Source organism: Stegostoma tigrinum, chromosome 46 (genome assembly GCF_030684315.1).
Source record: "Stegostoma tigrinum isolate sSteTig4 chromosome 46, sSteTig4.hap1, whole genome shotgun sequence".
NCBI lineage: Eukaryota > Metazoa > Chordata > Chondrichthyes > Orectolobiformes > Stegostomatidae > Stegostoma > Stegostoma tigrinum.
The window spans coordinates 4,576,002-4,714,694 of NC_081399.1; the positions used below are offsets into that span (position 1 = coordinate 4,576,002).

Genomic DNA, 138,693 nt, shown 5'->3' on the forward strand with positions numbered 1-138,693 from the left:
TAAGATTCATAGATAAGATTGACATTCTGAATCTTTTCTCCCAGAGCTGAAATGTCTAAAACTAGGGGGCATGCATTTAAGAAAAGTTTAAAGGAGATGTAAGGTGCCAGTTGTTTTTTACACAGATGCTAATAGGAGTGTAGAATGTGCTGCCAGGAGTGGTGGTGGGGGAAGATATGCCACGGGCATTTAAAAACTTTCAGATAAGCACAGGAATATGCAAGGAATGGAGGAACATGGACAAAGTCGGGGGGGGGGGAGCAGAAGGAATTTATTTAATTTGGTGTCATGTTTGGCACAACATCGTAAGTGGTGACGAAAACTGCATGGGCAACTGCAACAGTGGCTGAAATAATGCTATATACAGCTACCATCATGATCCTCCCTGCACTTGTATTCAATGCTTTATTGATAAAGACAAATATCCAATATGCCTTCTTAACCACTCTTCCAACTTGCCAATGGCCATGAACACTAAGGTCTACTTGATCTTGTCTACTTCCTTAGCGTACTACCATTCAGAATGTACTTACATTGTTAGCTCTTCCAAAATGGATCACCAATGGATTTTCCACTGTTCATCCTATCTGACTAGGTCATATGTGTTGCTGCTTAGTTTAAGACCATCATCCTCATGGTCCGACACATCGCCAATCTGTGTATCATTTGTAAACCTGCTGATCAACCATTCTACATTTGTACCCAAAAGGGACCCAGCAACGAACTCTGCTCAATGCTGGTCACTAGACTCCCAGTTACAGACCACCCTTTGCCCATTACCCTCTGCTTCCTGCCACTCAGCTAAGTTTGGATACATGCCCCGGATCCCTTGAGCTCTTAACTTACTAACCAGTAAGGTTTTGAGTTTAATATGTTTCTTTTTTAGAACAGAGAAGGTTTGGAAAAATTGCGGAGCGTTTTATGATTTTGGAGTCGGAGGAATGAAGGAACAAATTGGTGTAAAGGCCAAGTGTGAAAGAGAAAGGAGATGTTAATTTTGTTGAAAGATGAATAGAGATTCACAGTGGCAGAGTGGTTAACATCGCTCCCTCACAGTGCTGGGGGCCTGGGATTAATTCCAACCTTCAGAGACTATCGGAGTGGAGTTTTCATGTTCGCCCATGTTGGTGCTTTTTCCTCCCACAGTTCAGAGATTAGATTAGATTCCCTACAGTGTGGAAACAGGCCCTTTGGCCCAACAAATCCACACTGCCCCTTGAAGCATCCCTCTATAACCCATACACCCCTGAACACTGTGGGCAATTTAGCATGGCCAATCCACCTAGCCTGCACATCTTTGGACTGTGGGAGGAAACCGGAGGTAACCCACGCTGACATGGGGAGAATGTGCAAACTCCACACAGACAGTCGCCCGAGGCTGAAATCGAACCCAGGTCCCTGGCGCTGTGAGGCTGCAGTGCTAACCATTGAGCCACTGTGCCGCCCAAATGAGGTGCAGGTTCGGTGGATTGCCCATGCTAAATTGCCTGGCAGCATCCAAGGATGTGTGGGTTAGCCATGGTAAAAACCCCTGCAGAGGGTGGGGTGGTTGGTATGCTCTTCCAAGGGTCGGTGTAGAAGGGATGGGCTGAATGCTTCTTTGAACTGTAGGCATTCTATGACTCTAGATGTCAATTAAGGTGTGAACGCTGGGGTGAACCAGTGACTGAAGGCAGGGTAGACTTTTTTTGTTCCATATACATTCACAGGATGTGGGCGTCACTATCCAGGTCAAACATTTATTGTCAAACATTTGCTCATTCCTAATTTCCTCAGGCAGCAGTTAGGAGTCAATCACATCTCTGTTGGTATGGAGTCACAAGTAGGCTAAACAAGTCAAGGGCAGACACTGGTGATCAATTAGTGATCAGTTTTCCCGACAATCAACAGTGATCTTATCGTCATTGGGAGATTACTTTAAAAATATGATTTTATAATGGCGTCATCTGCAATGTTGGGTTTGGAAGCCAGGGCCCTGGATTAATCAAATGGATCTCTGAATTAATTATCTCTTGACTATACAACTATACAATTATTGCCTCCTCTAAATTTCTCAAACCACAAATAAACTTAATTGTGTGCCTTTAAGAAACAGGGTAGATAGCTTTTCTTCTCCCTTACTAGGGATTTTGATAAGCAAATTAGTTTATTTGACTAATGGATGGTCAATAATCTCATAATGATGTAACTTAATGACTTTAATACTGATGCTGTTGAAATGATTGCAATGTTTCCTGATTGTCGTCAACTGGTAATGTGCTAAATTGTCAGGAGGGCGTTAACTGCATCTGTGAGCCATGAGACAGACTACTGGAATGTTTAGCTAACAAGGTGAGATCTGAAGCAATGCAGTTGAGTGGTGTTCTCACCCCAGAAGTTATTATTGGACAAGCCAAATCCCAGACAGGAACCTGGTTTGATAGATCATAATTTTATGTGTTTTGGTTTTACAAAATGGTCTTTCACTTAATAATGAAAATAGAGCTATAAAATCTTTGCAGTGCGGAGAGGCCGTTCAGCCAACTGAGACTGCATCAACCCTCCAAAAAGCATCCCACTTGGACCTAGACTATCCCCAGGACCTCACACTTAGTATGACCAATCCACCCACCCTGTACAGATTTAAGCTGTGAGAGGGAACTGAACCATACAGACACGGGAGAATTGAAAACTCCACAAAGACAGTAACCCAAAGGCTGGAATCTTTGGCATTGCAAGGCAGTGGTGTTGACTAGTGAGCTTCAATGCTTTAGGGTCTGCTTCACCAACAAAACTGATATTCACGACAAAACAATGTAAGATGAAATGAACTCGCACCATTTGTCTAATAACAATGCAATCTGAATGAATAAAAATGACAGTATAAGTATATTTTTGTTCTTGGATTTTGAGGGTGGTAATTACCATTCCTGATATTGGAGTTTGGAGAAAATTTCTGATTGTGTATTGAGGTTGGTAAGTAACACTACTTTCGTTGCAATACAGGAGCATTTAAGACAAAAGAACTGAGGGCATTGCTCTGAAGTTTGCAGATGACACAAGTATGTAGAGTGACTGGTGTTGTTGAAGAGGCGGGGAGGAGGCGGCAGGGCTTAGACAGGCTAGGAGAATGGGCTAAAAAGTAACAGATGGCTTCTAATGTAAGAAAGTGTGAGGTTATGCACTTCAGAAGGAGGAATAAAAGTACAGCCCATTTTCTAAATGGGCAGGTGCTTTGCAAATCTAAAACGTAAAGGGACCTGTGAGTCCTGGCTCAGACTTATCTTAAATATTAAAATGCAGGTTCAGTTGGCAGTTAGCATTCATTTGAAGGCAGCTAGAATACAAGGGCAGAGGTGCACTGTTGAGGCTGTATGCTGCTTTCCACAGTCTGTTTTTGAAATATACGATCAGTTTTGGGCCCTGTAATTATACAAAGGACATGTTTAATTGGAATGCTGGCAGAGGAGGTTTACCAGAATGATTACGGGTTGAGGGGCTTGTAACTTCAGGAGCTGTCGAAGACTCTGGGCCTTTCCCTGACGGAGTTTAGAAATTTGAAGGGGAATCTCCCTGCAACTTGCAGAATACTGACGGATTTGCATAGCATGGACATAGAGAAGGCGTTTGCACTAGTAAGACAGACTAGGGCCTGAAGACACAGCCTCAGGGTGAAGGGACGACCCCTTAGAACTGAAATGAGGACAAAATTTTCAGCCAGAGGGTAGTGAATCTGTGGAGCTCATTATCATACTAGGGGCAGCACAGTGGCTCAGTAGTTAGCACTGCAGCCTCACAGTGCCAGGGACCCGAGTTCAATTCCAGCCTCGGGCGACTGCCTGTCTGGAGTTTGCACATTCTCCCTGTGTCTGCGTGGGTTTCCTCCGGGTGGTCTGGTTTCCTCCCGCAATCCAAAGATGTGCAAGCTAGGTGGATTGGCCGTGCTAAATTGCCCGTAGTGTTCAGGGGTGTGGAGGATTTAGGGGGACGGGTCTGGGTGGGATGCTTCAAGGGGCAATGTGGACTTGTTGGGCCAAAGGACCTGTTTCCACACTGTAGGGAATCTAATCTAATCTAATCATAGAAGGGTGTGGAGCCAAGCCATTGAGTGTACTTAAGGCAGAGATAGGTAAATTTGTGAACTCTAAGGGGATCAAGGACCACAGGGAGAAGGCAGGAGAATGATCAGCCATTATAGGGTTATGGAACAGACTCAATGGGCTGAATGGCCTAATTCTGCTCCACTATCTTATGGTTTTATGGATATATTAGCAAATTAAACAAACAAAGAAAACATACAAACTGTGACTTATGATGATGCTTGAATGACCCTTAAGCTATTTTACAGTTTGGAGAAGCAGAAGTGACAGCTTTAGACTTACGGTGTGTTCATTTCTCCAATCTTTGGCCTTTAGAGATCAACATCACAGAAAGGAGGCCCTTCAGCCCATCAATTCTGTGCCAGTCATATGCAACCACCCATTTTGATCTCATTTTCCGGTGCTTTGCCCATAGTTTTATAGCTCCGTGGTAGTAACAAATCATTGTTCATGACTCTTCCTGATGTCGGAAAACTCCACGTCTTCAATCAAGGAGAAGATGTCTCAATCCCCTGGATACGGCCCACTTCCTTCCAGGTGAAAACCTTATTTTTCAGGCTAAGGGGGTTAATGCTACATCAGCCATCAGTCTAAAATCTTTCAGCCAGTGACCGTTGGCAATTATTTCAGATAAATATTGTCCCCTTTCCCACCTTCATTGGAGGTTTCTTCAGCATTCTTTCTAAGATCAAAAAGCTTCTTATTTTCCTCTAAAACACATCGGCACCAGATAAATTGCTTAAGCCAGTTCAAGGAGGCACCATGACCTCTGTAAACCTTGTGATATGCCATTTTATGTTCATTTGCAAGATATTTGGAAAGTCAATTATTGTTACGTGTGTGAAGTGTGAGGCAATTCATTCTGGAAAGTTGAATTTGAATGCAGAATACAGGGGTTAATGGCAGGATTCATGGCAGTGTGGAGGAATGGAGGGATCTTGGGGTTCATGTCCATAGATCCCTCAAAGTTGCTCATCCAATTGATAGGGTTGTTAGGAAGGTGTGTTGACTTTCATTGGCAGGGTAATTGAATTTAAGAGCTGTGAGGTTATGCTGTAGCTCTATAAAACCCTGTTGACTATACTTGGAATATTGTGTTCAGTTCTGGTCAACTCATTAAAAGAAGCATGTGCAATGTTTGGAGAGGGTTTAGAGGGGATTTGCCAGGATGCTGCCTGGACTGTGGGCAGGTGGGGTGGGGGTGTGGGGTTGGGGAGCGAGCAGGTCTTATGAGGAAAGGGTCAGGGAAGAGAAGGATGAAAGGTGACTTGATAGAGGTGTACAAGATGATGAGAGACACAGATAGAGTGGATAGTCAGAGACTTTTTTCCCAGGGCAGAGATGACTATCACCAGAAAGTGTAATATTAAGGTGACTGGAGGAAGGTATAGGGGAGACGTCAGAGGTAGGTTCTTTACACAGAAAGTGGGTGGATGCGTGGAATGCGCTGCCATCGGTGGTAGTCGAGTCAGATACATTAGGGACATTTAAGCGACTCTTGGATAGGCACATGGGTAATCGTACAATGTACGGTGTGCAGGTTAGTTTGATCTTAGAATAGGATAATATGTCGGCACAACGTCGTGGGCCGAAGGGACTGTACTGCGTTGTGCTATGCTCTGTGATGTACTAGCAGTTTAATGAAACCTCATACTGTGCAGCAAAAACGAGGAAGATTCTGTCTTAAATGAATGTCCAACATCATTAATCTCAGAAGGCTACTCTCTAAATTACAGGTCATAAACGCAGCATTTGTATAGTGCTGCCCTGTATATCTCCTTATATCGCATATAAAACATCACTGGCCAGTACCACTGTACTTCACACTTCAGTAGGCTTATACTACTTCAAGACTTCAATTTCAAACTGGAAACTGCGATAGTGTTTTCCTAAAGCTGTCATGCACTTCAGCCTCACTGTTCTTACCTTAAATATCTAGGGTTCTGTGTTCCTATCTGTTCTGCATCCAATACGTCCCACAGCGACCTGATTCCTTTCCAAGGGGGCTTGGGTCTGTCGAATCACTAGAAGGACCTCGCTCGCTATATTCTTCTGTTTTTAGGCGAACTGCTGAATATTTCTACTTCGTTCCAAGACCTTCTCAGGACTGAAAATAAAAGCTTCCTGAATTTAAATGTCAAAACAAAAGGTTTCTTTGAATCAGCCATGAGTCCCTCACCCGATCTGAAAACCGAATGGATTTCATAACTCTCTGAGAAATCTTTCAGTCCTGCGCCTGTTCGTAAATTGAGCGAATTCCATTAGCTTATCAAAACCTAACCCTTCCCTGGATAGGCTACAGAAATGCTTTTTAAAACAAATCACCATGCTAACAGAAATACTTACACGTTAGTTAATAACCTCACATACACAGAGAAACCAATCAGTGACTAACAGAGGTCCTGAAATCCACGATGCAGCAGCCAACATGAAATTTGTGCCGCAAACGTTTTTATTATCCGGCACGTGGGGAACAAGGAGTGCATTAGTCGCTCAAATATTCCGGTTAATCAAATACATTGGCTGACCAAGTATGCCTGTTGATCCAAGAATCCTTCTAATCAATATAAAAATATACACCAAGAAATAGGAACGCGAAGCATAAGGTATACATATCTGGGGTTATACTTTATTTACTGCATAAATCTCTTACATTATAATGCAGTATTACCTTCAGTAAAATTGTATCAGAGATAATGGGAACTGCAAATGGTGGAGAATCCGAGATAACAAGGTGTGGAGCTGGATGAACACAGCTTTTGTGCTCCTAAGATGCTGCTTGGCCTGCTGCGTTCATCCAGCCCCACACTTTGTTACCTTCAGTCAAACTCGCTTGCACCCGGTGGGGTTGATCACGAATAGGAAGTACATTTGGCATTTTCGAGGCATACGAATTTTATCGGTCAATCGAGAGCACCGTCATGAGATGCCGGTTAAAACGACATATGCCGGAAATATGAATCCAGTTGAAATCAGAGAAGGATAAATTGATTTTGGAATAAATTTTTGATAAATTTGGAAATGTGAGGGATACGCTTGACGTGTGGGATAGCAAGAGAAATCGGCGAGTTGACTGAAATGCACCTTTCTAACTGGAGATAGAGTATATAATTCAAATGAGTTTTGCTAACTGTTTATAGATCGGTTTGAGTTCAATCTGGATGACCCTGTGGCAACTTGTGCTTGTGTACTAGGATTCTAGTCAAGGAATTTGAAGAATTTACTGGCATGTTGCAAAGGAAGGTTTCAGTTTAGTGCAGAAAGTGAAATGTTACACGTGACAGGGGAAGTGCACAAGATCATTTTAACGAAATATTCAACCAAAATGAAGAGTTCAGACCAAGTAAATTGAGAAAAAGGGGATTTGTTTTCATTGGCAGCAGAGTCTACATCCAAAATCAACATCGGAAACATTTGCCAAAGCAGTCAAAGGTGAGATTCTGATAAGTATCCATATGCATTAAGGTATTGCTCTATGTAGACAATGCAGCATGAAAAGATTGTCAAAGTTCAATTAAATAATGACTTCCAAAATAAACGTTGAACCAAAGGTAAACATAAGACTGCTTTGCAGAAGAATATGCAAAAATCAGGAAGTTTGCAACTAAGTGTGTAGCTTTTTCAAATAATTATCACAGGAATTATAGTACCACCTCTTTTTATCCGACTGTGAAATCGTCCCATGATCCTATTTCACACGCTGTACGTTACACGTTGTCACGTTGAGATTATTTCAAGGTTGGCAAAAATCGCTTGCTGTGATGACGACACCTCCGCTCAGTTCGCAATAAACAACTGCACCTCCCAGTCGCAAACCATTTCCACTCCCCCTCCCATTCTCTTGATGACATGTCCATCATGGGCGTCCTGCAGTGCCACAATGATGCCACCCGAAGGTTGCAGGAACAGCAACTCATATTCCGCCTGGGAACCCTGCAGCCCAATGGTATCAATGTGGACTTCACCAGTTTCAAAATCTCCCCTTCCCCCACTGCATCCCTAAACCAGCCCAGTTCGTCCCCTCCCCCCACTGCACCACACAACCAGCCCAGCTCTTCCCCCCCACCCACTGCATCCCAAAACCAGTCCAACCTGTCTCTGCCTCCCTAACCGGTTCTTCCTCTCACCCATCCCTTCCTCCCACCCCAAGCCGCACCCCCAGCTACCTACTAACCTCATCCCACCTCCTTGACCTGTCCGTCTTCCCTGGACTGACCTATCCCCTCCCTACCTCCCCACCTATACTCTCTCCACCTATCTTCTTTACTCTCCATCTTCGGTCCGCCTCCCCCTCTCTCCCTATTTATTCCAGTTCCCTCTCCCCATCCCCCTCTCTGATGAAGGGTCTAGGCCCAAAACGTCAGCTTTTGTGGTCCTGAGATGCTGCTTGGCCTGCTGTGTTCATCCAGCCTCACATTTTATTATCTTGCTGTGATGACAGTTCGCTCCCGTAGTGAAACATAGCAGAACTTGTCAGTGAAGGAGAAACAGGAAGTCTGGTAAACAATATCTCTCCAAAAAACAGACCAATGATGATGGGAAGTGATAATGGGAACTGCAGATGCTGGAGAATCCGAGATAACAAAATGTAAAGCTGGATGAACACCGCAGGCCAAGCAGCATCTCAGGAGCACAAAAGCTGACGTTTCGGGCCTAGATCCTTCATCAGAAAAGGGGGATGGGGTGAGGGTTCTGGAATAAATAGGGAGAGAGGGGCAGGCGGACCGAAGATGGAGAGAAAACAAGATAGGTGGAGAGGAGAGTATAGGTGGGGAGGTAGGGAGGGGATAGGTCAGTCCAGGGAAGACGGACAGGTCAAGGAGTCGGGATGAGGTGGTAGGTAGGAAGTGGAGGTGTGGCTTGAGGTGGGAGGAAGGGATGGGTGAGAGGAAGAACAGGTTAGGGAAGCAGAGACAGGCTGGGCTGGTTTTGGGATGCAGTGGGTGGAGGGGAAGAGCTGGGCTGGTTGTGTGGTGCGGTGGGGGGAGGGGAAGAGCTGGGCTGGTTTTGGGATGCAGTGGGGAATGGGAAGGTTTTGAAGCTTGTGAAGTCCACATTGATACCATTGGGCTGCAGGGTTCCCAAGCAGAATATGAGTTGCTGTTCCTGCAACCTTCGGGAGGCATCATTGTGGCAGTGCAGGAGGCCCATGATGGACATGTCGTCTGAGGAATGGGAGGGGGAGTTGAAATGGTTCGCGACTGGGAGGTGCAGTTGTTTGTTGCGAACTGAGCGGAGGTGTTCTGCAAAGCGGTCCCCAAGCCTCCGCTTGGTTTCCCCAATGTAGAGGAAGCCACACCGGATGCAATGGATACAATATAACACATCACTTCCTACCTACCACCTCATCCAGCCTCCTTGACCTGTCCATCTTCCCTGGACTGACCTATCCCCTCCCTACCTCCTCACCTATACTCCCCTTTCCACCTATCTTCTTTTCTCTCCATCTTCGGTCCACCTCCCCCTCTCTCCCTATTTATTCCAGTTCTCTCTCCCCATCCTCCTCTCTGATGAAGGGTCTAGGCCCAAAACGTCCGCTTTTGTGCTCCTGAGATGCTGCTTGGCCTGCTGTGTTCATCCAGCTCCACACTTTATTATCAATGATGATGGGAATGCAGCTTTTGACGCATATTCTACTTCACTCTCTGTGTTTGGATAGTAAGTATTTTCTATGTGCATTTAGGTCAAAAGAAAACTTCTCAGTCAATTCATCCACTCTTCCAAAGTCAACAAGCATTCTCTCATCGAAGGATTCTCAAATTGTATGATAAAGGTACAGAGTTCTTTGTTGGTTGCTCACTCATTGGTAAGAGGTGAACGTTGTTTTAACCCAAGGATCACCACACTTCATGCAATTTATGAGCTTGAGAAGGAGAGCCCTTCATTTCAATCCCAGCCAGAACAGGAATTGAGCACAGTCTGTTTCGATTGCGCACGGTGGCTCAGTGGTTTGCTACTGCTGACTTACAGTGCGAGGGACGTGAGTTCGTTCCCAGCTTTGGGTGAATATCTGTGTGGCATTTACATATTCTCCCAATGATTTCATTGGTCACTGTTGAGTGATTTGGTTTCTACCCGCTGTCCAAACATGCATCATTGAGGTAGATTGGCCATGAAAATTCCCCACATAATGCCCAGTGATGTGCCTGGTTAAGTGGCTTATAGTTCTGGGTCTGGATGTGATGTCTTCCAAAGAATGATACAGACTCAATGAGCGGAACCACTTCTTTCTGCATTGTAGGGATTCTGCAATGTTGCAAGGCAGGCTTAAAGCCCAATCAGCTAACTGAACTCCATGAGGTAGTTTTTGTACAGTGCAGATATATGCATTAGAGTAAGTCATTCTATTTCTCTTCTTCTATGGACTGTGACCAACCAACTCAGGGCCAGTCCCTAGGGTAAAAAGACTCTCTGAAGGTGGCCATTCTACTCTTTGGTCTTGTAAGGTTGGGAACGTAGCATCCACTCAGCCTAGCACTTAACTTCAGCTACCCAAGCCATTAGTTACACTGAAATGATTACACTGATTACAGGAATATTGAAATCAGCTCTTTGAGATTTCTTTTCATATCTATTCTGCCTTAACACTCACCTCCAGATCCTATGGAGTGCATTCTAATTTTTGTTCGAATATTTCATGGGCACAGTCTTCCCCCCAGTAAACCCTGGAACTTCGGGCTAGTGTAGCAGACAGGACAACAGTCCATGGTTTCTTCTTTCATCTCTGCGCTAGTTGACTGTGAACCATGAAGCTGGTCACGCAGCCCTCTTCTCTCTTCGCTCCTTCATAAGTATACAGTTGAATTAGAGATCTACAGCAGAGAAAAGGGTACTTGCATCCATCATGTATTTGTCAGTAAAAAAACAACGACCTAACTGTTCAAATCCCATTACCCCATTACCCCACTTAGCAATGGAAGTATACATCTGAATACTTCTTCAATGTTAGGAGTGTTTCTGCCTCCACCATGCTGAGTTACTGATTCTCAATATCCTCTGGGTGAAAATACTTCTCTTCACATTCCCTGCAAACCTTCTGCCCCTTTCCTTAAATATGTGCTCCCAATCATTGATTCCTCCAAAGGGAAAAGTTTTCTTTTCTTTGTCGACCCGTCAATACCTTTAAAAATTTTGTACATCTCAGTTGGTTCCTTTTTAATCTCCTCTGCTCTGTTTATGTAAATGATTCGGATGTGAAGATAGAAGGTATGGTTAATTAGTTTTCAGATGACAGCAACACTGTTTGTGTAGTGGACTGTGAAGAAGCTTATCTCAAGCGTATAGGGGCATCTAAATCAAAGTGCAGTGGAGTGCAAAATGGAGGTTAATTTGGATAATTGTGAGGTGTTGCATTTTGATAAGGCATAACCAGGTAAGGACTAATAGGTCATGGTAGGGCCTAGGGTGTGTTGCTGTACAAGAGACCGAGGGCTGCAGATACATAGTTCCTTGAAAGTGGACTCGAAGGTAGACAGGTTGGTGAAGAAGGTGGTTGGCAAGCTTACCTTCATTGGTTCATGCATTGGGTGTAGGAGTTGGGATGACATTTGCTTCTGCACAGAAATTTCTTTGTTATTATATTGTTTCTTTTAACTTCCCGTTCCGAATTGCACGGTCTGCTCCTTTTCAGAGCTTGGTGAGAGAAGCTTTGAATTGCTCATATTTCCTTTTTTAATAAATAAATAAATAAAACACCAAAAAAATCCACAGAGTTGCCTGAACGAAGCTTTTGTGATTATCGATGGGTGGGTACAAAAAGGAGTGTATTTTCCTTACTAGTACAATAAATTAAACAAAGAATTGCAAATGCTGGAAATCTGGAACAAACAGCAGACATTGATGGAGAAAGTCAGCAGATCTGGCAATCTTCTGTGAGCAGAAAGTAGAGGGGATATTTCAAGTCCAGTCACCCTTCTTTCATACCCATACTCTTGGTTTCCAACCTATCTGCCAACAACTTTTATGATGTATTCTTTGACAATATTCCACACTATCCACACTTCCACCAATCTGCCTGTTGTCCTTAAATTTAGTAATCCACCCATCTACATTTTCATACGAGTCATTTATGTATAGCAGAGTTCTCAGTACAGATCCCTGCAGAAAAGCACTGGTCACAGACTCCAGCCTGAAAAACACCCTCCATAACTACCCTCTGCCTTCTATAGGCAAGCCAAATCTGAATCTAAGCAGGCATGTCATTGTAGATCCCACTCATCTTAATCTTCTGGATGAGCCTATCACAAGGGATCTTGTTGAAAGCCTTACCAAAATCCACATAGACCACAGCTATACCCTTATTGATCACCTTTGTTACCTCTTTGTAACATTTAATCAAGTTAATACATGTCCTGCGCCATTCATAACCAACCTTACCATCCCTAATTAGACCATGTATTTCCAAAAATGCACAAATTGTACCCCTAGGAATTCTCTCTAATAACTTCCCAACCACCGATGTGAGACTCATCAGTCTGCAGTTCCTAGGATTATCCTTATTTCCCTTCTTGTGAAGGAAAACAACATTAGCTACTCGCCAGTCCTCTGGGATCTATCCGGTAGCAAGTATTGGTACAAAGATCTTGGTGAAGCCCCCAACAATCCCCTGTCTTGCCTGCTCAAAGCCTGGGGTAGATACCATGGGGCCCTGGGGACTTATCCACCTTAATGTTCCTCAAGAGACGCAACATCTCTTCTTTCTTTATCTCAGAATGCCCTAACCTATTAGTATGTTGCACACTCATCTCGCAATACACCATGCTTTTCTCCTGTGTGAAGTGACAGTACCCATTCAGGACATTGCCCACATCCTGTACCTCTAAGCACAAGCTCTTTCCTTTGCCCTTGGGGTGATCCCAACTTCTCCCTTTTATCTTTTTATTTTTAATGTGTGACTTGGGATTCTCTTCTACCCAACTTGCCAAGTTTATTTCACAGCCCCTTCTTGCTCTCCGAATTCCCTGTTTGAGTTCTTTCATACTTGCTTTATATTCCTCATGTACCATGTTCAGTTCATGCTTGTTATATATGCTTCTTTTATTTTTTTCCCTTTTGACAAGTTTACAACCCCCTTTGTTATCCAAATGTCTGTTACCTTGCCGCCTGTGTCCTTCCTCCTTACTGGCCCTGAATTCTGATCAATAGGTCCTTAAATAACTCCCACTTGTCAAGTGTGGCCTTGCTGATAACAGCTCCTCCCAATTTACTCTCGTTAGCTTCTGCCTAATACTGGCGTAATTCACCTTCCCACCATGTCCTGACTTATCCTTAGTCATACCTATCTTAAAACGTAAGGAGTTCTGATCATTGTTTCCAAAATGTTCTCCCACTGAAATGTCGGCCCCCTGGCCAGACTCATTAGCCAATACAAATTCCAGTATGGCCCCTCCTCTAGTTGAACGATCCACATACTGCTTCAAGAAACCCTCTTGGATACACTTAACAAACTCTGCCCCGCCTAATCCTCATTGCTTTAAAGGAGTCCCAGTCAATGTTGGAGAAGTTAAAGTCACCCACTCTGGCAACTTTGCTGTTGTTCCATTTTTCTGTGAGTTGCCTATGTTATTTGTTCCTCAATATCTCGGTGACTGTTGGGGCTCTACAGTAGAATCCTATCAGAGACATAGCACCCATCTTATTTCTGATCTCTACCCACCTTACTTCAGTAAATAACCCCTCCAGCATATCCTCCCTGAGTGTAAATGCGATATTCTCACTCACAGTAATTGACCAACTCATCCCCTGACATTCACTGAATCACAGATGCATTAATTAATTCACAATATCTCTCCACTCCCATGCTAACTCACTCACTCACTTGCAGTCAATCACTCATTCCCTCTCTAATTCACTCACTCACCGGCGTTCTCTTACTCACTGGCACTCACCCACACATACACTCACTCAAACACCCACTCACTCCCTCTCTAAAGCCCAGTCACTGGAACTCTCATGCACTAATTGGCTCTGGTTTATTCATGCATTGACACATTCCTTCACTCACTCACTCATCACTGACACTCACATTGCTCACTTATTCACTCGCACCTTTTCACTGGCATTAACTCACCTTCACAATCACCATCCTGCTCACTCCCTCAATCAGCCCTTCACTCATCCACTCACTCCCACTGTCATCCACACACTCACTCACTAGTACACACTCACTCATTTACTAACTCACTCAGTCAGCCCTGACTTAACAACACTCACTCCCTGACACTCAAGCCCTCCCTCACTCACTCACAGGTCCTCATTCCCTCCCTCACTCATTCTCTCACTGATGCTAACTGACTGTCTCCCTCACTCCCTACTCACTGACACACACTCATGCCCTCACTAACTGGCACTTACTCCAACACTGGGGGAGTAATCGAGTTTAGATTTCTGTGGAATTTCAATGCGGTTTTGACCAAACTGGCACCACCTTCAGGTCAAACAGGCAACAGTGTAAGATAAAACAAAAGAATAAAATTCATCTGAGATGGCAAAACAGGGCAGGAAGACAGTGGCACAATGTTGTTTGTTTGATAGTTAAAGGAGGTCAAACAAGCAGTGCAGGAATCTCTTGAGTCTGTCTCAGTGAGATTGAATATCGCAGTCTGCATTGCTCACCATGAAAGACATTTACGCTATCGGTGCCCCACTGACAGAAAATAAAAATCCCCCTCCTCAACTTCATCTGAAATGGGAGACCCTGAGCTACAGTTTCTTATTTGAGGGCAAATCGTCTTCTTGGAATTAACCCTGTGAGATCCCAAAAAGATTGTTTAATGTTTGAATAGGATGGCCTCTAAACTCTAATGAATTCAGATGCTATTTAGCTATATTTCCACATAAAATAATCTCTTCTTCCCAATGATTATTCCAGCAAATCGTCTCTGAATTCCAGTGAATATAATCTTATCCTTCCCAAAGAAAGTAATCAAACCTGTGCTTAATAGTTTCAGTAATTCTATGGACGCTAGAATGCATTTTACTCACATTTAAAAGAAAGGGGACGGTGAGGAAAAGGAAATAAAATGAGGAAGCAGAAGATAGTGGATAAAATGCAAATATGAGAGATAAGAAAGTGATAGAGATAGCTAAGAAGGGGGTTGGGAAAATGTGTTTGGATGGGAATGGGGAAGGGATAGAAGATTATGTTAACCGAGAAAGAAAGTGAGAGAAAAAAGTCAGCATAATATTTCCGGAAGGAAAACAGAGCATGACTTCTGCACAGGAAGTGAAATTGAAAGAGAGAAGGTGACGCAGAGTTAAGCAATGAGAAGTAATCACGTTGTCCTTAATTTGAATCAAAACTAAGGACAACATCTGATGCGGTGTTCCAACATGTTTCATTTTGAAGAGTGAATAGGATACATTGCTCTTTTAGGCTTCCACTGCAGAGCAAATTTTGAAAGGTGAGTAGGTTAAGCCTAATAAAATTGAGGATCAGCGACATGTGTATGTGAGAGAGGGATCATAGTCAGACCAGACTGTTAAAGCGTAAAGTGACCCAGAACCCTGTGCTAATGAAAATACAGATGATATTTTTGCACATTGATGTTACTGGATCGCTCAAAAACACATTTCACACACTTGTTTCTTCATTTTAGAAAAAAGAGGAACCGTTTGCAAAGCTCAAGGTCGAGAACACACATCCAGTAAAGGTTCTTTATCAGGTTAAGCTAAGAACCACATTTTTCTCATGATTCTGTGTTTCACACATTGACCACATTCAACGCCAGTTACCGGCAAAACAGTGGACCTTGTTCTGGTGCAACCCTTATTTGGAAAAACAGACAGAAGAAATGATTGTTCAAAAGATAGATAGGATGCTTTAAACTGGACACCAAGATCTTAACACAAACAGCGGTTATGCATTGTTTGAAAGGAAATTGATTTAATCTCAGAAGGAATAAAGCAACCCAACCTGTTGATTCTAAGCAAAGACTGTCTCACTGAGAACACTGCAGTTGACTGGTTTCTTATCTGCAGATCTGAACCACAGCTCTCTTGCTGCCTAGAATAGCAGATGCTTCTTTAAAACAAGCTGTTTGCATTTAGCACAGGTAGTGGGCAACTTAAAATGCTCCAAATGTTTTGTAGGCAAATCGCTCTTTTGAAATATATTCCTTCTTTTGCACTCTCTAGATCTGTGTATAGTGCGCCTTCACAAGCAGCAATGAGATACTCCTCAAATCATAGAATTTACAGTTGCGTTGGTTTCAGGGATACATATTGAGGTTATGTTACTGTGAAAAACTCCTTGCTTGTCTTCAAATAGTGACCTTTAATACTCATCTAAAAGGGCAGACCGAGCCTTATTATATGACATTGTCTGAAAGATTGTGCCACTGACAGAACGTGTAAATACAACTCTATTTTCTGCCCAACTTCAGGAAGTGTAGCCGCAATGACCTGCGCCAAGTCACCCGAATGGTTAAGATGTTCGCCACATTGGGAGGCAATATTAAGAGGGGAAACGGAAAGGTGAGTGTATGTGATATTTCATCTCTGAAACTTATTCAACTCAAGCTGATGGCCTCGTGCTATGTATTCAAATGCCATGTAATATTTGGGGACCTGGGTTCAAGTCCCACTGTGGAATTTGTATTAAATTGTTTCTTTCAAAAATAACTCTGGAATTTAAAATCTGTTGTCTCCATTGTAAAATTTAAAACAAAAAAAATCCCCATTTGGTTCAATAATGCCCTCGAGGGAGGGAAACTGCCATCTTTATCTGTTCTGGCCGACATGTGCCTCCAGCCTCACAGCAACATGGTTCACTCCTACCTTCCCTTTCGATTTCCTGAGTCCTCTTGATTTTTAACACCAACATACAATCTCAAATCTAACTGACATGATTTTCAGGATGCATTTATTTCTGAGCTGTTTTTCCAATTGTCAGATGTTTAATATTTCCTGAGGCTCTAAATTTGTCTACATAGTCATACCTTCAACAATTCGCTCTTATATTCTACCTCGATGAATTAGGTATATTTGTCACTGACTAGACCAGCATTTATTGTCTATCACCAATTTCCCAGGGGGCTGTTAGGAGTCACATTTAATCAAAAAGTATTGTCCTTCCCTAAAGGGCATTAGTGAACCAGATGGGGTTAGTGTGGCAATCGACAATAATTTCAGTGTGAACTCTTAATTACAGGTGTTTTGTATTGAATTCAAATTCCACCATCTTCCATGGAATATTTCTTCCATATATAGGAGCGTTATCAGGTAAAACAAGACTCAAATCACAATCAAGAGTAAGAGGTGCCATCTTCAAGTTTAGAAATACAACAAAAGAGCTTATGTAGTGGATACTGAAGGCATGATCATGAAAGGAGATACTAAGGCAGGGAATATATTGGAATCCAGAGCCAACAGGCTACTGAGATCACTTTTTTTTTTGGTAACTGGAGGAATTTGCAGAGAGACAGAGAACCAATGTTCAAATGACGTTGAAATTAGACCAGAGATAATGGGAGCTGCAGATGCTGGAGAATCCGAGAAAACAAAGTGTCGAGCTGGATGAACACAGCAGGCCAAGCAGCATCCTAGGAGTGGGAAAGCTGATGTTTCGGGCCTAGGCCCTTCATCAGAAAGGGTCTAGGCCTGAAACGTCAGCTTTTGTGCTCCTGAGATGCTGCTTGGCCTGCTGTGTTCATCCAGCTCCACACTTTGTTATCTTGGAAATTAGATCACTTCAGATGAGGAGCTGTGCATCGAGAGGTCACCAGGTGAGGGTGTCAGCGAGGGCACAGTATGATCTGTCAACAGGCACTGCTGCAGTAAAAACTGGAATGTATCTTTCTCCTGGTTGTGGTTTTCTAATTTAGCATTTAGCATTCTTTCACATTAAACTATGCTCTGCTTTGACGTTTAGTTTTTAATTGTCACAGAGTAGAAGGTACATTTGGCTTGTTCGAACTGCATCACAAACTTACCCATTATATCCCACTGCAGCGACGCTGGGTCCTTCCTAATACGTTTTCTCCCACATCGTTTCGCATGGTCGGAAGCACAAGATCAATTGCATTCAATATTTCAGTCTGAGTCATTATTATAAGTTGCAAGTTTCTTAAACCCAATTAAACGTCCTTGTCAGTAACCAAAACAAAAGCTCAGCAAACCTGGCAGCTTCTGTGAGAGAAATTAGAGTTAACGTTTCAGGCCCAGTGACCTTCCTCAGAAAATCCTCGCGGCTTTTCGCCTTGCAATTTCTCACTCTTTATTTTTAGTCAGCTGTATTTCTGGAAGTTTAACTGAGTACATATTCTATAGCCAAGTACAAATTATGATTTGGTAAATCTGCTGTGCTCATATTCCTCGTTATATTTTCAACAACCTGCATTATGTTGCTACTATTTTCCTATTTACATATCGACAAAAACTATTACTTTTTTATGTATATATGTTCCAGTAACTCGAACCAAAAGAAAGAATGGAGGATTATAGAGATTTGAAACAAACAAAAACATAGAATGCTGGAGAAACTCAGCAGGTTTGGCAGCATTTGTGGAGAGGGAAACAGAATTAACATTTCCAATCCATTAACTGGTCAGATGTGATTAAGTCCAAAAGAATCGTCATTGGGCTCCCAGCATTAATTTTGTTTCTCTCTCCAAGGATCTTGCCAAGCTTACTGTGTTTCTCCAGCAATGTCCATTTTTGGTTCTTTCAAATCCCTTGCACTTTCTACTTTTGTTTGTTTAAGGCCCCCAACAGTTTCTGCTTTCGTTTGTTTCAGATCTCCAACAATTTCTAATTTTGTTTGTTCCAGATTTCTAGAAAGTTCTGTTTATTCCTATATCTTGTTTAACCTTAATCAATTCTCACTCTGCTATCTTTGACTGAACTCTGAAATACTCTATTTCTGAGGATCACTACTTTATTGGAACAACAAAATAAGTCACTTGCTTGAATCTCACGATGCCAGCCAATTCTCCGGATACTTTATTGAATGACCTGAAATTTATGAATGAGATACAATCAAGGTGAACTGTTTGATGATAATTTTGATAAATATAATTGTGGACTATCTTTTCCTACTTCCAAAATGGTGTTCTATCCACTTTGTGAACAATTTCTCAGTGTACTCCCATCGGCCACCCTTCACTCCTCACCATCTCTAGTGTCTTAGTGCAGGATCTGCCAAATAACACAGAATTCTGGGGCCCCAAATGTTGCAGAAAGTGCAGATGATTTATACATAAAGTGTACACCATTCTAGCGTGCCAATGTATATCATGATGGATTTTAATTTTGGATTCCCATTGTTGAAAACTTGTTCAATTCTTTGTCTATGTGAAAAAGCTTTTCAAGTGCAAATATTGCAAATTTTGATGTAAACTGTAGATGACACGTAAAGCAGGTGCTTGTAAAACAGATTGTAGCAGTTCTCAGGGTAGATCAAATGGTCAAGTGGAGCTTAATGAATAACAGTGCCAACGGGCTGATGTTGTATTGAATATGTGAGAGCTAAATCATACTTAGACATGGTAAATAGTGGAGAAATCCAGCAGGTTTGGGAGCATCTGTAGAGAATGAAAAATTAGATGAATGTTTTGGGCCCAACATTACCTCTTCTTGGGATTCACCTCATTAGATCTAGCATTTATGAACAATAATTATACTGAAATCAATATGCGAGGTTCTCGAAAAGTTTCTGTTCTTATCTCAGATTCCCAGCATTCACAATATTTCTATTTTGAAGTTCGCTGAATGGTACTGCTTTGATGGATCAAATTAATGGATAGATTCAACAATAGATCTCCCGTCAGATGTGTGCTTAACTTTGAAGGTGCAGTACAAGCTGATTGAAACAAAATAGGAGACGGGAGATTTGCATAGTAATGGTGAGAAAACATGCACATGGGCAGCACTGTGTCTCAGCGGTTAGCAATACTGCCTCACAGTATCAGTGATCCGGATTTGATTGCAGCATCAGGACACTGTCTGTGTGGAATTTGTAATTCTATTCATGTCGGCATAGGTTTCCTCCACAGTCCAAAGATAGGCAATGTTGGTGGATTGGCCATGCTAAATTGTTCATAGTGTCTAGGGATGTGTATATTAAGTGGATCAGGTAATGTGCAGCAGAGGCTTGGGTGGGGTGCTCTTCAAAGGATTGGTAAGTACTCGATGGTCCAGAAGGTTTTACTCTGCACTGTAGGAATTCTGAATAGTCTTCATTTTACTTGTTATGTCAGTCTATTTGAGGTCTTTATCACTTTCCATGTTCATATTGTTTCCAGGATCAATGAGTATCTGCGTTGCCTCAATAGATAATTGCCTCATACATAGAGACAAAAACAAGTTGAAAACAACAGAACCAGAATCTTAAAAGAATTCAGCTGTTCCAAGAGATCACTGCAAGAGACATCACTCCTGGAGAAATGCAACTCTTCATTTATGTAGCGTTGCTCCTTTCTCATTTTGAAAGTAAGTGTTTTCACTGTGTTGAACAAAAACGAAAAAAAATTAATTGCTGTGAGTTTCCAAAAGTCATTCATTTTCTGATGATATTAGAAACAAAGCATTCTCTTTCGTTCGCTTGTTATTTTTGTGTGTTTTGTGTATTATGTAAGTCTTGAAGTAGAGGAGATTGCTCAATTATTGCATGAGGAAATCTACAAAACTATTATGCCATTGTTTATAAAATATAGGAGAAGAATTAAGCCACTCTGGTCTTCAAGTATGTTCCGTCATTCACTCATGGCTAATAAGTTTCTCAATCCTATCCTGTTGCTCTCATTCAGAAATTTGATCCGCTTATTAATCAAAAGCAGATCTTTCTCTGTCTTAAATACATGCAATAAATTGCCCTCCACAGTCTTCTTTGGCAATCACTTCCACAGATTCACCATCCAATGGCTGAAAAATCTGCCCCTCAACTCTCAACTCATTTTGAAAGGATTGTCCCTTCACTCTGAGATAGTGCCTTCAGGTTCTAGTCTTTCCTTCTAGTTGAAATATCTTCTCCACGCCCACTCCATCCATTCTCTCAATATTCTCTAAGTTTCGAGCAGATGCACCCCCCTTCCATCCTTCTAAATATAGACTCAGACTCTCCAACCACTCCTCATATGACAAACCGTTCATCCTCAGAATCATTCTTGAAAACCTCCTTTAGACCCCCTCAAAGGCCAGTAGAATATTCCTTAGATACAGGGTCCAAAACTGCTCATAATATGCCTAATACAGTCTGACTAGAGCCTTCACCTCTGCAGCATTATAACTATCAAACAAATAAGCAGTAGTAAATATTCAATGAGATCAGCTCTGTCTATTAGAATCTAAGTAAGGTTATTCAAGCTCTCGAAACAGATATTGTAAGAGCAGGAAACTAAGCCATTCAGTCCATCATTGACTCTATTTCAGAAAGTATCTATTGGAACTAAGTCTTCGTTCTCCTGGGCTTGCTGTTAGCCATCCCTTTGTCTGTTGAACTGTCTTTAAGTCTCTCAGGGATCCATCTCCACCTATTCACTCACCCTAAACATCCCTGTCTTCAGCACACATACCACCTTTTCCCAGAAGAAACTCTGGAACTGAAACATTAACTCTGAGTTCTCAGCCCCCTCTCTCTTTTTTACAGATGCTGCCAGATCGGCTGAGTTTCTCCAGCGAGTTTCTTTTCCAACCATGGAAGTTAATCGCTTTCTCTACATCTGTTATCTGTCTGGGATGGGGGAGAGAGTGTTTGTATTTTGGTGATATTTTAGTATTTTAGTAGAGCATAATTGTGGAATGATGGGTGGGAAATGATCTTGAATGTTGAGTATAAGGTGGGAAAAGGTGGAGTTGGCAATTTTGTTCGGAAGATTAAAAAGGAAACATACTGTTTCAAAGACTGTAGACACTGAGCTTCAGAGGGATTTGTGCTTCCAGGTTCACCAATTACAAAAGGTTAATATACAGTTTGATAGATCAGTTGGGTAAACCAATAAAATAATGTCATGGCAATGCTAGCGAATTTGAATACTTAAGTCGGGAAGATTCGCTTCAGTTACAGAGCGCAAGGGTTTCACTGCATCTAGTTAATTTCTCTCCCTATTGAAGGAGGATGTAACTGTGTTGGGAGAATTCTACCGGAAGGTTGTCTAGACCAATACTTGTAAGATGCAGCTTATCTGATGAGGAACGCTGGGTTTGCGTCTGCTGAAGTTTATCAAATCAACTAAGCTCAGACGCAAGAAAGGAAGTTGTTCTATTTTGTAGGAGAATCTAAAACCACCGTCTCAAATTAAGGAGATGCTCACTTTAACAGAAAGGAGGATTTTTCTCGCATAATCTTTGGATATCACTTTCCCAATGTTGGGAGGAAACAGCAGCTTTAGAATAATTTCATGGTGGAAGTAAATTATAGAGCCATAAATGCATAGAATATGATCCTTCTGAATTGACTCGTCTGTCACACGTTTTCCTGAACTGACGTATCCCCCTTTGCTTGACTTTGGGTCACATCGCTCTAACTTTTTCTCATCCGTGTTCCTGTCCAAATGTCCGTTAAGTATTTTAAATGTGCCCGCCCCTACCACTTCCTCTGACAGCTCCTTCCACGTACACACAACGCTCTGTGTGGAACAGATTGCCCTCGGTAACTTCTCAGCATCTTACCTGTCTCACCTTAAACCCTTCCTCTCCCCTACCCCAGTGAAAAGACCATCAGACTGTAAATCTGATCATTCCAAGTCGTTCCTGGCCTGTTTTGATTCATATTCTACATTTCACACCTACAAAGTGGACCAATCACAAACGGCATCTCAAGTGATTCAACTGCGTTACCTGTGCCCCTCATGATTTTATAAAGATTGTTATGGCGCAAGCTGGTGAAAAGTCATGGGGTCGTATGAAATAATCAAACTATTTCATTGACTTCACAGTTCAAAACAGTCTAACTCTCGATCTTGATGACAATATCGTCCAACTGGACATGGCCCACGACTCAGCGGCTTATATGTTCACACAAAGCCCTGAGGCTGATCAGGCAGCATCCGCCTACATTAGGCAGGAATGGGCTCACAGAAAAGATTTCCTCGAAATTTGGGACCAGGCAGATAGACGCGTGAGGCAGCTCTCCAAGGTCCCACTTGGACTGCGAAAGGAACACATCATGGCGATTCACGCTTACACCCAAGAGTCAGCATTGTACAAGGAGTTTAATGCAGCGACCAGGCAGTATGGCACTAATGATACTGTCTATCAGCAGAAGTTCCATTTCAAAAGTTTCCATTACCTCCTCTCCATCGCCTTGGGCAAGTTAAAGAGGAAGACTCACAAAACATTCCGAGGTGTTCCCATAGAGCTGGGGGCAACGAAGGGGGCTTTTGTCCGGCTGGGACAGTTCTCATCCACATCTTTGGATCGGTCAGTTGCAATGGGATTCATGGCCGCAGATTCGAACAGAAGCACGTTGCTTGAGATAGAAACCAAGCTGGGTGTTCTCATCAGTCAATTTGCAGTCACACGCTCTGAATACGAAGTCCTGGTCCCACCCATTGAAGTTTTTGAGGTCATCGATGAGCCCAATGTTGGAGGGAACGAGGAAAATAACTTGGTCACAATTCAACTAGCTGTGAAAGGGTGCCAGGGAGCCTCAGTATCTGTCGACACCTCAAATGGTTCTTTCAGAGTGAAAAGGGTCAACGAAGCATCCCCCAACCATTGCACTTTGACGGACAGTGAGAATTTTTGCGAGGCCAGCAACAAATACACAGAGTCCTGCAGTGCAGATAACATTTAGGAATGATCATTGATACTTGCTCAGAGTTTGCTAACATTTGCTTGAGAATTTTAGAAAACCACGTGTTAATTGATAGGCTGGGTATGCCATTTTATTGTGGAGGAGTCATAGAGACATATAGCTAAGAAACCGACCCTTCAGTATAACTCGGCCATGCCATCCAGGTTTTCTAAGTTGAAACAAAACCAGAAATGTTTGGAAAAGCTTGGAGTGACTGGCAGCATCTGTGGACAGAAATCGGAGTTAACCTTTTGGGTCCAATGATCCTCCCTCAGAACTAATAACATCCAGGAAAAAGTTGGCTTTTATGCATAAGATAAAGTGAGAAACGCGATAAGGAGCAAATGATAGGTGGAGGTAGAACCCAAAGAGAGAAAAGAAACATTGGGCACACAACAGAGTGGATAATGATCTGACCAGCGAAATGATTCATGGGGACTCTGAGCGCTAACAGTCTCATTGGCCTGTGTTTGGCCCATGTCCTCTCAAACCGTTCCTATTCTTATATCCATCCAAACGTCTTTTAAATCTTGTAAATGTACCAGTCTACGCCCCTTCTGGCAACAAAAAATCGTGGGGGTGGTGTTGGGAATGAACTATGGATGCGGGAGATCAGAAACAAAGAGACACAGAACAAAAACAGGAATTGCCGGAAAAGCCCAGCAGGTTTGGAAGCATCTTTTTAGAAAAATCAGAGTTAATGCTTTGGGTCACGCGGCCCTTCTGCAGTACCCAGAACATTCTGAGGAAGGATCACTGGACCTGAACCATTAACTCTGATTTTCTTCACAAATGCTACCAGACCTGTTGAGTTTTTCCAGCAACTTCTGTTCTTATTCCTGATTTACAGCATCCACAGTTCTTCCATTTCTTTGAAAGAGAATCGGAAATTGTTTTTAAGTGCTGAGGCTCCTCAGTTTCCAATGATTTCTATTCACCCCACACAACACCCGTCATCAATCTCCAGGAGAGCCTGGCTATCTGAATTCCTGGTTGGATTGTCAGCGTTTAAAAAGAGATTGGAACTGGAGGAAGAGTGAGTCTTCATGATGTGAAGTTACTGTCATCGATGATGTGTGGAGGTTGGACTACAGGGAAGGGAAAGGTTGAGCGAGAACAGAAAGCAAAACAGTGTTACATTTCAAAGGAGTCAGTGTAAATCACTGGGCAAAATGGATTCCAAATACTTGAGACTTCCATTCCAGACCATCAGACCGTAAATCTGATCATTCCAAGTCTTTCCTGGCCTGTTTTGATTCATATTCTACATTTCACATCTACAAAGTGGACCAATCACAGACTGCATCTCAAGTGACTTTGGAGGAAAGTGGAACATTTCGCTCTTTCAAGACAATCTTTCTTGTTGTTGGAAATATAGTCAAAAATTTTACACCAAAAAATAACTGTTCAAACCCAACAGTTTTCCAATAGGAGGAAGATATTGTGCCAATTGGGTGATGTTTACCTTGATAAAAATCTGCATTCTTTCTGGAACCTAGATCCTGGAATCAGAGATTAAAACAGTGCAGTTTCAGGGACGGAAGACGGAACCATGAACCATGAGCTACAACACAAGGCTCCCTGATTGGTATTGGTTGTGACAGGTCAAATGCAGGGCCAGAAAGGAGAAAAAAATAAAAACGATGGCTGTTGACAGTGTAGAGGCAGCAGCTGGATGGTAGAAGAGAATGAACATGGCAGTAAACTGTGACAATCAAGGTACGGGGTAAATTCCTGAGTGAGATCAGTCTCAGTGGGGCTGACGGCAGTCAGAGCGGGACTGAGGTCACTCAAAATGGGACTGAGGACAGTCAGAGCGGGACTGAGATTACTCTGAGCATGACCAAGGACAATCAGTCATCAAAATGAGACTGAGGACGCTCATTGTCAAACTAGTGGCAGTCAGAGTGGTATGAGCTTATTCAGAAGGGGGCTGAGGTCAGTCAGGCTGAGACTAAGGCCGCCAGAGCGGGACTGATGACAGCCAGAGTGGGTCTGCGGTCAGTCAGAGCGGGACTGATGACAGCCAGAGGGGGCCTGAGATCAGTCAGGCTGAGACTGATGACAGCCAGAGTGGGTCTGCGGTCAATCAGAGTGGGACTGATGACAGCCAGAGTGGGCCTGCGGTCAGTCAGAGCGGGACTGATGACAGACGGAGTGGGCCTGCGGTCAGTCAGAGCGGGACTGATGACAGCCAGAGTGGGCCTGCGATCAGTCAGAGCAGGACTCATGACAGCCAGAGGGGGCCTGCGGCCAGTCAGAGCGGGACTGATGACAGTCAGAGTGGGCCTGCGGCCAGTCAGAGCGGGACTGATGACAGTCAGAGGGGGCCTGCGGCCAGTCAGAGCGGGACTGATGACAGTCAGAGGGGGCCTGCGGCCAGTCAGAGCGGGACTGATGACAGCCAGAGGGGGCCTGCGATCAGTCAGAGCAGGACTCATGACAGCCAGAGTGGGCCTGCGGTCAGTCAGAGCAGGACTCATGACAGCCAGAGTGGGCCTGCGGCCAGTCAGAGCAGGACTCATGACAGCCAGAGGGGGCCTGCGGCCAGTCAGAGCAGGACTCATGACAGCCAGAGTGGGCCTGCGGCCAGTCAGAGCAGGACTCATGACAGCCAGAGGGGGCCTGCGGCCAGTCAGAGCAGGACTCATGACAGCCAGAGGGGGCCTGCGATCAGTCAGAGCAGGACTCATGACAGCCAGAGTGGGCCTGAGGTCAGTCAGAGCAGGACTGATGACAGCCAGAGGGGGCCTGCGATCAGTCAGAGCAGGACTCATGACAGCCAGAGTGGGCCTGCGGTCAGTCAGAGCGGGACTGATGACAGTCAGAGTGGGCCTGCGGTCAGTCAGAGCGGGACTGATGACAGACGGAGTGGGCCTGCGGTCAGTCAGAGCGGGACTGATGACAGCCAGAGGGGGCCTGCGGTCAGTCAGAGCAGGACTCATGACAGCCAGAGTGGGCCTGTGGTCAGTCAGAGCGGGACTGATGACAGCCAGAGGGGGCCTGCGGTCAGTCAGAGCGGGACTGATGACAGCCAGAGGGGGCCTGCGGTCAGTCAGAGCAGGACTCATGACAGCCAGAGGGGGCCTGCGGTCAGTCAGAGCGGGACTGATGACAGTCAGAGTGGGCCTGCGGTCAGTCAGAGCAGGACTCATGACAGCCAGAGTGGGCCTGCGGTCAGTCAGAGCAGGACTCATGACAGCCAGAGGGGGCCTGCGGTCAGTCAGAGCAGGACTGATGACAGTCAGAGTGGGCCTGCGGTCAGTCAGAGCAGGACTCATGACAGCCAGAGTGGGCCTGCGGTCAGTCAGAGCAGGACTCATGACAGCCAGAGGGGGCCTGCGATCAGTCAGAGCAGGACTCATGACAGCCAGAGGGGGCCTGCGGTCAGTCAGAGCGGGACTGATGACAGCCAGAGTGGGCCTGAGGTCAGTCAGAGCAGGACTGATGACAGCCAGAGTGGGCCTGCGGTCAGTCAGAGCGGGACTCATGACAGCCAGAGTGGGCCTGCGGTCAGTCAGAGCAGGACTCATGACAGCCAGAGGGGGCCTGCGGCCAGTCAGAGCAGGACTCATGACAGCCAGAGTGGGCCTGCGGTCAGTCAGAGCAGGACTCATGACAGCCAGAGGGGGCCTGCGGTCAGTCAGAGCGGGACTGATGACAGTCAGAGGGGGCCTGCGGCCAGTCAGAGCGGGACTGATGACAGTCAGAGTGGGCCTGAGGTCAGTCAGAGCAGGACTGATGACAGCCAGAGTGGGCCTGAGGTCAGTCAGAGCGGGACTGATGACAGCCAGAGTGGGCCTGCGGTCAGTCAGAGCGGGACTGATGACAGCCAGAGTGGGCCTGCGGTCAGTCAGAGCGGGACTGATGACAGACGGAGTGGGCCTGCGGTCAGTCAGAGCGGGACTGATGACAGCCAGAGGGGGCCTGAGGTCAGTCAGAGCAGGACTCATGACAGCCAGAGGGGGCCTGCGGCCAGTCAGAGCAGGACTCATGACAGCCAGAGGGGGCCTGCGGTCAGTCAGAGCCACACTGATGACAGCCAGAGTGGGCCTGCGGTCAGTCAGAGCAGGACTCATGACAGCCAGAATGGGCCTGTGGTCAGTCAGAGCAGGACTCATGACAGCCAGAGGGGGCCTGCGGTCAGTCAGAGCAGGACTCATGACAGCCAGAGTGGGCCTGCGGTCAGTCAGAGCGGGACTCATGACAGCCAGAGTGGGCCTGCGGTCAGTCAGAGCGGGACTGATGACAGCCAGAGTGGGCCTGCGGTCAGTCAGAGCAGGACTCATGACAGCCAGAGGGGGCCTGCGGCCAGTCAGAGCAGGACTCATGACAGCCAGAGGGGGCCTGCGGTCAGTCAGAGCAGGACTCATGACAGCCAGAGTGGGCCTGCGGTCAGTCAGAGCAGGACTCATGACAGCCAGAGTGGGCCTGTGGTCAGTCAGAGCAGGACTCATGACAGTCAGAGTGGGCCTGCGATCAGTCAGAGCAGGACTCATGACAGCCAGAGGGGGCCTGCGGTCAGTCAGAGCGGGACTGATGACAGCCAGAGGGGGCCTGCGGTCAGTCAGAGCGGGACTGATGACAGCCAGAGTGGGCCTGCGGTCAGTCAGAGCAGGACTGATGACAGCCAGAGGGGGCCTGCGATCAGTCAGAGCAGGACTCATGACAGCCAGAGTGGGCCTGCGGTCAGTCAGAGCGGGACTGATGACAGCCAGAGTGGGCCTGCGGTCAGTCAGAGCAGGACTGATGACAGCCAGAGGGGGCCTGCGATCAGTCAGAGCAGGACTCATGACAGCCAGAGTGGGCCTGCGGTCAGTCAGAGCGGGACTGATGACAGCCAGAGTGGGCCTGCGGTCAGTCAGAGCAGGACTGATGACAGCCAGAGGGGGCCTGCGATCAGTCAGAGCAGGACTCATGACAGCCAGAGTGGGCCTGCGGTCAGTCAGAGCGGGACTGATGACAGCCAGAGGGGGCCTGCGGTCAGTCAGAGCGGGACTGATGACAGTCAGAGTGGGCCTGCGGCCAGTCAGAGCGGGACTGATGACAGCCAGAGTGGGCCTGAGGTCAGTCAGAGCAGGACTCATGACAGCCAGAGGGGGCCTGCGGTCAGTCAGAGCAGGACTCATGACAGCCAGAGTGGGCCTGCGGCCAGTCAGAGCGGGACTGATGACAGTCAGAGTGGGCCTGTGGTCAGTCAGAGCGGGACTGATGACAACCAGAGTGGGCCTGCGGTCAGTCTTTAAATTCCCTAGCAACAGCCGTGGCATTTGATTGGCTTTCACCAAATGTCTCTAAGGGTGTTCTGTATGGCTTTCGATCATAGAATCCTTATTGTGTGGAAGAATGGTATTTAGCCCATCGATTCCACACTGCATCCCATCCGGCCCCAATGCTGTAACCCTCCATTCTCTATTACAATTCCAATTAACCTTCACATCCCTGAACACTACGGGCAATTTAGCGAGTCCTATCAACTTAACCTGCACATCTTTGGACTGCGTGAGAAAACTGGAGCACCCAGAGGAAACCCCCACAGACACAGGAAGAATGTGCAAATTCCATGCAAGCAGCACCTCGCCACCCCGACCCCCCCACCCCCCCCCCCCCACACACACACACACACACACACACACACACACACACACACACACACACACAGGCTGGAATCGAAACCATTGTTCGGAAGAATACATTTTGAAATAGAGTCAATGATCAACCGAATTGCTTAGCTTCCTGCTCTTACAATATCTGCCCTGACTTAAATAGACTTGCTCCGAATCTAATAGGAGGAGCTAAGCTGGTTGAATGGTTGCCACCATTTGTTCCTGTAATAGATTTGTACTGCTGAGGCGAGATAAGGCTCTTTTCAAATTGCATTTGGAATGCTCTGAGCAGTTTTGGACCTCGTATCTAAGAGAGGTTGGATTCTTTTAAGATTCTGGTTCTATTGTTTACCCAGTTTTTTGTCTGTCTGTGCAAGGGAATTATCCATTGAGGCAACATATAAGCATAGCACTCAATGATCCTGAAACCAATATGAACAAGAACATGGAGAATAATCAGAACTTGGAATAGACAGTTGAAAGTTTAAAGAGAAAACTCATGTTTTTACTGACTGTGTAAAAGGTCCTTTCAGAATGTCTGCAGTGTGGGAAGATGCATTGTACCTTGACCCACCCTAATACAAAACCACAGCTAATCCATGTAGTCTGCACATCTTTAGATTTTGGGAGGAAATTAGATCATTCAGTGGAAACTCATGCAGACATGGGAAGAACTTGCAAACTCTGCACAGTCACTAGTCGCTGCGATCAAACTGGGGATTTGAGGCAGCAGCTCTAATGACTGAGTCAGTGCGATAATCACATGTTTTGCTTCTCATATTACACGCAAACCTCTGCTCTCCATTTTGTTTTAATCAGTCAGGCCTGCACATTCAAAAGTATGTGCACATCTAAAGGAAGATCTATCACAGAACCATACTGTATAGAAAAGACCTTTCAGTTCATCAGGTCTTTACTGCAAAATTAAAACCTGTGAGTTAATTCTATCCTTCAAAGCTTTGCCACTGAGCTCTGGAAGTAGCTAAAATGTTACAGATGCTGGAAATCTAAAATTAAAAAAAGTGCTGAGAACCTCTGTGAAGAGAGAAACACAGTTAATGTTTCGAGTTCAGCTTGTCACTTCCTCAGAACTGAAACAAACAAAAGCAGAAATTGCTAGCAATTAAAAATTGCTGAGGTAGTTCCCAAGAAGAATCAATGTTGGATCCAAAACATTCATTCTTTTTTCTATCTCCAAAGATGCTGCCAGACCTGATGGGTTTCTCCACCATTCGCTGTTCCTATGTACCATTCAGTTGTCACCCATTCCACACAACTTCAATCACTTGACACTGTTTTGCATTAAGTTCCAATAGGCCTCTCGAAGTGCCATGAAAGCTGTTAGTATCTTTTATACAAGTCTCCTGACTTATGTGTCACCTCTGTGCTTTTGAATTATTCCCCTACAAGTTCATGAAAACGATTTTCAATCATCACATGACCAGATGCCATTTACTGTAAGGATTTACACATTGGAAAGATTTATCAGACAGATAGAGAATTGAAGAATTTCGTTAAGATGGAACTCCAAAGCTAAAAAAAAACCCACATGATATACATTGCCATTGAGAGAACTGTGTATAGTTTACATATAAATCATCAGCATTTTCAGCCGCATTTGGGATTGTGGGATTCTTTGTTAATTCGTAGATCCTGTGGTAAGACACATAGGTGGTGAGGGCTGATGGTGTTGGTGCATGGAGATATTGGTCATAAATTGGAAAAGGAAATTACGTTTATTCAAATTGTCATCAAACAGTGATTGATCTCCGGTTATATCTCATCGATAAGCTCCAGGCCATCGAATAAAATTTAAGTGAATTGCATGACTGTATGAGATAAAAGCAAGTGTCTTGTTATATTATGCCAATAAAGGCACCAAACCTCAAAACCAGAGCATTTCTCAGTTCAGTTAAAGAGAGCAGGTCAAGAATTGACCAAGAGTAAACAAGCTATAGGAATTAACAGAACTGGTTGGAAATCTGAAACAAAGAAAAATAGAAATTGTTGCAGATCTGAAACAAACAGAAGGAAAAAGTACTGGAAGTACAAAAGAACCAGAAAGAGAAATTGCCGGAGAAACACAGCAGGCCTGTGAGGATCCTTGGAGAAGGGAACAAAGTCAATTATTTGAGTCCACTGACCCTTCTTCAGCACTTAATCATTTCTCACCGATCAACGGACTGGAAAAAATAACTCTGTTTCTCTTTCCACAACTGCTGCCAAACCTGCTGAGCTTCCCCAGCATTCTGAATTGTTGCTTGTTCCAGATCTCCACCATCCTCAGTTTTTTGAGAGATAGTAGGAACTGCAGGTGCTGGCAAATCTGAGATAACAAGGTGTGGGGCTGGGTGAACACAGCTTTCCTGCTCCTCTGATGCTGCTTGGCCTGTTGTATTTGTCCAGCTCTACACCTTGTTATCCTCAGATCTTTGTTTTGATTTAAGATACAGATACTTTTGAACATTAGAAAAAAAATTATGAAGGTTTTTAGATATGTAAATTGGAAGATATTACCAAAATAGCATAGGCTGTTGAACATGCAATGGAAAATATGAAATAGGAGATTCACTGAAGCATACGTTGCATCTGGCTGTAGAATAGAGCTTTTTCAGTCAAGCTTTTTGAAGAGGCAGGGTGATGGCATGGTGATATTATTGCTGGACTGTTAAAGCAGAGACCCAGATAATTATCTTGACACCTCAGTTCAAATCCTGCCATGGCAGATGCTGGAGTTTGAATTCAATCAAATATCTGAAATTAAGCATCCAATAATGGCTATGAACCTATGTCAGAAAAAACCCATTTGGCTCACGAATGCCCTTTAGGGAAGGAAACTGTCATCCTTACCTGGTCTGGCCTACATGTGACTCTAGGCCCCTCGCAATGTGGTTGACTCTTAACTGCCCTGTGGTCAACATGGGGTGGGCAATGAACATTGCCTGGTCACTGACACCCTCATCCCATGAATGCTTGTTTTAAAACAATCACCAAAAGATAAATAGTGAGAAGCCACAAAACAAAGTGCCACAAAGATTGGGTTTAAAAAAATTGCAATTTATATTAATTGCTTAGGTTGAAATGCTGACGCGATGGATCTAGTGTTGCTGACCATATGAAATCATGTGGGAAAATATATTCGGAATAAGCCAATGTCGCAGTAGTGGGATATAACAGACAGGCTTGTCAATACAGTGTGAAGGCATTCACTGTGTGGGCATTACAAACTAAACATCAAAGCAAAGCATAGTTTAATATGATATAACGCTAAATGTGCAGACACACAGCCAAGGGATTACAATGGCTCAAGGAGACGGCTCACCAGCAACCTCTCAAGGGGCATCAAAATAAGAGCAATGATTGCTGGTGCAGCCAGAAACACCCACATCCCTACATAAATTATGCATATATTTTTAAGTTTGATCTGGTTTCCTTCTATACGAATTACACACGAAGGAAAAGAAAAATATATATTTCAACTTTTTGTTGCAGCAGCTCCTGTTGACTGATCATCCTCCATGCTCGTTGGTTCCCTCATCTAGCGACCTCCAGGCACACGTGTGGGCACATTTCTCCAGTCATCAAAAGAAGTGATTTCAGTGCTCTTTCAGTTGTGGATTCCTAGTGATCCACCGCATTATTATCCCCGCATTCATGTTCATCCCTTCAATATCCACTCCCTAAGGTTTATTGTCGATCTGTTAACGTGAAGATTAGTCTATTCTTTACTGTGAACAGTGGTCTAATTCTATCTGATAAGGCTCCTGTATATTGGCTTTGAAGGTTTAGTGGCTTGAACTCTCCTGTGAATCTCTGTCTAATGGTAATATCTAGTCTCTTGATCCAGAGTCTACAGTAATCCCCTTGTAGTTTGGGTTCATTTTCCACCATGGAAGATGGCAGAATTTGAATTCAAGAATAAAAAAATACAGACTGAAGAGTCTACTGTGAACTCATTGTCGATTGTCAGGAAAACCCCATTTGGTTCACTAGTGTATCTTAGGAAGGAAACTATTGTCTGGTCTGCATGTGATCCACAGCAATGTATTTGACTCCTATCTGCCCCCTGGGCAATTGATGATGAGCAACAAATGCTGATCTAACCAATGACAACTACGGCTAATTAATATAAATTGAAGATAAAAGTGATTTTCTGAACGGATGGCTATTTGGACATGCTTCGAGCATCACGACACAGTAAATGTAGGAGGACAGGAAGAGCAGCTCAGAAATATAAATATCATGCAAGACAGATTTAAGGTGATATGTCAGTGTTAAAGGTCAAGAGGACTCGGGAAATCCAAAGGCAGGTAAGGTGTGAGTCTAGAGGCACATGTAAGCCAAACCAGGGCAAGATGGTGGCTTCCCTCCCAAAAGGGCCTCCGTTAACTGGATGGGCTTTCTCATTCATTTGACCGTTGAGACATCAGACTCTGATTTCCAGGCTTTCTCTTTTTCTGAAAGAGCGCATTCAATTTCCAAAAGTGGGATTTGAGCCCAGGTCCCCACACATTACATGAATACAGCAAGCCATAATAGCACTTGGCCATCATTTTCAGAGTTGGGTCAGCATCAGAGATGAAACACTACATCTACTCACCACTCCATTTCCCTACCCAACATTGTCTCCTTAAAGTAACGGTGATGCATGCAATTGGGCAAGCGACTGTACACATCTTAACCATGCTCAGTGTTCTGGTGCAGTCTTTACCTTGAAATGGCACTTTCTGAAGGGCAGCAGAAAATAGGAGCTGCATTTAGATGTCCTGTAGGGGGCACAATCTTTGAGCTGATATCAGAAAATAAGTCTCAGGATCTGTTCTTTCAGTTGAGCATTCAATGTCACCACCAATATTGTGAAGACAGGTAAGGAATTCCTCACAGTACTGTAGCCTGACTATGTAGCCCTGAAACCAACCAACTGAAAGTTACTGCAGAGATAATAGGAACTGCAGATGCTGGAGAATCTGAGATAACAAGGTGTGGAGCTGGATGAACACAGCAGGACAAGCAGCATCAGAGGGGCAGGAAGGCTGACGTTTTGGGCCTAGACCCTACCTCAGAAGGGACTTCATTTTCTGAAGAAGGGTCCAGGCCCGAAACGTCAGCCTTCCTGCTCCTCCGATGCTACCTGGCCTGCTGTTTTCATCCAGCTCTACACCTTGTTATCAACTGAGAGATACATGAATTGTGGATTATCTCATTGATGCTTGTGAATATTTTCTGTAGACAGATTGAGTGTTGAGGGCTATAAGCTGTAAAAAGAATGAATATATTTCCAAGGACCAATTTTTCTCTGAAGCTTTTGGAACATTTAAGATTGTTCACTATTTGCAGTAAATGCAAACCGTTTCTTGCTTTCAAGAAGCGTCTGCTGGTCAAGATAGTAAGAGAGCTGTGGTACAGATCTAAAGATAATAAACTAGATGACTGGAAAGTTTTCAGTGAAAATGTTTCTACATTCTTTGCTTAGAATCAAAAGATTGCATTTTTTTTAAACTTGGGAGTTAACATCAGTTTATTTATAAACTGCGCGTACCCTCTGCTCCTGTCAGAATCCTGGTGATCCACTTTACAGCATCCTGTCTATCTTTTGAACAATCATGTCTCCTGTGTGCTTTGCTAAATAAACATTGCACGATAACAAGGGTGACACCTTTGCTGGTAGGTGGTGCTGGCTGTGGTCAATGTGTGAAGCTCAGAATCAGAGGAACAAGGCAGTTCTTGGTCTAATGCACAAGAAGAATTTTGACAGGATGTGTCTTCCCATCAGTGTACTTTACAAAACGTTTTGCCCTTTCTGAAATGGAGAACAATGCGTGAAATCTATTTACTGCATGATCCATTAACATCAAAGTGCAAAAATATCAACAGTATTTTAATTGACTTGGAGTTGTGGATCTGTTCCTGCTTTAATATTCTGTTATGAATCTGAGACCCCTCCCTCACACACATTTTGCTGATCCACAATTTGATGAGGCCCAATCTACTCATTTTACAAACTTTGCTCAACAGTAGAAGCCAAAATGAATAGGGTAGCTTATTCACTTGCTACAATAAAACATGTTGGAACAACATATCAGTCGCTGGTTGTAGCTTCAATTCAAATTAAGGGCAACATGATTATGCCTTCTTGCTTAACTTTGTGTCGCCTTCTCTCGTTCTTCTTACTTTCTCCGCAAGTGCCATGCTCTGTTTTCCTTCCTGAAACCTAATTCTATATTTTCTTCTCTATGTCCTCAGTTGCCATTGTCATCTCTCACCTCTTATCTCCCACCCAACCACACTTTCCCATCGTAGCTTTCTCCGTCACTTCCTTGTTTCTCATTTTTGCATTCTCCCTCACTCTGAAGCTTCCTCCCTTTAAATTTCTTGGCCTCACCACTGCACTGCCCCCAAATGTATCTTAAATGCTTTCTTATGTCCCTATAATCACAAAAACTATTGTGCGCTATTATATTTGAGAATGTATAGGATTAACTTCACTGCAGTTCAGAGAATACATACATGACTGATCCCTGGTAAGGCGTGAATATTTTAACAGGAAAATACAGCTAAATCTCATCTGAAGCCATTAGAAGAGTGGTGATCTTATTCAAATATACAGCAATGTCAGGGTATCTAACAAGGTGCATTCCAAGAAGATGCTTCTTACCAAATAAGTTATCATTCAGGGTCTCCCATTTCAGATGAAGGGTGTGGAGGTGAGTTCATTTTCTGCCACTGTGTCAACAGTCGCATTAATATCTTTCTTGGTGGGCAGTGTGGACAGTGATATTCGATCTCATTGACACAAGAGATTCCTGCGCTGTATCATTGAGTTACCTCAACTGCATGTTTTATTTTGAGCAATCAACCCGTGCCTCTGGCCTTCCTGAATTGCCATTCTTTTGCCATCCGAGGTTAATTTTCTTCCTTTTTTTATCTTATTCGCTGTCTCTTTCACCTGCAGGTCAAAGCCCCATCAAAATTCCACACAAATCAGAACTCCTCTCTCCCTCCACCATATCTGCATTCCTGCCTTCAGCTACAAACATTCAATTTCTGAACTCACGAGCATAAGGATCTGGGAGCAATAGCAGATCGGTAATGTACAGTAGTTTTTTTTTGAAGCAAGGGTTCAAGGTTCGAGTCCCTGATCAGGTGATGCTTTAAGAGGAGGTGATGGTCTAGTGGTATTCTCACTTGGCTGTTAATTCAGTGACCCAGTTAATCTACTGGGGACTCAGATTCAAATCCCGCCATGGCACAGGGTGCAATTTGAATCCAATGTAAAGTGTGGAATTAAAAGTCTAAAGATGACTATTGATTGCTGTGAGTCCTTTGGGGAAGGAAACTACAATCCTTACCTGGTCTGGTCTGCATATGACTCTAGATCCACGACAATGTGGTTCATGCTCAGCTTCTGGGCACCTTTGGATAGGAAATGAATGCTACATGTCCTATCGATGAATTAAACAAATCGTGTGAACCCACAGCATATATCCTATAAGGGGCTCGTGCCATGATAATGCGGTGCAGTCATCTAAAGTTCAAGGTTAAAATAGTATCAGAGATAATGGGAACTGCAGATGCTGGAGCTCTCTGATGAAGGGTCTAGGCCCGAAACGTCAGCTTTTGTGCTCCTGAGATGCTGCTTGGCCTGCTGTGTTCATCCAGCCTCACATTTTATTATTAAAGTTCAAGGTTAATGCTTTTAGAATGGAGGTCTCCATGGCAGATGGTAAAAATTGCAAATTCAAATAAATGAAACACTCATCTAAAGTGGCTACTGGGTGCATTAAAAGAAAATAAACTCATGCTGCACTTATTCTATTTGGGGATGGAAAGCTGTCATCCTTATCTGTTCTGCCTACATGTGAATCCAGATTTATTGCAATGTGTCTCAGTCTTAGCTGCTCGTTGCGCAAGAAATACTGACCTAGACAAAAACACCAACATCACAGGATTGAAGTAAAAATAAACATCCAAGTGACAGTCCTGAACGTAGCATTCAGATGATTACATAAAGATTCATACACTTTTGCACTTCTAGCCCAGCCTGCTCTATACCAGTCACTGCCCCAATCTGCTCCGGTCCCATTTCCAGCACTTGGCCTGTAGCCTTGGCAGTTTAAGTGATCATTTAAATATTTTGTGAATAGTGTGATAGCTCCTGCCATTGCCACCTTTTCAAGGAGAGCATTCCAGACAGCCCTCACCTTCTGGGCACAAATACCTTGCAAACTATCCTTTACCATCCTTCCATTTACCTTGAATCAATGTCCTGTAGTTATTGATTATTCGGTGGAAAGAGGTGAAATGTTTCTTCCTATGGATACCCCTCATAAGACTCAACCAGTTGCCCCTCAAGCCCTTTCCAGTCTGAGGGAAACAGCAACTTCTGCACCCTGGGCGGACTCTGTTTAGAGCTGAAATGCTCCATCTCAGGCAACATCATAGTGAATTTCTTCTATACCAACTCAAATACAATCAAATCCTTCCGACACTGGGATGAATAGACCAGCACACAGTATTAGGAGATGGGATATCATGTTGCAGGACGTTAGTGTGGCCATGTTAACGATACTGCATACAATTCTGCTCACTTTCTACGTGAAGGATGTGGTTAGACTTGAGATGGTGCAGATAAGATTCATAACATGTTGCTAAGTTTAGAGAGTTTGAGCTGTAGGGAGCTTTGGGGCAGAGGTCTGGCTTTGCAGACAGGAGGAGGACTTGCAAACTTCACACAGATAGTCATCAAGGGTGTAATCGAACCTGAGTCCCTGGTACTATGACGCAGCAGCGCTAACCACTGAATTGCACTTGTCACTTCTTACTTGCGCACTTTTGCTCTGTTTTGCTCACTCCATTGACCTCATCCATACTTCTCATCTCTGTTGGCTCTCTCTCTCTCTCTGTCTCTCTATTTCTCTCTCAGTCTCTCTTGCCCTCTCTACTTGCTTGCCCTTTCTCTCTCATTCTCTCATGCTCTCTCTCTTGCTCCCTCTATCTTTCTCTCACACTTCCACCCTCTCTCGCCCTCTTGCTCAGTCTCTCAGTTGTTCTCTCTCTTACCCTCTCACACAGACTCGCTGCCTTGGTCTTGATCTCAATCATACTGTCTTTCTCGCTTTTTTTTTCTCATTCACTCTTTCCCTTGCATACTCTCTCTCAGTGTCTCTCACTTTCTCTCTCTCAATCACCAATCACACTTTCTCTCTCTTTCTCACTCCACCTTTTGCTCTCTTGCTCACTTCCTACTTTGGTCTGTCACTGTCTCTTTCATGCCCTGACTTACTCTCCCTCTTTCTCACCTACTCGCTCTGTCTCTTGCTCTCTTGCACTCTCACTCACTGTCTCGTTCACTCACTTACTCGCTCAATCTTTCTCTCTCCCTCGCTCACTCTCTTGCTCATGCTCTCTCTGCTCACCTTCCCTCTAATCTGCTCACTCCCTCTCAAATGTTCACTCTTCTTGCTGTGTTGCTTCCTTATTGTCACTCTTTCTCGCTCTCTCCCACTCATTCTGTCCATCGCACACCCTTTCTCGATCTCTTTCTCTCTGTTTGGCTTACTGTCTCCCTCTGTCTCTCATAACCTGTTCCTTCCCTTTCTCTCGGTCAGCCATTTACACTGTCTGGCTTTCTCAGATAACAAGGTGTTGAACTGGATGAACACAGCAGGCCAAGCAGCATCATAAGAGCAGGAAAGCTTGACATTTCAGGCCTAGAATCTTTCTCACTCTCTTTCTTGCTCATCAATTGTCTCACTCACACTCTCTCTTGCTTGCTCTCTCTCGTTCTGTCTCTCGTTTGGTTGTTCTAGCTCTCCTGCTCGTTCTGTTTCTCCCTGAATACTCTCTCTCTCTCTTGCAGACTATCTCTCGAGCATTGGGTGTCTCATTATCTCTCTCTCCTCCCTCTCTCGCTTTCACACACTATCTTTTGCTCTCACCCTTGCTCGCTTCTTCTCTCATTCTCTCTCACTGTCTCTCTCTCTCTCTGCGCTCTGTGTCTCTCTTGCCGTCTCCCTTACTTTCTGATGTTCTCAGAAGATTGCTTTTGGAATATTCCTTCTCAATAAGCAGAGAATACATAGAAGTTGAATATTTGTAAGGCAGAGGTAAATAAATTTGAGATAAGCAAGGAATTGAAAGGGTCTCCATCCACGAACAGATTATGCAGTGATGAGCTCAGCCATGAACATAGTGAGCAGGGGAGCTAAGAGGAGTACTTCTGCTACCAGATCTGTGCTCATTTGGTCATCGGCACTTGTGTTCTTAAGTACAGGTAGAGGCACGCACTAGTACAGATATTCACCGAAATATGCATCAATAAAATAATTATGGGTTATTTTTCAAACACAAGGACAGAAAGGACACTGAGTGAGATGCATGAGTGCAGTTAAGCATAAGTATGACAGTAATAGTGTTGCGGGTAAGTTACCAAAAGCTGCCTTTAATTCAGTGACTTATGTAGAAATCTCACAGACAGCCAAACACTGAAACAAGGATTTCAGCTTTATTGTATGTAGCAGCAAAAAACAGTTCCCTTCATGTCAGCAAATTTGGACTCACAATTCAACTTAGCTATTTCCCAGTTATTGGTGGGATATAACTAAGATTTCATCCAAAACCACCTGTCTCTTGATAGGTCCAGGGTTTGATTCTTGTACAGCATTGCCCTCCAGCGTTCTGCTGCTGTTGAATTCTTGCAGAATTTTTTTATTTTGTTCAGCTCATGGTGTGACATTATTTGTGACATTTCCAAGGTCACGAATTCTGTCGCTTGCTTACTTAGCCGGAGTGAATGTCAGTTGTTCTCACACTAATTTCTGTTCCTTGTCACAGTCAGTGTTAGTTTTTGGTTCGAAAAACTGTCTGCCCTGCCATTAACTCCATAGATTCTTCTTCGGGGCAATTATTTAGCACCGTGGCAAGTTTTCAAGCAGTTTCTTTATGTAATTTGAACCTCTTTCTTTCCCAGATGGTGAATTGTTTTAACTTCCTCTTCCTTTTATCTCTGGGGACAATATATTCCAGAAAGAGTTATTGCTGATTCTTTTAATCCATGAACAACTATTAAATTCTGAAACCTGCATTGTCATCATTACCAATGTTAGAATCTGATTCCTGCAGTGGCGAATGAAGCCATTCGGCCCAACCCTCTGAAAGGCATCCGAAGCCATTCCCCCAGCCTATCCGGCCAAACCCCTGAAAGTTGAGCGAGACGATGATTGTAAAATTGGAACAGGAATAATGCATGTACTTTACTTTCATCTGTGTGGCCCTGTAAGTCCTGATATACGTAAGGTGGAAAAATTGATTAAATGTGTCCTTTTCAGAAATGCTCAAATTATTAACTATCAAACAATTATTGAGAGCATGATGGTTATTTGAATGACTGTTTGTGGGGAGTTTGCACGTTCTCCATGGGTCTGCGTGGGTTTCCTCCGGGTGCTCCAATTTCCTCCCACCATCCAAAGATGTGCAGGTTAAAAGGATTGACCATGGCCAATGCACCTAGCCTGCACATTCCTGGACACTGCGGGGAAATTTAGCATGGTCAATCCAGACCCATGGAGAACGTGCAAACTCCCCACAAACAGTCATCCAAATAACCATCATGCTCTCAATAATTGTTTGATAGTTAATAATGTGAGCATTTCTGAAAAGGACACATTTAATCAATTTTTCCACCTTACATATATCAGGACTTACAGGGCCACACAGATGAAAGTAAAGTACATGCATTATTCCTGTTCCAATTTTACAGTCATCATCTCGCTCAACTTTCAGGGCAATACAGTGAAACATCAGAGTCAACTTGCCTTGTATAAAAGTTAAGTAAAGCTTGGCAATTAACTGACAATCATCATATAAATGGTCTATTATCTATAGCAGCCGTGGCCTTTCTCAAACAGAATCAGTTTGTCAACCTACCTTTTTTCTCTTTTCATGCATCATGATTCTATTGTTTCCAAACACATCGGACCTATTCAGAACACCCAAATCAGTTTGAGCCTAAAAGCTACAATAAGGTGTGTGTGTGATTTCTTTTTTCTGCCCAGAAACGCTCAAAATAATATCAATTAGCCATCAACTATCAATGAAGCATTGAGCCATAATTGTTGAATCACCAAAAAGTAAGCATGCACTGTAAAAATAAATATGTAGCACACACCATCAGTTCTATACCATGTACTACCTATTATCAAGCATTAATAATGAAATATGTCATACAAAGCCTGAAGCGAAGGCTATTAGTTGTGTTTCATGCATTATTTTCAAGCGTTGATAATTAAGCATGTAATATGAAATATGAAGCGTGCACTATCCTTATATATCACGAACTTTTCTTTTAGCAAGTATTGATAATCAAGTATGCTACATAAAGCATGAAGCATGTTTCCTATCTTGCACTAGCCATTATCAACCACCAATAATCAGGTAAGAATATAAGAAATGAAGTGTGTCCTATCAGTTATCTACCATGAATTATCGATGAGCTAGCGCTGTTAATCAAGCATGCAATACAATACATGAACATGCACTATCAATTATACACTGTGAGTATTATCAAGCATTGGCAATCAAGTATGCAATAAAAAAAATGAAGCATGCATTATCAGTCATATACCATGCACTATCGTTTAACGAGCATTGATAATCAAGAATGTCATGAAGCATGCACTTTTAGTATGTGACATGCACTATCTGTTATCAAGCCTTTATAATCTGTTAGCTACCAGTCTCTCATTGTTGAGCTGGGATGTGATGTCTTTCATTCCAAGCCGACAATGTTTTCTGCCTGGGAAGTGCTGGCCAACTCTGGAGAAGTTCCTTTTCCCTCTCCTGACTTTGAATGCGCCATTGCAAGTGTCTACCATCACCTTGAAGCAAGTTTAATCTTGATCCACTTCATATTGCCTCTCTTTTGCAACTGCAGTTTGTTTTTAACTTTGAAGACCTCAGTGGGTGGGATCAGGACTTCGTCTTCACCCTTTATGCCCGAGAATGGTTTGATGAGCACCCCCAGCTTGGTCTTTATTTCAAACAGCGTGTACGACTCTGAATTTCTGTTCATGAAACCCATGGCTACTGAATGGCGTGAAGAGGCCGATGAGAATTGACCCAGCTGGATTTTGTCTCCCGGCATTGAATAGGATCTGAACTCCACGGAAAGTGAGACGCTTCTTTTGCTGAAACTTAGCCAGATCTATAGAGAGGAGATAATGGAAACTTTTGAAATGGAACTTTTCCTGATAGACAGCATCATTTACTCCATACTTTCTGGAAGCTGCATTAAACTCCTGGTACAGTCTGGAGTGTTGAGTATAAGCATTAATAGCCATTAAATGCTCCCTGCGCAATCCTGGTGGAATGGCGCAATTCGGTCCCAAACTTATATCTGCATGTTCCCACACTTTGAGGAAATCACTTCTATGTGGCCATTCCTTTCTGATATAATCAATTGCTGCCTGGTCTGATGTGTCTGTCTGGGTGAATATATAGGCAGTAGAGCTCGTTGCCATGTCCAGTTTGATGCATTTTCCACTGGATTTCTCAGCTGAAGTTTGCTGATCTGTGAAATAAAGTGGGATTTATTCAGTAATGTTGATGCATGATGAATACAAATGTATCAGAACCCTACTACATTAATGTTGTAACCCCTGCAAATGAGAAGGAGCAAAGCAACTATACCTTTCTGCTGTACACTGCATTGTATTGCAATCTCACAGCTGCCTCTTCAGCACGATTGGCCTAGTGTTCTGCCATTTCCACTTCAGTCATCCAAAAAAATGTCCAAGATTGGACAATTTAGGCATAGTCAATATCGGGATCAGACCCTAATTATTTGAACCGTACAGCTTGAGAGGAGGTGATGGTGGAGATGTGTAAAACGTTGGTTAGGCCAGCGTATTGTGTGCAATCTGGAATCCACATCATAGAAGGGATGTGATAGCACTGGAGAGAAGATTTACCGGGATGTTGCCTTGTGTCATGATCGGTGCATCATCAATAATCAAGCGTGCAATATAAAACATGCACTGTCAGTTATATACTATGCACTATCTCTCAACAAACATTGATAATCAAACATGTAATATAAAACATGAAACATCCATTATAATTTATGCACATGCACTGTCTATTACCAAGCATAGATATTCGAGCATGTATTGTAAAACAGAAAACATGCATTGTCAGTCATATACTATGCACTATTGCTTATCAAGAATAGCTATTAAAGCATGTGATATAAATCATGCAACATCCATTATCAGTTATATACCATGCGCTACCTATTATCAAGCTTTAATAATTTATTACTTATCAGCCTATATTTTTGAGCAGGAAAGCAATGTGTTTGGTTCGGAGCTGAAAACGTTCCCTCTCTGATAAGTGCTGAGAGTTTCAGTTAGGGACAAGCTGGGGATGTTTCCCTTTGGAGCGGGGTGAGGTGTGGCAGAAGTGACAGGTAAAGTAACTAGATGAACAAAATTATCAGGAATATAGATTCTGTAGATAGGAAGAAACATTCCCTCTTGATGGAGAGATCAGTGACTGGGTAATATAGATTTAAGGCAAAAGGTTTAAAGGAGATGTGCTGTAATATTATTTTAGCCGGGGGATGGTGGAAGTCTGGAACTCACTGTCTTTAAGATACGGGAACAAACCTCATCAGATTGAAGAAGTATTGAGATGCACACTTGCATGGCTTATAATGCTCAGGGCCAAGGGCTCAGAAATTGTTATAGAATAGTTAGCTGATTGCTTTTAATCAGCACAGACTCACGGGGGCCAGGGGCCTTTTTCTCTGCTATAGAACCTTTTGACTTTTGGCTCCATTCAAAGGAAAATCAATCTTCCACATGCCTACCACAGCATTGCTCTGATGTGGAGAAAAGTCGAAGCTGCCAAAACATGATGTGGTATTCATATGCATTTGAAAATCAAGTAATATTCTTATTGACATTTATCCATCATTCAAGGATAATGGGAACTGCAGATGCTGGAGAATCCAAGATAACAAAGTGTGAAGCTGGATGAACACAGCAGGCCAAGCAGCATCTCAGGAGCACAAAAGCTGATGTTTCGGGCCTAGACCCTTCAGAGACGTCAGCTTTTGTGCTCCTGAGATGCTGCTTGGCCTGCTGTGTTCATCCAGCTCCACACTTTGCTATCCATCATTCAACATGGCTCATAGTAATGGGCTGTTCAACAAATGTCGGACAATCTGACTGCAGCTTATTCAATTTCTGAATCATCACAAAGAGCATAGGGGCATTCTTAAGAGAGAAATCAGGAAGGCAAAGAGGGGATATAAGATAACATTGACAGATAGGGTCAAGGAGAATCCAAAGGGATTCAACAAATACATTAAGATATACAGGCTAACTAAAGTGAGGGTAGGGACGCTTAAAGTTCAAGGATCTTGTCATTGTGTTGAACTCCAGGAGATGAGAGCGAAGCTAAATGGATTTTTCACGTCAGTTTTTACTGTGGAGAAAGAAATGGGGTCTAGAGAATGCAGAGAAATAAACTTTGATATTTTAAGAGCCGTTCACATTGCATCAGAAGAAGTTTGAGATGTCTTAGAGAATATAAATGTGATTAAATCTCCGAGGCCTGATCCAATGTATTCCAGAATATTGATTGATTGATTTTATTGTCGCGTGTACCTAAATACAGTGCAAAGTTTTGTTTACAAGCAGTACAGACAGATCAAGCAAGCAAAGGATGTACATATCATAAATACTTAGAGGCATACAGGTTACATTGCAGGTCACACTATCTGCGGCTAGAACCTATTCAACAGTCTGATAACAGCTGGAAAGAAGCTGCTCCTGAACCTGCTTGTGTGTGTGGTCAGGCTTCTGTAGCTTCTGCCCGATGGAAGGGGTTGTGGGAGATCATTACCAGGACGCAGATGGGTCTTTGATGATGACCACCTTTCCATGGCAGCAAGCCATGGCTCGAAGCTTGGCTTCCACAATGGCCTGGGTTGCGCACACCACCTTCGATAGTTTCTTACAGTCCTGGGCGGAAGTTGCCATACCAGACCATTATGCACCCGGACAGTATGTTTTCAATGGTACAACTCTAGGAGTTGGGGAGGGATAGTACGGCCAAATGGCAGAGGAAGAAGGGGCATTGCTGTGCCTTCTTGGCTGTTGCATTTACGTTTGAAATCCAGCCAGCAGAGGCTGTCTGTTATCATGGCTCAGAGGAACTTGATGTTCTTCATTCTCTCATCCACGGTTCCATTAATATAGATGGGGGCGTGTTCCCCCCCATTCTTTCTGAAGTCGATTATCAGTTCTTTAGTTTTGCTGACCTTGAGAGACAGATAGTTTTCATTGCACTATGTCATGAAGCCATCTAGTTTTTGCAATTTGACTCATCGATGTCGGATATGGTGGTGTCGTCAGTGAATTTGCAAATAGCGGTCATTCTGAATTTGGTGACATGGTCATAGGTATAAACAGGTTACGTTAGGGGGCTGAGGATGCATCCATAGGGGAGGGGGTGTGGCTCCAGTGTTGAATGTTATTGTGGAGGATGTGCAGTTACTTATCCTCACTGATTGCAGCCTAGGAGTCAGAAAACTGAGGGTCCAATTGCCAAGAGCAGAACTGAGACCAAGCTCTCACAGTTTTGAGATCAGTCTGGAAGGGATAATGTTGTTGAAGGCAGAGCTTAGTCAATAAGCAGTTGTGGGAAGTTGTGGGAAGAATGTGGTAGGAATGAGGAAGGAAATGACAAGACCCCTGGCAGAAATATTTGCATCATTTCCAACTATGGGTGAGTTGCCTGATGAGAAGAAGGTAGCTAATTTGTACCTTTGTTTAATAAAGGTTGTAAGGAGAAACAGGGGAAGTATAGACCTCTAAGTCTGTCTTCGGTTGTGGGTAAATTGTTGGAGATGATTAAAACAGATCCGATTTATGTACATTTAGAGATTAATATTTGATTTTGGATAATCAACATGGTTTTGTGTGAGAAAAATCGTGTCTCACAAGCTTGATTGAGTTTCTTGAGGAAGTTTCCGAAAAGGTTGATGAGGGCAGAGTGGTAGACATTGTTTATTTGGATTTCAGTAAAGCCTTTGACAAAGTTCCACTTTACAGACTAATTCACCAAACAATGTCACATGGGCTTCAAGGTGAGCTTGCCGATTGGATACACACTTGGTTTAACACAGAGGGCAATGGTGAGGGTTGCCTTTTGGACTGGAGGCCTGTCACCAGTGGTATTCCACAGGGTGGGTTCTGGGTCCTCTTTTGCTTGTCATTTAGATAAATAATTTGGATGAGAATATAGAAGGCATGGTTTCTAAGTTTGGAGATGACAACAACATTGGTGGCATTGCAGCCAGTGAAGAAGGGATCTTGATCAAATGGGGCAATGGACTGAAATGGCAGATGGAGTTCAATCAGTTTAAATGTGCTGTTTCGCATTTCGATACATCCAGCAATGGTAGTACTGATATAATTAGTGGTAGGGCCTTACATAGTGTTGTAGAATAGAGGGACCTGGGGTGCAGGAACATAATTCTTTTAAAATTGCATCCCATGTTGAAAGGATGGTTAAAAAGGCAATGTCATGCTTGCCTTCATTGCTCAGTCCTTTGAGCATGGGATTTGAGATGTTACATTAGGGTCTTACAGGGCGCTGGTGAGGCACCTTTTGGAATACAGTGTCTAGTTCTGGTCACCCGGTTACCGGAAGGGCATTATTAATCTGGAGACTGTTCAGAATAGATCTACTGGGATGTTGCTGGGTATTGAAAGTTTGAGTTATAAGGAAGGACTGGATAGGTTGGGACTTTTTCCACTGGAGAGCAGGAGGTTGAGAGGTGACCTAACAGAAATATATAAAATAATGAGTGTTACACATCCAAACGATAGTAACCGTCTTTTCCCAAAGATGGATAATTTCAAACAAGTGGGCACATTTTTAAGTTGAGAAGAGAGAGATTTAAAAGACATAAGGCAGATCTTTTACTCCGGGTGACCGGTGAGTGGAATGAACTGTTTGATGAAGCGGTGGATGCAGATAAAATTACAATCTTTAAAAAATATTTGGATTGATATATGAATAGGAAAGGATTGGAGCAGTAGAGGCCAGTAGCAGGCAGGTGGGACTACTTTAGTTTGGGGTTCTGTCCTGCATAGACTGTTTCTGTGCTGTTCAGCTTGAACTGTGAGGCTACAAGTACTGAATGAGTAAGCAAGTGAGTTCCAACAAGCAAGTAACTGAGTGAGCCACTCAGTGAGCAGAGAGATTATGTGAATGAATAAATACCAGTGAGTGAAGGAGAAACTGCATAAGTGAAGGAACGCCAGCAGAGAGTGACTCAGCGAATGCAAGATATAAGTAAGTAAATGAGTGAGTTTGTGTGAATTATGAGTGCCATTAATAGGGTGAGTGCCAGTGGAAGAGAAAGTGAATCAGTGAGTGAGTGCCTGTGAGTGATTGAGTGAGGGAGCAAGTGAGTGAGAGAGTAATTGCTAGTGAGTGAGTGAGGGAGAGGGTGAGTGTTAGTGAGTAAGTGAGTGAGGGAGAGAGTGAGGGAGTATAAGTGAGTGAGTGCGGGGGGACTGAGTGTTAGTGAGTGAGTGAGGGAGAGAGTGAGTGTTAGTGAGTGAGGGAGAGAGTGAGTGTTAGTGAGTAAGTGAGTGAGGGAGAGAGTGAGGGAGTATAAGTGAGTGAGTGCGGGGGGACTGAGTGTTAGTGAGTGAGTGAGGGAGAGAGTGAGTGTTAGTGAGTGAGGGAGAGAGTGAGTGTTAGTGATTGAGTGAGTGAGGGAGAGGGTGAGTGTTAGTGAGTAAGTGAGTGAGAGAGAGAGTGAGGGAGTATAAGTGAGTGAGTGCAGGGGGACTGAGTGTTAGTGAGTGAGGGAGAGAGTGAGTGTTGGTGAGCGCGTGAGGGAGAGAGTGATTGTTAGTGAGTGAGGGAGAGAGTGAGTGTTAGTGAGTTGAGGGAGGGAATGAGTGTTGGTGAGTGATTGAGTGAAAGAGTGTGTGAGTGTTAGTGAGTGATTGAGTGAGGCAGAGAGTGAGTGTTAGTGAGTGATTGAGTGAGGGAAAGAGTGTGTGTTAGTGAGTGAGTGAGGGATGGAGGAATGAGTGAGTGAGTGTTAGTGAGTGAGGGAGAGAGTAGTGTTAGTGAGTTGAGGGAGGGATTGAGTGTTGGTGAGTGATTGAGTGAAAGAGTGAGTGTTAGTGAGTGATTGAGTGAGGGAAAGAGTGTGTGTTAGCGAGTGAGTGAGGGATGGAAGAATGAGTGAGTGAGTGTTAGTGAGTGAGGGAGAGAGTAGTGTTAATGAGTGATTGAGTGTTAATAAGTGATTGAGTGAATGAGTGAGTTAGTGTTTGTGAGTGAGTGAGGGAGGGAGAGAGTGAGTGCTCGTGAGTGAGTAATGGAGGGAGTGAGTGAATGTTAGTGAGCGAGTGAGAGAACCACCAGTGAGTATGTGAGTGAAAGGGTGAGTAAGTAGCTGAGTGAGAGAATGTTTGGGTGGGTGGCTGTTTGAGTGAGTGAAGGGATGGCTGAGTGGCTGAATGAGGGAGTGCCAGTGAATGAATGAGTGGGGAGAGGCAGCAAGTGAATAGATAAATTCTAGAAAGTAAATGAGTGCCAGTAGTGAGTGAGTGAATAAATGAGTGAGTTTGTAAGTGTGAGTGAATGCCAATGAGTGAGTGAAGAAGTGCCAGTGAGGAAGTTAGTGGGTGATGATTAAATGAGTGAGTTATGTGAATGTGCGAGTGGCTGCTGTTGGGAGAGAGTGTGCACGTGTGTGCCAGTGAGTGTGAGAGAATCAGTTTGTGAATAAGTGCCAGAGAGTGAGTAAATGAGTGAGGCAGTGAACGAATGCAATAGTGTCAACATGTAGAGATGATTGCCAGTGAGTTAGCGACTGAACGAGTGAGTTAGTGCCACTGAATGAGTGCTTCTGAGTGAATTCCTTGCCCAGTGAAGGAGTTGAAGCTACTTCAGCAAACATTTTTAAAGCTAAGGTAGATTTTTTTGAACAATAAAGGAATTAAGGGACACAGTGAGAATGCGCGTAAGTGGGTCTGAGTCCACGAAAAGATCAGCCATGATCTTATTGCATGGCAGAGCAGGCTCGAAGGGACAAACAGACTACTCCTGCTCCTAGTTCTTATGTTCTTCTGAGTGATCGGGAGCCAGTGAGTGAGTACATGAGAGGGGATTAAATGAATAAGTGCCAGTGAGGGAGTGAGTGGGTGGGTGGGTGAGTGAGGGCCAACAACGAGTAAGTAAATTAGTGCATTATCTTGAATGTGTGCGTGAGTGTCTTTGAGAGAATCAGTGTGTGTGGGTGCCAGTGAGAGAGAGAGAGAATGAGTGAGTGAGTGAGTGAATGAATGCATAAGTGCAAGCCAGTGTTTGTGTGCCAGTGAGTTAGTGAGTGAGGAAGTAAGGGAGAGAATGAGTGGATGACTGCTACTGAGTGAGTTAGCGATTGTATAAGTGACATTACGTGAATGTATCAGTGTGTACCAGCGACTGACTAAGTGAATGAGTGAATCAGTGAGTGAGTGTCAATGAGTGCCAGTGAGTTAGCGAATGCTAGTGAGTGAGTGTGTGAGTGCCTGTTAATAAGTAAGGATTGAATGCTGGATTGAAGAGTGTGAGTGAGAGAGTGTCCAGTTTTGGGATAGAGAGCGAGTAAGGACAGAGGAAAGCATTTGAGTGAGTGAGCGCCAGTCGTGAGTTCCATGAGTGATTGAGCGCATGAGTGAGTGAGGGTTTGCATGAATGAGTGTATGCCAGTGATTGAGTGAGTGGGGAGATGGGGGAGTGAATGAGTAAGTGCCAGAGAGTGAATGAGTGAGACAGTGAGTGAGCGTGTGAATGAGTTAACGCCAGTGAACGTATGAGTGAGTGATTGAGTCAGTCCTTGACTAAATGGGCCATCTGATCTGGACCCCATTGTAGTCTGAGATAATTTTCTTCACTGCTCGCTACAACACTAATTTGGTGTCATCTGAAAGTCAATAATCATACCTCATATATTTAACTTCAAACTATTCATATAAATAGAGCAGAGGAATCTGGGAGAGGGGATAATTAAAGTATGCAAAATGATGTGCTGCTTTGACAGAGGGAACACGAAAAGCATTTTCCCCTTGATGCAGAGATCAATGACGGGGCAAAGATTGAAGGTAAGGGGCAGCAGATTGGGAGGGGATGTGAGGAAAAATGTTTTTTTTTCACCACGAAGATAGTGGGAATCTGGAAGTGATTGTCTGTAAATGTGGTAGCCTCATAGCAATGAAGGAATATTTGGACAGACTGGGGTTATACAGGCATGGAGTCAGATTTATGCAGCATGGAAAGACAGTCTTCATCTTATTAGATCTTCATCTTAACTGATCAGATATCCCAATCTGACCTAGTCCCATCTTCCAGCAGTTGGCCCATAGCCATCTCACCCTTTCTTATTAATATACGCATCCACATGCCTTTAAAATTAGACCGGCCTCACGATGCCAAGGCATAAAATACTGTGGGGAAACGTGATTAGAATTGTTACGTGGTTGTTTGTGACTGGTGTAGATGCGAGGAATCGAACATGTTGTTTTTCTTTTTTCTGTGCTTCGGCCTTTATGACTCTATGAATTGTTGTATGTATAAAGGAGTGACGAGATCTGGGTGCCCAGGCTCATGGCTCACACTGAGCTAGCGCAGAGATGAAAGAATGATTGAAAGGGCTATGTGACTGTTCGCCTGACTGCCAGGATGAGTTGAGGGAAGAAGTTGCCTGTGAAATATTCGACTGATCATTGGAATGCATTCCAGATGATCCGCAGTGGAGAGCTAGGAGTCGGTGTTAACGCAAAATGAATGCTAAAAAAAAACCTCCAAGGTTTGCAAAATTCCTATTATCAGTGAAGCAGGTTTTAATATAAAAACTGTCTCCTAACTGGGTTGGATAGCCTCAAGCTGCCGTTGTGTCAGATTGTTTGGTTGCTATTTGCTCCCACTCTAACAAGACCAAGGAATTGAATGGCATCCTCTAATCTCTATATCTTTGCCGCACGGAGAAGTGAAAGCAATCATATGCAGAAGGTCAGATAGCTCATTGGGCGTCATGGCTGGTTTGCAATGTCGAGAATCATAGAACCCTACAGTGCATAAAGAAGCCACTCAACTCATTGGATCCATACTGACCTTCTCACCCAGGCTTACGCCTAAAACCCCCCATTGCCTATCACATCCCTGTGGACAATGTAGGACCACAAATTCACCTAACCTTCATATCTTTGGGTTGGAGGAGGAAACCAGAGCACTCAGCAGGAACACATGCAGCCAGGGGAGAATGTTCAAATGCTGCACAAACAGTCCCCCAAAGTTGGAATTGAACTCAGGTTTCCGGCACTATGTGGCAGCAGTGTGAACCACAGAGCCACGGTGCCACCTTGAGCAGTGCTAATAGTTTGGGTTCAGTTCCTGCTCTCGATGAGATTACCTTGAAGGGTTCTCCCTCTCAACCACTCAAGCTGCCTAAGGCATGGTGACTTTGGGTCAAATCATCACCAGTCACCTTTCTCTCATGTTTGAAGAGCCAACAATGGTGACTGTACCTTTATCACTCAATTCCAGAGTTCTTTAACAACTAAATAATGCATGTTACCTTTGGAAGGGTAGTTACATTAATGAAGAACTTTGTTTCTGACACTAATACAGACAGAAAATACTTACTGCCCCAAATGCAAAGAGAGAAGTAGGATATAAGTCATAAGCTGCATTCTTGTCATCTTTCGTCAATTTCTGGGAGAAATTTTCCAGACCTTGTTTCTTCCCTCTCTGTCCAGTCCAGATATGCTTCACTCCTGTCACAGCAAGAGATTTTCACCAATCTTGAAACAATATAAGTAGGAAAATGTGAAACACCCAGGGTGAAATACTATGATGGAACAATATTACAGTCTCACAAGGAAAGTGATATCACTGCCAATGAAGCATATCCTTTTTTCCTTTCCCTTTTTGTTTTGTGTAAACACTTCATGTTTTGTAGAACATTGAATTGATTTTATGTGCTTTCTCTGTCAAGAGCAACTGGAAGTCTACCATTCTGTTAAACTCTGCACATTTTTTGGCTGGCATGCTAATATATAAACCAAAATTATCACAGAATCATCCAACTGGGTTCAAACTGATTTAAAAAGAGTTAACACACTCAGTTTATTTATTTACTCTTTACTTGTATTTAAAAAATGTACATTTTAGTCAACTCACCTACTTCTCTTGCTACCTTGCAAGACAAGCATGTCCCTCACATTTCCAACCTATTTTTCAAAAATTAATTCCAAAGCTAATTTTTCCTACTCTTGATGTTAGCTGTGGATTCATATGGACAGAAAACTTTGTTTTAAATGGCACGTTATAAACTAGTGCTCTCAATAAACTGGCAAAAACTATATATCTCAAATACCATGAAGTTTATTGTATCATCGTGATCAATCCTACAGGATGCAAGTGAGAAGGCTCTCTGTCCAGACATTTTATTAAAGACAAAGTTGCATTATTATTTAAGCGATTTAAGTATAATAGTGAAGTGTATACCTCATTACGTTTATATTACTTAGTGTGTTTTTACATTGATTACATGTACTTTGGTTCAACAGGAGTATTCGATCGATAAGAATTTTGGTGAAACACTAAACTCCTGATCCCAGGTGTGTCGGGGAATAAAACATTTGCTGTGCATAGACTTTAATGGCAGTTGCTGCGTCTTGGGTTTCAGGGATTGGGTTAGTAGCTGCTAGGGATCTAACTGTGCATCTAAAGTAGCTAATTAAAGCGTAAGTATTTCTTGTGAGATAAGACCATAAGACATAGGAGTGGAAGTAAGGCCATTTGGCCCATCAAGTCCACTCCGCCATTTAAATCATGGCTGATGGGCATTTCAACTCCACTTCCCTGCACTCTCCCCATAGCCCTTGATTCCTTGTGAGATAAGAGTCAGACAGCATCAAAGGAGCAGGAAAGTTACCTTCATTCTGAAGCCCTTCATCAGAACTGGGGAAGGGGAGGGGAGCCAAGAAATATATGAAGGGAAGGAGAAGGGGAGGATAGATGAGATGAAGATAGGTGGCAGCAGGTAGCAGGTGATTGTGGTTGATCAGTGGGAAGACTGGAGCGGTTACATGAGATGGATGATGGACAGGTTGGGGGAGAATAGATTTTGAAGCTGGTTGAGTCAATTTCAGGCCATTGGGCTGTAAACTCCCAAGTTGAAATATGAGATGTTGTTCCTCCAGTTTATGCTTGGCCTCACTCTGACAGTGGAGGAGGCTAAGGATAGACATGTCTCTAGTGGAATGCTAAGGGGAGTTATAGTGGATGGCAACTGAAATGTTGGGTTAGTTGGTGTGTGCAGAGCACAGATTCTCCATAAACCCTGAGTCTGCATTTGGCCTCCCTGATATAGAGGAGACCGATTCATCCTTCCCAATGACCAACCACAATAACGCCCTGCCTACATCCACCTATCTCCATCTCAGCTACCCTTCCCCTAGCCCCACTCCCCACCATCTGCTTACTTCGAATTGTTTACAACCCAGTTCAGGACTCAAAGTTTGTCAGAGAGCTACCTGGTTTTCAGATTGGTTGAGGGACCCTTTGCTGATTTCAAAGAAACCTTTAACTTTTTTGCAGTTAAATTTGGGTAGTTTTCATTTCAGTTCTGTGAAGACTTTGAAACAGGATGAAAGTATTGAGCACTTCTCCTGAGCAGAGAAGGATGTGTTGAGTGAGGTCCTCAGAGTGACGTAATAGACCCAAGCCCCCTTGGAAATAAATTGTGATCTTTGACCCTAATTGTCAGACGAATAAGTATTGGCGGCAGAGCAGAATAAAAATCTGGAAATCGGCTTATTTAAGCTCGGTACAATGAGGTTGAAGTACATGACATTTTAAGAAGGCACTATTACAATCTTCAGTTCGAAAATTGGCGCCTCAAGTTGCATAAACCTAGCAAGAGTTTGAAGTACAGTGGTACGCCACCAGGCAAATGTATTTCACGACTCGCATTTTGTTTGCTTCACAAGGAATAGAGTTTAGAGAACGGCACCAGAGAGCAGTGGGCGCTATACAAATGTTGTGCTCGTTTCCCTATAATTTATACAGGAGAATTTCAAAATTAAAGACATTGGAAATTCCTCTAAAACTAATCCTTCCTCATTTTTACTGTACAGCGTTGAATTTCATTGAACTGCTATTACTGCAGAAATCGGCATTCCAAATCTCTCTCACTAAGCATTAAATGGGACAATCACAAAAGCATAGAATGGAATGGTGCCCTGTTGAACTGGCGTCAGCAATTTACTTAGAGCTGGTGTGTTTTGGTGGAAAATGTGAGGTTCTTTTTAATGTCAGAAGCAATGCTGTATAACCCTCAGAAGAAGGTGGGCGCAGTGACAATGTTCATCCTGGCATCATCGTGGTCACTGGCTGAGAGGCTTCAGACAGACGGTTGACTGCCAGCCTGAAAAATAAGGATTTTTCTGGGGGAGGAGGGGACTAGAAGACATAGGGTCTAATGGAATGAACTGTTATCTTCTTGGATGAAGATCTGGAGTTTTTTGACATCAGTCCGAGAAAATAACACAGACCCGTTAATAACACAGAGCTACAAAGCTATGGGCGAAGCACTGAAAAGGGGATTAGAATAGTTAGATGGTTGCTTTTGAATGGAGCAGGGTCAATGCACCGAAGGGCCCCTTTTCTGTGCTATAGGTCTCTAAAGATGAACGTTTGCAGGAAAGACAAATAAAAACTCAATTCAAGCTGCCACCACTGTTCCTCAACTGTACAAAACAGCTTTTGGGTCTTTCAAGAATCCTCATGTGTCACAGCTATATATGATTTTGTCTAATTAACTAACGTACCCATAGGATCATAATATACAACAGTAGAAATCGATCATGCGGCCCACTGAATTTGCTACACAATTTGATCATAGTTGATCATTCTTCTGCCTTCTCCCCATAACCTTTCATCCCTGTACTGATCACAAGCCTAAGAGGTAGGGCTGAAGATTGTCCTCCTCATCTCAGTTCTCAAGTGTCGTCCCTTCACCCAGAGGCCATACCCTTTTGTCTCGATTTTGCCCACTAGTGGAAACGGCTTCGCCCTGTCCATTGTATCCAGGCTTTTCATTGTTCTGCCAGTTTCAATGAGATGCTTCCTCGTCCTGTTAAAGTCGATCGACTACAGACCCAGAGTCCTCAGTTGTTCCTGATACAACAAGCCCTTATCTCTAGGATCATTCTTGTAAACGTCAGCTTAACCATTTCAATATCAACACACCCTTCCTGAGATTTGGAGCTCAAAGCTGATCATCATACCCAAATGCAGTCTGACAGAGCCTTAGATAACACAGTGTGGAGCTGGAGGAAAACAGCAGGCCAGGCAGCATTAGAGAAGCAGGAAAGCTGACGGCTTAGTTCATGACCCTTCAGAAATTTCTGCCTGCTGTCTTCCTCCAGCTCCACACTCTTTTATCTCAGACTCTGGCACCGATAGTTCTTCCTATGTCTGATAGAGCCTTATACAGCCTCAGCACTATATCTTTGCTCGTGTATTCTAAACCACTTCAAATGAATGCTAACATTGTACCTGCCTTCCTAACTGCCAATTCAACCTATGTGGTGAGCGAATACTGAACTAGGACTCTCAAGTACCTTTGTGCTTCAGATTTACGAAACATTTGCTCATTTAGGAGATACTCTATGTCACTATTCTTCTTTCTAAAGTGTAACATTGTAAGCCACCTGCCACTTATTTGTTCATTTTCCTGCCTGTCCAAGCCCTTCTGTAACCTGCCGCCTCTTCAACATACTGTACTCTTCTTTCTGTCATCTGCAAATGTTGTAGCAATACCCTCAGTTCCTTTTTCCTGATCGTTAGTATATCAGATGTAAACTTGAGATTCTTAACAAATTCAAAAGGCTATCTGTAATTTGCTTCGACCCCTACATTGGGCAACTGAGATCTACATCCTCCAAACCCAACGATGAGAATACAGTTATGCTGTCACTTGTAATCTTTGAGTTTGCATTGTAAGTAGATAAACAGTGTCGGTCTAGGCCCGAAACGTCAGCTTTTGTGCTCCTAAGATGCTGCTTGGCCTGTTGTGTTCATCCAGCTCTACACTTTATTATCTTGGATTCTCCAGCATCTGCAGTTCCTATTATCTCTGAGTCTATTTCATCTTGGTTTGTTGCTGAATTCAGAATCTGAAGCACTGTGTCACATTGTACGGCACTGCAGCCTCACAATATGAGGCATCTGGGTTCGATTCCAGCCTTGGATGACTGTCTTTGTGGAGTTTCCTCGTTCTGCCTGTGCCTGTGTTTTTTTTTCCAGACAATCCGGTTTTCCCCCACAATCCAAAACTGTGTAGATTAAGTCGGCTGGCCATGCCAAACTGCCCTGTACTATCCAGGGTTGTGGATAGAGTAGGCAAATTCGGGATTATAGGGAAAGGATGGAAGGTTGTGTTTAAGGGATGCTCTTCGAAGGGCTTCTGCAGACTCAGTTGGCTGGATGACCTCTTTACACACTGTGGAATTTATATTTTTATTATTCAGTGAGAGACCACTTTGTAAAGCCAAAACATTTTAAATTATGAGCTATCAAGCCAAGCTCTAATCTGGGATCTGATTTATCCAATAATAACATTTGCTGGGATCATAACACAGCCAAGATTCATCACTTCAGATCTCACTGCATTAGCTGAACATTTCAGTTGTCTTTCTCGTGGCTGACATAGGTAGCTAATGCCATCCTGACAATTTAGCACATTACCCAGTTTGCTGCAATCAACCAACAGTGCAATTGTTCCAGTTGAATGAGCATTAAGTTATAAATGTTCATCATTATGTGATTTTTCGCCAGCCAATATTCAAATGAACACATTTGCTCCTCGAAGTCCCATCTAAGTAGAAACAAAAATAACTTTTTAACCTGTTTCTTAAAGATACAAAATAAGAGTCTGTGGCCTGCTGATCACCCCAGAGCATATGAACATTTCTTTAGGCATCGAAAGGATGCACTAGTTCTACAGTTGTATAATGAATGAACTATGAATTCTGAGACCCATGCCATTAATCTAGAGAGCTGTGTTCAAATCTCATCATGGCAGAAGTTGGAATTTTAAAATTCATATTTTTAAAAAAACCTCCCAGTGACTAGAAGACCACTACTGACCGTCAGAAAACTCATCCCCACTTGTTCACTAGTGCCCATCCTTGCCTTGTTTGGCCTATTTGTGACTCCAGTACTACAGTGGCGTGGTTGACTCTTAACTGCTTTCTGAAGAAATTAGGGATGAGCAATAAATGTTTGATGTGGACAGTGACGCCCACATCCTCTGAATGAATAAGTTACAGAAAAAGGCCACCCTATCTTCAGCCACAGTTGAGCCATCCAGCGTTCACACTTTGATTAACAGCCAGAATTGTAGAATCCCTACAATGCCAAAAAGGCCATTCAGGCCATCGAGTCAGCTCTGACTCTCAGAAAAGCATTCCAAACACCCCATCTTCCTGCTAGGAGTTTTTAGTCATGGCTAACCTCCACCTCCCTCAACACTCCAAGGCAATTTAGCACAGCCAATCCACCAAATCTGCTCACTTTTGGACTGTGGGAGAATACCAGAGAACACAATGGAAATCCACAAAGACACAGGGAGAACATGCAAACTCCAGGCAGATATCCATTCAAAGCTGGAACAGAACCCACATCCCTGGTGCTACGAAGCAACAGTACACACGGCTGTGCCACTACAAGTCACTACTCTGCTGTCAGCACAGTTATTACGCCCCTTTGCCATTTACATTGGGCCTCCACACCATTTGTTTCTTCATCCCTCCGCATCCAAATTATGAAAAACACAATTTTCCAAACCCTTTCAGTTCTAAAGAAGATCACAACAGACTCAAAACCTTCATGGTGAATAAGCTTACAGCGCATGGGATCCAGGCTTTGTGTCCAAACTTAACTGAATGGTAGGAAGCAGAGGACGATGGAAGAAGGGTGTTGCGTGAGTGATAGTCAGCGTCCAGGACTTTTTTAGAGGTAGGCACTCAGACCCTTGTCATCTGTGTACACTTTAATGAATGTAGAACTTTTGATCAGTAAGTTGACAAATGATATAAATATTAGTGATGTGGCAGATCACGAGGAGGACTTAAAGGGCGATATAAACAGGGTTGAGGGATGGGACGAACAGTGGTAAATTTAATTTAACCCATAAAAGTCAGAGGTGATACAAAGAAGTAAATGCTTAATGTTAGTACTGTAAAAAAGGTAGGTAGGTTTACAGAGACCTTGGTACGCATTGCTATATAAGATGGACAAAATAGAAACCCATTAGACAAATAGAAAAGGTGGACAGGGGGATAAAGACGACATATGGGATATTTGCTTTCCTCACTCAGGGCATTGAATACGAGAGCAGGAATGAATATGATGGCAGTTCTGTGCAGTGTTAGTTCACTCAGTGTTCGCGTAGTCTGTACAGTTGCAGTCCCCTTCTCACATCAAACTTATACCCCTGGTATTTCACATTTCCACCCTGGGAAAAAGACTCTGATTATCCACTCTATCCATGCCTATCATAATTTTATACCCCTCTGTTAGGTTACCGCTCCGCCTCCAAAGAGCCAGTGAAAATAATTCAAGTTTGTTCAACCTTTCATGACAACTAATAAACTCCAAACCAGGCAAAGCCCTGGTCAGCCTCTTCTGCACCCTCTCCAAAACCTCCATCATCCCTCCTATAGTTTGGCAAACAACACGGTACACAATACTCCAAATGCAGCCTCGCTAACATTTTAAACAGCTAAAGTCTCGGCAACCTGTATACTCCATGTCCTGGCCAAAGAAGGCAGCACATCTTTAGGCTTCTTTAACACTTTATCCTTTGTCACTTTCAGGCAGCTATGGACTTGCCTGCCGAGAACCTTCTGTGTATCAATGCCCCGAAGGTTCCTGCCGCTTACTGTTTACTTTCCTGTTGCTTTTAACTTTCATATAACACTTGTCCAGATCAAAGCCATCTGCCTTTTCTCTGAGCAGCTTTCCAGCTGAGCAAAATCCTGCTGTACCTATCGCCAACCTTCGTTTTACAACCTGCAACTTCACTAATTTTTGTGTTGCCTGCGAACTTACAAATCAGACTACTTACATTTTCATCCATGTCATTTCTATAAATTACAAATAATAGAGGTCCCAGCGTTAATCCCAGTGGAAGACTACTGGTTGCTGACCTCAAGTCAGAATATGTATGTGGGGCGGAGGCTTACATAGACAGATAAGAAGTGATAAGAGGCGTGAGTGTTGCGGGGGAGGCTTATATAGATAGATAAGGTGTGATGAGATGTGTGCGTTGGGGGGAGGCTTATATGGACAGATAAGACGTGATTAGATGTGTGTGTCGGGGGAGGCTTATATAGACAGATAAAACGTGATAAGATGTGTGTGTGTAGGGGGGAGGCTTATATAGACAGATAAGACGTGATTAGATGTGTGTGTCGGGGGAGGCTTATATAGACAGATAAGACGTGATTAGATGTGTGTGTCGGGGGAGGCTTATATAGACAGATAAGATGTGATTAGATGTGTGTGGGGGGGGAGGCTTACATAGACAGATAAGACGTGATAAGAACTGTGTGTGGCGGGGGGAGGCTTACATAGACAGATAAGACGTGATAAGATGTGTGTGTCGGGGGAGGCTTATATAGACAGATAAGATGTGATTAGATGTGTGTGGGGGGGGAGGCTTACATAGACAGATAAGACGTGATAAGAACTGTGTGTGGCGGGGGGAGGCTTACATAGACAGATAAGACGTGATAAGATGTGTGTGTGGTGGGGGGAGGCTTATATAGATAGATAAGACGTGATAAGAACTGTGTGTGGCGGGGGGAGGCTTACATAGACAGATAAGACGTGATAAGATGTGTGTGTGGTGGGGGGAGGCTTATATAGATAGATAAGACGTGATAAGATGTGTGTGTCGGCGGAGGCTTATATAGACAGATAAGACGTGATTAGATGTGTGTGTCGGGGGAGGCTTATATAGACAGATAAGATGTGATTAGATGTGTGTGGGGGGGGGAGGCTTACATAGACAGATAAGACGTGATAAGAACTGTGTGTGGTGGGGGGAGGCTTACATAGACAGATAAGACGTGATAAGATGTGTGTGTGGTGGGGGGAGGCTTATATAGATAGATAAGACGTGATAAGATGTGTGTGTTGGGAGGGAGGCTTATATAAACAGATAAGACGTGACAAGATGTGTGTCTGCATCTACATAAATGATGTCTGTACTTTGGGGTTTAGCAGAAGAGATTTCACCAGTTAGGCCTCTTCTCAGAATTTAGGAGATTTAAAGGCAATCTTATTGAAGTCTTCAAGATTTCTGTGTCCGTGGATTATTAAATTGCAAAGGTGGCCTATAGTAGAGTGATGTACTCTTCCAGTTGGATGTGTGAGAAAATTGGAAGTATGTGAATGTTAGTGATGATTATGTCTGCAGGAATTGTGTTTGGTTGCAAATCATTATCAGATCGCATGGAGAGGTTGGAGGATCAGTTAGACATAATGATGAATTTATAGGAGCTAGCAGCTGTGATGGATGGCAGTTTCAAGATGGTAGAAAAGCCATACGTACAGTTGGGTTACCTCGTGGAAGGGTAGAAGACGTATACAGGTAGCCCAGGAGTCTACTGTGGCTATCCCCATCTCAAACATGTTTGCTGTTTCGGAAATTTTAGTGTGTGATAGACTGTCCGACCAACATAGCACTGACAACCAAGTTTCTGGTCCAGAGGCTGGCTCTTTTGGAATGGGGGGTACATCAGGTTCCAAGCAATCAAGTGCGATAGGGGACTTGAGTCCCTCTCTCTCGCTAGAGGCACAAACATTTCTGAGGCCAGCAACGAAATATCAGAATGGTGTCAAAGATAATAGGAACTGCAGATGCTGGAGAATCTGAGATAACAAGGTGTAGAGCTGGATGAATGGTGAGTCGCCTGCCAGGTGCCAGGATCAAGGATGTCTCAGAGAGTGTGCAGTATTATCCCAAAGAAGAGAGAGACCAGATGAGGTCTCATGGAGAGGTTGGAGAATCAGTTAGACATAATGATGAGTTTATAGGAGTTAGCAGCTATGACGGATCAGAGATAATGGGAACTGCAGATGCTGGAGATTCCGAGATAGTAAAGCGTCAGGCTGGATGAACACAGCAGGCCAAGTAGCATCTTAGGAGCACAAAAGCTGACGTTTCTGGCCTAGACCCTTCATCAGAAAACGGGGATGGGGAGAGGATTCTGAAATAAATAGGGAGAGAGGGGGAGGTGGGCCGAAGATGGATAGAGGAGAAGATAGGTGGAGAGGAGAGTATGGGTGGGGAGGTAGGGAGGGGATAGGTCAGTCCGGGGAGGACGGACAGGTCATGGGGGCAGGATGAGGTTAGTAAGCAGGAAATGGAGGTGCAGCTTGAGGCAGGAGGAGGGGATAGGTGAGAGGAAGAACAGGTTAGGCAGGCAGGGACGAGCTTGGCTGGTTTTGGGATGCATTGGGGGGAGGGGAGATTTTGAAGCTTGTGAAATCCACATTGATACCATTGGGCTGCAGGATTCCCAAACAGAATATGAGTTGCTGTTCCTGCAACCTACGGGTGGCATCACTATGGCACTGCAGGAGGCTCAGGATGGACATGTCGTCTAAGGAATGGGAGGGGGAGTTAAAATGGTTCGCGACTGGGAGGTGCAGTTGTTTATTGTGAACCGAGCAGAGGTGTTCTGCAAAGCGGTCCCCAAGCCTCTGCTTGGTTTCCCCAATGTAGAGGAGGGCACACCGGGTACAGTGGATACAGTATACCACATTGGCAGATGTGCAGGTGAACATCTGCTTGATGTGGAAAGTCATCTTGGGGCCTGGGATGGGGGTGAGGGAGGAGTTTGTGGGGGTAGGAATGTTGTACACATTGGAACCAACGATGCATGAAGAGGCAGGGCAGGTTTGTGATGAGAGAATCTAGGAAATTAGGCAGGAGGTTAAGAAATGGTACTCCAGGGTAGTAATATCTGGATTACTCTAGTGAGAGCAGGAACAGGAGGACAGACCAGATGAATGTGCGACTGAGGATTTCTTGCAGTGGAGAAAGATACACATTTTTGGATGAATGGAGCCACTTCTGGGGTAGCAGTGACCTGGTTTGGTACCGCCTGAAATTGGAGGTGTCAGTGTTGGACTCGGGTGGAAAAAATTAAAAGTCACACGAAGCAGGCAATAGTCCAACAGATTTGTCTAAAATCAGAAGCTGTCTGAGTGCTTTCCCTTTGTCAGGTGAAGTGAATTTGGAAGGTAAATAACATTCCGGCAGCCAGATTTGCTGGATCCAACGGGGGAATGGGAGATAAACTGAGAAAAGGGACCAGTGTGAGTCTGGTACAGTTTGGGAAAGAACCAAGTCAAATAGTCAAAGCAGGAAGGTGCAAAGCAGACAATGAGATAGAGCCGATAAATTAAACTGCATTTATTTAAATGCAAGAGGTCTGACAGTGAAGGCAGATGAACTCAGGCAATGGCTGGAAACATGGGACTGGGGTATCATAACTATTGCAGAGACATGGCTCAGGGATGGGCAGCTTAGTGTTCCAGGGTATAGATACAATAATAAGAATAGTAAATGAGGGAAGGTGGAGAGGGAGTGGTGTTTTTGATTAGGGACAACATTACGGCTCTACTTGAGGCAAATATTCCAGGGCCTCAGTCCAGTGAAGTTATTTGGGTGGAATTGAGAAATATGATAGTGATGATCAACTTGTTGGCATTGTTAGCTCAGATTCTCCAGCATCTGCAGTTCCTACAATCTCTGACACCACTCTGATATTTCATTGCCGGCCTCAGAAATGTTTGTCTGTGCCTTTGATGAGAGAGGGGGACTCAGGTCCCCTATCGCCACTTGATTGCTTGGAACCTGATGTACCCCTCATTCCGAAAGAGCCACCCCAGCACCTCACCAGCCCCGGTCCAACACCACCAGTGCCACTACCACCAATAGTCAGCAGGAAACTGATAGGCAAATTTATAAGGAGATCTGTTTTCCATCAGAGTAATAGAGTGATAATGGTTGGGCATTTTAACTTCCAAACATAGACAAGGACTGCCATAGTGTTAAGGGATCCAATGGAGAGGAGTTTGTGAAATATGCGCAATAAATGTTTCTTATTCCGTGTTTGAATGTACGTTCTAGAGGAGGAGCAAAACATAACCTTCTCTTGACACGTAAGGCAGGCAAGTGACTGAGCTAAAAGGAACTGCAGATGCTGAAGAATCCGAGATCACAAGGTGTAGAGCTGGACGAACACAGCAGGCCAAGCAGCATCAGAGGAGCAGGAAAGCTGATGTTTCAGGCCTGGACCCTTCTTCAGAAATGGGTTTTTTCCCTTTTCTGATGAAGGGTCTAGCCCCGAAACGTCAGCTTCCCTGCTCCTCTGATGCTGCTTGGCCTGCTGTGGTCATCCAGCTCTACACCTTGTCCTCAAGTGACTGAACTGTCAGTTGTGGAGCACTTTGAGAAATGCAATGAAAATTCTATTTTAAAGATTTTAATAGGTTTGAAATAATTATTGCAGGCTCAGTGCTGTCACAGCAGTTGTTCACAGCATACATTAACGATTTGTGTAAAGGAATTTAATGCAATATCACCAAATTTGCAGATGACAATAAGCTGAGTGGCAGTGTCTGTTGTGGTAGGATGCTCAAAGGCTGCAGAATGACTTGTGTAGACTAGCTGAGTAGCCAATACTTGCCAAAAGCAATATAATATGGATAAATGTGAGGCTACCCGTGTTGGTCGCAAAAACTGGAAGGCAGATTATTATCTAAATGGTGGCAGTTTTGGAAAATGTGAGAAGCGCCTAGGAGTCACGGTGGAGCTTTCCTGCTCCTCAGATGCTGCTTGACCTGCTGTGTTCGTCCAGCTCTACACCTTGTGATCTCGGATTCTCCAGCATCTGCAGCTTCTTTTAGCTCAGTCACTTGCCTGCCTTACGTGTCAAGAGAAGGTTATGTTTTGCTCCTCCTCTAGAACATACATTCAAACACTGAATAAGAAACATTTCTTGCGCATACTTGACAAACTCCTCTCCATCGGATCCCTTAACACTATGACAGTCCTTGTCTATGTTTGGAAGTTAAAATGCCCAACCATTATCACTCTATTACTCTGATGGAAAACAGATCTCCTTATAAATTTGCCTATCAGTTTCCTGCTGACTATTGGTGGTAGTGGCGCTGGTGGTGTTGGACCGGGGCTGGTGAGGTGCTGGGGTGGAGCTTTCGGAATGAGGGGTACATCAGGTTCCAAGCAATCAAGTGGCGATAGGAGACTTGACTCCCTTCTCTCGTCAGAGGCACAGACAAACATTTCTGAGGCCGGCAATGAAGATTGGCATGCAGGTGCAACAAACAGTCAGGAAAGTTAATGCCATGCTGGTCTTCATAGCCAGAGGATTGGAGTATCAAATTAAGGATGTCTTGTGCAGTTATACAGCGCCTTGGTAATGTCACACATTGAGTATTGTGTGCAGGTTGGTCTCCCAGTCTAAGGAAGAAAATTCTTGCTGGAATTTTGAAGAATGAGGCGGGAATCTCACAGAAACATATAAAATCCTGATGGGTCTGGACGGGTTAGATGTGGGAAGAAAGTTCCTGATGTTGGGGTATCCAAAATTAGGGTTTGCAGTCTAAGAGTAAGGAAGAAGCCATTCAGGGCTGAGATGAGGAAGAAATTCTTCAATCAGTGATTGCGAACCTGTTGAATTCCCTCCCACAAAATGTTTTTGGGCCCCATTCATTGGATATATTCAAGAGGGAGCTGGATGTGGCCCTTGTGGCTAAAGGGGTCAAGAAATATGGAGAGAAAGCGGGAATTGGATAATGAGATTCCATGATCAGCCATGATCACGTTGAATGAAAGTGCAGGCTCGATGGGCCAAATGGCCTTTTTCTGCACCTATTTTCTACCTTTCTGTATTTCTTTGATCGAAAAGTCAAAGTTCTAAATTGGAAGAAGGCCGATTTTGACGGTATTAGGCAAAATGTCTCAGATGTTGATGGGCACGGATATTTGCAAACAAAGGGGCAGTTGGAAAGTGGGAAGCACTTAAAAAATGAGATAACGATAGGCCAGAGGCAGTACGTTACCATTAGGGTGAAGGGCAAGGCTGGTAGATGCTGAATGACTAGAGAAATTGAGGTTCTGGTCAAGAAAAAGAAACAGGCATGTGTTAGTTATAGACAGCAGGGCTCAAGTAAATCCCTGGAGGAGTAGAAAGGCGGGTAGGAGTATACTTAAGATGGCAAATGGTGGGGGGGAGCAAAAAGGTGACATGAGATCACATTGCAAAGTAGCATTAAGAAAAGTCCAAAGGGCTTCTACAAGGAATAGAGCCCCTTAAAGATCAGCAACTCTGCCTACATGTAGAACTGCAGCAGATGTGTGATAAACTAAACAAATATGTTGCATCAGCACTTATTATAGACAAGGATATCTAAACTAGAGAACTTGGAGAAATAAATAGAGGTATATAGTGCCCATGCTACACAGGATGAGGTGCTGGACGCCCTAAAATGCATAAAAAGGAATAATTCCCCTGGAACAAGATTGGGTGTACTGTAAAACCTGTTGCGGAATGAGGGAAGTGATTGCGAGGTCACTCTTTAAGATGTTTGTATCATTAACAGCCATGGGTAAGGAACCGGAATATTGGAGGTTGGCTAATGTGGTAAGTAAAAGCCAGGGAACTCTACACCAGGAAGCCTGACATCAGTGGTGGTCTAGTTGTTGGAGAGGACTCAGAGAGATAGGACTTTCGTGTATTTTGAAATTCACGGCCTGATTAGAGATACTCAACGTGGGTTTGTGCATGGGAAGTCAACTACAATGAATTAGATTCAGTTTTGTTTTAAACAAGTGACAAAGAGCATTGATGAAGGCACAGCAGTGGATGTGATCAATATGGGCTTCAGTAAGGTGATTGAACAAGGTTCCACATGGTAGGCTCATTAACAAGATGAGATTACAAGGAATACAGGGAGAACTAGCCATTTGGATACAAAATTCTCTCCGTGGTAAGAGACGGAAAGTAGTTTCGAGGGGTTGTTTTTCAGACTGGCAGCCTGTGACCAAATGTGTGCTGCAAGGATCGGTGCTGGGTACACAGTCTTATTTTTGCTATTTACGTCAATGATGTCGGATATCAATACAGGAGGTGTGGTTAGTAAGTTTGCAGATGACTCCAAAATTGTTGGTTTAGTGGGCAATGAAGTTTATCTCAGAGTATAATGGGACCTCGATCAGATGGGCCAATGGGCCAAAGAGTGACAAATGGATTTTACTTTAAATAAATGTGAGGTGCTGCATTTTGTTAGCAAAAATCAGGGCAGGATTTATACGTTAAATGGCAAGAATTTGGGAGTGTTATTGAACAAAGAGACTTTGGAGTTCATGCCCATAGTTCCTTGAAAGTGGAGTCGGAGGTAGACAGGGTATTGAAGAAGCCATTTGGTATGTTTGCATTTATTTGTAGGTGAGGAATGTAGGAGTTGGGAGGTCATGTCGTGACTGTACAGCACAGTGGATCGGCCACTTTTGGAATTTTGCATTCAATTGCGGTCTCCCTGCTGCAGGAAAGATACTGTTAAACTTGAGATCGTACAGAAAAGCGTTGCAAGGATGTTGACAGGGTTGGAGGGTTTGAGCCAAAGAGAGAGGCTGAATAGGCTGAGGTTATTTTCGCTCGAGCATCGAACGCTGATGTGTGACCTTATAGATGTTTATAAAAACATAAGTGACGTGTATCGGGTGAATAGTCAAGATATATTCCCCAGGGTAGAAGAGCCCAAAGCTACACTTGGTGCAGTAAAATATGAGCTGCCAGAGGAAGTAGTGGAGACTGGTACATTTAAAAGGCACTAGAATGGATACACATAAAGGAAGGTTTTGGAGGGATATGGGACAAATGCTGGGAAGTGGGACTGAGTCAGATTAATTCAGGATATCTGGTCGGCATGAATGAGTTAGACCGAAAGGCCATGTTGTGCATCTCTATGATTCTAAGTTAATATTAAAAGACAGGGTATTTTATGATGAACTATTTCCATTGGTTGGAGACTCTACAACTGGTTGAGAATTAGAATCAGAGAAATATTAGGTAGCACTTCTACATAAAAATTTTGTAACTTTCTTCCAGTGAATGCTGGATCAGTTGTTGGTTTTAAATTGGAGACAGATCCAATTTTGTTCAGCAAGGTATCAGAGGGTAAGAGCTAAAGGCAGGTATATGGAGTTAGGCCAGAGATCAGCCATGATGTCATTGACTGGCAGAACAGGCTCAAGGGACTGAATTACCTACTCCTGTTCCTGTGTTCAGTGGAGACACAGTTGGAAATAATTTATTATTTTAAAAATGACACCCAAATGCCCAGATTTATTGCTGCTTCTTTCAAATAGCTATCCCAGGCTTCTTTCTTAATAACCAGGACATTGTTGGAAAGGATTGCTTCCTGCTATTTTAGCATTTAACATGCTAATTTACATCAATATGCTGAAGCTTCATTTTAATTATTTGCTGTCCACCACAACTCACAGTTCCCCAAAGCACTTTTCAGAGACTCAGTGATGTAGTTAGAAGATGTGTTCTCTAACTCTAATTCCAAAACATTTGCCCCAAATCTTGCCCTTTTAGAAAATGGGCACAATATCCAAGGGAAGCTCTCTTCTGGAGACTGGTTTCAAATCCTGATGATTCCATAATGATGGAATTTGAATTCTATATATAAACAAAATCTGGAATTAGAAAGCTAATGATGACCTGTGTCTGCAATACCCATCTGGTTCACTGTTGCCCCTTTATGTAAGAATACTGCCATCATTGTCAGCTCTAGTCTACGTCTAACCTCAGACTTACAGCAATGTTCTTGACTCTCACTTGCCCTCTGGGCAATTAAACATGATCAATAAATGTTGGCCTAGCCAGTGATACCTACATCCCGTTAATACATATTTTAAATGCTGCATTTAGAACCTGTGCTCTCCAACTCCTGTTCCATGAGTTCTCTTGTGACAGTGGCACTTTTGTAACTTGGGTTTCTGCCAAGGAATGTGGAAAGATTTATCAATGTTCTAAGTGTGAATAAGTCGCTTCTCCCACTTCTCATGTCGAGAGCACATTTAGCTTATTCAGTCTCTTCAAGTCACTCCAAGTCACAACCAGGCCATTCTGGGAATTCTATCTGAGACCGCAACTAACTTATGTGGATATCACTGAATTTATTTCTCTTTCTGCTCAAGGCGCCCTTGCACAAACTCACATTGTGTACTGTTCTGTCTTGATTGATCACTCTTGTGTGTTTCACTATTTTCAGCAGAGACTAGAGATCGCCTTGTCCATCAACAATTCTACCCTTATTTTTTGTATTGCATGTGTCCTTTTCTTCCACAAAAAGTTGAATTTGTACCCCTTCAACTCCCAAAAGACTTGTTTATCTTTCCAGTTACCTGGTCTGTCCAGGTCTTCTCAAACTGTTAGCACCTTCTGTGTCGCTAACTCACTTTTCAACTTTTGAGACATGTTAAATTTTTGGAGGTAGACACTGTATAGCCAAATTCAGAGCATATTTGCATTGCATCCTTTTCCGATAATAGTCATTTCTTTTGTCTTCAGTCTTTTATACTCCAGAATCACAACAGAGAAAAGGTGCTCTTGCCCATTAAGTCTGCACAGACATATCTTCACTAGTCTAACTTTTCTACTCTCTGATCACAGTCTTGAATGCTATGACATTTCAAGTGCTCATCTATGTACTTCTTAAATATTTTAAAGTTGCCTGCTTCTTCTGCCTTCTCAGACAGTGTATTCCAGAATCCCGCCACATATGGAATGGAAAAGTATTCCTCAAATCCCTCTAAGCCTCTGGCACTTCATTTTAAAATTATAAATACCACCTCCCACATCCCAACAATTATTCAATCTTCAACGAAGGGAACAGCTGGTTTATATCCACACTGTCCATAGCCCTCATATTCTGATACAACTCTATCAGGTCCCGTCTCAAACTTCCCTGCTCCAAAGATAACAACCTGACATTACCTAGCCTAGCTTCCTTGCTGAAATGCTCTATATCAGGCAACATCCTGGCGAATCTCCTCTGCAGCCCCTCCAGTACACAATCTCAGCAAAGCAATCTTTCCTACTCAGCGATACAATTCACATTTTTTTGGGGGGTCTTCCAATTCCATTGTCCTTCTTCTATAAAATGCTGAAATTTTATCTCCATCACTCAGTTAATCCCAGATTGGAGAACACTTCCTCCCTTCTCCACTAGATCCACCATTTTCTTTGTGTGACTGGGGATCAGATCGACTTTTATAAATCTTCCAAATGAGGCCAATGATCCTATTCTTATGGCGAACTGACTCTGTTGATTCAAAACTTCAAATAGTGATCAGTTCTCAGCTCAAAGTGGCACATATGAGGATTTTTTCCCCCACCAATAAACAACTTCTGCTGTCTTTCTGATACCAGGTCTCTGGATGTCCTGTGGTGACTGATCATGTCACATTAGTTATTCAGTGTAAATTTTAGATGCCCTTGTGCTTGAGTCGGTACACAGGCTTGTGAAAGTACATCAAAACCTGTGAGGTCTGCCTGCTACATGCAACAAAATCTTTATCAGATTTTGGTCTTTGTGGTTTCTGTGTTGTGTTGCCACTTACCGTAAACTTCCATGAATAACTCTTGCTCCAAAATATGCATAACATCATGTTATTTTTCAAGAAAAAGAAAAGCATATTGTTCTTTTTGATGACTCTATTGTAATCTTGTTCTCACATTTATGTGCAAATGGCATATCCCCTTGCTGTGGGATGAGCAAGGAAAATTTAAACATTTCGATAGCAGATGATAGATTTGTAGTGATATGAGTGAATTAGTAATCCAAAAGCCCAAATTACAAACTTCAGGAAATGGACACAAAACGCAGCACAGAAATGAGTATCATTTAATTCATTAACACTCAACGCTTGTCACAGTAATCTTAGCAATTATGTAAAAGCAATCAATTCTTGAGAAAACACATTTGATTCATCATTAAGCTGGTCTTATTCAGGCTGGTCTCCATCGAACATTGTCTGGTTCACTTAAAAGGGTTCTGGCATAGGATCAGTTCAAAGGCAATTAGAGACACCCACTTAGAACATAGAACATAGAACACTACAGCACAGTACAGGCCCTTCGGCCCTCGATGTGGCACTGACCTGTGAAACAAAACTGAAGCCCATCTAACCTACACTACTCCATTATCATCCATATATTTATCCAATGACCATTTAAGTGCCTTTAAACCTGGTGAGTCTACTACTGTTGCAGGCAGGGCATTCCACACCCTTACTACCCTTTGAGTAAAGAACCTACCTCTGACATCTGTCCTATATCTATCAGCCCTCAATTTAAAGCCATGTCCCCTCATGCTAGCCATCTCCATCCAAGGAAAAAGGCTCTCACTGTCCACCCTATCTAACCCTCTGATCATCTAACATAAACAGTAACACACACACACACACACACACACACACACACACACACACACACACACACACACACTTGCACTCACAAATGTATGTGGAGTCATATACACGCACAGAATAACATGCACACTTGTGTGAAAATACACAACAAAGGTCCATAATAACAGTACACACTTGGTCTAACACACACTGTAACACAAAGTTACACACACAGACACACACACACACACACACACACAAACACACACACACAGACACACTAACACATGCACATGCAGTAACACACATAGGTTAACATATCCACGGGCAGTAATGCATACATACACACAAAAGCACACGCACATATATTCTCACCTATCACAAACATTATGGGACCTAGTCTCCAGTCACAGAAACAGCTTTCTATCTCCCATCATCACCACCAGCTGTCTCCTACCACTGTGGTGGAGATGCCAGTGTTGTACAGGGTTTTGCGAAGTCAGAACTCACATGAAACCAGGTTATTGTCCATTGGATTGATTTGAAATCACAAGCTTTCGGAGCACTTCTTTACCTAACGAAGGGGCAGTGGTCCAAGAATTTTTTAATTCAAATAAACCTGTTGGTCTATAAGCTGGTGTCATGTGACTTCTGACTTTGCCCTACCTCTAAGCCAAAAGACAGAGAATATTTGCTTAGTGGGAAAATATCTAAACCTATATGTTAGAACTAGAGTGATCAGAGACAAGCCAACGAAGGATTTTTATCATCCAATTTGTCTTGTCATTCTGGAGCACTCACCTGCAATACTCTGGTAGATCTAGAGTTCAACAACAAATAACAGAACGTATAGTTTCTTCAGTCAGATCAATTACTGCAGAGGCTGTAAACAAAAATGCTGGAAATCAGAGCTCTGATAAGCGTCAGCTGGACTGGAAAAGTCAGCTTGCTCTCTCTCCATGAATGCTACCTGACCCGTTGTGATTTAAAGCAGTTTTTTGTTTTCAAGAGAGATTCGTCAGTTTTTGTTTTGTGACTGTGTGTGATTCTGGGTGATCGTTGGTGGTGAGAGTGTGTGTGTGTGTGTGTGTGTGTGTGTGTGTGTGTGTGTGTGAGAGAAGTAAACAAAAATTTAGGATGACATCCTGCTTTATTTAATACTTAACCCTACTTGCAAAGCCAATTACCACATTTATTTTTTGAAGCATTTTATCACCTACTACCTCCAACAGTGGGCGAGTATGTGAACAGATTCCACTGCTCCTGTGCCTGTCTTCAAATTTTATCCCACAGGTATCACTTCCCCCTCCTTGTTATTTCTTCCAATGTGATAACTTTCACAGGTTAACCTACATGTCCGAGTGTCTCTACATTTAAACAGCTCTACCTGTGCCCTCACCCTTCCCAAAATCGACAAGATTCATCACTTCGTAAACTTTTAATTACACCATGAAAAACCATGGTCTGGATTGGTACATGCAACAAGAATTGTAAAGGATCTAATGCTGACATCTGGAAAGCTCTGCCGTATCTTTCTCTCAGGTCAGAAAACCATCCATTCAAGCTCTTGGAAATCGGAGCAGGACTCTTGAGCCTGCTATACCATTCAATAAGATCATAGCTGATCCAACATGCCCACTATTCCGCCCTTTACCTGTCACCCTTGGTTCCTTAAGTTATCAAGAATCTTTTGACTGAGACTTAAATAACAACAAGGAATTCTGAAAATGCACAGCCCTCTGCGAGGAGAAATCCCTCCTCATCTTGGTCTTAAATCGGTGCCCCTTTGCCACTCTATGAGCAAAAGTGCTTACAGTACTCCAGATGTGGCATCACCAGCCTCTTGTATATTTACAGTAAGGCTTCCACACACTTATTGTCCAAACTCCTTGAAATAAGGGCCAGCATTTCAGAAGCCAGCCTGATTACCTGCTACATCCTTGGTGCTAGCTTTATATGTTTCATTTCTCTCAAGTGCCTCTGTTGCAAATTTTTTTTTTTGCAGCTTTTCTTGTTTAAATCATGCAATTTCAAAATCTGATTGACTAAGTTCCCCACACGGCACCTGTACACCAATCACCCTTTTAGTAACATGTTCATCCGTTCACTGTAACATCTGTTTTGTGGAATTCAAAACGTTTTTTAACCAGCTGAGCTTTATTTTATTGCTAGATTTTGTTTAAGTCAGCATGGAGTAGTTGGGATCAGAACATGGGTCTTGTAGATCAGAGGTAGAAACACTACTACTGTACCTTCTGGACTTTATGGGACCTGTGGTTGTCCTTTTATCGTACTATATGTCACTTCATTAAAACATGAAGCTAACTGGTCAGAAAACTTTTTTCCATTTGACCTTCTATGCTGGTTGACCTCCAAAACCCATGCTTTTGCAAATCAGAATTAATATTTTCTATCATACCATAATCTGGCAGCTTTCAGCCAGTCCAATGTTCTTCATTCACTTGTGGGATGCAGGTGTCGCTGGCTGGGCCCAGCATTTATTGCCCGGCCTTAGTTGCCGCTTGAGAATAGAGGGGTGAGCTGCCTCCTTGAACTGCTGCTGTCCACCTGCTGTGCCGTTTGGCACCAAATTCAAGGAATTTGAACCAGCGACCATGAAGGAATATCGACACAGCTGTATGTCAGCATGGTGGGGAACATGCCTGGAATGTTGTTCCCATGTTCTCTCAACCTTTATCTTTCTCTCCCACAGCTCTCTTTCTCTCTATCATTGCAAGAAAAGACTCGTCATTATATCTCCCTTTACCTTTCCTTCCTCAATCCGCATTTCCTGAATGCAGCAACATCGCTGCTTTTTGGTGCCAAAAAAGAACAGATTGGGGAATGGGATGTAGGATCAAAAAGAGACAGGGAACGAATGGGGGCTGTTCTCCTGCGTACTCTGGGGGGCGGGGGGTGGCGGTGGGAGGGTTTGCGAGAAGAGTGTACAGTAAGTTTAAACAGTTTGTTGCCCTTGCTCTTCTAGATGGAAGTTACCATGTGTTCGCAAGGTGCAGCAGATGACCTTCGGTAAATTTCTGCTATGTGTCTTGTGGATAGTACTCACTGCTGCTTCAGTGGTGAAGGCAGTGAATATTTGTGGCGCCAGTCAGGTATGCTGCTTTGTCTTCACTGGCGTCAAGCTTCTTGAATTTTGTTAGGGCTGCCCTCATCCAGGCAAGTCGGGAATATTCCATCATACTCTTGACTCAAGTCTTGTAGATGGTGAACAGGCTTCAGAGAGCAGCCTACCTGATCGCTGACCAGCTCTTGCAGGCCCCTGTATGTCTTGATATCACATGCTATATTTAGTCATACATTTACAAATTCCCTAATTTGGTGTCCCTTAATGTCACTCAATGTCTTCTGTTGCCATTCTATCAGCAAATTTATTCATATTTGTCTCTTCATCTGTCTTCCTTGTTTTTAGGTGAGGAGAAATAAAAAAACTGTCGATTTTGATTTTGCTCAATGACACTGAAGGAAAAGCGATATAATTTCAAGTCAGGATGGCGAATGCCTCGGAAGAGATTTTCAGAGGTGATGTTCCCGAGTGTCTGTTGCAGTTGTCCTTCAAGATGGAAGGAGTCAAATGTTTGGAAGGCACTGCCTAAAGATCTTCAGTGAATTTTTGCAGCACTTCTTGTAGGTTGCTGCTACCGAGTGCTGATAGTGAAGGGGCAAGTGCTTCTGGTTGTGCTGCCAATCTAGTGGGATGCTTTGTCCTGGAAATGTATCACTGTTCCTTCAAAATCCTGGAATTCCCTCCCTAACAACATTGTAGGTCTACCTCCAGTACATGGTGTGCAGAGGTTCAAAAATTCAGCTCAAGGGCAGCGGGGAAGGGCCATAGAATACCGGCCAGCGAGGGGCTCCCACCTCCTACAAGCGATTTTTTTAAAGAAACTGCTGCTTTGAACTGCCTTGCTAAATGAACAGCTTTGCATTTTCCAGTATTATAATCCATTTGTCAACTCTTTTGCACACATTTGAGTTTTTCAAAAGAGAATTGGATAATTATCCGAATGTGAAGGACTATTACAGCCTGAGGGGTAAGGCAGGCAATACAGAATACAAACAAATGAGCAACAGTACCGACGCTGTCCTGTAAGCCTGTCCCTTCATTTAATAAATCACTGGCTGTTGCGATTTAAAACTCAACTCTACATTCCTGCATATTCTCCAAGAGCCTTTCATCCCTCTGTGAATCAAAAATCTATTGACCTCTGCCTTTAAGCAAGATGATTCCCAAAGACTCAAATAAGTCACCTCTGAGTCTGCAAAAGGATGCACATATAGCCTGTCTATCTTCCCTCAAAAGGCAATCTGCTCATTCCGAGTATTTATCTAGTATAACCTCCTGTGAACTGTTGCTAACGCAATAGAGTAGCTGGATCATTTTTTCTATTCATTCATGGAACGTGGGCATCATTGGCTTGGCCAGCTCTTGAAAGAACTAACCCTATTCTCCGTTCCTATCAACATAACCTTCTAACTTCATTCCTTACAAATATATATCCATCTCTGTCATGAAAAGCTCTTGTGGAATCTAACCCTACCACTGTCACAGGCAGCGTAGTCCAATTCCTAACAACTCTGAGTAACATTGTTTCTCCTCATCACACTGCTAGCTCCCTTACTGACAATCTTGAAGTTGTGACCCTTAGTTCCTGACAAACCAACTCATGGAAGCAGAATATCCTTCTTTACCATGTCAAAACTATTCATAATTTTGAACACTTCATTAAGTCAGCTCTTAACTTTCTCTGCAGCAAGGAGAATAACTAATTTTCTAATTGTTCCTTTTTTTCTAAAATCCTTAATTCCTTGTATTATTCTGGTAAATCTCCTTTGCGCGCTCTCCAGGGTATTAGCATCCTTCCTTAAATAATATACCCAGGATTGAAGAAAATAGTCCAAATATGGTCTGGCCAATGATTTATAGAGGTGTAGCAAAACTTCCTTGCTTTTATACTCTCGACCTCTATTTATAAACTCAAGCATTCTATAAACATTGTATCAACTCTTTCAACTTCCCTGGCTAACTCCAGAAAATTATGTTTGTGAATCCCAAGATCCCTCTGCTTCTGTATTCCCCTCAAAGTTGTGCTGTTAAGTCAGTATTGTCTCTACTAAAATGCATTGCCTCAAATTTTTCTGCATTGAAATTCGTTTGCCAGGCATCTGCGCATTTGGCCAACTAATCAATGTCTCTCTGAATTCACTCAGTGACATCCTCGCAATTCATTTTTCGCCCAAGCTTTTTATCAACCGTGCAAATTTATAAATTTTGTCCTCAATACACATCTCCAAACTGTTTATGTGAATCAGCAAAAGCAAAGTAACCCTGATCCCTGGAGAACACTGCTTTCAACCCGTCTCCAGCCTGAGAAATGCCCATTTAAACCTCTCGAGTCAACTTCTAATTCATCTGTTAAGGACTCGTCGATCCTAAACATTTCGAATGATCTAACCATCCTGCTCCATGGCACTATTTCAAATGCTTTCTGAAAGTCCAAATACACATCACAGCATTTCTCTTATCCATTATCTGTGTTAGCTCTTAAAGAACTTATTTATAATTGTCAGATATGACATGCCCTTAACTAAGCCTTGTTAGTGTCTAGTATGAACTTACTTTTTCTAAGTGTATATTTACCTTATCCCATACTGTGGTCTCCATCAGTTTTCCCACCATTGGTGGCTACATAGTAAAATATCAGCTGAGAAAGTGAGTGAAGAGGGCAGTGAAGAGGATCACATGGAGCAGAAATGCCAGTATCGTCAGGTTGAACCAGTCGACATGCTTCTATATATTTATCTATCAGAAGTACTCATGTGATTCCAATCTGTCGCTTCCAATCCCCAAGTTTTCAGCTTCCTCAATTTGCTCGTCTATTTGTTAGATGCTCTTAGATGTTCTCACTCATAACTTTCACACACAAATGATCTGCATTGTCTCTTTGTTATTTGGAGAAATCGTTACCAGTTGCTCTAAAGGGAAGAACCAGGAGACGGAAACTTAAATTAGATGTCAAAGAGACCAAACATGACAACAGCGATCATTTTTACACTTAGTGAGTGATTAGGGTCTGGAATCTATTGCCTTCATAGATGACAGCTTTCAAGGGGACCCGGGGGGGGGGGGGGGGCAGACTATTTATACAATGATTGAAAGAATTATCTATCTATTTTAGACTTCTAAATCTTAAGACTACAATCGTTACAGGTACAAATGAGAAATTATTTTTAGTTTCAAAGGCAACATTAATTTTATCTGTCACAATGATTTAGGCCAAGAATAAATTTCGACAAAGGTTTTCCAAATTCCAATCCGTGGTTCAATAGCATGGGTACATCAAGCACTGGACATCTCTCTCTCGCCTTTACCTTCTGTTTTCCTCTGTGCCAAGCTACCTGCTTCTAATTCTGTTTCATTCTCTACCTTTCTCCACACCCCCTCCCACTACTCTCTCCCCCATCGTTCTCTCTTTCCCTCTGTCTTTCTCCCACCTGTCTTTCTTGTTACCTTCCTTCCGTTCTCGTTATCTTTCCCAATCATTCTCGATATCTGTCTTCCCCATTCATTCTTTTTATCTTCTCCTCCTCTCATTCTCGCTATCTTTCTGTCCCTATTCTTGCTAGATCCTTCCACTTCATTCTCATTATCTTTTCACCCTCCCGTTCTAGCAATCCTTCTCCCCCATTCTTTCTCCCTTCCCTCCTCATTCTATCAATCTTTCTCGACCTCTCTGTTCTCTCAACCTCTATCTTTCTCTTCCACAGCTCTCTTTCTCTCTGTCATTGCAAGAAAAGACTCGTCATTATATCTCCCTTTACCTCTCCCTCCTCAATCCACATTTCCTGAATGCATCAACATCTCTGCTTTTTGGTGCCAAAAGAGAACAGATTGGGGAATGGGACATAGGGTCAAAAAGAGACAGGGAATGAATGGGCGCTGTTTTCCTACCTACAGGGGGCATGGGGGGGGGGGGGGGGCTAACTGCAGGAAGAGTGCACAGTTAGGTTAAACAGCTTGCTGACACCAAAAAGCATTCGTAGTATTCACAGAGTTCATAGAGTCTTACAGTCATATAGTCACAGTGTAATTGTGTCATACAACATGGAAACAGAACCTTCAATCCAACTCATTCATGCCAAAATTGCCAGACCAAATTATTCCCACGTGCCTGCTTTTGGACCAAATCCCTCAAGTCCTTTCTTATTCATGCACTTATCCAAGTGTTGTGCCTATACTTGTATCTACCACTTCCTCTGACTGTTCATTGCACACCCAAACCATTCTCTGTGTAAAACATCTGCTCTTCATGTCCCTTTTAAGTCTTTCTCCTCTCACCCTTAAAGCATGATGCATAGGATTGAGCTCGCGGGAAAAGATCTTTGTGATTCACCTTATCTGCACCGTTCATGATTTTCAAACTTCTATAAGGTCAACCCTCACTTTCTAAGCACCAGTGAATACAAGTCCCAGCCTATCCAACCTATCTTTATAGCTCAAACTCTCCATTCCTGGCAACATCCTGGTAAATCTCATCTGAACCCTCTCCAATGTAATAATATTCTGCCAATAGTTCTCCAGGGGAAGCCTTACCAACGCCCTGTGAAACCTCAACGTGACGCCTCGACTTCTACACTCAACAACCTGATTAATGAAGGCGAGCGTGCTAAACGTTTTCTTAACTATCCTGCTGATGCGTTGCAAATTTCAAGCAATAATGTATCTGAGCCTTGGTTTCTCTGTTCAACAACGCTACCCACAGCCTTAACTGAACAATTCTTGCCCCTGTATGCTTTACCAAGTAGCAATGGAATACTTTGAAATGAAGAGTGATGCAAAAACTATCCGACCCCCAGCTTGAAACTTAAAAGAAAGTAAGAAAGAAATGTATAGGTAGAGATAAAGAAACTGTTAAATAAAGTTGGGGGTTTTATTTTTGTTTCTAAGACTTGGAATGAAGAATGTGGCCAAAGACTTCTCAAAACATAGGGCTAATGGTGATTTAATCTGAGGAGTACTCAAGCAAGGCGAGAGTATGATGACACTGTGGCTTTAAGAGGTTTATTTTTTTCCTGTTTCTTTTTAAGGGACGTTTTCATGCAGAGGTACGAACAGTCTACTCAGAGGCAAAAAAGTAAACGGTTTGTGAGGCCTTGGAGTTTTTTCCCTAAGTTGGAAAAATAGAAGGAGCCTGAAAGGGTGTAGTCAAACACACATGGAACCAGGATATTTAGCTTTTATATTCGGCTGTTACTGTTGGCATTTTAAAGAAGTGTTAGTTATTTTTACCTCTCACGGGTACAGCTAAAACCTAGGAGTTCCCTTCCTGCTCCTGAACTTGCATGTGAGAGCATCTATTTTGTGAATTTGCCTTTAGCCAAGGGTGTGTTTATGGGATGTTACTCTATTGGAACAGTTAATTAATTATAGCCACTGTATCTATTCTATTTTTTCCATTAGAGCTAAGCTATTCTAATTCTGTCTTTCTTTTGTTGTATTTTCAATACAGTGAATGAATGAAGTGTGTTTTGCTTTAAATCCAGGAGTTTGACCAATCCAATTGTGTCTGGAATGCAACACCTTTCACTTACCCTTAAAAATAAAACAAAAAATGTTTGAGTCTAGACTGTCTTCTGAATATTTGGAGAGAATTTGGTCAAGTCCATAACAAGATGTTCAGAAGCAGAATCTTTCACAATAACCTTAGCTGGAGTGACTGCCCATTCTTGTTCTCAGTGTGTGACAATCCAACCATCCAGCCAACTCGTAAAGCCTTCAATTTACACCAGTGTTAAAGATTGAACTCAAAATGTAAAACTGCATTTGCTCTAAATCAGATAAATACAAAAGAATGCTGATGACACTCAAATGGTCTGAAAAGGAAACAGACTTAAGACTTAGAATTTCGTTAAAAGTGGGAGATATTAGAGAGTAAATAAAACAAATATCTGTGGCTGTTGACAAACTGAAACAAGAATAGAAATTGCTGGAGAAACTCAACAGGTTTGACACTATCTGTGGAGGGAAAGGAAAAAGAAATGTTTCAAGCCCAGTGGCCAGAGTACAGAGTTCTGAAGAAGGATCACCGGACGAAAAACACTTATTCCGCTTTCTATCCACAGATGCTGAGTTTCTCCAATTCTTTCTGCTTGGGTTTCATATGTTAGACAGTAATGGTTTTAAACCAGTGGTGCGCCCAATAAAATGGATAATCTCTCAACATGAGTCCCTTGTTCTGAATTAAGGTCAGGGTGTTTTTGAGTTGTTTTTAGTTATTATTATCACATGCATCTAAGTTCTGTAATTTTTTTGCGTGAAATCCAGCCATTGTGACATACAAAGGCAGAAAGATCATATGCTGAATGATTTGAGCAAGGAGTGTAAGATTATGGCTGTAAAGAAGGTGTACAAAAACCGACATCAGCATTCAATTTGAAATTGGATTCCCTACAGTGTGGAAACAGGCCCTTTGGCCCAACAAGTCCACACCACCCCTTGAAGCAACACACCCAGACCCATGCCCCTATAACCCACACACCCCTGAACACTATGGGCAATTTAGCATGGCCAATCCACCTAGCCTGCACGTCTTTGGACTGTGGGAGGAAACTGGAGGAAACCCACGCAGACACGGCGGAGATGTGCAAACTCCACACAGACAGTTGCCCGAGGCTGGAATTGAACACGGGCCCCTGGCACTGTGAGGCTGCAGTGCTAACCACGGAGCCACCGTGCCGCTGAAATGTGCTAAGTTCACTCAGAAGTCTAAGAGGGAACGTTTTCCTGAATTCAGTGTTCATAAGAAGGCACACTTTAAGCTCACATTGGGTGAGGAATCAATACATTATCTCAATAACAGACATCAGAGTCCAAATAAATGATTTTTTTTTCTACTTGGCACGGCTTTACTAATGAGATCTACATAATCCTTTCCCTTGGCCCTGAACATGTACAATCTATTTCAATGACTTGGATGCAGGAATCAAAAATCGAAAAGCCAAATTTGCCAAAGACACTGAAATAAGTGGAAATGTAAATTGCAATGAGGAATAAAGAAATTTGCAAATGGATATGGATAGCGAAGTGAATAGACCCAAATTTGCCCAATGAAGTTTGATGCAGATATGTGAGATTTGGCCAGAGGAATAGAATTTCAACTTATTATCTAAATAGAGGGAAATTTCACTGTGCTGTGATGCAGAGGGATCTGTATATCCTCCTGCATAAATCACAAAGTAATTATTATGCTGGTAATTCAGGCTGAATTGCCTACTGCTGTTCCTAGTTCTTACGTTCTTAAATTCTGTGTTAGCAATCTTTGAAACATCTTCTACATATGTCACCTGCCACAGTTATCTAAACCAGGAGCAATTTGCCAGCAAGTGCAGTGTTTTTTCATGCTCATTTTTACACCATGAGCACACAATAATGAAAACTTCCAATGTTCCTGCCAATTAACTATAACTAGACGATCAATAATCAGAGGACGACAATGCACCTATCAGCACGGCAGCACGGAGGTGGCTCAGTGGTATAGCACTGCAGCCTCACAGCATCAGGGACCCAGGTTCAATTCCAGCCTCGGTCAACTGTCTGTGCGGAGTTTGTACATTCTCCCCGTGTCTGCGTGGGCTTCCTCCGGGTGCTCCAGTTTCCTCCCACTGCCCAAATGTGTGCAGGCTGGGTGGATTGGCGTACTAAACTACCCATAGTGTTCAGGGGTGTGTGGGTTATAGGGGGCTGGGTCTGGGTGGGATGCTCCAAGAGGTGGTGTGGACTTGTTGGGTCAAAGGGCCTGTTTCCACATTGTAGGGAATCTAATCTAATCTTAAAGTCAATCTGTCAAAGTAATTTCTATCTTTCGTTTCTCTGCCTCTGTCTCCCCTTGACAGTAGTCTTTTGCACTTTTTCCTGCTCCCCCACCCCAGCATCAAAATTTGTGATGCAATATTTGAGCCAGGAAAAACAAATCTGTTATCATGAAGAGTGACCAGACACGCTATTAATTCGGCTCTCTTCCCAAAGAAGCTAACAGCCCTGCTGAGTTTCTCCAGAAGTTTCTGGCTTTGTTCCACATCACCAGCCTCCACTGTTCTTTACTTGAAGTAATTATTGAATTGTTTCATCCACATCTGTTCAAACACTTTCATGATTCTCTTTCTATAGTTACTGTTGACAACACTTTCGCCCACATTTCAGATACTATTGTTCCACTTACAGCTGCTTGCTCTGAAATAAAAATACCCTCCCTGTTGATCTTGCTCATCTTGTCAATGATCTTAAATCTGTTCTCTCTGACGACTAATCCTTTTTCCCCTTGGGATGGATTCATTTGAAAATTCTCCCCATGTCCACGTCGGTTTCGTTTGGCTTTCCTCCCACAGTGCAAGGATGGTCAAGTTGGGTATATTGACCATGCTGAAAATTGCCCTGTGATGCCCAAGGATGTGCAGGTTAGGCTGGTTAACCATGTTAAAAACCAATGCGGGATTATGGGATGGGTGAGTCTGGGTGGCTTGCTCTTTGGAGGATCAGTGCAAACTGAAATAGGCTGAATAACATGTTTATGCACGGTAAGTTTCTATGATATTAATGCTCAATCAAAATAATTCATGATTTTGAACCGGCCAATCATGTTTGCCCTGAAGTGTTTTCTATTCTAAAGTGAACAATATTAGCCTAACAAGATAATCACCCACCAGAACTATTTCAGTCCTCGTCAATCTCTTTCGTGCCCTCTACAAATTATTGATGTAAGTCCCAACTCAAGCTCAGATATAATGGACATTTAGATCCAAATCTATCTCATTTACTGTTCGGAAGAATGGTCTTCAGCGAAACCCTGTGAATTCGTTCCAAAAATTTTATATACACTCTGCCCTGATTGTTTTTTAATGGAAGTGAAATATCACAGGCACACTTCACGAATGCAGGCTGACCCGCATCCAGAGCTTAGGCACTCAGTAAAAACCAAATGCGGATGCTGTGAATCAGGAACAACAACAGAAATTGCAGGAAAAGCTCAGCGGGTCTGGCAACATCTGTGAAGGAAAGAAACAGAGTTAATGTTTCACAACTGAGGGTCACCAGACCTGAAACGTTAACATTTTTGTTGTTCCTTAGGCACTCTGTAAACGTTGATAGATCCTATTTTGACATTAAATCTCTGGATGGCTAATGAAATGTGATTCACCATCCTTAAATTCTCTCAAATCTCTTAAAATCCTGGACTGCCAGTCTGTGAAGATTATTTGGTCTTAAATGACTTTTTTTGTGTATTTTCAACATTGCACAGAAGGTTGCACAAACTATGGGAAAACAATGCCCAAATGTTCAATTTTTGGGAAGCCCAACCAAGTGGATACATGCCATCAGACACCTAATGTGCGCATTGTAAGTATTGGACAGGTTCCCAGAAGGCTGATGGGGTGGAGGGGTGGCCTCGTGGCATTATTGCTGGATAACTAGTGCAGAGACCTAGGTTATGACTAACATTTGAATCACGTCTATTGCAGGTAATTGAATTGAAACTGCACTTTGTAAAAAAATCTGAATAGGTTTAAAAGCATTGACCTAGAGATTAATGATTACCATTATTGATCGCCACAAAGAGAACAATCTCATCTACTGATGCCGTTTAGAGAAGAAAAGCACCATCTTTACCTGGCGCAGCTCAGATCCCTGGATTCATCATCTTATGCCAACACCACTCAGTCGTTGCCTATCCTGTACTAATCGATGGATCCGCTATGCTTTGGAATCAATACCATTGATCAAATCCATTATTATTGCTAGGGCAATAATAGCCTCTCCCTGATAACAAGGTGTAGAGCTGGATCAACACATTAGGCTAAGCAGCATCAGAGGAGCAGGAAGGCTGATGTTTTGGTTCGAGACCCTTCTTCAGAAATGTGTGTCTCTGATTCCACACATCGTGGAAACTGTTTCAGTGAATGATGCAGTTACATGTCTCCTATTTTTCTATTTAATTGATCCCCTAACTGCAGTTCCTATTATCTCGAATAACCTCTCCCTGTCTTGTATCAATGTATTTCTTGAACTGTTGTTGTACAAATCATCACCTCACTCTAGCTGTTTGATGTTACCTGTCAGTTCTTGTCGTTATCCATTCACGTTGAATACCACTATGTTTCATATACATAATTTGTCATATCCAGGGCTATGAATGTGGATAGCTCAGACAATTGAACGTCTGGCTTTGAATCTGGGGGCTCAGGGCTCAAGCCCGTTTTTGCGTACAGCTTTGTTGGGAGGCCATGCCCTAGTGGTATTATTTTAGGGACCTCGGTAATGAGCTGGGTTTGAATTCCTTTATTGGATCAAACACCTATAATACAGAAATAGGCCATTGAGTCTACACCATGCCGTCCGAACAGCAACTCACCCCAGAGATAATAGGAACTGCAGATGCTGGAGAATCCGAGATAACAAGGTGTGGAGCCGGATGAACACAGCAGGCCAAGCAGCATCTTTAGATGCCCAAAAGCTGACGTTTCGGGACTAGACCCTTTTTCTGATGCCCTTTTTCTGATGAAGGGCCTAGGCCCGAAACATCAGCTTTCCCACTCCTCTGATGCTGCTTGGCCTGCTGTGTTCATCCAGCTCTACACTTTGTTATCTCGGATTCTCCAGCAGCTGCAGCTCCCATTATCTCTGGGACAAAGTTGTTACCGGTTACATGTGAATGTTCTTGCATATTTACGGGATGGAGGAAGCTTTGGGAAGATAGACCAACAGAAAGTCTGTCTATTTTAAAACATCAAAGCATATACTGTCAGGTTTTATTTTTCCTTTAAAATCATACGTAGGACGTGTGTCCCGCTGGCTGAGACAGGGTTTATTGCTGTCCCTCTATGCCCCTTAACAATGTGACGGTGAGCTGCCTTCTCAAACTGCTGATGCCCATGAGCTGTACGTAGACCCACATTGCCGTTAGGGAGGGAATTACCGGATTGCCCCCTCGCGACAGTAAAGGAAGGGTGATATATTTCCAAGTCAGTACTGTGAGTAGCTCAGCTGAGAGCTGGTAGTAGCTGGTGATCCCCTGTATCCACTATCCCTTCTCGATGGAAGCGTATTGAGGCACCTCAGTGTGCATAGAACCAAAATTGTTTCAACTGCATATTCTGTCATTTTAAATCGAATGATTGCTGTCCTCATACCGTATTCCTTCCCCGAATTTGGTGTTGTAAATTTTAACACTGTTACAGCTGTGTTGAGATTCCTAAGAATGAACTTGCTGCAAGGAGTCAGATCATATTTTAAAGTTACCTGTGTCATTCTCAAGTTGATTTTTTTTTTAATGTACACTTATAAATGTGATGTATCAATTAAATCGTTGGGGTGCCGAGGGAGAGACAAAAAGCAACTTTCAATACTTCAGAAAATTAGTGAGGGGCGGGAAATTGAAAAGAGACAACTATGAACCCTGCAGAAGGCCAGTAAGGGGTGGGAGAGATCAAAGGGACAATTCACAATCCTCGATAAGATTTCGAGTTACACAATAACGTTCAGCACTCAGGTTTAGTTTAAAGCAGAGATCTGTAAATATTTGAATGCCAAGCTTATTTTTGAAAGGCTTTTTGCAACGCCGATATTGAGCTACATAATTTTAAATTGTTTGTCCTTTGTTTCACTGTTATATCACTTTAGCTTCCATACAGAGTTACTCAGAATGTGTTCTCCTCCTGGGTTTTGGAACAATGCCATCAGATTGAGGAGAAAACTCTCAGATTACGCTTGTATGAACTTGAATTTGGGGTGGATGTTGATGGTGGAAGGAGTACAATATGTGTAATGTGTTATAGCTGAGTAAAGTCTTGAATCTGTATTTTGCACAGTTAACTCTTGATCTCTTGTCACTCTATTTCCATCACCTCTTTGATTTGTTTTTTTGAACATTTAGCCTGCCATTAACCATCTCCTTTCTGTTTCCTGTCTCCTTTCAGCATATGAATTTCATCTGATGGAGGGAATCCACTGCCAGCAGCAAATGAGGAGTCAGATAGCATTGTTCTTTCCATGATTCAGTCTTCCACCTTCATGAAAAAGCGCAGTCTTACCCTCAGCGTCCAGGATTCAAGCCCCACAAAGAACATAGATTCCAGCAATGAAAACATCATCTAATTAATGCGATGCTTTCCTGGTATAAACTGATATTAGAATGGAAGAAATGTGTGTGCGGCTCCCTCTGTTGCTGTGTGTGTACTTCTCTTTCTCTCTCACTCTAGGTCTGTTTGTGTGTATATTTCAGGGACTGTGAGTGTGGTGTGCATCTATTTGTGCTTATGTATACGTCTCCCTCCGCCTGTCTGTGTGTTTCCCTGTGTGTCTCGCTCTGTGTGAATTGTCTGTGCGTGTGTCTGTGTGATCAGGTCTACCTGCAATGGGACACATTTTGTTTTGGAAGGGAAGTTGAAAAGAATGAATTAAAACATGATGATTCAAAACCTTAGTCTCTCTCTCTATATATAGATAGATAGATAGATATACATATATCTATACAGTCTTTAAAATGATGTAATGCCACCCTCCGCTGCTCCTTGACCACTGTGCCAGCCCCAGAATTTTTGCGTGGTACTGGCCCTTTTTCTCTCTAATGGTCAGGCCTGCCACCAGTTACCGCCTAGCTCCCTTTCTATTGGTCAGGTTTCCCATCAGTCAGCGTCCCTCTCCCTGTCTATTGTTCAGACTTGAAGTCAATCATCACCCCACTCTCAGACTACTGTTCAGACCCGCGGACAAACACCACTCCGCTCCCTCCTTATTAGTCAGATTTGCAGTCTGTCAGCTCTCCACGCCCACTCAAATGGTGGGACCTACAGTCAATCCATGCCCTGCCCACTTTCTACTGATGTGGAGGTGCCGGTGTTTGACTGGTGCAGACAAACTCAGAAGCCACATGCCACTAGGTTATAGCCCAATAATCAGAATAATCAGAAATCACAAATGTTCCGGACTCTGCTCTTTAACTAGGTGAAGTGGAGGGTAGCGCACAGGCACAGAATTTATATTCAGGGAGGTAGTAGCAAGTTAACTTCAGGTGATTAAGGATGTCAAATGACAATGGCAAGATAATCCCAGATAATTAAAACAGTCAAAAGATAAATACAAATAGTGTGAGTGGAGTGTCAGCAGACTGAACAACAAGTCTTTGCAGGTGATCAAAAGGTGTGAATAAAGTGTCAACAGCTGAAGTGAAAGGATGGCATATGATCCAGAGAGATAGTTACAAAAAAAATCAAAAATTTGATGGTGCTAACAGACAAATCAAATGGTTGGAATAACATGATAGGTACAGGAGTCACATGATGAAGGTCTAAACAAAGAAACAAATAATACAAAACTGTACAAATTAATTCGGCTGGAGATATAATAACAAGTTATCAAGGTGATGGTGATGACATCAAAGCAGAACAGTAAGGGAGATTTAATAAAGAACATTATGATGGGTTTATATGTAGCACAATATGAACCAAAGATCACAGTTAAGGCTGTCTTCATGTGTATGGAACTCAGCTATCAGCTTTTGCTTGGCGATTTTGCATTAATGTGTATCTCAGAGGCTTACCTGAAGATCAGAGGATGGATGTCCTTGCCTGCTGATGTGTTCCCTGATTTGGAGGGGAAACTCCTCCCTGGTGGTTGTTGAACAGTATCTGTTCATCTGTTGTCATAGCGTCTGCATGATCTCATTGATATGTCATGCCTCGAGACATCCTTTCCTGAAGCGTATGAGGTGGACAAAGTTGAGTACGTATCATGTACATGGTGGGTTCCGTTCCCATGTGTGATGATGATACCTATGTCGATCATCTGACATGTCTTACAGAGGTTGACATGGTAGGGTTGTGAGGTATTGTGGTCACTGTTCTCCTGAAGGCTGGATATTCTGCCGATGATCCTTGATTCCGTTGGTGTAGGAACTCCCTGGGAAAAGAAAATGAATATTGCCCTTCATTTAGACTCAACGGCCATGTCGGGTAAATAATATCATCAACTTATAATGGATTGCGTTTCTCCTCATCCCAACGTTCAGTGGATGGTTCCCACAATCCTGAGAGATTGAATATGGTTCCCAATTCATCAGCCATCTACTTTTAAAATGCAAGTTTAGTCTGCTTTCCCCAGTATTCTTGTAGCAATGTAGTCAGACTATTAAATGATATATTTTCTCTTGTGGACAATAAGTTGTCAAAAGCACTTCCTTCCCCTCTGCAGTTAATACCAATCCTAAACTGAACCGTACTGAACCTTGTTTAAAATCGAAATGAATTAACAAAACTTTAACATTTCACCCACTGAACGCATATCTTTGAACTTTTTTCCTGGATCTACAGGATATTGTCGTTCTGCTACGATGCGCCCGAAGAATCCACCTCCATCCCAACTGCTCTCGAAGTTCTCGTATTTAACTTGTCATTTTGATCCTTAGGAATGCTAATTAAAATATGTTTTTATTTTACCCTGACGTAAGGCTGCTCAAGAATCAGTTGCACAGAATCAAATATTTAATTAAACAATTTGCGTCTCCTGCACAGATGTCTGCAAATACGCTACCTCAGGGTCCTTGCAGGCCAGCGAGTAGATAACGCCAGACAAAGTAGTGAAGCCAAATAGACGATCAGCTGCGACAGATTGAAGAGCCGGGTGTGACCACACGAAACAGGAACAGAAGTCGGGTATTGACTTTTCAAGTCTGCTTTTTCGTTCAATAGGGTCATATGCGTCCAGTGTTCTGTCCTTTTCCCTATCAAGACCTCTCAATCTCAATCTTGGATATACGGAAGGACTTCGCTGCTATAACTCTCTATGGCAAATATTCCAAATACTCACAGTCTCTGATATGAGAAATTCCTTCATAGCTCAGTTCTAAAATGACATCCCTTTCTTGTCAAATTATAGCCTCTGAGGGAAAGCATCGTCTAAGCATTTACCCTGTGAAGGCCCTTAAGAATCCTATAAATTTCCCTAAAATCACCTCAAATTCTTCTAAACTGGCGTGAGCAGGTTCCCAACTTTGCTCATAAAATCCCAACCGACAAACGACCATCATTCCCGTCCTTGTAAGAGCTGCATCCAAGGAAATGAATTCCGTCCTTAAATAAGGAGACCGAAACTGCTCACAGTACTCCAGGTGTGGTCTCAGCAACACCATGAACAATCCCAGTAGAAGTTCACTTCTCTTAGACACCAAGCCCCTTGAAGTAAGGATACATCATTTCTCACTTGTGAAGGGTCGTACCTAACACTGAATGTTAAGTGCTTGTTTTTTTTCGCTCACCACGCATGCAGCCAGACCTGATGAGCTTCTCCAGCATTTTGCGTGCCCCTGTCATACTTCCAGCATCTAGTTTAATTATGCAGAATCATAACTTCAAGTGGAGTAACCTCTTTTGGGAGTCGTCCGAATTTGAAAACCATGTGTGGAAGACATCAGAGGACAATGTTATGCTGAATGCCTGGCGATTATTTCCGGACAATACCGAAATCCCTGTCTCTGCATTAGTTTCTTTCCATCGAACGTCCTTGAGCGTTTTTAGACACATAAACCCAATATGCCGGGAATCCTCTGTTTGAAGTAATCTGTCGTCAGTAAATCACACATCCAGCAAGATCCTTCATTTCTATCGGCTGCTCTACCTGTTGTCTTGGATCACACCGTGTATCCAAGGGGTTATTTTAGAATCGGTTAAATATAATTGAGAAGACTCCACAATTTAGCTTTTATTAATAGAGGGATCGAGTTCCGGAACCAAGAGGTTATGGTGAAGCTGTACAAAACTCTGGTGCGGCTGCACTTGGAGTATTGCGTACAGTTCTGGTCACCGCATTATAAGAAGGATGTGGAAGCTTTGGAAAGGGGGCAGAGGAGATTTACTAGGATGTTGCCTGGCATGGAGGGGAGGTCTTACGAGGAAAGGCTGAGGGACTTGAGGCTATTTTCGTTAGAGAGAAGAAGGTTGAGAGGTGACTTAATTGAAACATATAAAACAGAGGGTTAGATAGGGTGGATAGGGAGAGCCTTTTTCCTAGGATGGTGACGGCGAGCACGAGGGCGCATAGCTTTAAATTGAGGGGTGAAAGATATATGACAGATGTCAGAGGTAGTTTCTTTACTCAGAGAGTAGTAAGGGAATGGAACGCTTTGCCTGCAACGGTAGTAGATTCGCCAACTTTAGGTACATTTAAGTCGTCGTTGGATAAGCATATGGACGTACATGGAATAGTGTAGGTTAGATGGGCTTGAGATCGGTATGACAGGTCAGCACAACATCGAGGGCCGAAGGGCCTGTACTGTGCTGTAATGTTCTATGTTTTAACAGCAGTTTGCTTAAATGTGGATGTATATTGAGTAATAATAATGCTTATATTGGTAATAATAAATTGAAGAAAAAAGAGAAAGAAAAGAACCAAGTCTCACGCCCTTTTGCCCCTGGGGGACCCCTCATTTGAAGGCTGGTCTGGAGGCAATAGGTTCGTTCCTGGCACTATTCGTGATTCTGGTCCGTGGCGACGCCCAGCGACTTGGAACGAAACTCTCTCACAGTCGTGCAGTATAACAAGCGGCCAGCACAGAGAAAGCAGGTACCAAAGACATCCTTCTCATAATGTATGGAAAACAAGGCGAATAAAAGCAGAAACATGCTGCAGGTGCTGTCTATGGCCCCTAAAGGAATGTTCACAGGACTCATTCAAGGTCAAGCTGCTTGTCACCATTAGCTTTCCCAGACTATTCTCTCATCCGGCTGTAGACTTATCATCATTAACTTTTAGCCCTTCGGCCCATCCTATAACCTATACATCGCCCAACTCCGTTACAATTGTGTAGAACGGATTCCTTCCCTTTCCACCAGAATCGTCTCCCTCCACTCTGACGCTTGATCTTCCTGTCAACCTTCTCCTCCACAAGGATTATTTCGGGAACAGCGCTCCGCAGGGAAACGTGACTCGATGAACTGGAGTATCTATTCCGCATTGCTTTGCCCTGATTGGTCAGGAGTCCGCCCTGCCATCATTTAGTTGGAAACTCGTTGAGCATCAACTAAAAGCTAACCCTCTTTAAACGACCTCTAAATCTGGGATGAATACTAAGGTCACGTCGTTAGAATGCTAGTCAAATGGCTTTTTTCATAATTCATGCAATTTTAGACAATCATTGCATGATAAAAATGTATGAAATTCATACAGTTTGGGAAATCATGAATATTTCACTGTACAACTGATCGCAGGTGAATACCGCCTTGAACAAGTTAGAAACGCTTTTGACTTGTTCCGTTTGGATTGAGTTAATTTCTAATGCTTGTCTGCTTCTTCAAACGCTTTAGTGACTTTGAATGCATATCAAGGTATTTTTATGGCCAAAGTATATTTATTAAATAAAAGCATCAATACATATACTATAAGTACAGAAAACACGATCCATTCCTTTCCATTATTTTATATTTTCGGCTTCACTCTCACAGGTTATCATTATACCTTCTTGTAGGACTGGTCTCAAAATGTTGTCATTTCATCTTAATTAAGACGATATGATGACACACAATTAAAAAAATTTCAATAGACTGAATGCTTCCATTCTGAGCTGTAACACTTTGGTGATTCTGTGAATTAACTGTATTTATGGAACAAATAGTCCACAGTTGCATGTGGCAGGCTTATTCCAGAGAAAAGTAGTGACCGAAAGAGATACAACATCGCAACATCTACATTAAATAGTGTCATTCCTAGAAGGACCTGAGAACATCGACGCATTGTATCATTGAGCCTGTGATGATTGAGTCGGCACCACCGTTGTTATGAGAGGATAGCTTCAACGCGTTTTAGTTTTCTTTTTATTTTAACGTTGATCAAAGTTGTGCAATTGAGACTGAGTGCCAAGTATAAATGATGGAATGGGACCGTTGTCGTGATTGTAGCCCACTTCCTTTCTAAAACAAAAATAAATTTGGTAAACATAACGCTGACGAATGTTACAAACTCAATATCAAGAAAGAAATCTCACGATGTATCAATCAGCAGTTCCAGGAATTTATCACCGCAGAACTGAAACCAGATCGATTTCTTGCACAATAACGGGGCGCATGATTGATGCAAGAATGACTTTTCGTATGGATGAAGTTGCATAACATAATCCTTGTTGTGGCTGCTCAGTTTCGGAAATGCTAAGAAACTTTTCAGATCTTTTAAATTCTAAGCTGCGCCTGGTAACCTTGCTTGGTGATCACTTCCGGCATTCGTTTGTTTGTTCAAATATTTTGTTTTCTCTCTGAAATTTCGTTCCACTTCTTAGATGACAATAAACATCCTTTCGTTGCTCACGGGTTTTTGGACAGTAATTCCCTGCTTTGAATGTCATTCCCTGCACTGCTGAAATTACCAACAAATTATGGAGTATTACTGATGGAAGACATTCTTGGGAATCTCTTTTCATGTAGATCAGTAGAAAGCCCGTCTCACAATTCAGCGTAGAAGAGATTATCACTTGTACTTCGCAAATATCCAGAAGGACATTTGCCCTGAAACCAACTCATCAACTGTCGTTAATTAAAATGGCACTATTATGATTTTTTTTCTGGTGAGTCTGTATTCCGCTGAGCTGCATCTGTGATTTTCTTGTGTGCGAAGCAGAATACAGAAGTGATTACAGTAATTGCAACAATTTCCAGTGTGCTTAAGAAAAATCAACTTCTATTAATTGAATACCAAGAAATAGTCAGCTAGAACAGCTCATGCTGAGGCAATAGCCCAGTACAGACCTTTAAATTAAATTTGGGATAGTGAGAACTGCCGATGCTGGAGTCAGAGATAACAGTTTGGAGTTGGAGGAACACAGCAGGCCAGGCAGCATCAGACGAGGGAGAAAGTTCAATAAAGGTCTGAAGAAGGGTCCCGACTCGTCAGCTTTCCTGTTTCTCAGATGCTGACTGGCCTGCTGTGTTCCTCCAGCTCCACGCTGCGTTAAATTAATTTAAGGGCTCGCTAAACATGAAGCCCGTCCATTCCAGTTAGAATCAACTGTTCGGTGGCGATCAACCATTTTGATAGAATTCTTGGCACAATTAGAGCTACAGTCCAAACGCGGTAAACGTGAGCTGACATGAACAGGTAAGCTAAGAGTAAATACCCTAACAAAGATAACAATAAAAATGCCTTAAATGCGAATGAGCGTGAATTATCGCTAAAGCTTGCAGAAAAACCTAATTAAATGGAAAATGGTTGTAACTGTTGATTTTTTTTTCAATCAATCCTGACACCTCGCACTTTTCATTCTTTGCTGTTTAGAGTATAAATCCGGGCCTAAACTTTATCATCCTTCACGTACTTTCCCTTATAGCTTCAATCATGTGGATTTCGCTGACGGTTGAGACAGTGACGTGCTGAATCGATCCTTCTGCGTGTACAACATGACCCAGAAAGCATTCAGGACGGGGGTAACGTGGGCAATTATGAAACACAAGCGCTAGACAATAACCATGTAACACAGAAGAGAATTTAATTGTAACTCAGTCAATACGCAGGGAAAATGCTATCATTCTTATTAAATGCTATCACTTCTTGTCAAATACCCGAGCACACCGTTGCCAGAAATTGAGCTGCACTAGTTCTATAGATACGCGAACGATAAAATGGTTACAAAAGCGCAAGAGAATGCATTGACAGTGCTGGTAGCGTGTTATTTTATTTTAAACGTAAAATAAATGCTTAAAAGCACCATTGGCAAGAACCGTTCCAAAAACAGGAAATCTTTGCATTTTTCCACACGTTTCGGTCATTCCATTTGTATTTAAGACTTTCTCAGCCACATTCCGATGAGTAACGAGTTATTAGAATTCAAGTGGGAACTGAGGGGAGGTGATGGTCGGTATTATCGCTGGGCTGTTAGTCTAGAGACCAGTGCTCGAAACCGCCCCCCGCCCCCCACACCCCCATCAGCAGGTGCTGGAATTTGAATTCAGTAAATATCCAGAATCTAAAGATGACCAAGAATCCATTGCCATTTGGCTCATTAATGTCCCTTACCCGTTCTGTCCTCCAGACCCACAGCAATACGGTTGACTCTTAGCTGTGCTCTGGCCAATTAGGGATGGGCAATAGATGCTATCTGCCCAGAGACACCCTCATCCCGCGAATGAATAGACAAAAGTACCTAACTCCATCGTTTATTTGCAAGATATTGCACTATATAGTCCAACACGGAATGAAATATCAAAGAGGCGAACCAAACAAGGTTAATACAAACTGGGATAGCAAGGAAGGAAGCGTATATTGACGGGATAATGAGTGACCATTTGTCAAAAAGGAAAGCGAAAGCAGGTCCAGGAAACCGAGGATGCCTAACAGGTCTGAAATGATATGCAAGGAAAGCAGAAGACAGTTTATCGACATATTCTGGCAAGGTGCAGGGCCAGTAACATTGTGATTGCTGACAACGCTAGTTCTTCCAGGTATGATTGGGAATAAGTTAGAGTTTGGCTCACCGTGGAGAAGACGTTCCTACAATGCGTGCAGGAGAAGTTTCTGGAACAAAGTATTTCCAGTGCCACTAGCTAGGAAGCAATGCTGGATCTGTTCCTGGGAAATAAGGAAGGGCAGGTATAGAACTTCAGATTGGATGACCATTTGGGAAATAGCAATCATACTATCAGAAGTCGTAATCTTAAAATAAAAAAGGATAAAAGCCAGTCCAGGAGTAAGATCCCAGACTGACAAAGGGCAGATTACAGTGGAATGGATGCAAGCTGATTAGAATTGCATTTTAATGAATAAATGAAGTGATTAAAAATAGGAAACTTTCACAAGTGAAATAAATAGTGGAACCTAGGTACGTACCCCAGAGAACTAAACAGACGGTATCCAAATTTAGAGAATCCCAGGTGACGATTGAAGATAAAATAAGGAAGAAAATGAGAGTTGATATGTACCAAGAAAATAACAGCAATATAAATAGGCAATACTGTCTTGAGACCCAGGAGAGATGCTAAAAGTGGAATAAGGATGCAAAGACGAAGCATGAGGAAGGGATGGCAAGTTGCATTAAAATAATTTCCAAAATAATCTTCGAACATGTTCACAATGAAATGTGACTGAAGGGAGGCCTGGGCCCCACAAGGAAAGGCAGAGTAAGCTACCCAGTGAAGTAAGGGGCATGACAAGGGCGCTAAATGAGTACTTGGCTTCGGTCTTTACCAAATCAGAACATGGCCACAATTACACAAGTGAAAATGCGGATTTAAGCACCTGAGCAATACCGGGATAAATAAAGAAGACGTGCTGGAAAGGCTAGCAGCATTCCAGGTACACAAATGAACAGGTCCGATTGGATGCATCCTAGGTTGCTGACAGCGCAAAAGGAGCAAACTGCAGGGCCGTTGAAAGATATTTGCAAGGCATCTCTTAACAGAGGATTAGTCCTGGAGGACTGGAGGTTGCGAGTGTGACACTACTATTTCAGAAAGGCCAAAGGAGATACCTGACAGCTACAGAACTGTCAACTTGATAGGTATGGTGGGCAACTGATGGAGGACGTAACACCGGGTAAGGGAAATAAAAACATGTTAAACTTGTAAAGGGAAGATCATGTCTGACATATTCAGTTGAGATCTTGGATGAGCTGACACAAGCAGCAGCCGGGGGTGATGCTCTGAATGTTGTTATATGTTTGGACTTTTGGAAAACATTTGACAGGGTACCCCACCTGGCAGGTTGATTAACACATCAGAAATATTCATGATTGATGGCTCCGATGCAACAAGGACTAGAGGTTGGCTAAAAGATGGGAACGAGGTGCTAGGTATAGATGGGCATTTCAACTGGAGCCATGTTGACAGTGGTGTTTCCCAGAGATCTGTGTCGATCGTCTCACGTTCTCTGATTCACGTAAACAATTTGGAGGTTTGTGTTGCATCTAAAATCTCTAATTTGCAAATGTTCGAAATATAATTCATAGGACTCACGCGGGAAAGTATACCATATGATGGAATGGAGCAAACACTGTACCAGCCAGTACCGACAGGTTGCAATCTCATGACGTCCAGACAGAAAACAGCCCTCCTACAGCATTCACTATCAATGGGCGTGGAAGTGCAGACTGAGCAGTAAATTGGAATTTAATTATGTCAACATCTTTTGCAATGAGAAATTCGCTCCTGATTGATTTCATATAATTCCAAATGGAATTGGTGAAGCAACTGAAAAGAGGAATCACCTGCATCTTAGAGTAAAGATGTATACATGAAGGAAAACATGTGCAAACGGGGTTCTCGTTCTTAGCTTGAGCATGACTTTGTTGAAACAGAGATGCTTAAATCCTTATTTGAATTTAAATTGCCTGAACAATCCAGTCACTCTAGTGTAAGATCATTCACTTTTGACGCTTAAGCTACTGATGCAGAGAAAATCACTGTCCAACCAAATGAAATTAATGTCGATTTGTCAAGTGAGGACTTGGGTACAGATATTGAAAACCATTAAACAATATTTACGCAGTTTTCATTCGAAGAAAGAGACAGCTTGTACAAGGATGACAAAAGTTCTTCAGAGATAGTAGGAACTGCTAATGCTGGAGCCAGAGATACCAAGTTGTGGAGCTGGGTGAACAGGCCAAGTAGCGTCTTCAGAAATTCCAAAATTCTAAAGAAGGGTCCAGAACTGAAACGTCAGCTTTCCTGCTCCTCTGTAGCTGCCTGGCCTGATGTGTTCATCCAGCTCTACACCTTGTTATCTGATAAAAGTTTCTGTTTCCTGGAAATACTCTCTGTTGACACATTTTAAACACAAAATGTGAAGAATGTTAAGTTTGTTGATTGAAGCTTTGCACAATCCTACGCATTTACATCATTAAGAAAATACATATCTGAAGCAACATATCCCTTCATTGATACTCAGTTCCTCTCCACTACAGGATACTTTACATTAACTCTTCATTTTTCTTGAATGTGCGCAATAACTCTTTTTGACTTATGCACTCGCAATGAAATGCCTCTGGACCTCAGAATTGTCCAGTCGCCATCTTTTAAGTTTAAATATGTATTACCATGAATTAATTCTGCCAATATTAATTACAGCACATTTTCCCACATTAGTCTCTGTTGGACGTTTGTTGTCCACTCAACCATTCTATGTTGGTATTCACCATCCTATGCTCACTTGATGACATATTTTCCTATCTAACCATGTATGATCTTCAACTTTGGAGACCAAGTCACCTCTTCCCTCTCAATTACAGAGGCATGCATGCAATTCTGAGTCCTCACTTCTCTGCGATTTCATGTTCTCTCAGCAGCATCACTTTCTTTCTAGTATCCTACACACGTGCTGAATCCTTTTTATTGTATTGTTGGGTATAGCAAACGAAATAAGAAATCGCTGTAGGGTTGATTAATTAATTAAGTTAATTATTGGGATAGATTTACAAGCGTGAAATGTTACCTAGTTTGTACCACTTTCCAGCCTATCTCGGCAGCCCTCTAACTTCATCCCTTTCAAATATATATCTTCTGTTGTGAATTCGCCTTTACCACTCTCCTTGGCAGTTCATTCTGAATCCTGACTGTCTGAGTAAACAAGTTTCTCCCGGTCTCACTTCCGAATCACGTGCTTGCAATCTTGAAATTTATATCCCTAGGCATTGGCGCGCTTACAAGTGGAAACGGAAAAACTTCCTTTCCTCTGTTAAAATTGTTCAAAGTTTTGAACACCACAATATGTTCACCCCTTAATCTTCTCTGTTCCAAGCAGAATAAAGCCAAACTCTCCAATCGTTCCTTGCTCTAGAACATAGAACATAGAACAGTACAGCACAGAACAGGCCCTTCAGCCCACAATGTTGTGCCGACCATTGATCCTCATGGATGCACCCTCAAATTTCTGTGACCATATGCATGTCCAGCAGTCTCTTAAATGACCCCAATGACCTTGCTTCCACAATTGCTGCTGGCAACGCATTCCATGCTCTCACAACTCTCTGTGTAAAGAACCCGCCTCTGACATCCCCTCTATACTTTCCACCAACCAGCGTAAAACTATGACCCCTCGTGTTAGCCTTTTCTGCCCTGGGAAATAGTCTCTGGTTATCAACTCTAACTATGCCTCTCATTATCTTGTATAACTCAATTAGGTCCCCTCTCCTCCTCCTTTTCTCCAATGAAAAGAGACCGAGCTCAGTCAACCTCTCTTCATAAGATAAGCCCTCCAGTCCAGGCAGCATCCTGATAAACCTCCTCTGAACCCTCTCCAAAGCATCCACATCTTTCCTATAATAGGACGACCAGAACTGGACGCAGTATTCCAAGTGCGGTCTAACCAAAGTTTTATAGAGCTGCAACAAGATCTCACGACTCTTAAACTCAATCCCCCTGTTAATGAAAGTCAAAACACCATATGCTTTCTTAACAACCCTGTCCACTTGGGTGGCCATTTTAAGGGATCTATGTATCTGCACACCAAGATCCCTCTGTTCCTCCACACTGCCAAGAATCCTATCCTTAATCCTGTACTCAGCTTTCAAATTCGACCTTCCAAAATGCATCACCTCGCATTTATCCAGGTTGAACTCCATCTGCCACCTCTCAGCCCATCTCTGCACCCTGTCAATGTCCCGCTGCAGCCTACAACAGCCCTCTATACTGTCAACGACACCTCCAACCTTCGTGTCATCTGTAAACTTGCTGACCCATCCTTCAATCCCCTCATCCAAGTCATTAATAAAAATCACTAAGAGTAGAGGCCCAAGGACAGAGCCCTGTGGAACCCCACTCACCACTGACTTCCAGGCAGAATATTTTCCTTCTACTACCACTCGCTGTCTTCTGTTGGCCAGCCAATTCTGTATCCAGACAGCTAAGTTCCCCTGTATCCCATTCCTCCTGACCTTCTGAATGAGCCTACCATGGGGAACCTTATCAAATGCCTTACTGAAGTCCATATACACCACATCCACAGTTCGGCCCTCATCAACTTTTCGAGTCACATCCTCAAAGAACTCGATAAGGTTTGTAAGACATGACCTGCCCCTCACAAAGCCGTGTTGACTGCATTTGATCAAGCCATGCTCTTCCAGATGGTCATAAATTCTATCTCTCAGAATCCTTTCTAACACCTTGCAGACGACAGACGTGAGACTCTGTATGCTGTCTCTCCAACACTAGACCTGTAACAACGTGACACCTTCAGTATCTGCCTTCATCAATACAAAAGGACATGATCAAAACCAAAAAAAATCTTTATTGTGATCAGAGATAATGGGAACTGCAGATGCTGGAGAATCCGAGACAACAAACACAGCAGGCCAAGCAGCATCTTAGGAGCACAAAAGCTGACGTTTCGGGCCGAGAACCTTCATCAGAAAAAAAGCTCTAGGCCCGAAACTTCTGCTCCTAAGATGCTGGTTGTCCTGCTGTGTTCATCCAGCTCCGCATTTGTTGTCAAAAAATGTATTGTCCTCATGACTAAGCCCAGTGACTTTTCTTGGTGTATCAATTAATGCAATTTGCAAGCGAAATATGAAATAAAAGATAAGCAGAATAATGAGGTTTGAGAACTGTCCATTCGAATATTACTACACTGAGAGGCATAGATAGAGTTGATAGCCAGAGACTATTTCCCAGGGCAGAAATGGCTAGCACGAGGGGTCATAGTTTTAAGCTGGTTGGAGGAAAGTATAGAGGGAATGTCAGAGGCGGGTTCTTTACACAGAGAGTTGTGAGAGCACGGAATGCGTTGCCAGCAGCAGTTGTGGAAGCAAGGTCATTGGGGTCATTTAAGAGACTGCTGGACATGCATATGGTCACAGAAATTTGAGGGTGCATACATGAGGATCAATGGTCGGCACAACATCGTGGGCTGAAGGGCCTGTTCTGTGCTGTACTGTTCTATGTTCTATGTTCTATGTTCTACACAAATGTTAAGGGGAATTAGGGTGTGTGTATAAGCGTGTGAGTGCGGGTATCTGTCATCCTGCCTGCATGTGTGTAATGTTTACAGCTGCCAGCAGAGGGGGCTCATGCCGTGGCTGTCTGAGTGTGAAGGACTGATGCGCAGAGTCCAGCATTGGGAAATTTCTGCTGACGGCTCGTGTGTGCATTTATTGACATTGCCTTGAGTTTAAACATTTTTAACATAATTTGTCTCAAGCAACACTAACAAATGACCTGTCGATGAAAAAGTCGAATAGTCTTGTAATATCCCTTGACATGTTGCTAGGAATGAAGCACATTTGTTTAATAATCTTTAACGTTCAATTCTGTCTGTTCATTTTGAAATACCATCATCAGTATAATGGTGTATCAGAGAGGGTCTAGGTCCGAAACGTCAGCTTTTGAGCTCCTAAGATGCTGCTTGGCCTGCTGTGTTCATGCAGCCCCACACTTTGTTATTTGTATAATGGTCTTGTGTAAAATTGTAAATAAAGTGTTCATTTGTAAGATAGATTTATCAATATTTGCTTAAGTTTCATGTTTACTTAGCTTACTGATTTTTCTTGCTCGTTTTAGTGTCATTAAATGTTCATTAAAATCTAATGTTCATTTCTTTCTTGTCTGCCTCCCTGTGTTCTTTCCTTCTCTTCTTTTTTTCTTTCTCTCTATTTTCCCTGTCACATGCTTTATTTATATTATTCCCTTGCTTTGTGACTCCCCCACCCCCACCCTAGATTTCTGCCCTACCTCAGATTTCCGATTCCTGATCCAACTTTGTGTGAACCATGCCGTTAGATCTTCGTATAGATTGGTTACATCTGACGGAACGTTTGGGTCATTTTATTGTGCGAAAGGCACTGTGTGATCTTTGTATTTGTTAAGTAAGCGGTGGTTTCACACACACACCTGAGAGCAGGTGCCGCAGTGGCAGTTCCCTCCATCTGAGTGACGTAGCCTGGGTTCTAGGTCCATTTGTTCAAGAGGTGTGTGCTAACATCTCTGCAACGGTTGATTAGAAATGCACGTACAAGAGGAAACTGATGGCAATGCACGAGGGGAATTGACCATTGATGGCGGTGGGCGTGGGAGAGATCTTCCACCCGTTAAACGCCGTCTTGCCCATTCAACAGAAACGTTATTCCCTCGCGTGGATGGTAGAAGGCAAACAGGCATTGGCAAAGGTCTGCTTAAAACTAACAAGTTTATGATAGATTTCCTTCTGGAAACATATAACTCCAATGTAAGGAACCATTTAGTTAACAGCAGAGACACATAACAAAATTAGCAGCAAAGTCTATGGGGCCAAAGGGCTATGGAGAGGGTGCAGGGAAGTGCAGTTGAAATGTCCATCAGCCATGATTTAAATGGCGGAGTGGACTTGATGGCCTTACTTCCACTCCTAAGCCTTATGGTCTTATGGCCTAAAGTCACTTCAGTGGCCAATGGCAGAGATGTTTTTAGCTTCTGCGTGGGCAGGTTCGGGGAAGGTCAACGGGTTTTGCATGGCAGGGCCACGTTGAGTAGTTTGACGGTCCTGAAGGAGTGTGTCGCGAGTCCTGCTGGCCATCAGCTTCCGCTGGGAGCAGGCAACAAGTCACGGTGACAGCACAGAGCACCGCCTAACAGGGGACAGCAATGCAATCCAAATCTTTACAACTCTGATCATCATCAGGTTTCTCATCATCCCACTCCCAGCTTTCTTGCTACTGTCCTGAAACGATGCGCCTAGTTACTGACATACCAACTGTTCGAAACAGAATATCCTTCTTTACCCTGTCAAAATTGCCTATAATTTTGAACGCCTCAATAAGGTTACCTTTTTATCTTCTGAGCTCCATGAAGAATAAGCCAATCTCTCCTTATATCTGAAATCCCTCATTCTTAGTTACATGCTGTTAAAGGTGGCTCAGCGGTTAACACTGCAGCCTCACAGCACCAGGGACCCGAGTTTGATTCCAGCCTCAGGCAACTGTCTGTGTGGAGTTTGCACATTCTCCCCGTGTCTGCGTGGGCTTCCTCTCACAGTCCAAAAACGTGCAGGCCAGGTGGATCGGCCATGCTAAATTGCCCCTAGTGTTCTGGGGTGTGTGGGTTATAGGGGAATGGGTTTGGGTGGGATGATTCAAGGGGTGGTGTGGATTTGTTGGGCCGAAGGGCCTGTTTCCACACTGCAGGAAATCTTCAAAAAAAATCTAAATATCATTTGCACTCTTTCCAGATCTTTAATGTCCTTCTATAAATTAGGTTCCCAGAACTCCAAATGTGCCCCATCCAATTATGTTTTATTTATGCCTCTAATTATAAAAGCAATGAATCTTTAAGCCTTCTTAATATCTGCTTCAAATTTCCTGGCCACCTTCAGAGAATCATGTGCATGAAACCAAGATCCCTCTGCTCCCGTATTCCCCTCAGATTTGCCCCCTTGAACCTACATTGTCTCTTCAAGTTTCTTCTACCAAGTACACAATCTCGCATTCCTCTACACTGAACTTCATAGCCAAGGGCTTGCTCCTTTGGTAAACTTGTCAATGTCCCTCTAAAACCGCTCAGTGTCATCACCGTTCTTTCAAGCTCAGTGACATTTGCAAATTTCAAGACTTTGCCCTCAAAACCCATCTTCAAATCATTTACAAAAACCAGAAAAGGCATAGGCCTCAACGCCTTTTCCCGTGGATCACCACTTTGAACTCATCTCTAATTTGAGAAATGGCCATCGATGCCCACACTCTGTTGCTTATCACTTGGCTAACTTTTAATCGAGGCTGCTAAAGACTTGTCAATGCCAAATATTTCTGACATGCTACCCAACTTGCCATGTGGAATGCTTCTGGAAATTCCAAATATGGAACAAGCACAGTGCTGGCCACATTAGCTACCTGCGTCACCTCACCAAAGAATGCAACTAAATTTAGCAGACATGACCTCCCTTTGACAATGATTTGTTGACTATGTAGCCTCCATCAGTTTTCCCACTGTTGATGTCAGGCTGACAGATATGTAGTTCCTTGGGTCATCCTTTGCACTTTGTGAAACTACAGTGTCATATTTACAATCCTCATGTCTACCCTGACTATTCCTGTGTTGAGAGAGGTAGGTGGTGCATCTGGATGGACAGTGACAATCAGGGTTACAACAGTCTTGTATCTGAGTAGAGATTGACAAGAGGAATGACGCCAGTCATGTATCTGAACGGGGAGTAGCCATTAGCGAGAGGTCAGTGAAATACCTAGATGGACAGTGATAATAAGAATGAAGTCACTGCTGTTTCTCAATGGAGAGTAGCAATAAGAGTGATATCAGTGATGTATCTGGATGGGCGATGACAATAAGAGTGACTTAAGTAATGTATCTGGAGTGAGAGTGTGGTTAGTGACGAATCAGTTGCAATAATCTGCGATCTTGGGATGGGGACCATGGTGTTAGAGCGGGCAGCACTATAGCTGGCAGATTACTGATTCTGTTTTTCGTTAGTTAATTATGATGACCTCTCCCTATCTATCTATCGATCTTTCTATGTATTTATCTATCTGTCTCTCTATCGCCTGCTCTCTCTCTCTCTCTCTCTCAATTTTCTGCCTCTCACTCAGCCTCTGACTTTCAAAGCTCCACTCTCTCACTAGTTTTTTTTCTCTCTCTATCTGTCGCACACCATGTCCTTTGCACGTTTTAATTCCTCATTGCTGGATATACCCCAATTACTCCCGTTACCCCAGACATTGAGGAGTACGACCCTGCTGGCATAAACATGAGGGCTGTGAAATGGCCAGCTGCTTTATTCATTCTGCTTGGCACTCCTGATGCTTTATGGGCTGTTTTAATGGACCATTAGGACCTGATACATCACCTGCATGTATATGAAAGACCGGGGAAGCTGCAGATGTTTCTAAATCACCAATTAGATTGTTTTTTACTGCTCATTGAGATATTCATCATCTTAATTGTTACTTCTGACATTTTAATTCAATGCTCAATCATTTATATTCTTCCTTGTGATGAATAACGATTGCAAAGGTTTCATGGAGGACGTTTCCACATCCCTTTCTGCCTAAACTGAACCATCTGTTAAGTAAGGACTGATGTCACGCAAACGCATTTCCCGCTTGGTCATCAGCTGTGCTGTAAAAGGGAAACTCCTGTGCATTTCCAATCCATTTTCAGTGGAAAGATACAACAAGGGATAAAGTGAGCATGTTGCGAAAGAATGGTGTGGCTGATAATTGTACAGATGAAGGATATTTTCTCCCCGCGTCGCTGCTTTTGCTGTTCCAGGTCTCTTCTGAAGAAAGGTCAATGGACTCGAAACATTTATTGTTTTTCTCTGTTTCCTCACAGGTACTGCCAGGCCTGCTGAGTTTCTCCAGCTACCTGTGTTTCTGTTTGTTTCAAATCTCCAGCCTCCGTAGTTCTTCATTTTACTTAATTAATATACCTCTTTTTCTGATAGTTACAGTTGAAATCATTGTGAATCAATATGCAACAGTGAACACAGGAAGAGCAAGTGGCCATTCATCCCCTAGAGCCTGTTCCATCATTCAATGAGCTCATGGGAGATCAGTGACCTAACCTCATTGAATTTCCTTAGGCAGATATCCCTGCCTACATTTGTTTCTCAAAATAACATTCAATGTCCGATGTAACTTGAACAACAGATCAAGCACCAAAAGCATTTTGTGGAAGCAAGTTTCAAGCCTATACCACCCTTTCTGCGTAGAAGTGCTTCCTAATATTTGTTTTCACTGTTTTAAATTTGGGACTCACCCTTTGAGATAGAGATGAGAGAATTATTTTCTCACTCTCTGAAAGTCTTAAGGATTTGAATTTCATTGCTTCATAAAGTTACGGAGGCAAAATCCTTAAACTTTTTTTCAAGGCAAGTGTTGATCACTGATTGTTCAGCTGGGGAATCATGGGTTATGTGGGATCATTGGGAATATGGAATTCAAAGCGCAAACAGAAGATCACGATTTTATTGAATGCTGCAACAGGCTCGGAGCAAATGCAGTGCCCTTGTTCCTGTACTGTAATTTCGTAAGCACCAGGTAGATGTGCATTCCACCGTGTAAATTATTTATTGATTCCCTGCGGCAGAACGATCGACTCAGTCAAAATTACCTTTTCAGAATTTATTTATCTCTTTCAATATTTTTCTTTCTTATTTCGTGGGATGTGAGACACTTCTAGTTATTTATCTTTCACTGACCTTGAGAAGTTGGTGCTAAGAAACCTTGTTGAACCATAGAACTCTGCTAGTGTAATTACTCCCACAATGAGCTGCTTCAAAAGAGCTGCTCTTCATCTTTTTTTTGTTTATGGGACAAGCAAAACCCACATATCATAACGTATAGGGCGACATTTGTAAATTTGCAAGTGATATGTGATCAGATGTAATATTTTGTTCCATGTTGGATATCAGCGTCACCAGAAAGACCAACATTTATTGACCATTCCCTTTTGCCCAGAGGGCACTTGAGAATGAGCCACATTGCTGTACATGTAGGGTCAAACCATGTTAGGACAGTAATTTCCAGTTGGGTGTTCCCCTGACAATTGACAATGATTCCATTTTCATCAATCAAATTTTGTTACCAGATTTTTATTGACATCAAATTCAAATCATAGAATCATAGGATTCCCCACAGTGTGGAAGCAGGCCTTTGGGCTCATTGAGTCCACGCCGATGCTCTGAACAGCAACGCAACTCGATTCCCTGCCCTGTCCTATCCCTGTAAAACCTGCATTTCTTTTTGCTAACCCATCTAGCCTGACCATGCCTGAACACTATGGGTAATTCAACAAGCCAATCAACTTAGCCTGCACATATTTGGACTGTGTAAGGAAGCTGCAGCGCCTGGAGAACAGCCCTTACAGACACAGGGAGAATGTGCAGACTCTGCACAGACAGTCTCCCAAGGATGGAATCAACCCCAGGTCTCTGGCAGCTTAAGGCAACAGTGCTAACCACTGAGACCCACACCACCCCAAATTTCTAATTTAGATTGGAATGCAAACTCCCAGAATATTACTGGGGATCCTGGAATACAACCTGTTGATAACACTACGAGGCTAGCACCTTCCCAATTTTTGTGCGGTCTCCGACTATTTTTACTTTTCTTCATTTCTTACAGCAAACTTCCTGGCAACTGTGATCCTCACAAGAGGAAATTGTGGCCTTTTTAAATGTGCTTCAGTCTACATGCAGGCCCTGGTGACAGCAGATTTGATGGTCATGCTCATTAATGTCATTGTGCTTCAAATTCTGTACAAATAGTTCCCAGATTCATTCCTCCCCTACACTGTGGTTATCAAGCTTATATTGTACATAAACTGTACCAATGTTTATCTGTCAGTGTGGTACACAGTCTGTTTCACCTTTGACCGATTTACAGCTATATGCTGTCAGAAACTTAAAACCAAACACAGCGCAGTGACCCGGTTGATAATAATTCTCTCTGTTCTGGTATATCTATGGAACATCTCCTTTTGCTTTGGGTACGAGCATAAATATACAATTAACAATATTCAGTGGGGATGCCATCCCAATGTGATCTTTCTCTCATCACCGTTAGGTGCAAACTACTCCAGATTTCAAAACATGTTAGTTGCATGGATTTCTTTCATTTTAATATTGCTATTTAGTGCTTTGACTTCCAGACACATTGCAGCAAGCATTGTTAGTCGTAGGAGACTCCAAGCCCAGAAGACTGATAATCAGAGTGATCCAGAAAATGAAAGCTGAAAAAAAATCTGTTGTTTTACTGTAGATAATAAAATGTGAGGCTGGATGAACACAGCAGGCCCAGCAGCATCTCAGGAGCACAAAAGCTGACGTTTCGGGCCTAGACCCTTCATCAGAGAGGGGGATGGGGAGAGTGTTCTGGAATAAATAGGGAGAGAGGGAGAGGCAGACCGAAGATGGAGAGAAAAGGAGATAGGTGGAGAGGAGAGTATAGGTGAGGAGGTAGGGAGGTGATAGGTCAGTCCAGGGAAGACGGACAGGTCAAGGAGGTGGGATGAGGTTAGTAGGTAGGAGATGGAGGTGCGGCTTGGGGTGGGAGGAAGGGATGGGTGAGAGGAAGAACAGGTTAGGGAGGCAGAGACAGGTTGGACTGGTTTTGGGATGCAGTGGGGGGAGGGGAAGAGCTGGGCTGGTTTTGGGATGCAGTGGGGGAAGGGGAGATTTTGAAGCTGGTGAAGTCCACATTGATACCATTGGGCTGCAGGGTTCCCAAGCGGAATATGAGTTGCTGTTCCTGCAACCTTCGGGTGGCATCATTGTGGCACTGCAGGAGGCCCATGATGGACATGTCATCTAAAGAATGGGAGGGGGAGTGGAAATGGTTCGCGACTGGGAGGTGCAGTTGTTTGTTGCGAACCAAGCGGAGGTGTTCTGCAAAGCAGTCCCCAAGCCTCCGCTTGGTTTCCCCAATGTATTATTTTACTGTTCCTGGTCTTGAGGAGTTTTATACTGCTGAATATGACATCTGCAGTGAGCTCTTCGATCAACACCTTTGCTGTGCTTGACCCAATTCTACTCATAGCTACATTGCGGCTGAGACTGGGCGTATGTTCACCTTTTTGTGTTCATGTACAAATACGTGTTTATATGCAATGACACAAACCAAATTCAGGGCAGAGCTAACTAAGGTGTGAACTACCCTTGGATACTTTTCATGATATGGTCAAAGCACTCATAAAACACTGCAATATTTCTCATCCTACTTAGAACTCAACTTCTGCCTGAGCTCCTGTGTATAATGACCTCTTTTGCATTTTAATGAAGAGTCATAATACACTTGAAACCTTAACTCTGTAAATTTTCTCTCTGCAGATGCTGCCAGACTCGCTGAATTTCTCCAGCATTCCTTTTTTCGTACTTCACATTTCCACAATTCACAGTTCTTTGTTTCTAACATTCACATTGAGCCAGAAATTGGTCCTTCTTGTGAAAAGGTTCAGTCACCAGAAATCATTTCTTGCTTGGCGTATGACATTGTCTGAAACTGAATGCGAGAGCTTTCTTCTGAAGCAAAAGCAGAAAGTGCTGGAGAAACTTAGCAGGTCTGGAAGCATTTGCAGATGGAGAAACTGAGTGAATTTTTCGTGTCGAGTGAGCCTCCCCCAGAAGCTGGAAATGTAATTGATCCTGGCTGGGAGAAGGTGGAGCATGTTTCACTTTGAAACCGTTCACTTGCACTCGGGACCCAAAAAGAAAAATGCATGTCATACACAAGACAGTTGACAATGACCAGGTGGATGTCAGTGTATGTTCCCTTGGCTCCTCAGTGACTGGCATACTACAGTCTGATCGAAATGTTGTGGGGTAAATGTGCTTTTAAAAGACATGTAGAAAGGAATGAATAGTGGGCAGTTTCTGTATGAGTTGCAATAAGTATGACTGCAAGAAAATGATCATGGATCGCAGTATGTGGAATCATGGATGGAGAGGTAAGGAATTTCAAGGGCAAGAGAACATTGGTGCAAGCCACAGAAAATAAATAAGACGATAATGAGGGTGTTTGCAAAAGACAGTGCATTAATCGGGTGGTGGCACAGAACGCATTAGCTCAGTGGTGAGCATGGCCGCCTCACTCTGCCAGGGATGTGGATTCGAATCCAGTCTTGGGTGACTGTCTGTACTGAGTTTCTACATTCTCCCCGTGTCTGTGTGGGCTTTCTCACAGCGTTCCTGTATCCTTCCACACTCTAAAGATGTTCGGGTTAGGTGGGTTGGTCAAGTTAAATTAGCCCATCGTGTCCAGGGATGTATAAGCTAGGTGGGCTGGCCAAGGTCAATGTGGGTTTCAGGGATAGGGTAAGGGGTTGGGTCTGATCGGGTTGACCAATGGAGTGTTGGTGCAGGCTTCTCAGGCCGAGTGGCCTCTTTCAGCGGTGTAGGGGCTTTGTGGTCATTGGCTGGATAGATTTCTCCATGTAGAGCCTTCAAGACGCTAACAGGAAAAACAGCAGGGTGGATTAAAATTAAACTATTTTCACTGGTTGGAAATTCTAGAACTAGGGCTTATAGTCTGAGAAATAAAGCCAGGAGAGATGGTAGAAGTTTTGAACTGTCTTCCACTAATGGCATTGGACGCTGGTTAGTTGTTAGTTTTAAGGCTGAGAAAGACATATTTTGATAAACAAAGATATTAAGGGATATTGGCCAAAGGCAAGTACATACTTCAGGAGTAGAATGGCCTCTCCCCACACCATTTCCACCCCCCGTTCTTACGTTCAATGGGATTCCTGATAGGTATGTTTAATTCGACTGCAACCCTGGTGTGAAAATGACACTCCTTGTTTCTCCAGTTGACTCCGTTCACCGTTCCTTTTTTTGGACGAGGTACAGCGGGTCTGAAAATGATGACAGAGATACAATTAACGAGACTCTCCAGTGTGATTTTTGTTGCGATGTGAACATGAGCTCCCACCTATTTTTGCAAATTTCGAAATGTTTGTAACATGTATTTCTGCTTGGAATTGAAATAAGTAAAATGCATTGACTCACACAAGGGGGTCGATTAAATTGTCATGCAGCACTGTATCATACACGCGTGAAGCTGGTCTTTTTGTACATCGATACAGCTTTTTCCTAATCTCTGTGCCTGTCAATTTCATGCTCTCACATAGAAAATGTAAGGGGCTTTTACTATGAAAAGGTTTCATCATTTTTCATTTGATCTATGTTCATTAGTGTCAAAGGCCACACACTGCCTTCAAGCTTATCTAAGGTCGGTATTGTTACTCAGACAGTAAAGAAAAACAGATTTGAATCACCAATCTCATGAAATACGCTCAGTGAAAACTGCAGACGGATAATTGGATGGAACAGTTTGAAGGGAGACGGAGGGGTGAGGTCAGACAGGCATTTACAAGCCCAACGATGCAGAATTGTCAAGTCCAGGTGCTGTTGAATCAGGGGGACCATGCACCTTCAGTTATCGCAGGTAGTGATGGGGAAGCAGGGCTCGGTGTGAGTTTGTTAAGGGGCAGAAAACGGGGAGTGGGAGTAAAATTGTCGGTTTCGGGTTGTCAGGCTGGTCGTAACAGGTTCCAAAAGAACTATTTGCTCGAGGCGCAGCTCTCTCTCATGCCTATCAATGATGGGAGCGTGTGTTATTTTTGCTGATAACGCAAATCAGGTGTGATAATAAAATGCAGGGAGGACATAGAAATACTTAATAGTGGGCGGGATAAGTTCGGTGATTGAGTGAACAGGAAACAATCTGTGCTACGCAATGTGAACAAATGTGAGGCTTAGTTTCTTCATTTCAGTCTTGCGAGTGTTTCAGAGTATTGTTCGATTTTTAGACGGTGATCCTCGCCGTAGACCAAGAAGCATCAAGAAACATTTCTATTTGATTAGCCAATAGTTTCCATTATTGCCTGGAAAACTTCGAGCAATTCCAGTTCTTCTAAATTTCAGCAATATGTCACTGCGCTTGTGTCATTTCGTTCCTTTGCCATTGAATACTGGTTGTACAAATATTGTATGATGTTAGGATGTAAGACCGCAGAGAATAATATCAACTAAAAGGCGCAGTGTTAAACCAAATTCAGGATAGAGAATGTTCCGTTTTGGTCTGGAATTCTGTCAGAACAGGAGAGGGGCAAATGTGTCAAAAGGCTGTTCTATGTTCCAGTTTTGTAGAAATGTTGCTTTGATCTGCAGAAGCAAGATATGGAAAATTCTGTTAGAATTAAGATGCGACTTGCAGAATCTGTTGAAAGCTGCTACTTTGGAATAACTGATGAAATGTTTGAGCAGAGTCTGGCTAACTTTTCAAACTTTAAACACAGAGTGATAGGAATAAACAAGGGGTGATATGTCAGGTCAGCCACTGTGTTCAGAATCTGGCTGCATCCCACATAAATTTCAGTCATTATCCATCTCTATCTGCAAATATTTGTTCGAATATTTGTTGTTCAAATCCAATTCACATCCATTCGAGCAGAATGTTCTTCTGTATTCCCCATTATCACCTCTCCAGCTCAAGGGGAGGCAATTGCCTAGTGGTATTATTTCTGGACTGTTAACCTGGACACCCAGATAATGTTCTGGGGACCTGGGTTCAAATCCTGCCATGGTAAATGGTGGAATTTGACTTCAACAAGTATCTGCAATTAAGAATCTAATGATGACCATGAACCCATTGTCAATTGTCAGGGGAAAACGCATCTGGTTCACTACTGTCCTTTAGGGAAGGAAACTGCCATCCTTACCTGGCCTGGCCTACATGTGACTCCAAACTCCCAGCAATATGGTTGACTCCTACCCCTGCACTTTGGACAATTGGGGATGGGCGATAAATGCTGCCCTAGATAGCAACACCCTCATCCTCTAATTGAATAGAGACATTCTCCCTAGCTCACTGTCAACACTCCCTTTGTTTGCCTCACATTTATTCTCTCTGTGTCTCTGGGCTCCATCTTCACCTATCCACTTGCCCCAACAACTTTGCATCAGCATAAATATTACTCTCACCTGAACGATATCAGTTCTAGAGAAGGGTCACTGAATGCAAAATGCCGACACTGTTTCTTTCTCCCCACAGATGCAGCCAGACCTGCTGAGTTTCTCCAGAATTTGTTTGGTTTTGCTTCAGATTTCCAGCATCTGCAGCTCTTTATTGCATTTCATTGTTTAATTCACTCAACTTCAGCTGGGAGGCACCAGCTCTAAGATAAAAAGAAGAGGCTATCATTTAATTCTCTTGACTCCAAAACCAGGAATTATTTTCTTGAATTCTCCAGTTGTTGTAAGTGAGGTCAGCTGGGTAGCTGTCACAGAATATGATTTCCCTTTTTGGGGCTGCTGACCTGGTCCAATCAAGGAGCCCTGGCTAACACATAAGAGCAGGAATGTCAGAGGTTCTGCTCACCCTGAGAGAACAAAATGTGGGGCTTTATCAAATGCCTTATTAGTGTCCAGATAAACAAAAGAGAATTATACACAGGAACAGTCCCTTTGGCCCTCCAAGCCTGTGCTGATCATTATGCTCTAACTAATCTGAAAAACAAACCTTCTGGCCTTATTCAATCTGTCTCCCCTTATTCCTTCCCTATTCATGAAACCAGCCATGTCCCTCTTAAATGTCGCCAACATGCTCACTTCCACCAGTTCTTCTGGCAGTCCATTCCAGGCTCCTACCACGCTCTATGGGAAAATCTTCCCTCGCACATCTGCCTTAAAATTCCCCCTTCTCACCTGGAACCTGTGCCCCTTTGTAATTGAAACTTCAACCCCGGGGATAATAAAACTCTGGCTATCGGCCCTATCTATGCCTCTCATAATGTTGTGGGCCTCTGTCAGGTCTCCTCTCAGGCCGCCATCTTTCCAGTGAAAACAATCCTAGTCTTTTTAACCTTTCCTCGTAGCCAATGCCCTAGAGACATCTCAATGAAACTTCTGATTGGTTTGTATAGCCATCTCCCAGAATTCCGCTTAGTGACAGTTCTGCTGCCCCCTCTGTCCCTCACGTTATTCACTGATTCTTCAGAAAATTTGATTTTCTAAAGAAGGGTCTAGGCCCAAAACGTCAGCCTTCCCGCTCCTCTGATGCTGCTTGGCCTGCTGTGTTCACTCTTTATTTTCTCACCAGTTATTATTCTTCAGTTAGATAAGGCGGATAATAGCATGTCCCCTTTCATTGACGGACCATGCACTAATTGACATAAATAATCTGGAAGCTTTCAACTTGAGATGGTGGAAGCACTTATAACATGTGAGAGTGTGCATCCCACAAGCAAAGAAATTAGGCAAAAAAAAGTACGGGAATTAGCTAAAAAAAATCTTAAAGTGTGCCTGACGCAAGATTGCAAAACAAATCAAACCGAAAGAACTGCAGCTGCTGTAAATCGGGATTCTGAAATAAATAGGGAGAGAGGAGGAAGCAGAACCCTCTCCCCATCCCCCGTCTCTGATGAAGGGTCCAGGCCCGAAACGTCAGCTTTTGTGCTCCTGAGATGCTGCTGGGCCTGCTGTGTTCATCCAGCCCCACACTTTGTTATCTCGGATTCTCCAGCGTCTGCAGTCCCCATTATCTCTAAATACCATTTCCAGTTACTTTCAGTTCTGATGATGAGCTCCTCGACTCGAAACATTCACTCGGTCCACAGATGGTGCCAGACCTGCTGAGTTTATCCAGGGCCCTCTGTGCTTGTTTCAGAAGGAAACTATTAGCATTGGATCACGGAGAATGTCAAACTGTTCCGAACTAGACCAGTCACGCTCAAAATATTTTAAGAAGGCAGCCTAGACCCTAACTTTTTCCTCATTTTAAAGGCAAATTTAAAGAGTCATATTTTAGATGGAACGCAACTGGTGAAACTACTCGACATTACAAAAACCCAATTTATTTCAACATTGTGGCTCTGTGCTTAGCCCTGCAGCCTTACAGCGCCAGGGACCCGGGTTCAATTCCAGCCTCGGGCGACTGTCTGTGTGGAGTTTGCACATTCTCCCTGTGTCTGCGTGGGTTTCCTCTGGGTGCTCCGGTTTCCTCCTACAGTCCAAAGATGTGCAGGCTAGGTGGATTGGCCATGCTAAATTGCCTGTAGTGTTCAGGGGTGTGTGGGTTATAGGGGGGTAGGTCTGGGTGGGATGCTCCAAGGGGCGGTGTAGACTTGTTGGGCCGAAGGGCCTGTTTCCACACTGTAGGGATTTTTTTTTAAATGTAACAAAACAGGAGGGGATGGTTAGAATAACTTGACTCTAGTGGAAAATGTATCTGAATAATAGATGAAGCAAATATTACTAACTGACTGTTCCAATGTCCTGTATTTGGCGAAAAGGCTAATTCAGAACAGTGAATTTGTCTCACAGGTAACCGAGCATCAGAGAAGCCTTAGCTGCTGCCTGCAACCGAGAGAGGAAAAGCTAGTTTCTCGTTCTTCAAGCCCACGACAGCAACTGCTTAATCTAAACCTGAAAACTAGCAATCCTGGTCTGTGTAGCTGGCCATGCCCAGTCAAGCTGCTTCCATCTTCTAACTTAAAAACAAAATGAAGGCCTCACAAGCTGTTTATTTTCTCAGAGCAGGCTCGGCACCTCTCATTTGACCTCAGTTTTATTTTTAAAAAAGGAGAAAATAACCTCTTGAAGCCACAGCATCACCACTCACACGCTGAACGCATTAGGCAAAAAGTGAAGGCATAGTAGGAACTGCCGATGCTGAAGTCAGAGATAGCGCAGTGTGCAGCTGGAGGAACGCAGCAGGCCAGGCAGCATCAGAGGAGCAGGCAAGTTGATGCTTCGGGTCAGGACCCTTCCTCAGAAAATGATTTCTGGTGACTGATCATTGTCACAAGGAGAATCAGTTTCTGCCCCAACATGGAGGATCGAAAGAAAGAACTGCAGATCTGTGCAATTCTGAAACAATGATAAGAGAGTGCAGGAGAAATTCAGTGCAGAGAAAGAAGCAAAGCTAACATTTCGTATTTAGTGGAAATCGCCTTCAAAACATTAAAAAATGGTTTTTATAAGCAGGAGCATGGGCACAAATTGAGTTTTTAATAGGACCTGAAGTTTTGCAGCATTTTTTGAATGCATTGACCAAGATCAGGAAAAGTGTCCAAGGATATTCAGCACCTTATATAATTCTTCCCTATATTTGGTTTGTGTCATTGCACAGATGCATGTGTTTGTACAAGAACTTAAATAGGTGAGCAGAAGCCCAGTGTCAGTGGCAATGTTTGCAGGGCGAGTATAATGTACTTCGTCAATTACAGCCAAGGTTTTGATCAAAGAACTCGCTGCAGGTGTCACATTCAGCAGCATAAAACTGTCCGACACCACGAAGAGTAAAACTATCGATTTCTTTCTGTTTTTCATCTCTGGATCAGTCTGATTTACAGCCTGCTGAGCCCGGAGGGAGGGAATGAGGCTTGGGGAATGTAGGTGGGATGGTGATAGGTGAATGCAGGTGAGGGTAGTGGAGAGTTTAGGGCCCAAACATACCTTCCATTGAAGCAACACTTCACCTGCACTTCCCAGAATGTAGTCGACTGCATTCACCGCCACAACGTGATCTCCTCTACACTGGGAAAACGAAGCATAGACTGGGTAACCATTTCGCAGAACATCTGCGTTCAGCTTGCAAAAAAAGACCCTGAACTACCCGTTGCCTGTCACTTTAAAGCACCACCCTACTCCCTGGCCAACATCTCTGTCTCTGGCTTGCTGCAGAATTCCAGCGAATTCAACACCAGCTGGAAGAACAACTCTTCATTTTCCACCTGGGGACCTACACCCCTCTGGACTCAATATTGAGTTCAATAATTTTAGGGCCTGAACTCTCCCATGTACCAGCCCCCTACCCCACACACCCCTTGTTACCACAGACTGCCATTACACACCCCCTGTTATTAGTCACTAACAGTCCCCATTAACAACTATCCACCCTCCCAGCCAGACCGATATTAACTCTGTGTCTGTCCAACTGTCTTTCTCTCTCTTTAGGCTCAATCCTATCGTTTACTCCCTACCCCATCCACCTCCCGATTCTCTGCATATAAACTGATGTTTTCTCAGGCACCATCAGTACTGAGGAAGAGTCACCGACCCCGAAATGTTAGCCATGGTACCATGAATTTGGGCGTTGCTGTTCTCTCCTGAGAGGGCATTCCCCTCAACAGTTTGTCTGTTTTGCAGAGGATTAGCCACAAGAAACTTCTGTACTGCCTGCTGAGACCGTCTGCTCTGCCTGGTGGTCACCTATTGCTTTTCTACCTGTGGATATAGACATGCATCGAAACAGATGGGCGTACACACAGACGTATGCACACACACACACACACACACACACACACGCAATCACACACACTGCACACACACACATTCACAAACATTGCGCGCACACACACGCACATACACACAATCACACATGCACACATACACACACTGCACACACATTCACAAACATTGCGCGTGCACACACACACAGCGCACACACACATTCACAAACACACACACACAAACGTGCGCGCGTGCACACAGACACAGACACACACACACACACACACACAGACACAGACACACTCACACACACACAGACACACACACACACACACACACACACACACACACACAAACACACACACACACACACACACACAAGGCTAGTGTGAATTGTTTTGCATTTGGACTGCGGCCCGTCTGACTTGCCTTTGAGCAGTATTCCTAACATTGCACACGGTGAATGGAATGTTTCCAAGGCAATTATATCCAGGCACCTCCAGGCGAACCTTTTCATGAGGAGACTGGGTGAGTGTTATTGCAACTTTCTGCGGCTAACAATGTTTTCTGATAGCGAGTTTTGAGAAGATTTGTGGCTCAGGTTGAGGTTCTGGATGATCTCGTCCGGAAGCTTCGTCGGAGGCTCACTGATGATGTTACCTAGAATGGTGACGAAACGTCTGAAAACTAACCTTCCAGCTCAGCGAGCAAACTCACATCCAGAATGTTTTCTGATGTTCTCTCACAAACCCTGAATGAAAAGGGTTTCAGAGGGAGACCGGAAGAGACCAGCACTGGACATGTTTATCTCCTATTCCTCACATCGCAAGGCATTGGACAAAACTTCTCTGTGCCTCCAAAAAAAATTCTTTGAAAAGTGATACAAACATGCAATGTGAGAGATTCACAGGCATCTCCAAAATAATCTGCTACTTGTGCAATGGCGCGGGCAGTCCAGCAGATGGTGGAATGTGAGGCTGGATGAACACAGCAGGCCAAGCAGCATCTCAGGAGCACAAAAGCTGACGTTTCGGGCCTAGACCCTTCATCATCAGCTCTGATGAAGGGTCTAGGCCCGAAACGTCAGCTTTTGTGCTCCTGAGATGCTGCTGGGCCTGCTGTGTTCATCCAGCCTCACATTTTATTATCTTGGATTCTCCAACATCTGCAGTTCCCATTATCTCAGATGGTGGCATTCTTTCGTTTCTAAACGCAAGCAGGACACAGACAGACAGAGAGAGAGAGAGAGAGAGAGAGAGTGAGAGAAATTCTCCAACAAAATATTAGACAGAGACACAGAGTACAGACAGAGATACACACAAACATGCAGACACACTTGTGCATTTGAAAGCTGAAGCAAACCCAGGAGCAGCGTTGGCTCCTCAAGGGGGAGAGGGAGTGTGAGAAACCAGCGAGGAAGTTGGGACAAACTGAAACAGGATCACCTCAGCGTTCTGTCCATGTCTTAACTCCAGTTTGTTTCTGTCTGAATTTTTACCTCTCTCCCCCTCTCGCTGTCTCTTTTGCTCTCTGTGTCCATCTGTCTCACCCTCTCTCTCTGTTCTTCTCCCTCTGCTTTTTCTGTGTCCTCTCTCGTTCCCCAAGTCTCCATCCTCCTTCTATCCTTTCCTCTGTCTCTATCCTTCACTCTCTCCCTTGTCTCTCTCTGCCCTTCTCTCCCTACCTAGCACACCCCCCTCTTTCTGTGTACTCTCTCCCTACATTCCTCTCTCTCTGCCCTTCATTTTCTCTCTCTCTGTCCCTCTCTCTCCGCCCTTTTCGCTCTCTGTCCGTCTTTCTCCAACTCACGCTCTCCATCAACCTCTTCCTGTCGCTTACACGCTCCCTCCTTTTCTCTCGTTCTCTCTTTTTCCTCCTTCTCGCTCTTCGGTCTTTCGGACCTGAAAGTGCCCAAACAATTTTGGACCCCCAGAAATATTTTCACTGCCTCTAATATTGCACCAGACCCCACTCCCTGAGGCAGAGGTAAACGAATCTGTGTGGACACACTGGCCTGTGACCGACTGCTTTAACGCACAGCAAGATCCCAGTCCCAGATTTACAGACTCCTTGCGTAATCGAGGGAGACCCTTCGGCCTGTCAGGTTTGCCACCTCCACATCCCCCACAGCCCCATTAAATTATCCAGCTTTTCAGGATTTGTCCCTGAATGGCCACATTGAATACGCTCCCTGTGGAAACAGCTTCTGCACCCCGTTACCTCTCTTGTATTCTCTCTCCATCTCTCCGTCTCTCTCCTAAAAAACCCCTTCTTCCACCTCACATCCCAGTAAATGTTTCACCCAACCCTCTCCAGCTCTCCTGCCCCCTCCCTATCGATCACTCACCTCCCCCCAACCCCCTCAGAAACTCAGGGACATGGCCAGTGTCTCACTCCCCGCCTCCCCTTCCTCCAGACCCACTGCAACGTGGTTGACTTTTAGCCGCCTTCTGGAAAATGAGGGTTGGGCAATAAATGCTGCCTAGCCAGTGATGACCTTTTTTGTCGTGAATAAATAAAGTCCATATATTTAAACGTATCTGGTTAGGTTTCCTTGGGTTGGTGATGTCATTTCCTGCGTTGGTGATGCCATTTCCTGTTCTTTTTCTCAGAGGGTGGTAGATGGGCTCCAAATCAATGTGTTTGTTGATGGAGTTCCGGTTGGAATGCCATGCTTCCAGGAAAGCAGGACATAACACCGGCGCTTCGTCGGAGCCTCACTGATGATGTTACCTAGAATGGTGACGAAACGTCTGAAAACGAACCTTCCAGCTCAGCGAGGAAACTCACATCCAGAACCGCAACCTGAGCTACAAATCTTCTCAAAACTCGCTAGATGGAAGAACATTGAGGCCGTCAGAGTGAATCACTGTGTATGGGGTCAAAATCATTTCAACGTGATAAAATAAACTGAAGGCAAAAGGAGGCAAGGAAATAAACATGGTAACTGATATGAAGGAAAATATGCTCCGGAATCTGATGGGGGCAAAAGGTTGATATAATCCTGGACCTGGTGGGATGCATCCTATAATATTAAACAACACCACAGAGTCAGTGGTCACCTGGTAGCTACAAGTTCTGAGGCTTGGAAAACTACGACATCATTAACACTTGGTTATACAAATGTTATTTATTAATTAATCTTCTTTTCACACAAAATACATTACTTCAGACACCATGAGCTCTTACCCAGAGAAGTAGCCTCACCTGTGATACCTGATAAAATACATTCTGAAATTCCAAATATTATATATATATAACAAAGGCAGATGGGTTACGGTCAGGGGAAGGAAACGGAACTGGCAGGCAGTGCAGGGATCCCCTGTGGCCATTCCCCTCAACAATAACTATACCATTTTGGATACTGTTGGGGGGGGACGACTTACCAGGGGAAAGCAGTGGGGCACAGGTCTCTGGCACAGAGTCTGTCCCTGCTGCTCAGAAGGGAAGGGGGAAGAGGAGCAGAGCAGTAGTCATTGGGGACTCCATAGTTAGGGGGGCAGATAGGAGGTTCTGTGGGCATGACAGAGACTCACGGTTGGTGTGTTGCCTCCCAATTGCCAGGGTGTGTGATGTCTCTGATTGTGTTTTTGGGATCCTTAAGGGGGAGGGGGAGCAGCCCCAAGTCGTGGTCCACATTGGTACCAACGACATAGGCAGGAAGGGAGATGGGGATTTAAAGCAGAAATTCAGGGAGCTAGGATGGAAGCTGAGAGCTAGGACGAACAGAGTCGTTGTCTCTGGTTTGTTGCCCGTGCCACGTGCTAGTGAGGCGAGGAATAGGGAGAGAGAGGAGTTGAACACGTGGCTACAGGGATGGTGCAGGACGGAGGGTTTTGGATTCTTGGATAATTGGGGCTCTTTCTGGGGTAGGTGGGACCTCTACAAGCAAGATGGTTTTCACCTGAACCAGAGGGGTACCGATATCCTGGGGGGGAGATTTGCTAAGGCTATTCGGGTGGGTTTAAACTAATTCAGCAGGGGGATGGGAACCAAAATTGTAGTTTGACTATAGAAAAGGTTGAGAGTAGGGAGGTCCAAAATAAAGTTCCAGGGATGCAAGATGGCACCGGCAAGCAAGAAGTTGGATTGAAGTGTGTCTACTTCAATGCCAGGAGCGTCAGGAATAAGGTGGGTGAATTTGCAGCATGGGTTAGTACCTGAGGCTTCGATGTTGTGGCCATTTCGGAGACATGGATAGAGCAGGAACAGGAATGGTTGTTGCAGGTTCCGGGATTTAGATGTTTCAGTAAGAACAGAGAAGATGGTAAAAGGGGCAGAGGTGTGGCATTGTTGGTCAAGGACAGTGTTACAGTTGCAGAAAGGATGTTTGGGGACTCGTCAACTGAGGTAGTATGGGCTGAGGTTAGAAACTGGAAAGGAGAGGGCACCCTGTTGGGAGTTTTCTATAGGCCTCCAAATAGTTCCAGAGATGTAGAGGAAAGGATAGCAAAGATGATTCTCGATAGGAGTGAGAGAGACAGGGTAGTTGTCATGGGGGACTTCAACTTTCCAAATATTCACTGGGAACACTATAGTTCGAGTACTGTAGATGGGTCAGCTTTTGTCCAGTGTGTGCAGGAGGGCTTCCTGACACAGTATATAGATAGGCCAACAAGGGTCGAAGCCACATTAGATTTGGTACTGGGTAATGAGCCCGGCCAGGTGTTAGATTTGGAAGTAGGTGAGCACTTTGGTGATAGTAATCACACTTCTGTGATGTTTACTTTAGTGATGGAAAGGGATAGGTGTATACCACTGGGCAAGAGTTATAGCTGGGGGAAAGGCAATTATGCTGAGATTAGGCAAGATTTAGGGAGCATAGGAAGGGGAAGGAAACTGCAGGGGATGGGCACAGTAGAAATGTGGAGCCTATTCAAGAAAAAGCTCCTGTGTGTCCTAGATAAGTATGTACCTGTCAGGCAGGGAGGAAGCTGTGGAGGGCGGGAGCCGTGGTTTACGAAGGAGGTGGAATCTCTGGTCAAGAGGAAGAAGAAGGGCTTATGTAAGGATGAGATGTGAAGGATCAGTTAGGGCACTTGAGGGCTATGAAGTAGCCAGGAAAGACCTAAAGAGGGAACTCAGAACAGCCAGGAGGAGACATGAGAAGTTGTTGGCAGATAGGATCAGGGTAAATCCTTAGGCTTTCTACAGGTATTTAAGGAATAAAAGAATGGTGAAAGTAAGATTAGGGCCAGTCAAGGATAGTAGTGGGAAGTTGTGTGTGGAGTCAGATGAGATAGGGGAAGCACTAAATGAATATTTTTCAACAGTATTCACTCTAGAAAATGACAATGCTGTGGAGGAGAATACTGAGATACAGGCTACTAGACTAGGTGGGGGATTGAGGTTCACAAGAAAGAGGTATTAGAAATCCTACAGAGGGTGAAGATAGATAAGTCCCCTGGGCCAGATGGGATTTATCCTAGGATCCTCTGGGAAGCCAGGGAGGATATTGCTGAGCCTTTGACATTGATCTTTAACTCGTCATTGTCTACAGGAATAGTGCCAGATGACTGGAGGATAGCAAATGTGGTTCCCCTGTTCAAGAAGGGGAGTAGAGACAACCCTGGTAATTATAGACCAGTGAGCCTTACCTCAGTTGTTGGTAAAGTGTTGGAAAAGGTTATAAGGGATAGGATTTATAATCGTCTAGAAAAGAATAAATTGATTAGGGATAGTCAGCACGGTTTTGTGAAGGGTAGGTCATGTCTCACAAACCTTATTGAGTTCTTTGAGAAGGTGACCAAACAGGTAGATGAGAGTAAACCGGTTGATGTGGTGTATATGGATTTCAGCAAGGCGTTCGATAAGGTTCCCCACAATAGGCTATTGTACAAAATGCGGTGGAATGGGATTGTGGGAGATATAGCAGTTTGGGTCAGAAAATGGCTTGCTGAAAGAAGACAGAGGGTGGTAGTTGATGGGAAATGTTCATCCTGGAGACCAGTTACTAGTGGTGTACCGCAAGGGTCGGTGTTGGGTCCACTGCTGTTTGTCATTTTTATAAATGACCTGGATGAGGGCGTAGAAGGATGGGTTAGTAAATTTGCAGACGACACTAAGGTCGGTGGAGTTGTGGATAGTGACGAGGGATGCTGTAGGTTGCAGAGAGACATAGATAAGCTGCAGAGCTGTGCTGAGACGTGGCAAATGGAGTTTAATGCAGACAAGTGTGAGGTGATGCACTTTGGTAGGAGTAACCGGAAGGCAAAGTACAGGGCTAAAGGTAAGATTCTTAGTAGTGTAGATGAGCAGAGAGATCTCGGTGTCCGTGTACACAGATCCTTGAAAGTTGCCACCCAGGTTGACAGGGCAGTTAAGAAGGCATACGGTGTTTTAGCTTTTATTAATAGAGGAATCGAGTTCTGGAACCAAGAGGTTATGCCGCAGCTGTACAAAACTCTGGTGCGGCCGCACTTCGAGTATTGTGTACAGTTCTGGTCACCGCATTACATGAAGGATGTGGAAGCTTTGGAAAGGGTGCAGAGGAGATTTACTAGGATGTTGCCTGGTATAGAGGGAAGGTCTTACGAGGAAAGGCTGAGGGACTTGAGGCTGTTTTCGTTAGAGAGAAGAAGGTTGAGAGGTGACTTAATTGAAACATATAAAATGACCAGAGGGTTAGATAGGGTGGATAGGGAGAGCCTTTTTCCTAGGATCGTGACGGCGAGCACGAGGGGGCATAGCTTTAAATTGAGGGGTGAAAGATATAGGACAGATGTCAGAGGTAGTTTCTTTACTCAGAGAGTAGTAAGGGAATGGAACGCTTTGCCTGCAACGGTAGTAGATTCGCCAACTTTAGGTACATTTAAGTCGTCATTGGATAAGCATATGGACGTACATGGAATAGTATAGGTTAGATGGGCTTGAGATCGGTATGACAGGTCGGCACAACATCGAGGGCCGAAGGGCCTGTACTGTGCTGTAATTTTCTATGTTCTATGTTCTATATTACACCCACTGCTTCTCGTTTATCTGTCATGCTTGTTACTTTCTTGAAGAATTTGAATCACTTTGTCAGGAGTGATTTCCTCTCGTGCTAACTCTGCTTGATCTCAGGATATATAACATATTTCTACCTGTTTGCTGTTGCATACTTTATAACAGCATTTGATGCAATGCCACATGGCAGGCCGATCAGAGAATTAGAAAGGTTGTGGATTTATTATCCTTGGCAGCATGGATGAGAAACTGGCAAAATGATCGGAAACAGAGGGTAGGGATAGATAGGCATTTAACAGATTGGGGATGGGTTGAAAGTGACCTAGCCTAGCCCAGGAATCGATGATGGACCCTTGTTCTTGCTTCTGATTAGTGTTAATTGGGTTCCAGTTGAAGTGCCCATCTATATCTTGCTTCTGTTTCCTGTCTTTTACCCAACTTCTAATCTGTGCTGCCTAGACCAATCACTGACTAGTATTTCTAGTTTGCTCACCACTGAGGCACTGTATCAAATATATTCTGAAAGTCTAAATTTACGACATGAACAGCAATACCCTCATTCACTTTCCATCTCACTTCGTATTCGAACTCAATTAAATTTGTCAGACATGACTTGCTTTTGCCAAAGCCCTGATGACTGTCTGGTTGTAATTTTATTTTTCTATCTAAGTGTCTTTTTCCCTTATCCTCTGCCACGTCCCCCGTGTTGCCCGCTGTTGTCAGCAAGCGGACAGGTCTGCAGCTTCCTGCTTTGTGCTTTGCGCCTTTCTTAAACAATGCTGTCACATTTCCAATCCTCCAGCTCCCCCAGGACTAAAGTTGAGTTCATAGTAGAAAGTGTCCTTCACAACTGCTCTGCACTTTGTTCCTTTAGGTGTCTCAACAATCCAGGATGCTCCCAACCCAGGCCTGATGATTTCAGGATTTTAGGAGTCCTCCAGCTGCGATTTGCCCCCTGCAGTGCTGTCGCGCTCACAGGGCCTAGCACCCACAGCCCTGAACCGCTAACAGGGACTCCCCCCTGCAGTCCTGACCCGCTCACACGGACTGGCCCCCTGCAGCCCTGTCCTGCTCACAACGATTTGCCCCCGCAGCCCTGACCCACTCACAGGGACTGGCCCCCTGCAGTCCTGACCCGCTCACACGGACTGGCCCACGCAGCCCTGACCCGCTCACAGCGATTTGCCCGCTGCATTCCTGTCGCGCTCACAGAGGCTGGATGTCAGAGGCCGGTTCTTTACGCAGAGAGTTGTAAGAGCATGGAATGCGTTGCCAGCAGCAGTTGTGGAAGCAAGGTCATTGGGGTCATTTAAGAGACTGCTGGACATGCAAATGGTCACAGAAATTTGAGGGTGCACACATGAGGATCAATGGTCGGCACAACATTGTGGGCTGAAGGGCCTGTTCTGTGCTGTACTGTTCTATGTTCTATGTTCTATACTGTCCTGATGCTGCCTGGTCTGATGAGTTCGTCCAGCTCCACACCATGTTACCTCCGACTCCAGCATCAGCGGTTAGGACAATCCTTGGCGATTTTAGCACCTCTTCCTTCTCTATCACTAGATACCCAGTTGCTCAATGTCAACATTTTCCACTGTACCCTTCTCACCATTTTCTAATTTGGTGAAGACCGAATACAATTCACTCATTCAGCGTCCTTTCCACACCCTTTGCTTCAGTGTGTAGCTTCATCTGTCTTTTCCTTATGGGCCTAAGGCTGTCCTTCTCTCATATTTTACTGTGAACACGTTAGAAGAATATTGTACTATTTATTTTTATATAGTTTGCCATTCCTTTCTCATTATTCCTCTTAGCCTTCCTTATGCCGGCCCTAGCATCTTTCCTGCATTTTAGATCTGCTTCCTAATTTCTATTGCTACTATTTTTCTGGTATACATTGCTAGACATCTTTTCATTGTATCAGTGATAATGGGAACTGCAGATGCTGGAGAATCCAAGATAATAAAATGTGAGGCTGGATGAACACAGCAGGCCCAGCAGCATCTCAGGAGCACAAAAGCTGACGCCTCGGGCCTAGACCCTTCAGAGCTCTCTGGTGAAGGGTCTAGGCCCGAGGTGTCAGCTTTTGTGCTCCTGAGATGCTGCTGGGCCTGCTGTGTTCATCCAGCCTCACATTTTACTATCTTAGACATCTTTTCATCCTTATTTTGTCATCAATGTCATCTAGGGTACTGCAAATTTGGATGCCCTGTATTTATTTCTTAAATCAAGTACCTAGCTTACACCCCATTTCTCTCTCTTTTGAAAGTCTCCCATTTTTGCTTCACTTTATTTATTCATCAAAATGTACTTCTAATCAGCATGCATCAGTTAGACTGCCCTTTGGCAGTCTGGAATCTTAATCCTTGACTGATTTTCATTCTTTTTCAACTTTAGATTACAACTTTTGACAGTATGATTGCTCATTTCCAAATGCTTATCCATTCGGACCTTTTTCACTTGGCCTGCCTTATTTCCCAGGAGCAGATCCAGCATTTTTTGCATGCCTGGTAAGAATGGAACTGCACTGATCCAGAAAGTTCTCCTGCACACATTGCAAGAATGTCTTCCCTTCTGTGTGCCAAACTGTAACTTTTCATCCAGTCTTCCCTGGAGTAAGTGGAACCACCTATCCTTGTCCTTGTCCTGTAACTTTCCATAATGCGCCAACAAATTCCCTCTTGTACTTTCTTTCCTCAACATTTCCGACCAGTTAGACAACTGCAATATGTCCTGGGTTCCCTGGACCTGCTGTCTATTTTCCTTTTGATAAATGGTCACCCAGTCCCCTGCCTTCAATATACACTGTCTTCCTGCCCATCACAATGTAAATTGACCATCTCTGATTCATCTTTACATTATTGACTCTCCTTGAAGTACTGTACGGTACAGTGTCATCTAAGAAAATTGCAGAATTAAGTATTTGAGATCTAACTCTATTCACTGACCATCGATATGCAACCGAAACATTCTTAAATGCAAATTGGATGACCGACATTGGTGTGATAACGGCATAAAATTCCCTTGCACCCTTTACAATGGTTTTCGTTTTTTAAAAAAATCAGTTTTCTGTTAAAAAAAAGACACGTTTCCAACACTATAAATGCATTCTCTTGTGCTCTTGCGATCATTCTATGAAGCTAGTGCATCCAAGTTTCTGGCAATGATATCCTCAGATTGTTAACAAAGAGTAATACAGCATAATAATGGAGAAACACAGCAGGCCAGGCAACATCAGAGGAGCAGAGAAATGGCCATTTCTGAAGAAAGGTCCCGACACAAAACATTTGTTAGCTTTCCTGCTCCCCTGATGCTGCCTGGACAGTTGTGCTCCTCCAACTCCACACTATGTATCTCTGACTCCAGCATCTGCAGTTCTAACTATCTCTGAGTAATACAGCAATAGCAATTTTCTGGTGCATTAAATGAGTTATAATTAAATTTTCTCATACTTTACCTGGCTATTGCCTGCTACCAGTATGTCATAATTCCCCAAATATCATCCAAAATGCTGCCTGTACCTTGTGGCATACAGTTACAGATTGATTCAATATTTCCTTGTTGCAAACCAAGGAGAACTGTTCAAAACCACTTGATTGAAGTCATAAAAGAAGGTTCTTGAAGGATGAAGCAGAGATGAGAATTAGAATTAAAATCTCTACAGTGTGGAAACAGGCCCTTTGGCCCAACAAGTTCATACTGACTCTCAGAGCATCCTACCCAGACTCATCCCCCTATAACCCACCTAATCTACACCTCCCTGAACACTACAGGCAATTTAGCATGGCCAATCCACCTACCCTACACATCTTTGGACTGTGGGAGGGAACCAGAGCACCCAGAGGAAACCTCTCAGACACGGGGAGAATGTGCAAACTCTACACAGACAGTTGCCTGAGGCTGGAATTGAACCTGGGTCCCTGGTGCTGTGAGGCTCCAGTGCTAACCACCAGGCTGCCCCCATCGTGGTTTGGCCTGCGTATGTACCTTGAGGAATGATGGTAGTGAGGTGCCAGAATTGAGAAGATCTAGCTCACTAATGTCCGACAGGGATGGAAATCTGCCAACATCACTTGGCCTGACTCCAGCTTAATAACAACTGTAACCTTACTCCTTTTAATAGTTCTCGTTTCCAGCAATGTTTTGCAATATGTCATGCTCATTCCCATTTAGCTGAGCTTTATTGTTATCTTTCTTGGGCCACTTGATACAAATCCCATTCTCTCTTAGGATACCCCTTCACAACAGCTCATTTATCCCACGTTTGGACAGAAATTGTAACAGTGTCAGAAATTCTATGGAACTGGTTGAATGCCACTGAAGAGTTGTTCTTAATTGCATTTTTGACAAGCCCCTGATGTGATTTACTGATCTGCCTCCGCACAGTCCTTGTTGCTGGTTATTTCATGGTATTAGATTGACAGAAGTTGATTTTTCTTAAACTCACTGAGAAGTGTCGCAATTACTTTAATCATCTACTCTATTAAAAAAAATCATAGATACAACTCAATACAAAGGAGAGACTCACCAGAAAAAACATTGTAATTTCACAGAAGTATCATTTTATTTCATGACTGTTAATGAATTACCCTCAGAACAATTAAATCCTGATGGATATTCACAGAGTGCCAGAAACTTTGATAGGCTCTTCCACTCCCAATTGTGGCACAAGATTTGTACGGATCTACATGAAAAAAATATTGTCATGAATATCTTTCATCAGTAAGACTACAGAAGGTGCCCACTTCAACACTACAGGGCTTCACGCTCAAAGCAGGAAATCGATGCCAGAAATCTGACAGCAACAAACAGGGGTTAATTGTCAGCTAAGAGGTGGAACAGTATTTCAGGGGCAAAGCAAGACATTTGAACAAATGAAAGCCTGCAGTGGGTCTCTGCGTCAGCAAATGTGCCTGTGCAGTAAGTTAAATGCTGCAGCTTGAACTCAAAAATTTTAAATAATATATCTGACTCAGTGTTACCTACTCTGCCAATGGTATAACAAAAGAAATCTATGATAAGTATCAGCCACAGAAGTATGAAACTATCGGATATGGTGAAGAGGAAAATGCCACCAATTTTGTTGAACATCTATACGAATTCTTATAGAAAATCCACACTACCATGTTTCAATTTTGCATCCTTCAACAGCAGGTCAGTCTGAATGCCATGAACGATGACTGATTATCGGAATACCTCAGTGGACCATGATATTGCTTTCATGCTGTACCCTAGAGGTTCTAAAGAAGCGTCAAACTCGAAAAGCTAACTGTTTCTCTTTTCACGGATGCTGCCAGACCTGTTGAGTTTCTCCAGCATCTTATCTGCCTGTTTCAGATTCTCAACATCTGTGACATGTTACCCCTTTGGATTAATATATATAAAAACAAAAATGCCGGTTTGCTGTTGGTCTGGAGTCACATGTTGGTCAGACCAGATAATGGTGGCAGATTTCCTTCACTGAAGAATATCATTGAGACAGATCTTCTTTTGCACAATGCGCGGGAACGCCAAGGCCTCTCTGCTCTTACGTTGCCCTCAAAGTTACACTGTTGAAGGCATTTTCTTCCACAAGAACACATTACCTCACATTTGTCTGCATTCACATTCATCTGCCAGTTCTGAGCCCATTTGTCTGATATATCAATGTCTCTCTGAAGTGGCTCAGCACCACCTTCACAATTGTCTATTCTCCCTGTCTCCATAATATCTGCAACTTTAGACAGCTTGACCTCAACACTCACCATCAAATCATTTACTTAAATCAGAAAGAGTCCAACATCATTCCCTGGGATCCACACTTTCAATTCATCTCCAATTTGAGACATGCCCATCTGCACCTACCAACTGTTTCCTATCTTTTAGCTAAATTCTCATCCATGCTGCCAAGGACCCATCGATCCCACACATTTCTAATTTGCTGACCAACGTGCCACATGGCACTGTATCAAATGTTATTAAGAAAGATGTAACAGCAAACATTTAGAAAAGTATAATATATAATGTGATCAAGCAGAGCCACGAAGGAGAAAATGTTCAACGATAAATGTATTCAAAATATCTATGTGGTATTAAGCACGATAGATAAAGGACAAACAGTGAATCTTATATACTTGGAATTATTTCAGAGTATATTTCATCAGTTACTACAGGTGAGGTTACTTTGCTGGATAAGAGCTCACAGTGTTCAAGGTAATGTTGTAGAATGAGTTGAGGATTTGTTAACCAATAACACCCTGATCAGTAGAACTTAAGTATGTTACATTGAAAGTTCTCCAATCCTCATTTCAAGATTTTAATGTCTCTTATAAGATTACTGCAAGGTGTACACTGTCCGTCTTAGAACATAGAACATTACAGCACAGTACAGGCCCTTCGGCCCTCGATGTTGTGCCGACCTGTCATACCGATCTCAAGCCCATCTAACCTACACTATTCCATGTACGTCCATATGCTTATCCAATGACGACTTAAATGTACCTAAAGTTGGCGAATCTACTACCGTTGCAGGCAAAGCGTTCCATTCCCTTACTACTCTCTGAGTAAAGAAACTACCTCTGACATCTGTCCTATATCTTTCACCCCTCAATTTAAAGCTATGCCCCCTCATGCTCGCCGTCACCATCTTAGGAAAAAGGCTCTCCCTATCCACCCTATCTAACCCTCTGATTATTTTATATGTTTCAATTAAGTCACCTCTCAACCTTCTTCTCTCTAACGAAAACAGCCTCAAGTCCCTCAGCCTTTCCTCGTAAGAGCTTCCCTCCATACCAGGCAACATCCTAGTAAATCTCCTCTGCACCCTTTCCAAAGCTTCCACATCCTTCTTATAATGCGGTGACCAGAACTGTACACAATACTCTAAGTGCGGCCGCACCAGAGTTTTGTACAGCTTCACCATAACCTCATGGTTCCGGAACTCGATTCCTCTATTAATAAAAGCTAAAACACTGTATGCCTTCTTAACAGCCCTGTCAACCTGGGTGGCAACTTTCAAGGATTTGTGTACATGGACACCGAGATCTCTCTGCTCACCTACACTACTAAGAATCTTACCATTAGCCCAGTACTTTGCCTTCTGGTTACTCCTACCAAAGTGCATCACCTCACACTTGTCCGCATTAAACACCATTTGCCACGTCTCAGCCCAGCTCTGCAGCTTATCTATGTCTTGTTACACTGTTTAGCATTATAGGAAGCATTCCATCAGGTCCAGGAAATATATCAATCCCATTAGATTGTCAAGCACTTATTTTCACTGGTAATAGATAGTATATTTACTTCCTCCACTTCTTTTGACTTTTGATTATTTCATTACGTTGAATTACTCACCTCGACTGTGAAGAACACATGACATAGGTTGTTGTTAAATTTGTCAGTGAGTTAGGGGACATTACAATAGCTCCGCTCATCTAAGTCATTGATACTGATTGTAAATGACCGTGGCTTTGGGAGTGACACATCTTGCACCCCCACAGGTACCAAGCTTGCCAACATGGAAATGACCATGTTTACTGTCCAACAGCTGATCCTCTATCCTCAGCAAACATGTTACACCAAGCATGCCATCCGCCTTGCAATGTCTTTAATATACATTCTGAAAACTGCCAGAGGTGTGGACGGAGAGAGGGAGATGAGTGAGTGAATGATAAGTTTGGAGGGAGAGCAAATTGTGTTGAGCAAATTGAAAGATTGACGTTCTGATGAATCTGTGCGACAATCAAGTGGCATTGACTTCCAGGTGCACGCTCTTTCTTGCTTTCCCCCCTTTATCAAATCAATGTGGGTGCTGGCAGTGAACAGACCTAAAATAGCTGACTGACTTCTTCAGAATCATCAGTCCTGCCTTGCAGTTTAAAACACATCTCACACTGTGTACATTGTCACCTCACGCCCTCTGTGATACAGTGAGATGTGAAGTGGTGCCAGACTGAGAGCAGCATAAACGAAATGTCACACCACATTTGAAATATGGTGTTCAGTTCTAAGCACCAGGTTTAAGGAAGGATGTTAAAGCCCAGAAGGGAGTTCAAAGGAGATTTACGCGAATAATGCCAGAAATGAAGGATTGCAGATACAAGCAAAGATTAGAGAGATTGGGCTTATTTTTCTTGGAGCAGAGAATATTAAGAGATGTTCAAAATTTTGACAGGGTAATGAAGGATATTTTGTTTACATGAGGTGACATGTCAGTAACTAGTGGTGACAAGTTCAAGATTATCAGAAAGAGAGCTAGGAGTCAGATGAGGAGAAACCTCTTTACTCGTGGAGCTGTTCGGACTGGAAAATGCTCCTGAGAGAGTGATGGAGGCAGATTCCATTTAAGGTTTCAAAAGAGAGATGGATATATATATTTGAAAGTGATGAAGTTAGAGGGCAATGGAGATGAGGCTGGAGAATGGGGCTAGCTGGGCACAGGCACGATGATCAAATGGCCTTTTTCTGTACTGTAAAACTCTGTGATTCTTTTGATTCTATGAAATGGGCTAATGTTTACCCAGGTTCAGCAGTGGAGAAGGGTTGATTTGGCACTGGAATTCAATCAGCACTGGACGAAATGTCAAAAGCTGTTTTCGTCCATACATTCCTGCATTCTAGAAATGTTAGTCTGATTCACAGAAGCAAGAAGTTGGGATGGCCTTTTGAAGAAATGTGCATGTTTCCATTGATTAAGACGCAAATTCCAGAAACCGTTTGAAGTCACTGCGGTGAGGTAATTAAATGTTTCAGCAGTGTCTCACTTTCAAAACTTCAAATGAGCATTTCTATCAGTTGCTGATTTGTAGGTGTGATGCCTTGTTCACAATTCAGCCCATAGATTTCTGACTGAGTGACTGTGCCTGGTAGTGAGTGTGTAAACGCACTATAGTCACGCATGTGATTCTGTGGGAGTATGTAAGTGTCACATTTCTGAGTGCATGACAGAGTGTTTTTGTGTGTGTGAGTATCTCTCCGAGAGTTTGTGTGTGTGTGTGTGTGTGTGTGTGTGTGCGTGTGTGTGTGTGTGTGTGTGCGTGTGTGTGTGTCTGTGTGTATGTGTGTGAGAGAGAGAGAGGGGGAGTGTGTGTGAGGAGGGTGTGGGAGAGTGTTTGAGAGGGGGGAGTGGGAGTGTGTGTGTGTGTGTGTGTGTGTGTGTGTGTGTGTGTGTATGTGTGTGTGTGTGTGTGTGTGTGTGTGAGAGAGAGAGAGAGAGAGAGAAAGAGAGGGGGGGGAGTGTGTGTGTGAGGAGGGAGTGGGAGCGCACGCGCGCGTGTGTGTGTGTGTGTGTGTGTGTGTGTGTGTGTGTGTGTGTGTGTGTGTGTATGTGTGTGTGTGTGTGTGTGTGTGTGAGAGAGAGAGAGAGAGAGGGTAGTGTGTGTGTGAGGGGGGAATGGGAGTGTATGTGCATGTGTGTGTGTGTGAGAGAGAGAGGGGCGAGTGTATGTGTGAGGGGGGAGTGTGTGTGTGTGTGTGTGAGAGAGAGAGAAAGAGAGAGAGGTGGAGTGTGTTTGTATGTGTGTGTGTGTGTGAGGGGGAGTGTATGTGTGAGAGAGAGGGGGAGAGTGTGTGTGAGGGGGTAGTGGAAGTGTGTGTGCATGTGTGTGTGTGTGTGTGTGTGTGTGTGTGTGTGAGAGAGAGAGAGAGAGAGAGAGAGAGAGGGGGGGAGTGTGTGTGAGGGGGGAGTGGGAGTGTGTGTGTGTGAGGGGATGTGTGTGTGGTAGAGGGCAGAGAATAAGGTTACCTCAGAGTACAACGTAATATTAGGATGGAAGCTGCAGAGCAGGACGAACAGAGTAGTGTTCTCTGGTTTACTACCGGTGCCACGAGATAGCGAGGTGAGGAACAGGGAGCGGGCGCAGCGGAACACGTGGCTACGCAGCTGGTGTAGGAGGGAGGGTTTCAGATATGTTGATAATTGGGATGCCTTCTGGGGAAGGTGGGACCTGTACAAGAAGGACGGGTTGCATCTGAACTGGAAGGGGACCAATGTCCTGGGTGGAAGGTTTGCTCGAGTAGTTCGAGAGGGTTTAAACTAGTATGGCAGGGGGATGGGAACCTGAGCTGTATACCAGAGGTGAGCGTTGATGCAGGTGAGGCAGTAGCAAGAGGTAGACCAGCTAGTGGGAAGGATTTTCCTGGGAAGGAACCAAGGGATCGGTTAAAGTGTGTTTGCTTTAATGCAAGGAGTATCAGGAATAAAAGTGATGAACTTAGAGCATGGATCAGTACCTGGTGCTATGATGTTGTGGCCATAACAGAGACATGGGTTTCTCATGGGCTGGAATGGTTGCTGGATATTCCACGGTTTAGAACATTTAAAAAGAATAGGGAGGGGGGAAAAAGAGGAGGGGGTGTAGCACTACTAATCAGAGAGGGTATCACAGCTACAGAAGCTTCCATTGTCGAGGAAGATCTGCCTACTGAGTCAGTATGGGTGGAAATTAGGAACAGCAAGGGAGTAGTCACCTCGTTAGGGGTTTACTACAGGCCCCCCAATAGCAGCAGGGAGATTGTAGAAAGCATAGGTCGACAGATTTTGGAAAAGTGTGGACGCAGTAGGGTTGTTGTAATGGGTGACTTTAACTTTCCTAATATTGATTGGAACCTCCTTCGAGCAGAAGATTTGAATGGAGCTGTTTTTGTAAGGTGTGTTCAGGAGGGTTTCCTAACGCAGTACGTTGACAGGCCGACGAGGGGAGAGGCCATTCTAGACTTGGTGCTCGGAAACGAGCCGGGGCAGGTATCAGATCTTGTGGTGGGAGAGCATTTTGGTGATAGTGACCATAACACTCTCTCATTCTACATAGCTATGGAGAAGGAGAGGATTAGGCAGAATGGGAGGATATTTAATTGGGGAAGAGGAAACTATGATGCGATTAGACACGAGTTAGGAAGCATGGACTGGGAGCAGTTGTTCCATGGTAAGGGAACTATAGACATGTGGAGATGGTTTAAGGAACAGTTGTTGGGAGTGATGAGTAAATATGTCCCTCTGAGACAGGCAAGACGGGGTAAGATAAAGGAACCTTGGATGACGAGAGCGGTGGAGCTTCTAGTGAAAAGGAAGAAGGTAGCTTACATAAGGTGGAGGAAGCTAGGGTCAAGTTCAGCTAGAGAGGATTACATGCAGGCAAGGAAGGAGCTCAAAAATGGTCTGAGGAGAGCCAGGAGGGGGCACGAGAAAGGCTTGGCAGAAGGAATCCGGGAAAACACAAAGGCATTTTACACTTACGTGAGGAATAAGAGAATGGTCAAAGAAAGAGTAGGGCCGATCAGGGATAGCATAGGGAACTTGTGTGTGGAGCCTGAGGAGGTAGGGGAAGCCCTAAATGAGTTTTTTGCTTCTGTCTTTACGAAAGAAACGACCTGTGTAGTGAATGAAACCTTTGAAGAGCAGGTGTGCATGCTGGAATGGATAGAGATAGAGGAAGCTGATGTACTGAAAATTTTGTCAAACATTAAGATTGACAAGTCGCCAGGCCCGGATCAGATTTGTCCTCGGCTGCTTTGGGAAGCGAGAAATGCAATTGCTTCGCCACTTGCGAAGATCTTTGCATCCTCGCTCTCCACTGGAGTCGTACCTGAGGACTGGAGAGAGGCAAATGTAATTCCTCTCTTCAAGAAAGGAAATAGGGAAATCCCCGGCAATTATAGACCGGTAAGTCTCACGTCTGTTGTCTGCAAGGTGTTAGAAAGGATTCTGAGGGATAAGATTTATGACCATCTGGAAGAGCATGGCTTGATCAAATACAGTCAACACGGCTTTGTGAGGGGTAGGTCATGCCTTACAAACCTTATCGAGTTTTTTGAGGATGTGACTAGGAAGGTTGATGAGGGTCGAGCTGTGGATGTGGTGTATATGGACTTCAGTAAGGCATTTGATAAGGTTCCCCATGGAAGGCTCATTCAGAAGGTCAGGAGGAATGGGATACAGGGGAACTTAGCTGCTTGGATACAGAATTGGCTGGCCAACAGAAGACAGCGAGTGGTAGTAGAAGGAAAATATTCTGCCTGGAAGTCAGTGGTGAGTGGGGTTCCACAGGGCTCTGTCCTTGGGCCTCTACTGTTTGTAATTTTTATTAATGACTTGGACGAGGGAATTGAAGGATGGGTCAGCAAGTTTGCAGACGACACAAAGGTCGGAGGTGTCGTTGACAGTGTAGAGGGCTGTTGTAGGCTGCAGCGGGACATTGACAGGATGCAGAGATGGGCTGAGAGGTGGCAGATGGAGTTCAACCTGGATAAATGCGAGGTGATGCATTTTGGAAGGTCGAATTTGAAAGCTGAGTACAGGATTAAGGATAGGATTCTTGGCAGCGTGGAGGAACAGAGGGATCTTGGTGTGCAGATACATAGATCCCTTAAAATGGCCACCCAAGTGGACAGGGTTGTTAAGAAAGCATATGGTGTTTTGGCTTTCATTAACAGGGGGATTGAGTTTAAGAGTCGTGAGATCTTGTTGCAGCTCTATAAAACTTTGGTTAGACCGCACTTGGAATACTGCGTCCAGTTCTGGGCGCCCTATTATAGGAAAGATGTGGATGCTTTGGAGAGGGTTCAGAGGAGGTTTACCAGGATGCTGCCTGGACTGGAGGGCTTATCTTATGAAGAGAGGTTGACTGAGCTCGGTCTCTTTTCATTGGAGAAAAGGAGGAGGAGAGGGGACCTAATTGAGGTATACAAGATAATGAGAGGCATAGATAGAGTCGATAGCCAGAGACTATTTCCCAGGGCAGAAATGGCTAGCACGAGGGGTCATAGTTTTAAGCTGGTTGGTGGAAAGTATAGAGGGGATGTCAGAGGCAGGTTCTTTACGCAGAGAGTTGTGAGAGCATGGAATGCGTTGCCAGCAGCAGTTGTGGAAGCAAGGTCATTGGGGTCATTTAAGAGACTGCTGGACATGCATATGGTCACAGAAATTTGAGGGTGCATCCATGAGGATCAATGGTCGGCACAACATTGTGGGCTGAAGGGCCTGTTCTGTGCTGTACTGTTCTATGTTCTATGTTCTATTATTATGATGGCCCAATGGGCTGAAGAGTGGCAGATGGAGTTTAATTTAGATAACTGTGAAGTGATACGTTTTGGAAAGTCAAATCGGGCCAGGACTTATACACTTAATGATAAGGTCCTGGGGAGTGTTGCTGAACAGAGACCTTGGAGTGTTGTGCTATATATCTCTACGAGTCTAAGACTTAACCATAATATGAGACGAGGTCCATATTCACTGACGTTGTAACAGCAGCTGGATCTGATATGGCTGTGTTGGGAGTGAAAGTAGGGCATGATGTGCAAGTCAGGATGGTAAATGTAAGGAATACTTGCTCCTCCAAGATTTTGATTCTCACCTTCTCAGCTGAGCTCCATAACAATGTGTCAGTTATTATTTTTTTTTAAAAGTAACAAATAGTGGACATCATCAGCAGTCCTTTAATTCATAATAATTCAAATATAAATTTTTCTTCCAATTCAAAGCCCTTTAACATTTTGACAACCATAGCCTCTTATTTTGGGGATTCGAAGTATGAAATCAGGCAAGTCATCATTGAACATAGCCACTTGTCACTTTACACCACATCCAGCAGCTTTCCATGAATGCCATCATACAGGGTGGCACGGTGGCTCAGTGCTTAGCACTGCAGCCTCACAGCAACAGGTACCCAGTTCAATTCCACCCTTGGGAGACTGTCTGTGTGGAGTTGGCACATTCTCCCTGTGTCTTCATGGGTTTCCTCTGGGTGCTCTGGTTTCCTCCCACAGTCCAAAGATGTGGAGGGTAGGTGGACTGGCCATGCTAAATTGCTTGTCGAGTTTAGGTGGGTTATAGGGGGATGGGTCTGGGTGGGATTCTCTGAGGGTCAGTGTGAACTTGTTGGGCTGACAGGCATGTTTCCTTACCATGGGGGTTCTATGATCTACAAGTTGTACAGACGCCCTTTGTTCTAATTCTCCATGAGCATCAGTTTGACAGTTATCTATCTGGTAATACTCTCCTTGGATCCGACTGCAGAGGATTTTCTGTTTTGAACAGTAGTGAGGGAAAGGAATTTGTGCCTTTGAGTGTTGCAGGCATTAGGGAACACAGAGGGCAAGAGCACAGGAGTTGTAAGAATCTGTGACTATCTAATAACCTCGAGATTCTCTCGGCCAGATGGAGCTGAAGACCAGTTGTAAAAACTGATTGTGGCACCATTATACAGGATATTAATCAGATAAAGCAACAAAGAATACACTAGTTTTAGTGAGTAACCTTATGACGGGGGGGAGTTGAGATAGTATTCTCTGCAGCAAAGTGTAAGAATCCAGTTGACTGTCTTTCCCAGTGGATACCAGAATTTTCAAGTTTGGAAAACACTTTGGAGTCAGAGAGGAAGGAGATAATGGGAGCTTGTGGTATATGTTAATAGCCAAGACATGGGCGGAGCTAGGAAACTAGCTCTGGAACTAAGGTTGGAACTAAGACCTAGGAGCTAAGATGTTTTTAATGTAGGGTGTGAGAGTTAAATGTAAATTTGAAAAGCAGAACGCCAAAGGTGAATTGTTGAATGTAAAAACATAAGAACTAGGAGCAGGAGTGGGCCATCTGGCCCTTTGAGCCTGCTCTGACATTCAATAAATCGTGGCTGATCTTTTCATAGCCTCAGTTCTACTTACCCAGTCTCTCAACACGACCCTTAGTTCCTTTACTATTCAAAGCAATTATCTATCCTAGCTTTAAAAGCATTCAATACAGAAGCCTCAACTGCTTCACTGGGCAGGGAATTCCATAGATCCACAACGCTTTGAATGAAGCAGTTCCTCCTCAATTCAGTTCTAAATCTGCTGTCCCTAATTCTGACACTATGCCCTCTCGTTCTAGGTTGACCAGCCAGTGAAAACAACCTTTCTGCTTCTATCTTAACTATTCCCGTCATAATTTCTGAAAGAGCCCCTCCTCCCCCACCATTCTTCTAAACTCTAATGAATATAATCCCAGTATATTCAGTCTCTCCTCACAAGCCAAAACTTTCAACTGTGGAATCAACCCAGTGATCCTCCTCTGCACCTCCTTCTGTGCCAGTACATCCTTTCTCAAGTAAGGAGATCAAAACTGTACATCGTGCTCCAGGTGTGGTCTCACCAGGACCCTATACAGCTGCAGCATAGCCTCCTTGTTTTTAAACTCCATCCCTCGAGCAATGAAGGACAATATTCCATTTGACTTCATAATTACTTGTTCTACCTGCAAGCCATCTTTCAGCAATTCATGCACAAGGACACCCATGTCCCTCTGCACAGCAGCACGCTGCAATTTCTTACTGTTCAAGAGATAGCCCCTTTTACTGCTAATCCTACCAAAATAGATCCACATTTATCAACATTGAATACCATCTGGCAGACCTTCGCCCATTCACTTAAACTATTTATATCCCTCTGCAAACCTTCAGTGCACACACAGCTCATAAACGTTTGATGATCTGATGATTCTCTCTCAGGACTCCTTAGGATCCTAGGATTGGGAACAAAGGAATTGAAAGGGCTGATTTTGTAACTCTTCCCCTTGCACACAGGATATTCCTGTCTCTGGAGCAGTTCCCTAAATGCAGTTGAGTGAAGGGGTTGATTCTAATGAGCACCTCCCATAATGCATACCCAATCATTTGACCACAATTTATCAGCCCTCCTTCATTCTGTTATTACAATTAAATCATTTGCTGTTGGAATCTGCTTCAACCTTTTCAGTCCTTTCTCAGAAAATTGATTGTTTGACAACCTGAAAAATAAATCACAGTAATTACCAATAAGAAACAGCTTCTAAGATCGATGATGGGTAATGATAGTTCTATTGTTTCTTTAATAAAGTGAGATTGTTTTTACTGTGTCTTTCAAAAGAATTTTATTTATCTATGGGAGATAGGCATCCCTTGCCAATACACAATTCCTTGAAAATCATGCCACACGTAGACAGATAGGTAGAGGAGGTGTTTGGCATGCTTGCCTTCATTGGTCAGCGCAGTCAATACAAGAGTTGGGTGCAAAACAGATTGATAAGGACGTTACTGAGACTG

General features: G+C 43.4%; 1 long non-coding RNA gene across 2 annotated transcripts; it reads left to right on the plus strand.

The window, feature by feature from the left end:
- Positions 1 to 15,322: 15,322 nt before the first annotated feature.
- LOC125449625 (uncharacterized) lies at positions 15,323 to 86,422 on the plus strand. 2 transcript variants are annotated; one of them, XR_009443452.1, is made up of 5 exons: positions 15,323 to 15,481; positions 16,463 to 16,553; positions 20,321 to 20,507; positions 36,370 to 36,503; positions 86,020 to 86,422. It is a non-coding gene; the product is annotated as an uncharacterized LOC125449625 (long non-coding RNA). The 2 variants fall into 2 exon arrangements; XR_007246940.1 differs by lacking the exon at positions 36,370 to 36,503.
- Positions 86,423 to 138,693: the final 52,271 nt, after the last annotated feature.